The sequence below is a fragment of the Oncorhynchus masou genome, chromosome 30 (genome assembly GCF_036934945.1).
Source record: "Oncorhynchus masou masou isolate Uvic2021 chromosome 30, UVic_Omas_1.1, whole genome shotgun sequence".
In the NCBI taxonomy this organism is placed as follows: Eukaryota; Metazoa; Chordata; class Actinopteri; order Salmoniformes; family Salmonidae; genus Oncorhynchus; species Oncorhynchus masou.
Window position 1 is genome coordinate 19,512,120 of NC_088241.1, and position 144,179 is coordinate 19,656,298.

The following is a 144,179-nucleotide window of genomic DNA, read 5'->3' on the forward strand; positions in this document are numbered from 1 at the left end:
TCGTCAGCATCACAGTAAAATTAACTTTCAGATACCCATCAAAAATGGCAAAACGGAAGGTGGACACTGAGAACCGGGGTTTCAAACAAGGTGGGAGTCGGAGTATATGTTCACGGAGGTAGCTGGAAAACCTGTGTGTCTTCTGTGTGGAGAAAGTGTGGCGGTACTGAAAGAGTATAATCTGAGACGACATTATGAAACGAAACACGCGGACAAAAACAAGAATATGGACATGGAACAAAGGCTACAAAAGGCAGAGGAATTAAAACGAGGCCTCAAATCTCGACAGGCTCTGTTCAAAAAAGCCAAATCACAAGGCCAGGCTGCTGTCAAGGCCAGTTTTATTTTGGCAGAAGAGATCGCTAAATCAGCCCGGCCATTTACGGAGGGGATTTCATCAAAAACTGCATGATTAAAGTTTGTGACGAAGTTTGCCCAGAAAAAAGGCAACTCTTTTTAAATGTGAGTCTGAGCAGAAACACCATTGCCGAGAGAGTAGACCAGTTGTCCATCAATCTAAAAGAGCAGCTTGTGAAAAAGGGAAAAGATTTCATTGCATATTCCTTGGCTGTGGATGAGAGCACCGACATTTCTGACATTGCCCAGTTGTCAATTTTCATCCGCGGAGTGGACTCCAGCCTAAGCGTGACAGAGGAGTTTTTGGCTTTACGTCCTATGCATGGCACAACTATGGGGCATGATTTGTATGAAGAGGTGTCAAGATGTGTAAATGAGATGGAGCTGCCTTGGGAAAAACTCGTGGGTTTGACAACCGACGGAGCACCTGCGATGTGTGGACACAGGAGCGGACTGGTGGCGAAGATACGGGAAAAGATGCAAGAGGAAAACGCGACAGGTGAGCTGACAGCTTATCATTGTATCATACACCAGGAAGCGTTGTGCGGTAAAGCCTTGAAAATGGAGCATGTAATGAGCATCATCACGCGCACAGTTAACTTTATCAGAGCCAAAGGTTTGAATCACCGCCAGTTCAAGGCATTTCTGACGGAGTTAGAAACGGAGCATGGTGATTTGCCTTATCACACAGAGGTGCGATGGCTAAGCCAGGGAAAGGTGCTTCAAAGATGTTTCGAGCTTCGTGAGGAGACTTTCATTTAATGTTCATGTTATGGGGATTTTTATATAAAGGAAATTTGTCTTTTGTGTCTGTTGAAAATTAAAGATTACTGACAGAGCCATAAGAAAATATTGCTTTATTTATCTGATCATATTGGAATATATTTGTTAGGTTTTCAGTAGGTTCAATTAGGTTCACTAGACTATATGCGTCATTTAAAAATTTTTCAATGAACATTCGAACAGTCCGGCCCTCGGCTTGTAGCTAAATTTTTTATTTGGCCCTCCGTCCATTTGACTTTGACACCCCTGCTCTAAAATCTGCAACAGTGACAAAAGACGCTGCATGATTTACAACTGTCCCGTTGATGGGGCGCCGATCCCTAAGAAGATTCATTAAAAAAAAAAATTTAATTTCTTTATTTCACCTTTAGGAAAACATAAATCTTCTTCTTTACGCGAAAAAGGAACACAAGACGAGTATCTTTAAACTATATCATAAATCTCTGATTTGTCACCGTCTTAATGGTTAGTTCGTGGATAGCTCCCCTCTCCTGGTGGCCATTCCCCAGAGGTAGTGGCTGGCTGGGCTATTATCCGTGAGCCCAGCCTGCCCTCTGGGGGCCCTTCCACATACCTCCCCCCTCAGGACTGGACCGGAGGGCCGGGCACCAGACGCCCCCGTCTTGTTCGCGTTGGGATAGCGCGTCCACATTCCCGTTCCCTGATCCTGCCCTGTGGATGACATGGAAAGAGAACAGTTGTAAAGCAAGAAACCATCTGGCTATTCTGTTGTTATTGTTTCTCTTACTGGCTATCCACATGAGGGCAGCATGGTCGGTAACGAGGGAAAAACTACGTCCAAGTAGGTAGTACCGGAGATAATCGAAGGCCCACTTAATGGCTAGGGTCTCTTTCTCTACGGTATCATATCTCTGTTCCCGATCACTGAGCTTCGTACTTATGAAGAGAATAAGCCTCTCTGCTTCGCCTTCACCCTGAGCTATGACGGCGCCGAGCCCTGTATGTGAGGTGTCTACCTGCACAATGAACTCTTGGAAGAAGTCAGGAGCCTGAGGTATGGGATCAACTTTTAGCAACTGAAAGGCGTCTTCCGTCTCGTCCTTCCATGGTACACGGTTTGGCAGGTTTTTCTTGATGAGGTTTGTGAGGGGGTGGCAATGGTTGCAAATCCAGGGATGAAACGGCAACAATATCCCGTTATCCCTAAGAAGGCCCGAACGTCCCGCTTTGTTTGGGGTCAAGGCCAGTCCCATATTTTCCCGTTCCCCGCGGTGTATCCCAGGTAATCCGCGTCGGACAGACCCACGCAGCATTTTCTTGGATTGGCCGTCAACCCTGTAGCTTCCAGGCTCACGAGCACCGCCCGTAGTCGCAGTAGGTGACTATCCCAGTCCTCGCTGTGGATGACCACATCGTCTATGTGCTTAGCTGCGCACTCTTGATGGGGCCATAGAATGGCATCCATGAGGCGTTGGAAAGTTGCCGCAGCACCATGCAGTCCGAAGGGTATCCTCACATACTGAAAAAGCCACTCGGGTGTGGCGAAGGCAGTCTTTGGGCGATCCTCCGGAGCCACCAGCACTTGCCAGTATCCCTTCGTCAAATCTAATCAATAGCCTATAATGTGTTTTGTCTATGTGTATCTTTTATCATCATTTTAGCTTTTTAGTAAATAAATATTCAACTAAGATTGGTGTGGTATGAATTCATTGGTGAGACCCAGGTCCGTGCAGATTCACGGGCTATACGACATTCAGAACGAGATTGGTAGAGGCAACTGGTTAATTAGCGGCTGTTGTAAAATCGATATTCTGATATTCTTTGAGTTCATTTGGGAAATAGAAACTCAATAAAAACTAGTTTTCCCATGGTGCCCCAGGTTAATGAGTTAATAATTGCTTGATTCAGTTAATCACGCAATTAGAAACTTGAATAATTCGATGAACAACAGTCGTCACATTAACTAATAAAACGTCACAACACCGGATATGCACTTTCTTGCCGGGTTCAGTGTGGATATGGTGAAACAGGACATCTGTTTGTCCTGAGAAGGGAGAGAATACCTGGCCAATCAGCTTATCTAGCCGTCTCGACTGCTCCGGCAGGAGAGTTTGGCCATGGCACACCTGTGGTAGGGCCTCCTCTGTTCCTTTGCCCTCCAGGGCCATCAAAGCCGCCACCTCCTCTCTTCCATGGTATTTCTTCAACAGGTTTATATGATAAGAGTTGGACCTTCTTCCTCCTGTCAGGTTGCTTGATAAGGTAATTGACTAGTGAGACCCTTTTCGTTACCTCATAGGGCCCCCTCCACTGCGCCAGCAAGCGGTGTTCGTTTTGGTGGCGGACGTGCCGGGGTTAGTCGGGGTACGGGATTTGCAGAATCATTCTGTTCCTCCTTGACCCTTTTTATCAACTCCCCTGTAGATCGGTATGTTTCCACAGCCTGGGCAACGGGTTTGCTTGCCCCATGACCCTTTTAAAGTCCCTAGGTAATTCCCTCAAAATCTTGTCCACTGCAAGGGTCTCTATGACATGTCCTACTCCCTTTCCGGGTTCCAGCCACTGTTTCGTTAGTTGTATTAGTGAGAAGACCTGGGCACGGACGGGTTGGTCGGCCACATAGGTCCATTGATGGAACTTTACGGCTCTATCTCGGGCGGTCAGCTGGTACCGGGACAGGATATCGTTTTTTGTCGCTCATAGTCAGCAGCTTCACAATGGGCCAGGCATAGTAGGCTTCCTGGGCTATCCCGGTTAAAACAGGGGCGAACGCACTTGCTCATTCTGTGGGAGGCCACTCTTCCAAGGTGGCCGTCCTTTCGAACGCCATGATGAAGGCCTCAATATCATCCTCCTTGGAGAGACGAGGTAAGATGGCGTGAGCAGCCCCTCTTGGCTTCATTCTAGGTTCTTCTCGCCGGCTCAGCTGTTGTTACATGAGTTCTATGGTTGTCTGCTGTCTTGTGATCAACTGTTGTAGTAGAGTGTTTATCCATCGTTCTTGAATGGTTCCTCTGTGTCTACTGGTAGATTTTTGTTTTCCTCACTTATCCTTGTGTCACTCGTCCACCTATTGCCAGCATTCTCCACCAATGTGAGCGGACCAAGTCATTTGGTGTCACTCTAAAGCGGAAAGATGGAATAAACGAGTCAGGAGTAGGTTTTCTTAATTGAACAAAGTTCTCTATTGAGGGATTTCTTTCAACTCAAACACTCCAAATCAATCAATGATGATCTCCCAAGGAGAATACAAATCTTCTTCTTTACTTGAAAAAGGAATACAAGACGAGTATCTTTAAACTATAACATAAATCTCTGATTTGTCACTGTCTTAATGGTTAGTTTGTGGATAGCTCCCCTCTCCTGGTGGCCATTCCCCAGAGGTAGTCTGTCTTCCTCTTCTTTTCGCCTTCCGAAAGGTACGTCCTCTCCTTTGGAGGAGCAAACACTCTTTCCTTTCTTTCCCCCCTCTCTCTCTGCCGGTTCCCTCCTCTCTCTTGTAGGGGAAAGAGAATAGGTCATTAGTACCGTCAGCTGTGCTTAATTGCCTCTGGTCACCTTGACTCACATGCCTGGCTGGCCTACTATCCGTGAGCCCAGCCTGCCCTCTGGGGGCCCTTCCACAGGTCTGTGAGAGCCAGAAATCTTGCTTGTTTGTAGGTGACCAAAGACTTATTTTCCACCACATTTTGCAAATAAATTCATTAAAAAACCTACAATGTGATTTTCTAGATTTTTCTTTCTCATTTTGTCTGTCATAGTTGAAGTGCACCTATGATGTAAATTACAGGCCTCTCTCATCTTTTTAAGTTGGAGAACTTGCACAATTGGTGGCTGACTATATACTTTTTGCCCCACTGTAAGAGCAGTTGGAGGCCACGAAAGGAGAGTTGTATGGCATTGAAGCTTGTTTAGAGGTTAGTTAACACAGTGTCGAAAGAAGGGCCAGAAGTATACAGAATGGTGTCGTCTGCATAGAGGTGGATCAGAGAATCACCAGCAGCAAGAGCGACATCATTGATGTATACAGAGAAGAGAGTCAGCCCAAGAATGTAACCCTGTGGCACCTCCATAGAGGCTGCCAGAGGTCCGGACAATAGGCCCTCCGATTTGACACACTGAACTCTATCTGAGAAGTAGTTGGTGAACCAGGCGAGGCAATCATTTGAGAAACAAAGGGTTGAGTCTGTTGAGTCTGCCGATAAGAATGCGGTGATTGACAGAGTTGAAAGCCTTGGCCAGGTCGATGAATACGGCTGCACGGTAAGGTCTTATCAATGGCGGTTACGATATCATTTAGGACCTTGAGCGTGGCTGAGGTGCACCCATGACCAGCTCTGAAACCAGATTGCATAGCGGAGAAGCTACGGTGGGATTCTGAATGGTCTGAAATTTGTTTGTTAACTTGGCTTTTAAGAAAGGCAGGGTAGGATAGATATAGGTCTGTAGCAGTTTGGGTTTAATAGAGAGGTCACATAGGGTAACCATGAGTGTCCACCAAAGTCTGCTAAATAGGTATATATAGTTGCACTTGTACCAGTGTTGTGTTCCAGAATGTTAATTTGTTTTACAGACAGACAATTTTACACCATACAAGTTGCAAACGTGGAACTTGCAATGGTATCATTCTCAAAGGACAAGGTAAGAAATTGAAACAATTTGAAGAGTATACAGTATATTGTATTTTATCCATGCTGAAGTTCTGGAGTAACTGGTTGTAAGGTATATGTGCATGTAAGAGAGTGAGATGTGAGTGCGTGTGGGGGTGAGTGAGAGTTAAAAAGAGAGAGAAAGCTAAAGAGAGAGAAAAGAGAAAAAGAGAGAACAGAGAGAGAGAAGAGAGAGAGCACATGTTTCACAGCACAGATCAATAGACAGATAACAGTACAACTTTAATTCGCTAATGGTTGTATGGACAGACAAATAAAAGGAAGCCTAGAGGACTATTTATAGTCCTGCTATAGGGAACCACCCAGACTGAGGTTGAACATGTGACATTTTACCTTAAAGTCTACTGTCTAATTATGAAGCCACACAGTCAGTTATGATGTGGATTGTTTATATGGGGATTCTATGTAGATTCCAAACTATTACTTCCTGTGCGTTGACTATCATAGATCGCTGCTGTGTGATTTCCTGATTTCCCTTCCTCCATTTCCTCTTTCTCACGCTTTCGCTCACACTCCCTATACTCCCCAGGGGGAAGGCCTCTTAGCCCCCTCCCCACACACACTCCATAGCCCCTAACTCCCAGCTCATACAAGGCTACAGTGGATGAGTCCTCTAACTGAATTGCAACTACTCTGTGTGTAGTTTAGTGAGGTGGGTAAGTATGGGGGAGGAGGGCAAACAAGAAATTCTGGCTCTTATCTCAGAGAGAGAGAGAGAGAGAGAGAGAGCGAGAGAGAGAAAGAGCGAGAGAGTGATTATATACTTCACTTGCTTTGGCAATGTTATGTGTTTCCCATGCCAATAAAGCCCTTGAATTAGATTGAATTGAGAGAGAGAGAGGACATGGAGAGAGAGAGAGAGATAGATGGAGAGAGAGAGAGAGATGGAGAGAGAGAGAGAGAGAGTGTGAGGTGGCATAGAGAAAGAGAGAGAGCGAGAGAGAGAGATTACAGACAAATCTGATGAGATTCCGATGTGATGTATGAACAGCTATGAGGAGAGGAATTTGTCTGGGGGAAATCTAGTCTAGTCTGCGAACACAAACTTGTGGGGCTGCCTTAAAGGGACGGCACTGAGGGCATGGGGGGAGACCGGAAGTGTCCAACATGAGGGAACTGTTTAATGCAGTACAGATGGCAAGAACACATGTTTTGTATTCACTGGAAACACTTTCCCCATGGTTTTTCACTATAAAGATATGTTCTACAAACATTCCATACATATACCACTACTCCTAGAGAAGTGCGTAAGTGACTACAGCCCCAACCTCTAAATGCAGAACCTCCAGCCAGGAGAGAGACCTTTTAGAGAGTCGATCCTGAGTGCTGGGCTGGACCTGCTGCTGTTCGTCACTGAACAAATGTTTTGATGATTTTTATCAGATTAGCCCTCTTAAAGAGCAGTGGGCTGGTCGATGGTCCACTCGGACTGATTGGTAATAACATTATCCTGGGCTGGGATTGGCAGAGACAGCCAGGCAGAACCATCCTGCCATTGATCCAGACACTGCAGGGCCACTCTGATGCTGTCCTCCATCAAATCACTCATTTGTTTATGAAATATTGATATTGGCTGCGATCTCTGCCTGGAGAATGTGGCTAGTAGGAGAAGAACATGTCTCCAAACAGGACCTTTGGATCTAATGGATAGGGTTTATTAGAATCCCTGAGCAGGTTAAAATATTAAATCTAACAAACCTGTTGCTGATTGTTCGTTAATGTCTCCTAACATTAGGGGGCTCAGCCATTCTGTGCAAACAACATGATGTGTTTTGTGTCCTGTCTACTCAATGCTGATTGTCACAGAGTGGAAGTGTATAGGCATAGATTCCAATGGAAATGTCAGCTGTCGCTTCTTTTCTATTTCATCCGTATCTTGGGGCGATTTGGAGATGGAAGACAGGGATCAATACTCTGACATTCAGCAGTGCCACTGCTTACATCAGCTACACGTGGTCCTGTTGAATTATAGGAATATTTGAATACTTTATGAATGTGAAAGTAAAAATCAAGGAGCTTTGAAAAATATATTCAGTATAGTATTATTTTAAGGGTTTGAAAAGCTCAACATTTTAGCACATATTGAAAATAATCTGGTATAAAAAATCCAACATGCTCATGCACAATATGTGGTAAAAACCCTCAAATGTTAATCCCTAACTGCTTTGAGACAGCTGCAGATTGTGGAGAATCACCATGCAAAATCTGTCATTCTGAGGGAGTCTTAGAGAAGACCAATGAGAAGACTGTTGATCTGTTTGGTGATAGCGCCCTCTGTCTTCAGAGTATCACCGGCTCCATGTCACCATTCAACCTTTCTCGTTCATTATGGAGAAATCAGATGAACAAGGTAGCCTTGGCTCCTTCACCACAAAGCAGACTCCCTCAATAGATCAGGCTAGCAAAGAGAAGCTTTGATCGTTCCATATTGGCAGTTGGAATTGACGTGCTTTCACAGGGAAAGCTCTTAATGCAGGAGTCGAGCTCCATGGATCCATAGACGTTACCCAGGAAAAACCCACAGAACCACTAATGAATATGAGAGGTTCCATGGGCTTATGCTGTATGGTTTATGTAATAAGAGCTGCATGAACCACTAACATACAGCAGTGATAGACAGATCATGGGCAGTGACAACATGGCTTCACTCCTGTATTAAAAAACAACCAAAAAACACAACTCAAATAGCCTATGAAATGAGACATTGCAATTGGAGAAATTTTGGCAATGGAATTCAACTTTGAGGCATTGTTTAGACTGTTGTGATGATGCATTTCACCAGTGGTCTGCAGGACAGGTTTTATGGTGTGTTTGAAGAGAAGTGCTCTTTAATGGTGAATATTTGACATACCCATCGGTCTGCAGCATTCTATCTCTTTTCAACACCACCTGTTTTTCAATGGTGGTAAATGTATGATCAATGAGACCCTTCTTATGGAACACATACCCTTAACTATGAAACTCAACCTTCAGAGAGGAGAGAAATGTTACCCTATTATGTCACCCTAGTAAACAGCAAGAAATCTCTTAACCCTGTTTTCCTCACACATCCCATAGACACATTAAGAGAGGGTGCATGGAAGACAGGAGGATGATTAAAAAAGGTCTATTTCCAACTGCATTGTATAATACAGACTGCACTCAATCAATTTTGACAGGCTTGATTGACGATAGTGTAGCACTGAGGCTAAAGCCCTGGCAGAACCATATAGCTACTCCACCGGCCAAGAAATGATGGCCGTTTCCACCTCTCTCCACCTCCAACACCGATAATGTGTGATTCCATCATGCTGATCCAAGCACTTTGGAGCTCGTCTTCAGGATATTAGCACAGCCAAAGGTTATTCATAGACTATCAAACCAAAGCAGTGGTCAAGAAACGTTGTAGGGGCCCCGGTGAGTGCGGGTGCACTAGCTTGCTTTAATGGCAATGAACGTCAACATGTCCACACAAGACAGGCAAGACACACATACACAGTATACATCCAATAACAGCTGATTGCAAAGCATAATGCCAAATGTTGTTTTTATTATGACTGAATTAGTAGCAATTAGAAAGATTTGTCAATTAAACATCACTTCACATACATGCTGTAACAACTGGCATAAGTAATCTGTTCACAAATAGGCACAGCTCGGGAGGTAATACCATTAAAGTTCTGCTACTGCAGCATGCTACTGCAGTAATGTAGGTCAGCCTGTGTCGTAGAGAGACAAAATGAGAGCACAGCTCAGCAGTTGCAATCTCAGCAAAATCATCTCTGTGGAATTGTGGGCAGCAAGGTTATTCCTACTGGCAGTAGGGTAAGATGCATTGAGTTAAGCTATTTAACTACGATAGAGTATTGAGTAAAATGTGGGTTGGTCACTTATAATAAAATGCATATTGGGGTGGAAGGGTAGCCTAGTGGTTAGAGCGTTGGACTAGTAACCAAAAGGTTGCAAGTTCATATCCCTGAGCTGACAAGGTACAAATCTGTCGTTCTGCTCCTGAACAGGCAGTTAACCCACTGTTCCTAGGCCATCATTGAAAATAAGAATTTGTTCTTAACCAACTTGCCTAGTTAAATAAATATACAGTTCATTAAATACTCTGCAAACACTGGACAATTGTAACACTGCCTCCAATTAGCCATACATTCAGATTTCTGTACAGTGAATCTAATTGCCACCAAAGCTACTTGCTGTGCATAGTATTCTGTAATGGCTAAGACAAACTGCATGGTGTATTCACAAAACCTCATCATCATTTCCCACACATCCTCTTTGAGTCGGTCAATTTAGAATAACCCTTCAGGTTGATTACATAATGATCCATATTTTTCTAACTTGTTGCACCTCTATCAGCATCACACTGAATGTACGCACAGCGCCACGTTCTTGTGGCAGTCTTTAGGGAAGCTCCAGGTGGCCTCACTCTCCTTATGATGACTGACAGGATGAACCACGAACCCTACCAGGTGCTTCTCCAGGACCTCCACTACGGCCTGGGCACTGCCATTCGTCCCCGGCCCCTCCATCAGTTGCCGGATGCAGTCGCGGGGCACCGGTTGGGGACTGGTGCTGTAGGAAACCACCAGGTTGGTATAGTTCACCTGTAGCACATTTAACCAGTTCTGAACGGCCATGTGTTGGAAGTGGTCCCTGGCACACCAGCTGCTGCCAGAGTGGTTGACCACTCGGACCGACCAGCTCACCCAGTCGTACTTCCTGGTGAGGAATTCCTGTACTTCCTGAGCCGTGTCCTGAAGATTCCGTTCTTCTTTTTCCTGGAGAAGACGCTGGGCACCAAGGTAGGCCGGTTCAGGGAAGGCTGCTACGCAGGCCTCAATGCATAACTTTTTCTTTGATTCCACTTCCTCGATTGTGCTTCTCCAGTTGCTGATGGTTTCCTCACATGGGCGGGGAGGGTGAGGGCACAGTGGCCCAGCAGGGCAATCAGGCCCAGGCAGAAGAGCTCCTTCATCCTCACACAGAAGTCCTCCAATAGGCGCCTGTTCCTCGCCTCATACCTGAGACAGATAGAGAACCAACCACTCAGTTGTTATGAATAACAATAAAAGTAGTCATCCTATTTACCATAATAACAAGTTAACAGTTCAAATTGATAACACAAGTGTTCTCGAACTAAAATACTCAACAAACACCATGCTCCCCAGGTGCATAAAGGCTCATTTAGCATGGTTAAGAACACTCTACCTCTCCACCACCTCCAAGATGGACTCCCCAAAGCTGTTGGTGCCCATCAGAGCATCATACAGCACATACAGGTTCTTCTCCCCTCCGGTCTTGGAGAAGTGCTCCAGAAACAGTCTTCTTTGACCTCCTGAAACTGTGGCTTGGCCTCCAGAATGTCCATGTATTTCCGGAACTGGTTCCTGATGTTCTCCTCCACCGAGAAGTACTGGGAATCCAGCCGACCCTTCTTAATCTCACAATCAATGTCCTCTAGCTGGGTGGACAGTACGTCCAGCTTGTTCCTCACGGCCAGGAACTGCTCTTTGACATAGAAGACCTCTTTGCTCTGCACGTTGTCCAGGGCTAGTCGTAGGACAGGGGCGGCTGCCACACAGAGAGGGAAGAACTCGCCTACTGCGCTGGCCAACACCTCCGCCCCTCGCTCAAAACTCTCCATCACAGCCTCGATGGCCTTCACCTTCTCTAGAGGACTTGCCATGCTCTGGAGGGAGAATCAATAGGAAAGTTGAGCTATGTGTCAATTCTTGATTAGGTGTGCCGATCTCCAGAAAGCATGCTCAAAATGAGGATGTAAAAGCTGCATATTGCTCTCAAATAAACTGGTTGAATGCCCTATAATAACAATTGACATTCAACCCCTTATGGGGGCGCAGTCTGTGAGTTTTCCCTGCAGAGTAACACAGATAAATGATAAATTCAGACATCGCTATTGGAAATGTACAAATAGGATTGATAACCTTGTTACAGACCAAAACACACATTTATGAGCCACATCACTATTACATCTTAAAGGGGCAATCAGCAGTTCCTACATACATTTGTTTGCACTAAATTAATGATATTTACACATTGATTCTTAAAGAATATAATTTATAAATGCCTCATAAGCTAAGTTCAACTGTTGTACACCATCAGAACCTAAAATATAAGCTTGTTTTACCTCAATGTTTTTCAACAAAGTAAATGTAAACAAACACGCCTCAAACAAGCCTCAAAACATGGTTAAAATTAGAATGATTGTATCATGGATGGTCAGTCCTTGCATCCATAGCTCTGTTTATGATTATTTTATTTTTATGTTACATTTCTCTAGCCCCCTACCTCAGCTTTTTATTAAAACAGCTATGGGGAGTGTGCTTTGATGTAGTTTCTACTGCTGATTGGCCCTTTAAAGATTGACAGTCAGTGAAAGGAAATACATAGAATATCATAATTAAATCAATAAAGTACTCTAGTCAGACAGCAAGTGTAATCACTGGCCATGAATGTTACTATACCACTATTTACAGACACGTTTTAGAGATGCTTGTAATCAAGAGCTACATTTTTATATGTCTAATATTGTCAAGGTCAAAGGTAAAAATGTGTATAATATTGAATGAGATGCAACATTTGCATGTAAAACAAATGACAATCTAAAGCCAAAAGGGATGATACATTTATCATGTCATGAAATGACTGAAATGGACAGAGGTGTGAGCAGCCCTTCACTGGGTCTGTTTATGCCTCATTTGGTTTCAGAACCTACCAAATTCAAGCAAAATATATTTTAAAAAATCGAATTTTATCCCTTGTCTGCAAACTCTAATAGGCTAAATTATTACACCACAATCCGTAGAGGATGAACGGTCATACAGACACTGCGCCATTTTCAAGTACATGATGTCCAATTAACCAAGCCTTAATAAATAAACACCAATTAGATGTGTTTTATTGAAATATCTTGGATTATATTTTTACCAAAAGTTGTAATTTCCAATGTTTGGAAAAAAAGATGAACAATTTATAGCAAATTTTCATACTGACTTTATTTTACTTTTACATTTGCATTACTTCAACTGTAATTAAGAACTATTGCAGTTGGGTAGGTCGAATAATACAATAATTCTGTGTTTTCACTCATGCCCATGTATGATGGAGATGCATTGTATGGGTACATTTACGCACGCATTTGGTGTCCCATGAGTAACATTGGGCACATCTTGCAGTCCTGACCCCTGTCTTGTTGTTCGAGAAACCCATTCCTCTCTTACAACAGCACAGTTTCTTTACCTGGTAATGGCTCGACTTGTCCTTTACGCCTGATCAGCCCCAACAGCTGCAGTTAAGATCTTCTCACGTTTTCTCAAAATTTACCACAGTTCTCTCTTCGCTGTAATGTTGAAGAGAGGTCCTGAAAGAGAGGAGGAATCACTGCCACGCATTTAATATCTGCAGTTTGGCATGTGGGGAGAGAGAGCGAGAGCGAGAGCATGAGAGAGAGAGAGAGCATGAGACAGAGAGAGAGAGAGACAGAGAGAGAGAAAGAAAGAGATACACTACCCATATTTATTTTAAATTATTTTCCTATTTATACTTGAACTATTTGCACATCGTTACAACACTGTATATTGCCATATGACATTTGACATGGCTCTATTCCTTTGGATATATTGTGAGTGTAATGTTAACTGTTCATTTTATTTTGTTTATTATCTATTTTACTTGCTTTGTTAATGTACAATAGAACCCACTGAATTGACTTGAATTCTTAAATTTAATTGAGGAGAGAGAGAGAGAGAGAAAGGAGCGCACACTATGCGGTGGAATATTTTTGGATTCCCTCTCCCGTCTTAACTGTCAGTGCTGACATGAAGAGGATTTTGGTAAGCTCTTATGAGAGAGGGAAAGATAGATGTGACTGACTAATTTTCACCTTTTCTCAGGTACAGGCATTTGGCTGAAGATCTTGGAAGAGACTATTGCACACCTTGTGTGAAAGTGTCAACTCTTGAAAACGGGTGTCTGGATGTGCACACATCGTGTATTCTGATTCTTTTTTGTTTGTATAAATGTGTGATAGTGTGACATGTTTTAGCAGTTAAGACATTGATCGATACCTTTTACCGAGCGCATCTCCCCTACAGGGAAAGCTTTTATCTGCTACCTATAGACCATACAATATTTTCTAGCCTAATCTTTTTGTACACCCAGCATTGTAAAAAATCAATTGAAAAAAATCAATTGAAAACTCCCTTGTGTCAAAAACCATTAATTGCATCAGTTTTAATCTCTCTCTGAGTGTGTGCCAGACTCATGAGCTACTCCCATCCCCACATGATGAGAAACCACTACACAAATCATTATTTGTAAATCATCCTAATCTGATTATAGATTTGGTGAATGCACAATTACACCTTTTTATTCACTTAAATGTTAAGAAAACAATTACACAACACAATATAATTTAATGGAATTTATTTGCAGTTTAATAAAACAAATATCCTATTTTTCAATGTATTTGAAGCATGCAGCGACCAGTCTCAAATGACGACTTCTGACTGAAGCATAAAGTCGTGGGAGCTGCACATATAGGCCAACTGCACATGAAACAAGTGAATCCGACAAGTCATGAAGTTATGCAGGTAAGACAATATCTTATGTGTCAGACAGTTGGCCTACTTGTCTTAATACATCTCAGTGTTGGTCCACCGACTCAGGGGAGAGGAGTGTGGGGGGGAAACCTGGTTTTCTGGCTGGCATGGGGGCATACCACAGAGGAGTAGCCTATAACTGTGTGCGCTGTCTGTCTATTCTTTAACAGTGCCGTGGCCTAAAACGAAAACAGACATTTAAGTAAGCCTACTCTCATAGTAACATATTTGACCAAATAATGTATTTTTCCCATTTAGGCCCACCATGAGGCTTATCCAAACAGACCATAGACCATAGACCTATACATTGATTTCCTAATACAGTGAGGTAAACATCAGGCCCTTTGGTGGAAATATACACTCTTAGAAAAAAGGGTTCTTCAGCTGTCCCCGTAGGAGAACCCTTTTTGGTTCCATGTGGCACCTTCTGTAGAAACGGTTTTACCTGGAAACAATAAAGTGTTCTTCAAATGGTTCTCCTAATGTGTGGGGACAGCCAAAGAACCCTTTAAGATTCTAGATAGCACCTTTTTTCCAAAAGTGTAGGCACAGCATCTTCACATTCACATATGGCATTATGTGTGGGTGCCTACAGTAGCACAGTGTTAGCACATACTTACTGACCGTCTATTCTGATACCGAGTGGTATGAAATAATACTACAGCAGGGGTATCCAACCCTGTTCCTGGAGAGCGACCCTCCTGTAGGTTTTTGCACCAATCCCAGTTGTAACTAATCTGGTTCTGTAACGGTTTTCTTCTGGGGAAAGAGAGGCGGACCAAAACACAGCGTGGTTTCTTGTAAACATCTTTAATAAAGATGAACAATCATCAAAATCAAATCAAATTTATTTATATAGCCCTTCGTACATCAGCTGATATCTCAAAGTGCTGTACAGAAACCCAGCCTAAAACCCCAAACAGCAAGCAATGCAGGTGTAGAAGCACGGTGGCTAGGAAAAACTCCCTAGAAAAGCCAAAACCTAGGAAGAAACCTAGAGAGGAACCAGGCTATGTGGGGTGGCCAGTCCTCTTCTGGCTGTGCCGGGTAGAGATTATAACAGAACATGGCCAAGATGTTCAAATGTTCATAAATGACCAGCATGGTGAATAATAATAAGGCAGAACAGTTGAAACTGGAGCAGCAGCACGGCCAGGTGGACTGGGGACAGCAAGGAGTCATCATGTCAAGTAGTCCTGGGGCATGGTCCTAGGGCCGCGGTTCAGTTGAAACTGGAGCAGCAGCACGGCCAGGTGGACTGGGGACAGCAAGGAGTCATCATGTCAGGTAGTCCTGGGGCATGGTCCTAGGGCTCAGGTCCTCCGAGAGAGAGAAGGAGAGAATTAGAGAACGCACACTTAGATTATTGGACAGGAGAAGTACTCCAGATATAACAAACTTAAACTACTGCAGCATAAATACTGAAGGCTGAGACAGGAGGGGTCAGGAGACACTGTGGCCCCACCCGAGGACACCCCCGGACAGGGCCAAACAGGAAGGATATAACCCCACCCACTATGCCAAAGCACAGCCCCCACACCACTGGAGGGATATCTTCAACCACCAACTTACCATCCTGAGACAAAGCTGAGTATAGCCCGCAAAGATCTCCGCCACGGCACAACCCAAGGGGGGGCGCCAACCCAGACAGGATGACCACATCAGTGAATCAACCCACTCAGGTGACGCACCCCCTCAGGGACGGCATGAGAGAGCCCCAGCAAGCCAGTGACTCAGCCCCTGTAATAGGGTTAGAGGCAGAGAATCCCAGTGGAAAGAGGGGAACCGGCCAGGCAGAGACAGCAAGGGTGGTTCGTTGCTTTCACCTTCCCACTCCTGGGCCAGACTACACTCAATTATATGACCCACTGAAGAGATGAGTCTTCAGTAAAGACTTAAAGGTTGAGACCGAGTTTGCGTCTCTGACATGGGTAGGCAGACCGTTCCATAAAAATGGAGCTCTATAGGAGAAAGCCCTGCCTCCAGCTGTTTGCTTAGAAATTCTAGGGACAATTAGGAGGCCTGCGTCTTGTGACCGTAGCCGTGTAGGTATGTACGGCAGGACCAAATCAGAGAGATAGGTAGGAGCAAGCCCATGCAATGCTTTGTAGGTTAGCAGTAAAACCTTGAAATCAGCCCTTGCTTTGACAGGAAGCCAGTGTAGGGAGGCTAGCACTGGAGTAATATGATCAAATTTTTGGTTCTAGTCAGGATTCTAGCAGCCGTATTTAGCACTAACTGAAGTTTATTTAGTGCTTTATCCCGGAAAGTAGAGCATTGCAGTAGTCTAACCTAGAAGTGACAAAAGCATGGATTAATTTTTCTGCATCATTTTTGGACAGAAAGTTTCTGATTTTTGCAATGTTACGTAGATGTTACGTAGATGGAACAATCTACGAAACAAGAAATGTGAAGAAGAAAAAAGAAAAAAAACAGCCCTATTTTTTTTTATTATTATTTTTTTTACTTGTAAACATCTTTAATAAAGATGAACAATCTACAAAACAAGAAATGTGAAAAAAACAAAACAGCCCTATCTTGTTAATTTTTTTTTTTTTTTATTTTTTTTATTACCTTCAATACCATTCATTCTTTACAACTCATAATTTTCATACATACTCCAATAATGGTATTTTAATTTTAACAAAACAAAAACCCCAAACAAAACCTCAGGGGAGCATCTTCCCTCCCCGTCACCCTACAAACTACCTTTTCCTATCTCCCCGTCCCTAATCTATCCCCTTACAAATCTAAATGACACACAGCCCTAAACCCCCCTTCCACCTCTCCCGAGCAGCATGCTGCCCCCACTTCCTCTCCTCCCTCTTCATCCTGCCCCTCAAATCTCCTTCCACCCTCCTCACTATCCCTTCCACCCCCAATCTCTCCCTGTCTTCACCATGTTCTGCCTGGCTTCCCACAGCCCCCGTTTAAAGAGACTCATGAGAAGCCAGAGCAGAAACCTGTCCCTATCCGTCCCTCTCGCTCTCCCTACACCTCTCTCTAACCTGGCCCACGTCAATACAAAATCCCCCCTTACCAAACCTAACAACACCCATGCCCTAGCCCATACTACTCCGGCAAAGGCACAGTCCCAAAAGACATGGCGCACAGTCTCCTCCCTGCCACAAGAGGATCTTGGACAGGTGGGAGATTGCACCAAACTATACCGGTACTTGATGGAACGTACCAGCAAGCACTTATGGAGGCTCAACCAATTCAGGTCCTTGAGCCTGTTGTCCAGACCCCGCGCCTGCACTCCCTCCCAGACCACTTCCGAGATGCCCACTACAGGCGTCGGACTCCCTGCCTTTCTGTCCTCCTCGTACAGGTGCCTGTGATCTAAACCTACTCGGGCAACTTCAACCTCAGGGTGCGCACGCAGCCACTTGGCCGCATGAGCAAAGTGCCACAGCAGCTGTTCCGCCTGAGGACCCGTGTTAGACCACACCATTACCCTTCTCGCCTGATACGAGAAGAACACCCGCAGGAGGTAACCGGACGGGTGTATCACTGGATGAGCAAGCTCCGTTAACAAGAAAGAAACAAAAATTGCGTCCAGCTTGAGGGGGAAATGTGGTACCCCCCTACCTCCCTCCCCGATGGGACAGAGCATGCGTGCCCTGGCGACCCACTCGCACCTGCCACTCCACATGAACTGAAACACAAGCCTCACTAGAGGCCTCCTCAGACAAGCCGGCAATGGGTAGATGTACGCCAAATACAAAAGAGATGGCAACACATCCACCTATAGGACCAGGACTTTGCCCATAAAAGACAAATACCTAGCCTTCCACATTGCTATCTTCCTCTGTACCACTGCGATACGCATGTTCCAGTTTAGCGTCGCTGAGACGGAGGTCTCAAAATGGACCCTGAGAATCCTCAGGGCCCCCTCACAGAGAGATAACCCCCCGGGCACATCCGTTCTACCGCGCCATCTTCCGAAAAACTTGACGGAAGACTTTGTATGGTTCAGAACCGCTCCCGACGCTCGGGTGAAATCCCCAAAGATGGCAAGGGACCTTGTCAGGCACGAGTCCTTGCACAGCAGCAAGGAAGTGTCGTCGGCGTACTGCGTCATCTTAACACGCAGCCCACCACTTCCAGGGATCAACAAGCCTTCCACCCCTGTGTCTGCCCTAATGACAGCCCCCAGAGGCTCCATGTACAGAACGAAGAGGAGAGTCGAGAGTGGGCACCCCTGCCTGACCCCAGACGAGAGGTCAAAAACATCACCCAAGTGACTATTTACACTAACTCGGCACCCCGCTCCGACATATAATGTACGAATCCATCCTATGAACTTCTCACAAATCCTAATCGACCTAACACTCTGAATAAAAAGGATCTATTCACGCGATCAAAGGCTTCCGCCTGATCTAGCGCTGCTACCATTAAAGGCAGTCCTCTATCTTCAACCCAAGCGATGGAGTCCCTGATTAACTGTAGGTTCCATCTAATAGAGCGGCCCTCTACCCTGCACGTCTGATCCTCATGGACGACGTAGGGAAGGGCTGTGCGCAACCAGTCTGCTAAAACCTTTGCAAGTAGCTTGTAATCTACACACAGCATGGTCAACGGCCGCCAGTTGCCAAGGTCTGTTACTTCCCCCTTCTTATATAAGAGTGACAGCACACCAACAGTCATTGATCCCCCCCGGGTCCCCCGTCTCAAGGATGGCCTTCAAGACTTCGAGGACCACTGGTCCAAGTATACCCCAAAACTTGAGATAAAACTCAGCCGGCAGCCCATCCATCCCAGGCACCTTCCCTTTTCCCATCCTCCTAAGAGCGCTCTCAACCTCTTCTAGTGAGATCTGGGCCTCCATCACTTCTCTAATGTCCACCAACAACCGCCTGGACAAGTGTTCTAAAAACACATTTCCCTGCTCTAAATCTATTTCCCTTTCCTTAAATAAACCTTGGAAATTATCAGTTGTCACCCTGACCATATCCTCTGATTCTCTAACTATACTACCATTTTCTTCCCTAACACCATGCATTAACTTCCTACTCTGTCTGGCCCTAACCGACTTAAAGAACATAGCAGAACAAGTCTCATTGTGTTCTAGAAAGCCACTATGCGCACGCTCCAGGAAAGCTCGAGCCTTCCGCTCCTGCAACTCCCTGAGCTGCGCCTTTAGGGTTGCGGATCCCTCCCAGTCAAACGACCCGCCGAGGTTGCCTGCCTCGTACTCGAGTTCAATTAACCTTTGGATACGATCCACCTCCCTCCTCTCCTCCCTTTTTTTCCTCTTGCAATACCCTATTATAAAAGCCCTAATCCTCACCTTAACTAATTCCCACCACTCTAACACCCCCTCGCACATGGACCGGAGGCCTTCAAGCCTCCAAAAGAAACCAAAAAACCTGTCAACAAAAGCCTGCTCCTCCAGCACATCCCGATCTAACTACCAGTACCCACTACCAAAGAGGCAGACTGGCGACCCCACCTGCAGGAGCACCCCGTCGTGATCCGAAAAGAAAACAGGCAATAGCCGCCCAGACAACTTATCCAAAGACCTGGGTACAAAAATATAGTCGAGCCTCCGCGCAACCCCCCTGGAGTTGCGCCATGTAGGACCGGCCATTTTCGGAGTAGTGTGCAGGCCACCATCAACCAGACCATGGCAAGCCATTAGCCCGGTGATGGCGCCTGCACTGCTATCCCCCCTATTCCTAAATCTGTATTAAAGTGCCCCCCTATCACTAATTTCCTATTTGTGACACACAGGGGAGCCAGACAGTCCACCATCTCCCTCCTGTCTGCCACCACCTGTGGCCCATACACCACCACTAATCTAAATTTACAATCCCTTATCGTGACATCCACCCCTATAACCCTCCCCTGCATCACCACAAAAGAACCCTCCACTTTTACCTCCCTGTGCCCACACAAAATCCCTACCCCGATGAGTGCACCCCCCCAATACCCCAAACCGACTCCCCCTTGTCCCACTCCCTCTTAAACCTACTAACATCCCCTCCATCCCTCAGGTGAACCTCCTGTAAAAAACAAAAAACAAACCCCACATCCTCCAGATAACTAAAAACCGCCCTCCTCTTAACAAAATCCCTTAAACCCCTTATATTTAAACTAACAAGAGTAAAATTAGACCCCATGAAAGAAAAAATAAAAACATGTAATACACTCAAATACTAAACCTAGACAGAAAAAACCAAAACCAGGAGACTCACCGGATGCTCCCCTGCTCCATATTACCGGTGATAACACCATCCGTACTCCCGACGTCTCTTCCTCCATCTCGCCAACCCAGGATGCAGGAATAGTGTTTGGCTCCGGGGTGCCCTGCACCCTGGGTCTACTCCCACACCCCTCCCCCTCCCCAGCGCTGCAGCTAGTTTGGAAAAAAATAGGGGAGGCTGAGTCCCCAAACAAAAAAACTCACCACCTCCTCCTGTACCCAGTCCTGGGTCTTGTTAGGTGTGTCCCCACCCAACAGAAGTTGAGGGCCTGGGGAAACCAGCAGCAACCCAGAGGTTTCTCCCACCCCCATCGCTCTCTTGGCCATCCCCTTTCTCTCACTGTCGGCCAATCGCACCCTCCTCTTCACTCTCTTCTTTGGTGATGGCGGCAGTGGAGAGATACCACCCTCCCCCCCGCCAGCTCCTCCACCATACGTCTCCTTCTCCAACACTCCTCCCTCGCTTTCTTCTCTCTCATGCTCCTCCACTCGCTTGCCTTCTTCCGCCGCTTTTCCTGGTTCTCCTACTCCCGTGCCTTCCGTTTCCTTCTCTCTTCCATCCGCCGCTTCTTGCTCCTCCTTCTTCCTTGCCGCCTTCCCCTCTGGACCTGTACTCTGGTCATGAGGCATGCTTCCTTCCCCTCCTCTTCTTCCCCCATCCCCCGCTCCTGCACCCCCAGCCGCAGACGCGTATGACCTCTGACGAGCCGGGCACCCCTGCCACAGGTGTGCTGACGAGCCACACCCGTGGCACGTCTTAGGCTCGTCACAATCCTTCGCCTCGTGCTCCCCAGATCCACAAAATCTGCATTTTCGTGTGCTGCACGAGGCGAAGATGTGGCCGTAGGCCATACATCGCCTGCAAAATGGGGGCTGACGTGCATAAAACAACGTCCCCCTGTCAGCCCCTAGGGAGAACATAGCAGGAGGATGGAGGTAGCCACCATGTCCCTTTGGGTCCTCCCTGAGGAGGGCCTGGAAGCCTCTCCTCCCATTCCAAAACCCAAGGGAGTCTTTGAGGTGCCTTGCTGAGGAGACGTTATCCATGTATCTCCCCAGAAAGGCCCTCACCTCTTCGTCCTTAACGTATGGGTTGTACATGTTGACAGTTACAACTCTAAAGTTGTTCCTCGTCAGGCTTGTTATTTCATAATGGCTCATCGGCCTCTCACATCCCACTGCTCTTGCTCTTCTCAGGATATCATCATGTTTCTCCTCTGCATTTAGTGCCACGTCGTATGCTCCATCCAATGAGTTGCCTTGGAAACAAAACACGTCCTTCACCGTCAGCTTTTGAATCCCCATCAAAATTGTCCTTCCAAAAGTTTCCCGTCCTGAAGGCTCCAACTCCTTCTCCTTCCAAGCAAATCGAATCGTGTTGGCCAGCCCAATCCCAGGGACCGACCGTGTTGATGGATTTTGCACCATCTCCGCAAGGAGAATGGCGCACCCGGCTCACGTTCTCTTCCAAAACCAGGAAAAAAGAAAATCCAAAGTGACTGAGCCTATTCTGGTGCAAACAAACACAGAGACAGGAACAATCACCCACAAAACACAACACAAAACAGGCTACCTAAATATGGTTCCCAATCAGAGACAATGACTAACACCTGCCTCTGATTGAGAACCATATCAGGCCAAACATAGAAATAGACAAACCAGACACACAACATAGAATGCCCACCCAGCTCACGTCCTGACCAACACTAAAACAAGGAAAACACACACGAACGATGGTCAGAACGTGACAGGTTCAGCATATCAACTAGCTAATAATTAGAATCAAGTGTGCTAGATTAGGGTTGGAGTGAAAACCTGCAGGTAGGAAGCTCTCCAGGAACAGATATGGAGAGCCATGTACTACAGCCACTACCTGATTGGCTTTATTCAACACATGGACCCAATCCCAAAAGGACCTCTAGAACCTATAACCTATGCACTTGTGGAGATCTGACCATATTAGACATCTGCAATCAATATGGTAATAGCTCCACCTTGCCCTCTGATAGGCTAAGTGGAAGTTTCACCATATTGCTCATAAACCTTTATTCGAATCAAATCATCTCAGATCCTCACAAGTGCATAGGGTCTGGTCCATTTGGGAAATATGAAAGGAGCAAAGCCCAGGTAAAAAGTTAGATGAAAACCTGCCTCAGTCTTCTGAAAACCTAACCCTGGGATACAGTTTTATTTTTCAGCAAGACAATTGCACACATTTGAATGCCAAAGGCACACCAGAATGGCTATCCAAGAGGTGCTGCTGAGTGGTCTAGTCTCAGTCTCAGAACTTGAGCAATTTTGACAATTTTGCCCTAAGAGTTGTACAAATTTGGTGGAATCTTATTCCAAATGATTCACAGCTGCAATGGCTGCCAAAGGTGCTTCCACCAAGTATTAACTAAGGGGGGATGGAGACTTATTCAATTCTAATAATTCAGTTTATTTTGTATTTGTTTTGAAACATTTCTATAACTTTTTCACTTTGAAAATGTGGAGTAGGTTGTGTAGATCTGTAGGGCGAAAAAGCAGGTGTGCTTCTAGATACGAATGAAATACCTTATTAGATTTAATTTTAAGGCAGATAAATGTGAACTTCCTATTGCATATTTCAAATATTTGTAAATTATATTATTTTATACTAATACAATTGCTCAGAGAAATACATTTTGTTTAACAAGTCTCAAAAGATAGGGAAAGAAATATTGTGAGGATACTACACCGATCCTTTTTCTAATGATATTGATTGTATAGTCTTTTTTTTAATAAAGGGTACAAATAATATGTATCATCATATCATAATCATCATTATCTTGAGATAAACCAAGTTAAAATGATGATACTATTGTGAATTCCTCAATATGCATAAAATCAACATAATACAAGTGATATTTAATCTTTATTGATAGTGCTGCAATACACAACCAGGCAACTAAAGAACAACATAACAAAAAACAGGCTATGACGTTTAAATGAGGGACATATATATTCAGAAATCCCGAAAGTGGTAAATATATAGTCCCATCTATTCATTTTAACAGTGCAGAATTACAACTATTTAACAGCCATACATCTCAGTTTAAACAATATGAAAGACAGGGACTGGTACCACAGAATAGCCATTCCATTGAATATAGGGTTATGGATCTAATTTTGCACGCCCAATTTTTCAGTTTTTGATTTGTTAAAAAAGTTTGAAATATCCAATAAATGTTGTTCCACTTCATGATTGTGTCCCACTTGTTGTTGATTCTTCACAAAAAAATACAGTTTTATATCTTTATGTTTGAAGCCTGAAATGTGGCAAAAGGTCGCAAAGTTCAAGGGGGCCGAATACTTTCGCAAGGCACTGTATATAAGATCCCCAAAACATCTATGTCTTTTAGAGTGATTTTTTTGTCTCTTACGTTACTTTTGGTGTAAATTGCTTCAAAATATGTCAAATATATAAGATTACGTAAAAGAAATATGCGCAGAGCAAAGACAATTCCCCAGAAATCGAAATATGTTGTTATAAGAAACACAAATAATTGTTATAATACTTCATCTCTGAGATACAATAAAACACATGAGAAATTTGGATATTTGTTTTAAGTACACTTTCGGTAAAATTAGATTTTATAGTGTTTTATTTATCAATACATTTATCCTATTTCCACTCAAATTGTAAATAATAGTTAATTTAGGTGCAGATATTTAGTTACAAATTACCTACAGTAATAAGTAAAGGAATACCATTCTAATTAACCCACTATTAAGTCAAGCTTTTTGGTATTTAGGTAATTGGCCTTCTCTGTTAATATTTGCAGCTATGTAGATACAGATTTTTTTTACTGAAAGTGCAAGTGTATATCTTGCATGGAGTGTATATCTGTCACGGACGTCATCGTGGAAATTGTGAGCGTGGTGAGCGTACATTTTCCTTTATTTATATAAATGTTGCCAACAAAACAAGAAACAAGAAATAACAGTGAAGCTTACTAGGGCTATAGTGCCGCTAACAAAGTGAACTACCCACAAAATACAAAGGAAAAAAGGCTGCCTAAGTATGATTCCCAATCAGAGACAATGATAGACAGCTGTCCCTGATTAAGGACCATACCCAGCCAAAACAAAGAAACAGAAAACATAGAAATAAAGAAACTAGAATGCCCACCCTAGTCACACCCTGGCCTACCCAAAAGAGAGAATAAAAGCCTCTCTATGTTCAGGGTGTTACAGTACCCCCCCTCAAAGGTGCGGACTCCGGCAGCAAAACCTGACTTTAAAGGGGAGGGTCCGGGTGGGCTTCCCTTACGGCGGTGGCTCTGGTGCGGGACGTAGACCCCCCTCCGCCTCTGGCTCCCCCCACTTTGGCGGCACCTCTGGTGCGGGGACACTCGTTGCGGGCCCCGGACTGTGGACCCTCGTTGCTGGACCCAGACTGGGGAACCTCGCTGCCAGTCCCGGACTGGGGGCCCTCGTTGCGGGCCCTGGACTGGGGACCCTCGCCGGAGGCCCCGGACTGGAGACCCTCGCCACAGGCCCCGGACTGGCCCGTGGAGCAGGCACCAGACTCACCAGGCTGGGAAGACCTACTGGAGGCCTGGTCCTTGGAGGAGGCACAGGATGAAACGGGCTGTGTGGGGGCACTGGAGATCTGGTGCGTATCCTTGGCACCACTCTTCCAGGCTGAATGTCCACTTTAGCCTGGCACCTCCAGAGCGCAGGCACTTCGGGCTGTGGGGAGCACTGGAGATCTGGAATGTGGCTGAATGCCCACTTTAGCACGTGCGGAGCGCAGGCATAGGATGAACTGGGCTGTCACAGCGCACCGAAGACACAGTGCGCAGAGCTGGCGCAGAACTCACCGGGCTGTGGAGGCACACTGGAGGTCTGGAGCATAGAGCTGGCACAAGATGTGCAGGGCTGGGGTGGGGTGGTGCACATGAGGCCTGGTGCGTGGGGCTGGCACAGTCTTCACCAGATGGCTAGCACACACCTCAGGACGAGTATGGAGAGCTGACTCAGGTGACATTAAACTGAGGACACGCTCCGTAGGGCGAATGTCGTGCCTCATGCACCAACCCAACAACTCTCTCCTAACTCTCTCCTCCAATCTCACCATCAACTCACTTAAATTAAACTCCTTAAACGTGTCTGCTTCACTCCCTTCACTCCCCTCCAAGTTCACCTTCTTCTCCCCAACTGGCTCTGGTTCCAACCTCGGCTCCGCCGACAGTCCCATGTGCCCCCCAATTTTGTTTTATTGGGGCTGCCTCTCCTGGTCAAGCTGCTTGGTCCTTTGGTGGTGGGTAGTTCTGTCACGGACGTCGTCGTGGAAATGACCGGACCAAGGTGCAGCATGGTGAGCATACATTTTCCTTTATTTATATAAATGTTGCCAACAAAACAATAAACAAAGAAACGACCGTGAAGCTTACTAGGGCTATAGTGCCACTAACAAAGTCAACTACCCACAAAATACAAAGGAAAAAAGTCTGCCTAAGTATGATTCCCAATCAGAGCCAACGATAGACAGCTGTCCCCGATTGAGAACCATACAAGGCCAAAACATAGAAACAGAAAAAGATAGAAAGAAATAAACTAGAATGCCCACCCTAGTCACACCCTGGCCTACCCAAAATAGAGAATAGAAGCCTCTCTATGGCCAGGGCGTGGCAATATCTGTTCAAACAGATACGCATTATGGTGAATCTTACACATTGTCGCGAGAAGTAGGGGTGTTGACCGTGCTGCAGCACCTCCTAAAAAATAGAATGAAAACAATACAGAAATATATATATATTTTATGTATTTTTCTGACAAAAGTAGTGCACTGGGCTGTGTATAGTTCTGTATTAGCTAACATAGTGCTGTAATAGTGCTGTATTAGCTGACAGATATAGCAAAAATATTTGTTCTGCATCTCCTCTTCAAAAAAACTATATATAAAAATAAAATAAAAGACAGCACCCCCAAACTATGATCTTACATTCATGCAACAGAATGAGCATGTTCTCTCTGTCTCCCCCTCTTATTGGCTTGGCCTGGCTCCCCAGTGAGTGGGACTGGCTCCCAAGTGGGTGGGCCCATGCCCTCGCAGGCCCACCCACTGGGGAGCCAGACCCTGCCAATCAGACTGAGTTTTTCCCCACAAAAGGGCTTTATTACAGACAGAAATACTCCTCAGTTTCACCAGCTGTCCAGGTGGCTGGTCTCAGACAATCCCGCAGATGAAGAAGCTGGATGTGAATGTCCTATGCTGCCGTTGTTACACGTGGTCTGCAGTTGTGAGGCCAGTTGGATGTACTGCCAAATTCTCTAAAACGATGTTGCAGGTGGCTCATGCTAGAGAAATTAACATTCAATTCTCTGGCAACAGCTCTGGTGAACTTTCCTGAAGTCGGCATGCCAATTGCACACTCCTTCAAAACATGAGACATCTGAGGCCTTGTGTTGTGTGACAAAATTTCACATTTTAGAGTGGCCTTATATTGTCCCCAGCACAAGGTGCACCTGTGTAATGATAATGCTTTGAATTATCTTCTTGATATGCCACACCTGACAGGTGGATGGATAATTTGGGCAAATGAGAAATTCTCACTAACAGGGATGTAAACTAATTTGTGCACAAAATTGAAGTGAAATAAGATTTTTGTGCATATGGAAATGTCTACTCATGAGAAATGTGACCAACACTTTATAAACAAACACAGATAGGGCTATCTTCTGTATACCCCCTCTACCTTGTCACAACACAACTGATTGGCTCAAACGCATTACGAAGGAAAGAAATTCCACAAATGCACTTTTAATAAGGCACACCTGCATACCAGGTGACTATCTCATAAAGCTGGTTGAGAGAATGCCAAGAGTTAGCAAATCTGTCGTCAAGGCAAAGGGTGGCTATTTGAAGAATCTCAAATATAAAATATATTTTGACTTGTCTAACACTTTTTTGGTTACTACATTATTCTATTGATGTCTTCACTATTATTCTACTATGTAGAAAATAGTACAAATAAAGAAAAACCCTTGAATGAGTAGGTGTTCTAACACTTTTGACTGGTAGTGTAGCTGCAATCCAATTTATTCTGAGTGACGCCAACTTCCATGGAAATAATTTAATTAATGTTCTACTGGAATGAGGAGTGACAAAGTGAAAAAATAATGTTGAAATTATGATGCCAGATGATTCAATTGCACACACAAAGAGCTATTGAGATAAGGGTGTTCATGCTTGCTGTTTTAAGACCGACTCTAAAAACAGTACAACATCTGTTATGCAACTGATTCTCAGCAAAGTGGTGCACAGACGAGGAGTAGCAACAGCCCAAATAATATTGTACACATTGCAGTCGGTGGCAATTTTAGCATATAAATCTTGGTGGGGCAAACTCAACAATTGTTTTCTAGCTGCATGCCAGCAAAGCCACTGCACAACACAACACAACACTGAACAATACATTAATTGCATTATAATGGTTATATAATGGTTATTATAAACTGTGCCCACAAACTGTTATGGCCCCATAAAGCTGTCCCGACAGCGGAGCTTTCCTTTCAGCACCATGGAATGAATCCTTACCACCGCTACACCTGGCTATCAGCGGAGCCTCATCTGGCAGCAAAGCAGTTTATTCAGCCTCATTGCTGCCTTTTTAAAACCTAAGCTGATATGGCTGACTTGCTTAATCAAATGTGGTTTCTACTGACTCCTTGTGGTTTTGTGTAAGTGGATAAGAACCGCATTCTCCTTCAATAATAATGAACACCAACATGAGTTTTAACTTTTGAACCATACACAAACAACATTACGGTTATGTTCAGTAAATTCATCATGTTTGTTAGCCCTATAGTATAAGCTGAGGTAAGTATAAGCAAGTACAAACAAACGAGCTGCGACGAGGTAGGCCTATTCTTTCAGGACTTTCAAAATGGACAATGACAGAAATTCAGATAGATGTTAGTTCAGATACAGTGCATTCAGAAAGTATTCAGACCTCTTGGCTTTTCCTACATTTTGTTACGTTACAGCCTTATTCTAAAATGGATTAAATTAATTGTTTTCCTCGTCAATTTCCACACAATACCCCATGATTACGAAGCAAAAACAGATTTGTAGAAATGTTTGCAAATGTATAAAAAATAAAAAACAGAAATACCTTATTTACATAAGTATTCAGATCAACAGTCTGCAAAGCTGTCATCAAGGCAAAGGGTGGCCTGTCGGCCTGTATCACCACCTGGTACGTCAACTGCACTGCCCACAACCGCAAGGCTCTCCAGAGGGTGGTGCAGTCTGCACAACGCATCACCGAGGGCAAACAAGGACAACAACAACCCGAGCCACTGACTGTTCACCCCGTTGCGATCCAGAAGGCGAGGTAAGGCAATACATAGGCCATAAAGGCAAAATAATTTCAATTTAGCAATTAAACACTGGAGTGATAGATGTGCAAAAGATGAATGTGCAAGTGGAGATACTGGGGTGCAAAGGAGAAAAAAATTATAACAATATGGTGGTGAGTAGTTGGGTGGGCTATTTACAGGTGGGCTGTGTACAGATGCAATGATCTGTAAGCTGCTCTGACAGCTGATGCTTAAAGTTAGAGAGGGAGATAAAAAGACTCCAGCTTCAGTGATTTTTGCAATTCGTTCCAGTCATTGGCAGCAGAGAACTAGAAGGAAAAGCGGCCAAAGAGGAGTTGGCTTTGGGGATGACCAGTGAAATATACCTGCTAGAGCGCGTGCTACGGGTGGGTGGTGACCAGTGAGCTGAGATAAGGCGGGGCTTTACCTAGCAAAGACTTAAAGATGACCTGAAGCCAGTGGGTTTGGTGATGAATATGAAGCGAGGGCCAGCCAACGAGGGTATACAGGTTGCAGTGGTGGGTAGTTTATGGGGCCTTGGTGACAAAACGGATTGCACTGTGATAGACTACATTCAATTTGCTGAGTAGGGTATTGGAGGCTATTTTGTAAATCGCCAAAGTCAAGGATCGGTAGGATAGTCAGTTTTACGAGGGTATGTTTGGCAGCATGAGTGAAGGATGCTTTGTTGCGAAATAGGAAGCCGATTCTAGATTTAATTTTGGATTGGAGGTGCTTAATGTAAGACTGGAAGGAGAGTTTACAGTCTAACCAGACACCTAGGTATTTGTTGTTGTCCACATATTCTAAGTCAGAACTATCCGGAGTAGTGATGCTAGATGGACAGGCGGGTGCGGGCAGAGATCGGTTGAAGAGCATGCATTTAGTTTTACTTGCATTTAAAAGCAGTTGGAGGACATGGAAGGAGTGTTGTATGGCATTGAAGCTCATCTGGAGGTTTGTTAATTAATGTCCAAATAGCCACTTGTTGTTAGCATGTTCAGCCCTGTAATCCATCTTCATGAGGCGCGAGCATTTCGTCCAGAGAAAAACTCAAAAAGTTCTGTAACAAGTTGTAGAAACAAGTCAAACGATGTATGGAATCAACCTTTAGGATGTTTTTAACATAAAACATCAATAAGCTTCCAACCTGAGAATTCCTATGTCTGAAGAAAAGCACTGGAACAAGAGGTAACTCTGTCGGGAGCATGTCAAAGCCTGAGACACTCTGCCAGACCACTGACTCAAACAGGTCTCATGAGCCCCTCCTTTTTAGTAGAATCCTCAAACCAGTTTCTAAAGACTGTTGACATCTAGTGGAAGCCGTAGGAAGTGCAACTTGACTCCATAGACACTGTGTCTTCGGTAGACCAAGCTTTGAAAAACTACAAACCTCAGATATCCCACTTACTGGTTGGATTTTACGCAGGTTTTCGCCTGCCATATGAGTTCTGTTATACTCACAGACATCATTCAAACAGTTTTAGAAACTTCAGAGTGTTTTCTATCCAATACTACTAATAATATGCTTATATTAGCATCTAGGACAGAGTAGGAGGCAGTTCACTCTAGGCACGCTATTCATCCAAAAGTGAAAATGCTTCCCCCTATCCCAAAAATAATTTAAACATTTTGTTCAACAGGGACGATTCCATCAGGCTGACACGCTCTCTAACCTCACTCAGGGCGTGACTTGTAACTTGTACAAAATTATGTAAAACAATTATCTCCTATAGTTTCTCAAATCACATCCCTCTTTTAACAAAATCACTTTCATCATTTTTCATATTACATGCACAATGCATAGTATGGAAACTTCATACATGTAGTGGGTATACTTTCCAAGTTACAGTATTTCCTTCATAACATTTTTAATGACAACACAAAATAACAAACAAAATGACATTAGTGTTCTATAGATCGCCTCTGACGATTCCCCAGGTTCCATTCCCCACGTTCTATCTTCCATTTAAGAATGATGGAGCCCACTGTGTTCTTGGGAATTGTCAATGCTGCAGACATTTTTTGGTACACTTCCTCAGATCTATGCCTCGACACAATCCTATCTCAGAACTCTAAGAACAATTCCTTCAACCTCATGCCTTGGTTTTTGCTCTGACATGCACTGTCAACTGTGGGACCTTATATAGACAGGTGTGTGCCTTTCCAAATCATGTCCAATCAATTGAATTTGCACACAGGTGGACTCCAATCAAGCTGTAGAAACATCTCAAGGATGATCAATGGAAACAGGATGCACCTGAGGTCAATTTCGAGTCTCATAGTAAATACTCTTATAGTAAATATAAATAAGGTATTTCTGTTTTTTATATTTAATACATTTCTAAAAAATCTCTAAAAACCTGTTCTTACTTTGTCATTATGAGATATTGTGTGTAGATTGCTGAGGATTTTTATTTCTTTAATACATTTTAGAATAAGGCTGTAAAGTAGCAAAATGTGGAGATAGTCAAGGGGTCTGAATACTTTCCGACGGCACTGTAACTAAATCAGTTGACCGATATTATCAGCCGATATTAGCCTTTCACATAAATATTTGTAACGGTCTTTATTCCACCAACAAAGCACTGATATTATATTTACTGAAAAAAAATATAAAAGCAACATGCAACAATTTCTAATATTTTACTGAGTTACGGTTCATATGAGGAAATCAGTCAATTTAAATAAATAAATTAGGGCCTAATCTAGAGATTTAATTAATTAGGGCCTAATCTAGGGATTTCAAATGGTGTGACCACCATTTGCCTAATGCAGCTCGACACATCCCCTTCACATAGAGTTTTACAGGCTGTTGATTGTGGCCTGTGGATGTTGTTCCACTGCTCTTTAATGGCTGTGTGACGTTGCTGGATATTGGCGGGAACTGGAACACACAGCCGTACACCGCGATCCAGAGCATTCCAAACATGCTCAATGGGTGACTTGTCTGGTGAGTATGCAGGCCATGTAAGGACATTTTCAGCTTCCAGGAATTGTGTACAGATCCTTGCGACATGGGGCAGTGCAATTTCATGCTGATTATATGAGATGCGAGATATATGAGACTACTGTAAGTTGGGTCACAGCCAGAAACTGTAGGTGCATCAACATCATATGTCTGCATCATCAACATATGTGGGTGCTAATATGAGCATAAACTGTGATATCACAATATACTATCACTTCATGGCATGGTATACTGAGAACTGCTTAATTATTAGGTCACTTATGCCACACTCTTAGATAGATAAGTATATATTGTTTTCCATATCCAACTCCTCTGAGACACCCTCGGAGGTTTCCTTATTTCCTTAAACGAAAAGTTATCAAAAAATGGTTGTCTTAACATTTTGAAGGTTAGAAAGATTAAAAGTGGTCAATAGCATTGATGAAGTCTTCTATTTCCTCAATGCTAATCACCACACTTGATCTTTCTGACCTTGGCTTGTAGATTCAGTACCTTCAGAAAGTACTGGGGGGAAAAAATCCAAATGTTGTTCTACAGCCTGAATTTAAATTGACTACATTTATATTTTGTGTCACTGATCTATACACAGTACTTTTTTTTGTAGATATTAGAAATTAAATTAATACACATAAAATGTATTGAGTCCAGAAGTGTAAATTCCTATTGTTATGGCAAGACTAAATTTGTTAGGGTGCAAAAATGTGCATAAGAAATCGCAAAATAAGATGCATGGACTCATCAAGTGTTCAATAAGGGTCAACATCATTTTGTAATGACTACCCCATCTCTCTACCCAACACATAAAATGATCTGTAAAGTCCCTCAATCGAGTAGTGAATTTCAAGTGCAGATTCAACCACAAAGACCAGGGAGGTTTTTCGATTCCTCGCATAGGAATGGCATCGTTTGTTGATGTGTAAACATTTTAAAAGCAGACGCTGAATATCCCTTTGAGCATGGTTATTAATTAGGCTTTGGATGGCAACACAGGAATGGTTCAAGAAGAAGCACATTAAGGTCCTGGAGTGGCCTAGCCAGTCTCCAGACCTTAATCCCATAGAAAATCTGTGGAGGGAGCTAAAGGTTCGAGTTGCCAAACGTCAGCCTCGAAACCTTAATGACTAATCTGCAAAGAGGAGTGGGACAAAATCCCTCCTGAGATGTGTGCAAACCTGGTGGCCAACTACAAGAAACGTCTGACCTCTGTGATTGCCAACAAGGGATTTGCCACCAAGTTCTAATTCATGTTTTGCAGAGCGGTCAAATACTTATTTCCCTCATTAAAATGCAAATCAATTTATAACATTTTTGACATGCGTTTTTCTGGATTTTTTTGTTGTTATTCTGTCTCTCACTGTTCAAATAAACCTACCATTAAAATTATAGACTGATCATTTCTTTGTCATTGGGCAAACGTACAGCTGTAATCACCGCCAAAGGTGCTCCTAGAAATGATTGACTTAGGGATTGGAATACTTATGTCTGTATTTTATTTTCAATAAATTAGCAAACATATCTAAAAACATGTCTTCACTTCGTTGTTATGGGGTATTTTGTGTAGATGGGTGGGGGAAAAAAATCCCTTTTTGGGAAAAACCCTTTTGAATTCAGGCTGTAACACAACAAAATGTTGAATAAGTCAAGGTGTATGAATATTTTCCAAAGGCACTGTATAGGGTTTCCTTCTTGCAACAAGATGTCACTTTAGTTCACTGGAGAAAGAAACTGCGAAGAATCCAAAATAGCACGTACCATTTTGCTAGAGGGGGATAAAACTGGTGCTTGGCTGTGTTTGGGCAAGAAATAGACACCATTTTTTGCATAATGTTAATATACATGATGTCCTTGGTCTATAATGTGTTTGTCTTTAATATGGTTGGGTTTCATGTCATGATGAGAGTTGTGTGAATTTCAGACTACACCCTGATTGACAGAATAGTCAGGTTTTTGGATTATTGTTGCTACGGACTTCACTGGTAAGTAATTTGTAGGAAATTTCGAAAGATTCCACAGTCTTTTATTAAAAGACTAAACAAACAAAAACGCATTTGACAAACACATGAAAATACACTTCTAGATAATAACTGCTTTATTTTGATATTAAAGGAAGCCATACTTTATTCCACATGACCACAGGGTTGAGACACTTGGAATGAGGGATGGTTATTCAAACAAAAAGTTGTTACTGTTAAGAGGACTTTGCATCAGTTATCCCAGATCCCAATGGAAGAGAAATGTGGGTTGGATTGGCAGTTCCCGAGAAATAGGGTTGAGCCTTAAAAATAAAAGTGCTTCTCAGGCATAGGGGGTGCTATTAGACGTGAGATACATCCAGCTTGGGTCACAGCCAGATGCAGTAGGTGCATCAACATCACATGCCTGTATCATCAACATACAATATGTGAGTGCTAATATGAGCATAAACTATGATATTAGAGTTTGATATTACTTCATGGCATGGTGTACTGAGAGCTGCTTAGTTATTAGGTCAGTTATGCCATGTACAGGTGTGGTATCTTAATTTGATCACTGTTGTCACTGAGAATTTTCCTGTGGTGCATGAAATTCAAATGAGCCTTAATTTACATAAACTCAAACACTACAGTACATGACAAAATAAATGTCCTAATACTGTATGTCCTTTTACTGCGACCTTCAAATGTGTAAAAATGTATCCGAAATGCAGCCATATACATTAACAACTGTCGTTTTTTTATAGCTTTGTAAGACAAGATAGATATGACATATATGACATACATGTGTATCTGTCACGCCCTGGTCGAAGTATATTGTGTTTGTCTTTATTTATTTGGTCAGGCCAGGGTGTGACATGGGTTTATTGTGGTGTGTTTTGTCTTAGGGTTTTGTAAGGTATTGGGTGTGTGGCTTAGTGGGGGTATCTAGCATAGTCTATGGCTGTCTGGAGTGGTTCTCAATCAGAGGCAGGTGTTTATCGTTGTCTCTGATTGGGAACCATATTTAGGCAGCCATATTCTTTGAGTATTTCGTGGGTGATTGTTCCTGTCTCTGTGTTTATGTTCACCAGATAGGCTGTATAGGTTTTCACGTTCGTTTATTGTTTTGTTTAGTTATTTCATGTTGAGTCATTTATTAAAGAACATGAATAACCACCACGCTGTATTTTGGTCCGCTTCTCTTCCACCAGACGAAAGCCGTTACAGTATCACCCACCACAACAGGACCATGCGGCGTGGTAACAGGCAACAGCAACAGCAGGAGCAACAAAGAGAGGAATGGACATGGGAGGACGAATTGGACGGAGAATGACCCTGGGCTCAGCCTGGAGAATATCGCCGCCCCAAAGAGCGCCTCTCCGCGGCGAAAGAGGCGAGACGACGGTATGAGGAGGCAGCGCGGCAACGCGGATGGAAGCCAGAGAGTCAGCCCCAAAAATTTCTTGGGGGGGGGCTCAGGGAGAGTGTGGCAGAGTCAGGAGTCAGACCTGAGCCAACTCTCCCTGTTTATCGTGAGGAGCCAAGGAGGAGACCAGAACCAGAGCCGGTGTTGGAGGTGAGCGAAGCAGAGACTGTGAAGGAGTTAATGGGGAAATTGGAGGAGAGAGAAATGAGGGAGTTGCTGTGTTGGTGCTTTAAGCATGGAATTCGCCCGACGGAGCGTGTCGGGGATTTGATGGCACCTGTGTCAGCGCTCCATACTCGTCCTGAGGTGCGTGTTAGTCGGCTGGTGAAGATGGTGCCTGCCTCACGCACCAGGCCTCATGTGCACCTCCCTAGCCTTGCACGTCCTGTGCCAGCACTGCTCTCAAGATCTCCAGTACGCCTTCACGGTCTAGCCCATCCTGTGCCACCTCCACACACCAGCTCTCCGGTGGCAGCTCCCCGCACCAGGCTTCCTGTGCGTGTCCTCGGCCCAGTACCACCAGTGTGTTACGCACGCCTCTATGAAGAGGGGACGCAACACCCTGCTACAACTCAACTCTCCGTGAAGTGAAAAAGGTATGGACTGTAGGTGCGAGTAAGGATGACAACAGACAGAATGTGGTACCGTTTACAAGGACTTTATTCCTTTACATGGTAATATGGGGAAAAAGGGGCTGGACGGAACCAAAGTAAAGAAAGTAAATCTCAAAGCCCCCCCCTCTCCTATCTTACCTGCCTAACCAATACTTACCTAATTTAGCACCACCTGGTGCCCTAACCAAAATACAGGGGGTGGTCCACCCAGGTCTTACCTATTGTGCCTAGACAGTGAATATGCTACGGGTATATGTATGCCCGCGGGCCTCTTGCCTAAGCACTCCCTAGGTGCCTTCCCCTTCTCCCCTGGGAACAAATGAAACAGGAGAACAAATAATTTCTCAAACAAACTAAGAAACAAAGGACATCAAATAAGCTCTATCTGAGCAACAAACTCACTGAACATACCAACTGCTACCAACAACTAACATAGTAAATTATCCACAGCCATCAGCCTCCTCCAGCAATGATTCTCTATCACATTCAATCTCTCTGCAATGACCTCCCAGCCAAGAAAAAACCTCCTGAACAGAACACTGACTTTTATATAGCTTCAGAATGAATGTGTAACTGGAGACAGCTGCTTCTTGACGAGGGGGCGGGGTCAGCTCTCCAATTAGCCATGGAGTCGACCAATCAGCTGCTTGAGGGGATTTCAGGAAACCAATTCCTGAAATAAACACATGCAAATACACAAACTACAACACAAACTGGGGAACGTAACACAGTGCCAGCACCACGCATCAGGCCTACAGTGTGCCTCGCCTCTCCAGCGCTGCCGGAGCCTTCCTCCTCTCATGCGCTGCCGGAGTCTCCCACCTGTTCAGCGCTAGCGGAGCCTTTCTCCTCTCCTGCGCTGCCGGAGTCTCCCGCCTGTTCAGCGCAGCCAGAGCCTTCCTCCTCTACAGCGCTGCCAGAGTCTCCCGCCTGTTCAGCGCAGCCAGAGCCTTCCTCCTCTCCTGCGCTGCTGGAGTCTCCCGCCTGTTTAGCGCTGCCAGAGCCTTCTGCCTCTACAGTGCTGCCGGAGTCTCCTGCCTGTTTGGAGCAGCCAGAGCTGTCAGTCTGCATGGAGCAGCCAGAGCTGTCAGTCTTCATGGAACAGCCAGAGCTGGCAGTCTGCAAGGAGCTGCCAGAGCTGCAAGAAGCTGCCAGTCTGCAAGGAGCTGCCAGAGCTGCCAGTCTGCATGGAGCAGCCAGAGCTGCCAGTCTGCAAGAAGCCGCCAGAGCTGCCAGTCTGCAAGAAGTCGCCAGAGCTGCCAGTCTGCAAGAAGCCGCCAGAGACGCCAGTCTGCATGGAGCAGCCAGAGCCGCCAGTCAGCATGGAGCAGCCAGAGCCGCCAGTCAGCATGGAGCAGCCAGAGCCGCCAGTCAGCATGGAGCAGCCAGAGCCGCCAGTCAGCATGGAGCAGCCAGAGCTGCCAGTCAGCATGGAGCAGCCAGAGCCGTTAATCTGCCAGGATCCGCCAGTCAGCCAGACTCTTCCAGATCCGCCAGTCAGCCAGACTCTTCCAGATCCGCCAGTCAGCCAGACTCTTCCAGATCCGCCAGTCAGCCAGACTCTTCCAGATCTGCCAGTCAGCCAGGATCCGCCAGTCAGCCAGACTCTGCCAGGATCCGCCAGTCAGCCAGACTCTTCCAGATCTGCCAGTCAGCCAGACTCTTCCAGATCTGCCAGTCAACCAGACTCTTCCAGAACCGCCAGCCAGCCAGGATCTGCCGGATCCAACTACCTGCCTGAGCTTCCTCTCAGTGCTGAGCTTCCTCTCAGTTCTGGGCTTCCTCTCAGTGCTGAGCTTCCCATCAGTGCTGAGCTTCCCATCAGTGCTGTGCTTCCCATCAGTACTGAGCTTCCCCTCAGTCCCGAGCTGCCCCTCAGTCCCGAGCTGCCCGTCAGTCCAGTGGGGTTCTGGGTGAGGACTACTAGGCCATGGTCGGCGGCGAGGGTGGACTATCCAAGGACGCGAGGAGGAGGGACTAAGACATTGATAGAGTGGGGTCCACGTCCTGCGCCGGAGCCGCCACCATGGACAGACGCCCACCCAGACCCTCCCCTATGGTTTTGGTGTGCGTCCGGGAGCCGCACCTTCGGGGGGGGGGGTTCTGTCACGCCCTGGTCGAAGTATATTGTGTTTGTCTTTATTTATTTGGTCAGGCCAGGGTGTGACATGGGTTTATTGTGGTGTGTTTTGTCTTGGGGTTTTGTTAGGTATTGGGTGTGTGGCTTAGTGGGGGTATCTAGCATAGTCTATGGCTGTCTGGAGTGGTTCTCAATCAGAGGCAGGTGTTTATCGTTGTCTCTGATTGGGAACCATATTTAGGCAGCCATATTCTTTGAGTATTTTGTGGGTGATTGTTCCTGTCTCTGTGTTTATGTTCACCAGATAGGCTGTATAGGTTTTCACGTTTGTTTATTGTTTTGTTTAGTTATTTCATGTCGAGTCATTTACTAAAGAACATGAATAACCACCACGCTGCATTTTGGTCCGCTTCTCTTCCACCAGACGAAAGCCGTTACAGTATCTGAAATACAGCTGTAGGCTACACCTAAAGTATAGCTTAGTGTAGTCTATCAAAACCACTTTCCATTTAGAAATTATCCCGTTCTTTTATGAAAAATCAAGCCCACCTGTCCAGGTTTATTTTACTCCTGAGACTAGTCAAATTAAGATGCTACACCTCACTGGGCACAAACAGGCTGTTGAATCAATGTTGTTTTTACATAATTTGTCAACATATTGGCAAATCAAATGTTATTCGTCACATGAACCGAACTGTTGACTTTACAGTGAAATGCTTACTTACATGCCCTTTCCCAACAATACAAAACTATTGTTTTGAGGGTGAAATTTTAAACACAGGATTATGTCATAATTTTATTTGATACGGTACAGCTAAGCAGCAGGCTGTTAGCCAGGCTGCCAGCCTGCCAGCTTAGTGGAGTCTGCTCCGAGCACAGTCAGTGTAGTCAGCTTAGTTTTTCCCATTGAGACTGTGCCTGTGCCTCTATCTAGGTCTGGCAAAACATCACGGTTTTTGCCATAGCAATCTCACTGGAATAAAGACCTCCTCCATTCCTGTCATTAATGAAAGAGACATCTCAAAATAAGACTACTTAATGTTAGTTCCTTCACTTACAAGGCAGTCATAGTCAATAAACTAATCATATATCATAACATTGATGTGGTTGGACTGACTGAAGCATGTCTCAAGCTTGATGAATTTACTGTGTTAAAGGAAGCTTCTCCTGCTGGCTACATTAGTGACCATTTCCCCCACGCACCCTGCAAAGGTGGAGGTGTTGCTCACATTTATGACAGCAAATTTAAAGAAAAAAAAAAGTCTGCGTTTTCATGTTTTTACCTTCTAGTCATGAAATCTATGCAGCCTACTCAATCACGTTGTATAGCTACTGTTTACAGGCCACCTGGGCCATGTCATGATGTTGGCCTGGGGGTAGGTTTATGACAGTCATAAATACCTCTTCCCCCCTTTTTCCTCTCTCTACCCTACTGATGTGACATTTGAAAACCCCTTGGTTAACATAGAGATTCTGGGAACATCAGAAGGTGGGGGGAAATTAACTATATTCTGGTAATCCGACCAATTGAACATATGCGGTGGTACTTAATGAATATGATGTCAGTTCGGTTGTCATCTGAGACATTCTCATCAATGATAGGATGACAAACTCTACAGTGAAAAGTCTGCACATTGCAGTTATCGGTTTCACATGGAATTGTTGTTCAGTTTAAATGTTTGAATATAAAATTATTGGTGAAGAGATGAAATGTAATTTTAGCTTCCAAATGAGAGATTTGGGTTTTCATAAGGTTAGGGCTCTGCTAAATCAGTGGCCCGCCCCTGTGAAGAGAGATTAAACTTTTCAAACACACCCTTCTCACTCCACTATATAAAGCCTTGACGAAAATGTAACCTCCTGTTCCAAGTATGTGAGGTCTGCAGCCTCTGCGTTAAAAGGGCAAATAACTATCTGTTCCGAGGATGTTAGGATGACGATCCGATATCAGAATGGTTCAGATGTCAACTACAGAACTAAACCAACCTCAGCATGAGCTTTGGTTGCGAATGGTATGAACTTTGAACTCTTATTCACTACAGAAGTGATACCTCCTAGCCTTTGAGTTAGCAACAGCAGCTGCAAATGTGTGCTAGGAAAGAACAGACAGAGTATCCCGTCTACCACACAACAATGTTACTACAACATATTCAATTTACCAGGAGAGACATTATTCAAAGGACACAGCCTTTCATCTACCATCAACCTACTGAAGCGCAGCTCAGAGTAAATATTTATTGCATTTTCCTTTTCCAAATGGGGGGTAATTTAGAATGCATAAGATACAGTATTTACGGTAGAGACATCGCTTCTCCCTTTGTTCCTCAGTCTTCCCGCTCTTTCACTCAAACCCAGCCCCTTTTCTTTGTTTAACCAGCTGTCATATCTGTTCCGCCCGCTAGGGACATTTTCCTTTATGAAGTAATTTGTAATCAAGAATTTACAACTTTCAGATGAGACTGAATTAAGGTGACGATTAATATTGACTGGTATTGATGTAAAATATTACTAGGTCTTTAAGAGTTTATTCGGAAGATAACAGCTCTATAAATATTATTTTGTGGTGCCCCGACTCTCTAGTTAATTACATATACATGATTAGCTCAATCAGGTAATATTAATTACGGAGAAAGGATTTTATAGAATAGCATGTCATATCACTTAATCTGGCATAACCAAAGACACGACAGCCATATACAGTGTTCCTCACAGTTCCCTGAATTCCTGTCGGACCTCTTTGTCATTGCAGATAATATTCACATTTGTGGTGACTTCAACATTCACATTGACAAGTCCACAGACCCACTCCAAAAGGCTTTAGAAGCCATCATCGACTCAGTGGGTTTTGTCCAACATGTCTCGGGACCTGTGCATTGCCGCAATCATACCCGGTATCTAGTTGTGTCCCGTGGAATAGGTATTGTGGGTCTAAATATTTTCAGATCACCATCTTAGCACGTTTGCAATTGCAACAAATAATGTGCTTATTGCAAGGACCTTGGCAGGCAGAGCGGGAGGTTCCTGGTGGAGACCAAGACGCGATCACCAGGATGGAACACGGGAGCCTCACTGCGTTGGCGATACGCCTGAGCCTTCTGACGGCGGACGGCATGCTGGAGCCTCAGATGGGTGGAACATTTCGTCCACTGCAATGACCTTGGTCTGGCTCGGAGTCAGCGGAGGCGGGCCGGCTGATATCCCAGGATGCACTGAAAGGGAGTCAGCTGGGTGGAGGAGTGTCGAAATTAGTTCTGGGTGTATACCGCCCAGGGAAGGAACCGGGCCCACTCTCCTTGCGGTCCTGGCAGTGACTCCTTCCCCAGCTCCTGGTTGGTCCTCTCCACCTGCCCGTTCAAGACCCACAAAGTGAACTGGGGACCACGGCCGGGAACAATGTCCTCCAGAAAGCCATAGTACCGGAAGACCTGCTAGAATATTGCCTCAGTGACGTGGAGAGCAGTGGGTAGACCAAAGAGAGGGATAAAATGGCAGGATTTAAATAATCTATCAACAATAAACATAATAGTGGTAAAACCCATCAGAAAGGTGGAGATCAGTTACAAAGTCTATGGACAGATGTGACCAGGGCCGCTGAGGCATGGGAAGTGGAGTTGACATAGTGGGTGAAGTCCTGCGCCAAGGTGGGCCACCGTACTTCTTGCAGAGGGATTGGATAGTGCGGGTGATACCTGGGTGTCCAGTGGTGAGGGATGTGTGTGCCCAGGTCAACAGCTGATCTCTCACCCCCGTTGGAATGTAGATGCACTCCGGAGGGCAGGTGGCAGGAGCAGGTACCCTCTCCAGAGCCTGGTGGATGTCCACATCTACATCCCAAAACACGGGGCCAACGACACTGGGCACAAATGAAGGGCACTTACAGGGCCCCTCCACCGGCGTGGAACCACAGGGTACGGGAAAGCATGTCCTCCGACATCCTGGTCCCCAGGCGGTAATTTTCACGGTCGACCATACAATGGTGGGGTTGTGATGTTGGAACCACGGGATTACCGAGGATTACCTTGTGTAGAGGTAATGAAGAAGGAAGGCTTTCCTGATGCATGGGTCCCATGGTAAGGGTAAGTGGTGCGGTGATGTGCGTAAATGTGCCGGATCCCGATGGTCGTGTATCCAAGGGCTTGGATAGGAAAAGGAGAGGTATGATAAGTTCAGGGAGCATACGAGGGCCTGATCAATGAAGTTCCCAGCAGCACCAGTGTCCACCAGAGCTGTAGAAACAACACTTGAAGGACAGTTAGCCAGTGAAATAGGAACCATAAAGGGTTTGGCGGAAAAATTATGATAATGAAATACTCATGCCTACTCTGGGATATGGAAAGTCACGGGGCCGCCCCTCTGCTCTAGTGGACCCCGGGTTAGAGCACACCGAACACCGCTGAAACTGGTGCCCCCCCTGGTTGCAATAGGGACAGAGCCCCTGTCTCTGGCAATGCCACTCTGCCGCAAAGAGGTGTGTGGCTCCTGCCTCCATGGGTTCAGGCTCTGCCTCAGGATAGCCAAAGGAGGGAGGTGAGTGGGTAGGTGCACACTGGCGCTCCCAAATAAGGTTATTCAGACAGATGGCCATCGAGATGAGAGCGTTCAAGGAAATGTTGTCTTCTCGACATGCCAACTCCATCTTGACCTCCTCATCAAGGAGGAGAGTGTGGAGCGCCGGCTCATTCCATCCACTGGAAGCTACCACAATCCAAAAGGTGAGAGCGTACTCCGCAGCGGTCTGGGCACCGTGCCAGGGCTGGAAAAGTTGCTCACCTCCCTGTCTGCCCTTTGGAGGATGGTCGAATACCACTCTGAACAGAGCCATGAACCTCTCATAGGAACCCAGCTCCTCCTCTCCTCTCTCCCAGACGGCCGTAGCCCACTCCAATGGCTGTTCGGTCAGCAGGGAAATGACCATGGCAACCTTGGACCTCTCAGTGGTGGGGGCGCCCATCTGACAGGTGAAATAGAGGAAGCACTGGAGTAGGAAGCCACGGCATTTCGATGGAGTTCCGTCATATTTCTCTGGAAGGGACAGTCGGCATCGCTGACCTGGGCGGACGGCTGGGTATGCTGGGGGCTGGCTCACTGTGAGGCCCTCTGATAGGGGAATGGGTAACCTCGCTGGTGGTGTCGAAGTGGTGGACAACGCAGAGGATGTCCTCCTTGGCCGTCACCAGTTTCGCCAGCAGGTCTTGGTGCTGATAGAATAGATGACCCGTCTGGAAGAGGGTTGAATATTCTTCGGCTTCCATATTGTTGAGGTGTTATTCTGTAACGCATATGCCGGGAGCCAGGAAACAGGTGCAGAAGGTGAGTTGAATAATGAACCGAAACAGATGAACAAACATGAGACGCGTACTGAACATGAGAGAAAACAATAACACCTAGTGACCGATGACAACTGAGGGCTAAATAAAATGGGAGTAATCAAGGAGTGAATGACAACCAGGTGTGTGTAATGATGGTGAAAAGGTGTACGTAATAATGTAGCCAGGACTGGTGGTTAGTAGACCTGCGATGTCAAGAGCCGGAGGGAGGCAACAGGAGTACACCTGACAGCTCTACACTCTGGCTACCCAGATAAAGTACTAAATAAACTTCAGTTAGTTCCAAATACGACTGCAAGAATCTTCACCCAGCAGTGCTATTTGCGGAGTTAGCTCCAGATTAATTTTGCAATGTTTCAGCCATTCCTGAACTTGCAACCAAAACAAGCTACATATGGACAGTCCCAAAACAAATGATCTAATGATTCTCTTTGAAGCAAAATAGTCTCTTTGAAGCATGCAGAGCTGCAGAGCTGGGATGGTTGTATCCCCCACATACAGTTGAAGTCAGAAGTTTATATACACCTTAGCCAAATACATTTAAACTCAGTTTTTCACAATCTGAGATCTGCATGGAGGAATGGGCCAAAATACCAGCAACAGTGTGTGAAAACCTTGTGAAGACTTACAGAAAACGTTTGACCTCTGTCATTGCCAACAAAGGGTATATAACAAAGTATTGAGATAAACTATTGTTATTGACCAAATACTTATTTTCCACCATAATTTGCACATAAATTCATTAAAAATCTTACAATGTGATTTTCTGGATTTTTTCCCCCTCATTTTGTCTGTCATAGTTGAAGTGTACCTATGATGAAAATTACACCTCTCTCATCTTGTTAAGTGGGAGAACTTGCACAATTGGTGGCTGACTAAATACTTTTTTGACCCACTGTAAGTATTCAGACCTTTTACTCAGTACTTTGTTGAAGCAACTTCGGCAGGGATTACAGCATTGGGTCTTCTTGGGTATTACACTACAAGCTTGGCACACCTGTATTTGGGGAGTTTCTCCAATTCTTCTCTGCATATCCTCTCAAGCTCTGGCAGTTTGGATGGGGAGCGTCGCTGCACAGCTATTTTCAGTTCTCTCTGAGATGTTCGATCGGATTCAAGTTCAGGCTCTGGCTGGGCCACTCAAGGACATTCAGAGACTTGTCCCAAAGCCAATCATGCACTGTATTGGGTATGTGCTTAGGGTTGTTGTCCTGTTGGAAAGTGAACCTTCGCCCCAGTCTGAGGTCCTGAGCGCTCTGGAGGAGGGATTCATCAAGATTCTCTCTGTTCTTTGCTCTGTTCATCTTTCCCTCGATCCTGACTAGTCTCCCAGTCCCTACCACTGAAAAACACCCCCACAGCATGATGCTGCCACCATGCTTCCCTGTAGGGACGGTGCCAGGTTTCCTCCAGACGGGACGCTTGGAATTCAGGCCAAAGAGTTCAATCTTGGTTTCATCAGAGAATCAGAGAATCTTGTTTCTCATGGTCAGAGTCCTTTAGGTTCCTTATGGCAAACTCCAAGCAGGCTGCCATGTGCCTTTTCCGGAGGAGGGGCTTCCGTCTGGACACTCTACCATAATGGTCTGATTGGTGGAGTACTGCAGAGATGGTTGTCCTTCTGGAAGGTTCTCACATCTCCACAGAGGAACTCTGGAGCTCTGTCAGAGTGAAAATCAATGTCTGCAGCATTGAAGGTCCCCAAGAACACAGTGGCCTCCAACATTCTTAAATGGAAGAAGTTTGGAACTACCAAGACTCTTCCTAGCTGGCTGCCCGGGCCAAACTGAGCAATCCGGGGAGAAGGGCCTTTGTCAGGGAGGTGACCCAGAGGTCTCCCCGGATTGCTCAGTTTGGCCCTTCGACCTCCTGTATTGGTGTTTGCTCTGACATGATGGCACCGAAGAACGTGGCTGATGTTTTACTGTTAAGATTATCCTACCAACGGGACTTTAAAAACTGTAACATCGTCTGTTTCACCGAGACGTGGTTGAATGAAGAAACGGACAATATAGAGCTGGCAGGATTTTCCATACAACGTCAGAACAGAGATGCTAAATCTGGTAAGACGAGGGGTGGGGGTGTGTTTCTTTTTGTCAATAACAGCTGGTGTGCGATGTCTAATATCAAATAAGTCTTGAGGTATTGCTCGCCTGAGGTAGAGTACCTTATGATAAGCTGTCGACCACACTATCTACCAAGAATGTTCTCATCTGTATTTTTCATAGCCGTCTATTTAACACCGCAAAGCGATGCTGGCACTAAGACCGCTCTCAACCAACTCTATAAGGCAATAAGCAAAGAAGAAAATGCTCACCCAGAAGTGGCGCTCCTAGTGGCCAGGGACTTTAATGCAGGCAAACTTACATCAGTTTAACCACATTTTTGGTCGTAGTGAATGGATTACTGTACCGTCATAACAGGGTTGACCTTTGGGTTGCTGAGCCAGCCCCTACTCAGAACCCTGATGGTCATAGGGGTCGTGAGGAGCCAGGGGATCACAGGACGCCCGCTCCCTCGCCCATCAATACTCCCCTCAGACAGTCAGATGACATGCATGTGCGTGATCCCGCAGTCTTCACAGAAACGCCCCCTGTCTTTTCACGCTGTGGGCGGCTGTCCCAGCCACCTAAAATACTTTATCTGTAGGTTTTCTCCTATAGATTCCTGGCATAATTTTTTTTTTAATAAATGGGAAAAGTGAACAGACTATCAAAATGTGTTTATACCTGAAAAAAAAAACTGTTCATGCTGGATATTATTACTAGGTTTGCTTTGTTAGTGAATTGACATCTCCTGTCCTATTTTATAAAAGGGAAGATGTTATGGGTGTAAGTTGGCACGTTAATGCCATCTGTTGGTAAATGTTCATTGCTGCAACAGAAGTGTTTTTACCAGTGTGCTTGATGTACCCGGATGTACTACAATGTGCTGAACAAGACTGGTTACTCGCTTCATTGACTCCTTCTCGTCATTTAACATCCAAACAAATGCTGCTATGGCAATTAACTATTTGATAATGATTAACTTCACTAACAAACACAATTTCTCACTCTCCCTTTCCCTCTTTGTCATGTGTTGTTAAGTACAATAGGCTAATCATCCATAAATGCTGCGCTCTAACAGAACTTTGACCAATCTGAGTCATAACCCACTGGCCACACACTGGTTGAATCAACGTTGTTTCCAAGCCATTTCAATTAATTTACGCTGAACCAATGTGGAATAGATGTTGAATTGATGTCAGAGCCCAGTGAGAAGCCACTGATCTGTATACACACAGCCGCCCTACTGGTGGGGGATGCTTGTTTGTCTCCATCACAGAGACAGGCCCAAGCCATGAGTCAGTCCCACAGATCGATACAAACTCAGGTTAGATCAGAGGAAACAGATAAAGGTTCAGAGGCTGGGATAGGTCAGCTTATTGATTGCAGACAAATTCACCCCAGACGTCATCCTTGCCTACAAGCCAAGTGAATCACCCACAGACTTTAAGCAAATTGAAAATGTAATTACTCTTACTGTCGAGAATCTTGTTTACCCCCTAATTTCAGCAGAGCGGCTCATACATTAAAATGTCTCTGATGCATGCAGGTGGGAGCAATGTCAGAAAATGTGGACAACAGCTAAATTCCAATCATCTGTTTCATTGTAACCAGATTATACTGTCCATCAGAGGTGGAAAAAGTATGCAATTGTCATACTTGAGTAAAAGTAAAGATAACTTAATATAAAATGACTCAAGTAAAAGTGAAGGTAACCCAGTAAAATACTACTTGCGTAAAAGTCTAAAGGTATCAGATTTTAAATGTACTTACAGTAAGTACAGTGGTGGAAAAAGTACTCAATTGTCTTACGTGAGTAAAATTAGAGAGTAAAAGTAAATGCTACACATCAAATTCCTTATATTTAGCAAACCAGATGGCACAATTTCCTTTTGTATTACTTTTTTTTGACAGCCATGAGCACACCCCAACACTCAGACATAATTTACAAAGGAAGCATTTATGTTTAGTGAGTCCAACAGATCAGAGGCAGTAGGGATGAGCAGGGACGTTCTCTTGATAAGTGTGTGAATTGGACCTTTTTCCTTTGCTGATAAGCATTGAAATTGTAACTAGTATTTTGGGTGTCAGGGATAATGTATGGAGTGAAAAGTGCATAATTGTCTTTAGGAATGTAGTGACGTAAAATGTAAATAGTAAAGTAAAGTACAGATAATCCAAAAAAAGTAGTACTTTAAATAATTTTTACTGAAGTACTTTACACCGTTGCTGTCTGTTGTGTCTCAAAACATATTCTGAGGTCTATTTGCTTGATTGAGTTGCACACAACTCAGTGAGGCAGTGAAGCTCTCTTTAGAATCTGGCCTCATCAGTATTTGAGTGGTGTAGGTGGACAGCTAGACAGTCACGTGATTCTTTCACATGCCTCATTGTTCCAGTATCATTGGCCATGGTCCCCTGCTGTGGACCCCAGCCTAACACACACAGGCCCACGCTTTGCCAGCCAAACAACTAATACCATTCATAGGAAGAGAGGAGTGCCACAGTGCTTAGTAGCGGGACCACATAGGGTAACCATGAGTGTCAACCAAAGTCTGCTAAATAGTTAGATACAGTTATACTTGTACCAGAATGTTATTTTGTCTGACAGACAATTTTACACCATTTAAGTTGCACACATGGAACTTGCTATGATGTCAATTTCAAAGGACAAGGTAAGAAATCCGAACAATTGTATTGTATTTTATCCATACTGAAGTTCTGGAGTTCTGGGTTGTACAGTATAGGTGCATCTTAGAGAGTGAGTTGTACAGTATATGTGCATCTTAGAGAGTGAGACGTGTGGGAGTGAGGGAGGGTAAAGAAAGAAAGAGAGAGAGAGAGAGAGAGAGAGAGAGAGAGAGAGAGAGAGAGAGAGAGAGAGAGAGAGAGAGAGAGAGAAGAGAGAGAAAGAAAGAGAGAACAGAGAGAACAGAGAGCACATGTTTTATAGAGCACACTGAATTGTTTAGATGAATATACAGATTGCAACTTTAATTCACAAATCGTTTTGTGGACATACAAATAACAGCAAGCCTGGGGGACTATTTATAGTCCTGCTACAGGGAACCACCCAGACTGAGGTTGAAGCTGGTACTTTACTCTAAATGTGACGCTTTCCCTGAAAGTCTACTGTCTATGAAGCCACACAGCCAGTTATGACGTGGATTGTTTAGATGGGGATAATATGTAGATTCCAAACTATTACTTCCTGTGCGTTGACTATCATAGATCGCTGCTGTGTGGTTTCCTGATTTCCCTTCCTCCATTTCCTCTTTCTCACGCTTTCGCTCACACTCCCTATACTCCCCAGGGGGAAGGCCTTTTAGCCCCCTCCCCACACACACTCCATAGCCCCTAACTCCCAGCTCATACAAGGCTACAGTAGATAAATTCTCTAACGAAATTGGTTGATGTACCGTACAGTATAAAAGAGGAACTACTCTGTGTGTAGTTTGGGGAGGAGGGTAAGTGTGGGGGAGGAGAGCAAACAAGAAGTTCTGGATCTTATCTCCGAGATATGAGAGAGAGAGAGAGAGAGAGAGAGAGAGAGAGAGAGAGAGAGAGAGAGAGAGAGAGAGAGAGAGAGAGAGAGAGAGAGAGAGATGACACATACACATCTGCTGAGATTCTTGGCTGCTGACGTGATGTCTAAGAGGAGAGAAATTTTGCTGGGGGAAGTCTAGTCTACAGTATACTGCACAAACTTAGTGGGGCCTTGAGGGGAGAGCACTGAGGGCATGGGGGGAGACCGGAAGTGTTGCCCAACATGAGGGAACTGTTTGAGGCAGTGCACATGGCAAAAGCACATGTTTTGTATTCACTGGACACACTTTCTCTATGGTATTTCACCATAAAGATGTGTTCTGTAGACATTCCATACACTATTTCATAGAGTCCCATATACCACTACTCCTAGAGAAGTGCGTAGCTGAACACTCACAAGACTACAGCCCCAACCGCAGATCCTCCAGCCAGGAGAGAGACCTTTTAGAGAGTCGATCCTGAGTGCTAGGCTGGACCTGCTGCTGTGTGTCACTGAACAAATGTTTTAATGCTTTTTATCGGATTAGCCCACTTAAAGAGCAGTGGGCTGGTCGATGGTCCATTCCGACTGATGGGTAATAACATTATCCTGGGCTGGGATTGGCAGAGACAGCCAGGCAGAACCATCCTGCCATTGATCCAGACCCTCCAGGGCCACTCTGATACTTCCCTCCATCAAATCACTCATTTGTTTATGAAATATTGATATTAGCTGCGATCTCTTCCTGAAGATGGGTAAACGTGGCTAGTAGGAGAAGAACGTGTCTTTAAACAGGCCTTTGGATCTAATGGATAGGGTTTATTAGAATTCCTGAGCAGGTTAAAATATGAAATCCAACAAACCTGTTGCTGATTGTTTGTTAATGTCTCCTAACATTAGGGGGCTCAGCCATTCTGTGCAAACAACATGATGTGTTTCGTGTCCTGTCTCCTCAATGCTGATTGTCACAGAGTGGAAGTGTATAGGCATAGATTCCAATGGAAATGTCAGCCGTCGCTTCTTTTCTATTTCATCCGTATCTAGGGGCGATTTGGAGATGGAAGACAGGGATCAATACTCTTGACATTCAGCAGTGCCACAGCTACACGTGGTCCTGTTGAATTATGGGAATCTTTGAATACTTTATGAAAGTGAAAGTAAAAATCAAGATGTTTCGGAAAATGTCTACAGATTAGGATTATGTTCTAGTTTTGAAAGGTTTACCATTTTACCACATATTGCAAATAATCTGGTATGAAAAATCAAACATGCTCATGCACAATATGTGGTAAAAACCATCAAATGTTAATCCCTAACTGCTTTGAGACAGCTGCAGATTGTGGAGAATCACCATGCAAAATCTGTCATTCTGCGGGAGTCTTGGAGAAGACCAATGAGAAGCCTGTTGATCTGTTTGGTGATAGCGCCCTCTGTCTTCAGAGTATCACCGGCTCCATGTCACCATTCAACCTTTCTCGTTCATCATGGAGAAATCAGATGAACAAGGTAGCCTTGGCTCCTTCACCACAAAGCAGACTCCCTCAATAGATCAGGCTAGCAAACACAAGCTTTGATCGTTCCATATTGGCAGTTGGAATTGACGTGCTTTCACAGGGAAAGCTCTTTATGCAGGAGTAGAGCTCCATGGATCAATAGACGATACCCAGGAAAAACCCACAGAACCACTAATGAATACAAGACGTTCCATGGGCTTATGCTGTATGGTTTATGTAATAAGAGCTGAACTAACCACCAACCTACAGTGATAAACAGACCATGGAGAGGGACAACATGGCTCCAATCCTGTATTTAAAGAAATAAAACATAAACCCCACCAGCCTATGAATTGAGACTTTGCAATTATTTCCATACTTATATACTATACTATAGCCTACCATGCTAGGCTGCATGAAGAGCCAAATTTAGTCCAGGGATGCCCTGTTAACTCCAATTTCCCGTCCTCCTGGGAAAAAGTTGGCAATGGAATTCAACTTTGTGGCATTGTTTATCCTGTTGTGATGATGCATTTCACCAGTGGTCTGCAGGACAGGTTTGATGGTGTGTTTGAAGAGAAGTGCTCTTTAATGGTGAATATTTGACACCCATCGGTCTGCAGCATTCTATCTCTTTTCAACACCACTTGCTTTTCAATGGTGGTAAATGTATGATCAATGAGACCCTTCTTATGGAACACATACCCTTAACTATGAAACTCAACCTTCAGAGAGGAGAGAAATGTTACCCTATTATGTCACCCTAGTAAACAGCAAGAAATCTCTTAACCCCTGTTTTCCTCACACATCCCATAGACACATTAAGAGAGGGTGCATGGAAGACAGGAGGATGATTAAAAAAGGTCTATTTCCAACTGCATTGTATAATACAGACTGCACTCAATCAATTTTGACAGGCTTGATTGACGATAGTGTAGCACTGAGGCTAAAGCCCTGGCAGAACCATATAGCTACTCCACCGGCCAAGAAATGATGGCCGTTTCCGCCGCTCTCCACCTCCAACACCGATAATGTGTGATTCCATCATGCTGATCCAAGCACTTTGGAGCTCGTCTTCAGGATATTAGCACAGCCAAAGGTTATTCATAGACTATCCAACCAAAGCTGTGGACAGGAAACGCTGACTTATGTGCAAATATCAATTCAATTAGTAGGGGCCCCGGTGAGTGCGGGTGCACTAGCTTGCTTTAATGGCAATAGACGTCAACATGTTTACACAAGACAGGCAAGACACACATACACAGTATACATCCAATAACAGCTGATGTGTTGCCGTTTATTGTCACAAAGCATAATGCATATTTAGAATTTGGATGTTGTTTTTATTATGACTGAATTAGTAGCAATTAGAAAGATTCGTCAATTAAACATCACTTCACATACATGCTGTAACAACTGGCATAAGTAATCTGTTCACAAATAGGCACAGCTCGGGAGGTAATACCATTAAAGTTCTGCTACTGCAGCATGCCTGCTATGGGTTCAGAAGCAAGGGTTTGAGTGTGTTGTGAAGACAAGGCACAGTAGAGAACACTGCCAAGTTGTTTTCACGGATGGCAAAATAGCTTCCATGCTCTCTTTCAATGTAATGTAGGTCAGCCTGTGTCGTAGAGAGACAAAATGAGAGCACAGCTCAGCAGTTGCAATCTCAGCAAAATCATCTCTGTGGAATTGTGGGCAGCAAGGTTATTCCTACTGGCAGTAGGGTAAGATGCATTGAGTTAAGCTATTTAACTACGAGAGAGTATTGAGTAAAATGTGGTCATAAGTTATGGTTGGGGTTCGTCACTTATAATAAAATGCATATACAGTTCATTAAGTACTCTGCGAACACTGGACTATTGTAACACTGCCTTCAATTGGCAAAATATTCAGATTTCTATACAGTGAATCTAATTGCCACCAAAGCTACTTGCTATACACAGTGCATAGTATTATGTAATGGCTAAGACAAACTGCATGGCGTATTCACAAAACCTCATCACCATTTACCATCATTTCCCACACATCCTTTTTGAGTTGGTCAATTTAGAATTTAGAATAACCCTTCAGGTTGATTACATAATGGTCCCTATTTGTCTGACTTGTTGCACATCTATCAGCATCACTCCGAGTGTATGCACAGCGCCACGTTCTTGTGCCTCTCCCAGTAGTGGCAGTCCTCAGGGAAGCTCCAGGTGGCCTCGCTCTCCTTATGGTGACTGACAGCATGCACCACAAACCCTGCCAGCTGCTTCTCTAGGACCCCCACCACGGCCTGGGCATCACCCTTCTTCCCCGGCCCCTCCATCAGTTGCCGGATGCAGTCGCGGGGCACTGGTTGGGGACTGGTGCTGTAGGAAACCACCAGGTTGGTATCGTTCACCTGCAGCACCTCAAACCAGTTCTGACCGGCCATGTGTTGGAAGTGGTCCCCGGCACGCCAGTTCCGATAGCTGCTGCCAGAGTGGTTGACCACCCGGACCGACCAGCTCACCCAGTCGTACTTCCTGGTGAGAAATTCCTGTACTTCCTGAGCCGTGTCCTGAAGATTGCGTTCCTCTTTTTCCTGGAGAAGACGCTGGGCGTCAAGGCAGGCCTGTTCAGGGAAGGCTGCTACGCAGGCCTCAATGCATGCCTTCATCTTTAATTCCACTCTCTCGATTTCTCTGCTCCAGACGTGGATGGTTTCCTGCTCCTCATCGGGGCCCTTGGTGAGGGCACAGTGGCCCAGCAGGGCAATCAGGCCCAGGCAGAAGAGCTCCTTCATCCTCACACAGAAGTCCTCCAGTAGGCGCCTGTTCCTCGCCTCATACCTGAGACAGATGGAGAACCAACCACTCAGTTGTTATGAATAACAGTAAAAGTAGTCATCCTATTTACCATAATAACAAGTTAACAGTTCAAATTGATAACACAAGTGTTCTCGAACTAAAATACTCAACAAACACCATGCTCCCCAAGTGCATAAAGGTTAATTTAGCATGGTTAAGAACACTCTACCTCTCCACTACCTCCAAGATGGACTCCCCAAAGCTGTTGGTGCCCATCAGAGCATCATACAGCACATACAGGTTCTTCTCCCCTCCGGTCTTGGAGAAGTGCTCCAGAAACAGTCTCTTCTTGACCTCCTGAAACTGTGGCTTGGCCTCCAGAATGTCCATGTATTTCCGGAACTGGTTCCTGATGTTCTCCTCCACCGAGAAGTACTGGGAATCCAGCCGACCCTTCTTAATCTCACAATCAATGTCCTCTAGCTGGGTGGACAGTACGTCCAGCTTGTTCCTCACGGCCAGAAACTGCTCTTTGACATAGAAGACCTCTTTGCTCTGCACGTTGTCCAGGGCTAGTCGTAGGACAGGGGCGGCTGCCACACAGAGAGGGAAGAACTCGCCTACTGCGCTGGCCAACACCTCCGCCCCTCGCTCAAAACTCTCCATCACAGCCTCGATGGCCTCTTTCTTCTGGGCCACCACCTTCTCCAGGGGACTTGCCATGCTCTGGAGGGAGAATCAATAAGGAAGGTAAACTATGTGTCAATGCGTGACATAGGTGTGCCGGTCTTCAGGAATCATGCTCAAAGTCAGGAGGGAAAAGCTGCACAGTAATCTCAAAGAAAGTGGTTGAATGCCCTGTAATAACAGTCAACATTCAAATCCTTATTGGGGTGCAGGGTGTGAGTTTTCCCTCCAGAGTAACACACTTGGACTTTTACAAATACTATTGAGGACCTTGTTAAATACCAAAACACACATTTATGGACCACATCGCTATTAAATCTTAAAGGGGCAATCAGCAGTTCCTACATACATTACTGGACTTCTATAGTAATGATATGTACCCATTGATTCCTGAAAAAATATAACTTATAAATGCCTCATGAGCTTAGTTCAACTATCGTACTGTATCAGAACCTAAAATATAAGCTTGTTTAACTCCAATGTATGTCAACAAAGTAAATGTAAACAATCATATATATTTTTATATCATGGACTTTTTATATCATAGCACTGTTTATGATTATTTATTTTTTCGTTACAAACGTTATCGCAGTGGGGTGTTTTTTGTTATGGTTTCTACTGCTGATTGCCCCAAGAATGATTGACAATCAGTAAAAAGAAATACATAGAATATCATAATTAAATCAATAAAGTACTCTAGTCAGACAGCAAGTGTAATCACTGGCCATGAATGTTACTATACCACTATTTACAGATGCGTTTTAGAGATGCTTGTAATCAAGAGCTACATTTTTATATGTCTGATATTGTCAAGGTCAAAGGTAAAAATCTGTATAATATTGAATGAGATGCAACATTTGTATGTAAAACAAATGACAATCTAAAGCCAAAAGGGATGATACATTTATCATGTCATGAAATGACTGAAATGGACAGAGGTGTGAGCAGCCCTTCACTGGGTCTGTTTATGCCTCATTTGGTTTCAGAACCGACCAAATTCAAGCAATATATTTTAAAAAATCCCCTAGCATCCCTTGTCTGCAAACTCTAATAGGCTAAATTATTGCGTCCTTTGTCAGACCACAATCCGTAGAGGATGAACGGTCATACAGACACTGCGTCATTTTCAAATACATGATGTCCAATTAACCATGTCTTAATAAATAAACACCAATTAGATGTGTTTTATTGGAATATCTTAGATTATGTTTTTGCCAACCGTCTGTGTTGTAATTTCCAATGTTTGAGGAAAAAAAATAATAACAACATATTGCAAATTTTGATACTGACTTTAATTTACTTCTACATTTGTATTACTCCAACTGTAATTAAGAACTATTGCAGTTGGGTAGGTCGAATAATATAATAATTCTGTGTTTTCACTCATGCCCATGTATGATGGAGATGCATTGTATGGGTACATTTACGCACGCATTTGGCTAAGCCCCATGAGTAGCATTGAGCACATCTTGCAGTCCTGACCCCTGTCTTGTTGTTCGAGAAACCCATTCCTCTCTTACAACAGCACAGTTTCTTTACCTGGTAATGGCTCGACTTGTCCTTTACGCCCGATCAGCCCCAACAGCTGCAGTTAAGATTTCTTTTCTCCAGTTTTCCCACAGCTCTCTTTTCACTGTGATGTTGAGGAGAGGTCCAAAAAGAGAGCAGGATTCACCGCCACGCATTTAATATCTGCAGGTTTATACGTAGAGACAAAGAGAGTGAGGGGGGAGATAGAGAGAGGGGAGAGAGAGAGAGAGACAGAGAGAGAGAGAGAGACAGAGAGACAGAGAGAGAGAGAGAGAGAGAGAGAGAGAGAGAGAGAGAGAGAGAGAGAGAGAAAGGAGCGCACACTATGCGGTGGAATATTTTTGGATTCCCTCTCTCCCTGTCTTAACCGCCAGTGCTGACATGAAGAGGATTTTGGTAAGCTCTTATGAGAGAGGGAAAGATAGATGTGACTGTGACTGGCTGTAATTTTCACAGATTCATGGTACAGGCGTTTGGCTGAAGATCTTGGAAGAGACTATTGCGCACTTTGCGTGAAAGAGTCAGCTCTTGGAAATGGGTGCGGGAGGGGCACACATTGTCTATTCTGAAATGGTTAAAACAATTCGGTATGTACAACACTTTTGTATAAATGTGTGATAGTGTGACATGTTTTAGCAGTTAAGACATTGATCGATGGGTGAGACGTCGATACCTTTTACCGAGCGCATCTCCCCTACAGGGAAAGCTTTTATGTACTACCTATAGCAGATCAAATATTTTCTAGCCTAATCTTTTTTGTTTAACCAACATTGAATTCAAGAGTTTTCTTATTGAAATCCAATTAATGAAGTGTTGTATACAATTTGGGAATGTTCATGACTGTTTGAAGCTTTTTGACCTTATAATCGAAATAATATTGTGCTACATTGTGCCTCTAATATTGTATAGGCTTATATGACAGTTCAATTACATTGATGAAATTGGTCAATTTTTACAGTTTTTTACAATGAATTGAAACCCTAACTCTAATGTCTAAAACAATTAATTGCATCAGTTTTATCCCCCCCCCCCCCCCCTCTCTCTCTCTGTGCGCGCCATAGACTTGGTGCGCGAGCGCGCCTCGCCTACTCCCCATCCCTGCATGATCAGAAACCATTACGCAAATCATTATTTACAAATCATTATAATCTGCATATAGATTTGGTTAATGCAAATTATAACTTTCTATTCATTGATATGTTATGAAACGGATGACATAACACAATTGAATTTAACGGCATTTAATTGCCATTTAATATAACACATCCTATTTTTCGATGTCTTTGAAGCATGCAGCGGCCAGTCTCAAATGACGACTTCTGACTGAAGCATAAAGTTGTGGGAGCTGCACATATAGGCCAACTGCACATGAAACAAGTGAATCCGACAAGTCATGAAGTTATGCAGGTAAGACAATATCTTATGTGTCAGACAGTTGGCCTACTTGTCTTAATACATCTCAGTGTTGGTCCACCGACTCAGGGGAGAGGAGTGTGGGGGGAAACCTGGTTTTCTGGCTGGCATGGGGACATACCACAGAGGAGTAGCCTATATCTGTGTGCGCTGTCTGTCTCTTCTTTAACAGTGCCGTGGCCTAAAACGAAAACAGACATTTAAGTAAGCCTACTCTCATAGTAACATATTTTCCAAAATTAATGTATTTTTCATTTAGACCCACCATGAGGCTTATCAAAACGGTCTATAGGCCAAACATTGACTTTGTAATACGGTCTGGTTTCCACCAAGCCCTCTGGTGGAAATATACAGTACACTCTTAGAAAAAAAGGGTTATTTGGCTGTCTCCGTAGGAGAACCCTTTTGGGTTCCATGTAGAATCCTCTGTAGAAAGGGTTCTACATGAAACCCAAATAGGTTCTACCTGGAAACAAGCATCTTCACGCAACAGCATCTGCTGGCAACAAGAAAATGACATTCACTAACGCATCATAGTGATTTATTATAACGATGTTATAACTACTTATGAGTTATGACAGCTAATAGCAAATGTTAAAATGCACTTTATCATTAGGTATTAAATTCACTTATATGGCATCGTGTGTTGGTGCCTACAGTAGCAGTGTTACCAAATTCCACAGGATTCCACATCTATTCTGACACCTAGAGGTATGAAATTATGCTACAGCAGGGGTCTCCTACCCTGTTCCCGGAGAGCTACCCTCCTGTAGGTTTTCACTCAAACCCCAGTTGTAACTTATCAATTAGCTAATTATTAGAATCAGGTGTGCTAGATTAGGGTTGGAGTGAAAACCTGCAGGTAGAAGGCTCCCCAGGAACAGGGATGGAGAGCCGTGTACTAGTCACCACCCGATTGGCTTTTTGCAACACATGGGCCAATCCCAAAAAGACCATATACATTTATTTGAATTTTATTTTACCTTTATTTAAATAGGCAAGTCAGCAAGTCACAAATTCTTATTTTCAATGAAGTCCTAGGAGCATGCAGTTGAAGTTGTAAGTTTACATACACTTAGGTTGGAGTCATTAAAACTAGTTTTTCAACCACTCCACAAATGTCTTGTTAAATCAAACTGTAGTTTTGGCAAGTCAGTTAAGACATCTACTTTGTGCATGACACAATTCATTTCTTTCCAACAATTGTTTACAGACAGATTATTTCACTTAAAATTCACTGTATCACAATTCCAGTGGGTCAGAAGTTTACATACACTAAGTTGACTGTGCATTTAAACAGCTTAGAAAATTCCAGAAAATGTCATGGCTTTAGAAGCTTCTGATAGGTTAATTGGCATCATTTGAGTCAACTGGAGGTGTACCTGTGGATGTACACTGCTCAAAAAATAAAGGGAACACTTAAACAACACAATGTAACTCCAAGTCAATCACACTTCTGTGAAATCAAACTGTCCACTTAGGAAGCAACACTGATTGACAATACATTTCACATGCTGTTGTGCAAATGGTATAGACAACAGGTGGAAATTATAGGCAATTAGCAAGACACCCCCAATAAAGGAGTGGTTCTGCAGGTGGTGACCACAGACCACTTCTCAGTTCCTATGCTTCCTGGCTGATGTTTTGGTCACTTTTGAATGCTGGCGGTGCTTTCACTCTAGTGGTAGCATGAGACGGAGTCTACAACCCACACAAGTGGCTCAGGTAGTGCAGCTCATTCAGGATGGCACATCAATGCGAGCTGTGGCAAGAAGGTTTGCTGTGTCTGTCAGCGTAGTGTCCAGAGCATGGAGGCGCTACCAGGAGACAGGCCAGTACATCAGGAGATGTGGAGGAGGCCGTAGGAGGGCAACAACCCAGCAGCAGGACCGCTAACCCCTGCCTTTGTGCAAGGAGGAGCAGGAGGAGCACTGCCAGAGCCCTGCAAAATGACATCCAGCAGGCCACAAATGTGCATGTGTCTGCTCAAACTGTCAGAAACAGACTCCATGAGGGTGGTATGAGGGCCCGACGTCCACAGGTAGGGGTTGTGCTTACAGCCCAACACCGTGCAGGATGTTTGGCATTTGCCAGAGAGCACCAAGATTGGCAAATTCGCCACTGGCGCCCTGTGCTCTTCACAGATGAAAGCAGGTTCACATTGAGCACATGTGACAGACGTGACAGAGTCTGGAGACGCCTGCAACATCCTCCAGCATGACCGGTATAGCGGTGGGTCAGTCATGGTGTGGGGTGGCATTTCTTTGGAGGGCCGCACAGCCCTCCATGTGCTCGCCAGAGGTAGCCTGACTGCCATTAGTTACCGAGATGAGATCCTCAGACCCCTTGTGAGACCATAAGCTGGTGCGGTTGGCCCTGGGTTCCTCCTAATGCAAGACAATGCTAGACATCATGTGGCTGGAGTGTGTCAGCAGTTCCTGCAAAAGGAAGGCATTGATGCTATGGACGGGCCCGCCTGTTCCCCAGACCTGAATCAAGTTGAGCACATCTAGAACATCATGTCTCGCTCCATCCACCAACACCACGTTGCACCACAGACTGTCCAGGAGTTGGCGGATGCTTTAGTCCAGGTCTGGGAGGAGATCCCTCAGGAGACCATCCGCCACCTCATCAGGAGCATGCCCAGGCGTTGTAGGGAGGTCATACAGGCACGTGGAGGCCACACACACTACTGAGCCTCATTTTGACTTGTTTTAAGGACATTACATCAAAGTTGGATCAGCCTGTAGTGTGGTTTTCCACTTTAATTTTGAGTGTGACTCCAAATCCAAATCAAATCAAATTTATTTTATATAGCCCTTCGTACATCAGCTGATATCTCAAAGTGCTGTACAGAAACCCAGCCTAAAACCCCAAACAGCAAGCAATGCAGGTGTAGAAGCACGGTGGTTAGGAAAAACTCCATAGAAAGGCCAAAACCTAGGAAGAAACCTAGAGAGGAACCAGGCTATGTGGGGTGGCCAGTCCTCTTCTGGCTGTGCCGGGTAGAGATTATAACAGAACATGGCCAAGATGTTCAAATGTTCATAAATGAACAGCATGGTCGAATAATAATAAGGCAGAACAGTTGAAACTGGAGCAGCAGCACGGCCAGGTGGACTGGGGACAGCAAGGAGTCATCATGTCAGGTAGTCCTGGGGCATGGTCCTAGGGCTCAGGTCCTCCGAGAGAGAGAAGGAGAGAATTAGAGAACGCACACTTAGATTCACAAAGGACACAGAATTGGACAGGAGAAGTACTCCAGATAAAACAAAATGACCCCAGCCCCCCGACACATAAACTACTGCAGCATAAATACTGGAGGCTGAGACAGGAGGGTTCAGGAGACACTGTGGCCCCATCCGAGGACACCCCCAGACAGGGTCAAACAGGAAGGATATAACCCCACCCACTTTGCCAAAGCACAGCCCCCACACCACTAGAGGGATATCTTCAACCACCAACTTACCATCCTGAGACAAAGCTGAGTATAACCCGCAAAGATCTCCGCCATGGCACAAACCAAGGGGGGGTGCCAACCCAGACAGGATGACCACATCAGTGAATTAACCCACTCAGGTGACGCACCCCTTCCAGGGATGGCATGAGAGAGCCCCAGTAAGCCAGTGACTCAGCCCCTGTAATAGGGTTAGAGGCAGAGAATCCCAGTGGAAAGAGGGGAACCGGCCAGGCAGAGACAGCAAGGGTGGTTCGTTGCTCCAGAGCCTTTCCATTCACCTTCCCACTCCTGGGCCAGACTACACTAATCATATGATCCACTGAAGAGATGAGTCTTCAGTAAAGACTTAAAGGTTGAGACCAAGTTTGCGTCTCTGACATGGGTAGGCAGACCGTTCCATAAAAATGGAGCTCTATAGGAGAAAGCTCTGCCTCCATCTGTTTGCTTAGAAATTCTAGGGACAATTAGGAGGCCTGTGTCTTGTGACCGTAGCGTACGTGTCGGTATGTACGGCAGGACCAAATCAGAGAGATAGGTAGGAGCAAGCCCATGTAATGCTTTGGAGGTTAGCAGTAAAACCTTGAAATCAGCCCTTGCTTTGACAGGAAGCCAGTGTAGGGAGGCTAGCACTGGAGTAATATGATCAAATTTTTTGGTTCTAGTCAGGATTCTAGCAGCCGTATTTAGCACTAACTGAAGTTTATTTAGTGCTTTATCCGGGTAGCCGGAAAGTAGAGCATTGCAGTAGTCTAACCTAGAAGTGACAAAAGCATGGATTAATTTTTCTGCATCATTTTTGGACAGAAAGTTTCTGATTTTTGCAATGTTACGTAGATGGAAAAAAGCTGTCCTTGAAATGGTCTTGATATGTTCTTCAAAAGAGAGATCAGGGTCCAGAGTAACGCCGAGGTCCTTCACAGTTTTATTTGAGACGACTGTACAACCATTAAGATTAATTGTCAGATTCAACAGAAGATATCTTTGTTTCTTGGGACCTAGAACAAGCATCTCTGTTTTGTCCGAGTTTAAAAGTAGAAAGTTTGCAGCCATCCACTTCCTTATGTCTGAAACACATGCTTCTAGCAAGGGCAATTTTGGGGCTTCACCATGTTTCATTGAAATGTACAGCTGTGTGTCATCTGCATAGCAGTGAAAGTTAACATTATGTTTTCGAATAACATCCCCAAGAGGTAAAATATATAGTGAAAACAATAGTGGTCCTAAAACGGAACCTTGAGGAACACCGGAATTTACAGTTGATTTGTCAGAGGACAAACCATTCACAGAGACAAACTGATATCTTTCCGACAGATAAGATCTAAACCAGGCCAGAACTTGTCCGTGTAGACCAATTTGGGTTTCCAATCTCTCCAAAAGAATGTGGTGATCGATGGTATCAAAAGCACCACTAAGGTCTAGGAGCACGAGGACAGATGCAGAGCCTCGGTCCGATGCCATTAAAATGTCATTTACCACCTTCACAAGTGCCGTCTCAGTGCTTTGATGGGGTCTAAAACCAGACTGAAGCATTTCATATACATTGTTTGTCTTCAGGAAGGCAGTGAGTTGCTGCGCAACAGCCTTTTCTAAGATTTTTGAGAGGAATGGAAGATTCGATATAGGCCGATAGTTTTTTATATTTTCTGGGTCAAGGTTTGGCTTTTTCAAGAGAGGCTTTATTACTGTCATTTTTAGTGAGTTTGGTACACATCCGGTGGATAGAGAGCCGTTTATTATGTTCAACATAGGAGGGCCAAGCACAGGAAGCAGCTCTTTCAGTAGTTTAGTTGGAATAGGGTCCAGTATGCAGCTTGAAGGTTTAGAGGCCATGATTATTTTCATCATTGTGTCAAGAGATATAGTACTAAAACACTTGAGCGTCTCTCTTGATCCTAGGTCCAGGCAGAGTTGTGCAGACTCAGGACAACTGAGCTTTGAAGGAATACGCAGATGTAAAGAGGAGTCTGTAATTTGCTTTCTAATAATCATAATTTTTCCTCAAAGAAGTTCATGATTTTATCACTGCTAAAGTGAAAGTCATCCTCTCTTGGGGAATGCTGCTTTTTAGTTAGCTTTGCGACAGTATCAAAAAGGAATTTCGGATTGTTCTTATTTTCCTCAATTAAGTTAGAAAAATAGGATGATCGAGCAGCAGTAAGGGCTCTTCGGTACTGCACGGTACTGTCTTTCCAAGCTAGATGGAAGACTTCCAGTTTGGTGTGGCGCCATTTCCGTTCCAAATTTCTGGAAGCTTGCATCAGAGCCCGGGTATTTTCTGTGTACCAGGGAGCTAGTTTCTTATGATAAATGTTTTTAGTTTTTAGGGGTGCAACTGCATCTAGGGTATTGCGCAAGGTTAAATTGAGTTCCTCAGTTAGGTGGTTAACTGATTTTTGTCCTCTGGTGTCATTGGGTAGACAGAGGGAATCTGGAAGGACATCAAGGAATCTTTGTGTTGTCTGTGAATTTATAACACGACTTTTGATGTTCCTTGGTTGGGGTCTGAGCAGATTATTTGTTGCAATTGCAAACGTAATAAAATGGTGGTCCGATAGTCCAGGATTATGAGGAAAAACATTAAGATCCACAACATTTATTCCATGGGACAAAACTAGGTCCAGCGTATGACTGTGACAGTGAGTGGGTCCAGAGACATGTTGGACAAAACCCACTGAGTTGATGATGGCTCCGAAAGCCTTTTGGAGTGGGTCTGTGGACTTTTCCATGTGAATATTAAAGTCACCAAAGATTAGAATATTATCTGCTATGACTACAAGGTCCGAGGAACGCTGTATATGGCCCAGGAGGCCTGTAAAAGTCGCTCTGGATAAGAGCGTCTGCTAAATGACTTAAATGTAAATGTAAATGTAAACAGTAGCTATAAAAAGTGATTGAGTACCTCCATGGGTTGATAAATTTGATTTATATTGATCATTTGTGTGTGATTTTGTTGTCAGCACATTCAACTATGTAAAGAAAAAAGTATTTAATAAGAATATTTAATTCATTCAGATATAGGATGTGTTATTTTAGTGTTCCCTTTATTTTTTTGAGCAGTGTATTTCAAGGTTACCTTCAAACTCAGTACCTCTTTGCTTGACATCATGGGAAAATCAAAAGAAATCAGCCAAGACCTCAGAAAAAATTGTAGACCTCCACAAGTCTGGTTCATCCTTGGGAGCAATTTCCAAACACCTGAAGGTACCACGTTCATCTGTACAAACAATAGTACACAAGTATAAACACTATGGGACCACGCAGCCATCATACCGCTCAGGAAGGAGAGGTGTTCTGTCTCCTAGAGATGAACCTACTTTGGTGCGAAAAGTGCAAATCAATCCCAGAACAACAGCAAAGGATCTTGTGAAGATGCTGGAGGAAACAGGTACAAAAGTATCTGTATCCACAGTAGAACGAGTCCTATATCGACATAACCTGAAAGGCTGCTCAGCAGGAAGAAGCCACTGCTCCAAAACCGCCATTAAAGAAGCCAAACTTTGTTTTGCAACTGCACATGGGGACAAAGATTGTACTTTTTGGAGAGGTCCTCTGGTCTGATGAAACAAAAATAGAATGGTTTGGCCATAATGACCATCGTTATGATTGGAGTAAAAAGGGACAGGCTTGCAAGCCGAAGAATATCATCCCAACCGTGAAGCATGGGGGTGGCAGCACCATGTTGTGGCGGTGCTTTGATGAAGGAGGGACTGGTGCACTTCACAAAATAGATGGCATCATAAAAAATATGAGCAAAAAAGACTGTACAAAATAAATACAAATACTGAGCTTCTGTGCCTATAGAAAGTCTACACTCCCTTGAACTTTTTTTCCCTAGAGATCTACACAATCTACTCCACATTTTCAAAGTGAAACAAAGTTATACAAAAACATTTTTAAATAATAATAATAATATGGCAATATCATAATTGGATGTGTATTTTGCATTAAAATGTGTGTACTTATCCTACAGGAAAAATAAAATCCCAGGGTTTTCAAAAGACTGAGATGAATTATTTTGATCCTAACAAACTCCCCAGTCTCTGCCGATGACAACCATACCAATTATATGATGCAGCCACCACAATATTTGAAAATACAAAGGGATCAGCAGCATTGCATTCACTCCATATTACTGGCCTGTATGACAAAGGGGGGAAAAGAAGCCTGTGTTTAAAAAAATCCACTCCAAATCATCCATTCTGTTTGCAACAAGGCCGTTAAGTAATACTGCAAGACAAAACAGCAAATAAATACACCTTTTGGCCTAAATTCAAAACTACATTGTGATGGCAGCTTGTCATCGGCAGGGACTGGTCAGTATGTCAGGATCAAAATAAATATTAATGGAGCAAAACCAAGGTAAAAAGTTCAAGAAAACCCCAACTCAATCTTCTGAAAACCTAACCCTAGGATAAGGTTTTATTTTTCAGTGAGACAATTAGACACATTTTAATGCCAAAGACACACCAGAATGGCTTTCCAAGAGTTGTACCTAAGTGGTCTAGTCTCAGTCCTGACTTAAATTTGCATGAAAATCAGAGACAATATTTGAATATTGATGTCCATCAATGATTCCCAACCAAATGTATTGAGCTTGAGCAATTTTGATAAAAACAATGTTGCCCTTAGAGTTGTGCAAATTAGATGGAATCTTATTCCAAATTATTCACAGCTGTAATGGCTGCCAAAGGTGCTTCCACCAAGTATTAACTAAGGGAGGTGGAGACTTATCCAATTATGATATTTCAGTTTATTTTGTATTTATATAGGAACATTTCTATAACCTTCTTTCACTTTAAAAATGTTGAGTAGGTTGTGCAGCAGATCTGTAGAAAAAAATCTAATTGAATCCCTTTTTAGTTAAAATTTTAAGGAAGCAAAATTGAAGAGGGTGTAGACTATATTGCATGCTCAAAACCATTTGTAAATTATTTATACTAATACAATTGCTCAGAAAATGAGATTTTGTTTAACAAGTCTCAAAAGATTGGGTTAAAAAGGATATCTTTTTGCACCTGTTTTCAATACTCTAGCAGTCTCCCTTTGCGACGGTAACTACACTGAGCCTTTATCTAATTGTATGATTTATTGTATAGACTTTTTTGTATGTATTGCCCATCATCATCATTTTGAGATAAACCAAGTTAAATTGATAATACTATTGTGAATTCCTCAAGATATTTTAATGCATAAAATCAATCTAATACAAGTGATATTTTACATTCAATCTTTATTGATAGTGCTGCATAGTACAACCAGCCAACAAAGAACAACATAACAAAAAATAGGCTATGAAGTTTAGACGAGGAGCATATATTTTCAGAAAGCCCTAAAGTGGTAAATATATTCCCATCTATTAATTTTAACAGTACAGAATTATAACAATTTAACAGCCATACATCTCAGTTGAAACAATATGAAAGACAGGGACTGGTACCACAGAATAGCCATTCCATTGAATATAGGGTTCTGAATCACAGATATGGAGAGCTCTCTTGGATCTGTGAGTATAGACATGGCATCAGTCACACTGGAAATCTGAGTAGTGGGGTTAATAGCACAGAAGAGATCAAATCAAACAGCAGTGCTTTAGAGCACAAGAACAAATGAAGTAAAGAACAGAAAACATAACTTTGTGAACCCTTTCTTAGGCAAGACACAGTAAGGGGACACGGAACATGGACCACAGTGTAAGATACTGTTGGTCAGTTATGAGAGGATTCTTATCTAAATAAAAACTACTATGGCCATTTAAGATGTATAAAATCCCGAAAACATCTACAAAACATCACCATAATGTATTTGAGTTTAAAAAAAAAATATCTCTTACATTACTTTTGGTGTAAATTGCTTCAAAATATGAAAATAATAGATTAAGTGAAAAGAAAGGGGGTCACAGAGCAAAGATAATTCCCCAGAAATCAAATTATTTAGGGTGTGTTCGTAATTTGTGCGCTCTGGGCCTTCATATATTTTGAGTGTTGTCAGATTCTCAATTTGTATATTCAGAGCCTTTCGCTCTTGGAGCGTTTCGAGGGCACAATGGACGCTCTGGCCGGGGAGTAGGGTTGATCTGAGCGTTCTGACCTCACAACGGCAGTCAAGCACCTAAAATAACTGGCTAAAGTTGGCTAGCTTGCTAGCTACTTCAAGACACAAATGAGAGAACACCTCACTCGTGTTGTGTAGAGTGTTGGTGACTAACTGTGCTGCTGGCAAAAAAATTAAATATGTTTTCTTTGCAGATGTTTATTGACACAGGTCATATTCAATGGGTGTTGCGTGTTCGAAAATTAATCCGTTATTCTGCGCTATGACACACAGACGAGAGTGCTCTGAAATCGTAGTATATGGCCAGAGTGAATTTATGAACGCAACCTTGGTAAAAACAAACAAACATTTGTGCAAATACTTAATTGATCTGTGATACAAGAAAACCCATAAGAGAGAAAGCACTTAAAGCTAATGTATACTTTGACCTGTTGTATTGTTGTGCGATTAGTTGTCACGTATAGTTTAGTGTAGTAACTGCACTTGGTTGGCTTACATCACACCCACCATACTGTGGTGTGTTCATGAAAACAAACAAATACCAAACAATATGGTTGAAAAGGAAACTAGTGTTTTTGGACAGTATAGTAGGCCGGTTTTGGTATTAAATTAAAACAGGCTACAAGTGTTTAGTGTTAGTTACAGTATGATTATCATTCCACTGACTTCATTATCCGGGCCAAAGCGCTTTGACAGACAGTCTAGTGTTTTTTGTTGAATAATTATGGAAGCAACATAATGCTAGTGTTGTGTATGTGGGGGGTGGGGTTAACTATAGGATCCCCGCCAAAAATACATTCTTAGATAACTCTGGATATTTGTTATCAGTTAGATTTTGGTTAAGTTAGATTTTACAGTGCATTATTTATCAATAGTTTTTTATGCTATCTCCAATTAAATGCTAAATAACAGTTAATTTAGCTGCAGATATATAGTTACAAATTACCTACAGTAATTAGTAAAGTAATACTAATTAACCCACTGTAAAGTCAATTGTTTTTGTATTTAGGCAATTGGCATGCTATGTTAATAGTGTCCACAGTATAGATAATGTTTCTTTTTACTGAAAGTGCTAGGTTGCATCAGTGACGCTATTAGAATTGCATGGAGTATATATCTGTTCAAAAAGATACCCATTATGGTGAATCTTACATTCACGCAACAGAATGAGCCTGTTCTCTGTGTCTCCCTCTAAATCACCAGCAAATACCAGCAAGAGAACATATTTTTTCGAAAGTGCTGAGTATTATCAGACATTAAAACCACTCCATCTTACTCTTTAGAAGATAGGAATGGCATAGTTACATCTAATTGAGAGCCAGTCCAAATGTTGATCGTCAGACCGCTGTGTATGCAGGTTTCCATATCAACATTCACGTATATTATATAGGTCTGTTCATTGACTACTGCTGTGGATGAAGCAAATCATTAACTGTTTTCATTCCATTTACTTACCTCTAACTCATAGGTACCAACAGTGAATAGCCATGTGATCATTAAAGAATAATGAATCCACATCACATGAGGCTGATGAGGGGAAAAGGGCTCATTATAATGGCCTGAACTGAGCATATGGAATGGCAAACACCTGGAAACTGTGTTTGATGTATTGGATACCATTACACTAATTCTGCTCCAGTCATTACCATGAGCCCGTCCTCCCCAGTTAAGGTGCCACCAACCTCCTACGATCCACATTGATAGTCAATCAACTGGTTGAATAAATAGAGACGTTGTATACACAGCTGTCCTGGAGTAAGGAGAAAAGTGATGGGGGGGGGGGGGGTTCCTAGAGGGAATGTGGAGAGAGTCCTGTGTATGGAGGAAGGACAAGTAGCAGCCTCGACACCTCTTCCTCCTCCTCTTCTTCACTTGCATTTCTGGAGGGCCTCCTGCATCCTCTCCTGCACGTGCTCCATCTTCTCGGTCCACTCGTCGCTGATGCCCTCCTCGTCGTCTCCGATGACAGCGGCGTAACCCATGAGGGCGATCAGGCCGATGCAGAAGAGGTATGTGAGGCGCGTGCACAGGTTCTCCATGGTGCGGCGGTCGCCCTGCGAGTGCTTCAGGTACACCTCCAGGATGGGCCGGCTGAACAGCTTGGGCTTGCCCACCACACCCTCGTAGAGTGTGTGCAGGTTCTGGTCGCCTAGGTCGTTGGAGTAGCTCTCCTCGAAGTCGACCTTCTTGCGCTCACAATGCTCGGGCCGTGCCTCCACCATCTCCATAAACTTGCGGAACTGGTTGCGCAGGTTTTCCTCCACACAGCAGTACTGGCCGTCCAGCGTCTCCTTCTTGATCTGTAGCAGGGCACCGCGGTTCTGCTGGGACAGCTGGTCCAGGGCACGGTTGACAGAGCCAAACTCGCGCTTCAGTGTCTGGATGTCCTCATCGTCCACGTGGTGCAGCACCACTCGGATTAGAGAGCCGGCCACGCCAAAAATGGGGTTGACCACAGCCGCAGCAGATGAGATGGTGGCCACACACTGCAGCACCTTCACCAGGCCCTGTTTCAGCTTGGCCCGGTCCTCCACGATCTCCATCTCCGACATGATGGCAAGCAGGGGGTCACAACACAGAAGTCCAAACCAGGTAGTGCTTGAAAGTGTTTGGGAGGGTGGTAGCTTCTGATTGAGAGACAGGAGTCTAAGAGAAAGAGAGAGAGTAGAGCAATCTATTGACAAGTTCTTAAAAAAAGAAAAGTGAATGTTTTAAACTCTAATAGTGTCACACTTAAGACAAAAAAAGTATATTGTTCCACACTACACAGAGTTAATGTTACACTTTTGAAAGTGTCTTTAGCTTTTTTAGGGGCGGCAGGTATCCTAGTGCTTATAGCGTTGGGCAAGTAACTGAAAGGTTGCTGGATCGAATCCCAAAGCTGACAAGGTAAAAGAAATCTGTTGTTCTGCCCCTGAACAAGGCAGTTCCCCGGTAGGCCATAATTGTTCAAAAAGAATGTGTTCCTAACCAACTTGCCTAGTCAAATAAAAAAAATAACACTCACTGAGTTTCTGGAACTCTGTAAATAGTTTGAAATGAACACTGGCCAACACTGTTGAAAATCAACTTCATCAGTATGTTGTACGCTTTGTAACATTCTCTGTGTAAGTGTTTTGAACCTAATAAAGTGGACTACATTTTATCACCATTGGTGTCATTTACATAACTCCATGTAAGAGCATAAAAATGAATCACAAGTGCAAAAAAGCATTTATTTAGAAAAAGTCAAGAAGCAAAAGTACACTTAATCGAAGGAAGAAAAAACAATGATATACAAGGTTACCATAAAGTATGCATTCAGACTCATTTCTGAAAATAAACGACAGAGTCGGCAGTGGTAAATTGAAAACATGAGGGCTGAAGTGCAACACTGATCATAGCAAAATATTATACAATCTAGATTTAATTCATTCCATTCATTGACAAAGAATATCGCCCACCACCCAAAAGGAAATTACTTTTCTTTTTAAATTGAGGGAAGAGGATGAGTCTCCAAACAGCTTTTAACAGCTTACAGGGATACTTCTGGATTTTGCCAATGAGGCCCTTTATCTACTTTCCCCAGAGTTAGATGACTCGCAGATACCCATAGACTTCCAGTCATTGCGCTAATGCTAGTTAGCAGTAACTCACAAAACTACCTCTAACTTCCTTCATACTGGACACAGACATAAAAATGGTACCCATGAGTTCATCTGACACTGGTGAAGTAGTTAAAGGGCCTCATTGCCAAAATCCCAAAGTATCCCTTTAAAGCCCTCATATGCCCACCCGACCCTGGGAGATGAGGATCAGTTCCCCTCACACAGGCCAAGCGCCTCATCCATCTTGGCCTGAATCTTCTTCACCCTGGGGGCCCATTTCTCTCTGACTTCAACCTCATCATCCTCTGTGACCACCGTATATGCCATTAGTGTCATCAGGCCCATGCGAAAGACATCTCGGTTTTGCTTGTAGTGCTCTAGGTACACCTCCAGCAAACCCCTTTGTTCAAAAGTTGTATTCTCTTTTATGACACTGCTGTAGTATGTGTCTAGAGCAAGGGTATCCTTGTCTCTCTCATAGACTTCCTGGAAATCTTTCATGTAGCGCTCTCTTCCCTCGGGGTCGTTATTGAACTGTTTCACCATGGTGTTGAGAGCGGTGTACTGGTGCTTCATATACTCCTCATACTTGCTGTACTTCTCATTGACCTCATTCAGGTGAATCTGCTTCAGAATCTGCTGGTTTGTCTTGAAGATGCTTTCCAGCTTGGCGTGGATGTGGCCCAATTGTTGGGTGTCCAGGTCTTGGGTGAGGTATTTGGCGACCAGGTCCTTTGTCACCTTCACCACTGCAGTGACTATGTCGAAGAGTGGGTTGATGGTGGCGGCGAAGGAGGAGACTTTCTCCATGCCTTGTCGGATTATGACCACTGTCTCCTGTCTCCATAGCTGCTGCTACACATACGACTTCACTGTTGTCCTGGAGAGAGAAGAGAGTATTTTAGTATTTACATCGCTCACGTCTGCAAGTAGTGCCAACTTTATTGCATTTCAATCATGTGGGGTGATTTGCTTTGACTTGTATTCAGAATATCCACAAAGCAGCCTCGTGAATCTTTGACAAACATGTGAGTGTGTACGCACATTCTGCAACTGCATCTGGAATTTAGCTGAATATCAATACAATATTGTCGTACAGCTGAAGAACAGATTACAGTCTGCTCTTTGAACATCGGCTGACTCTCTACAACATTGGAACACAACATTATGCCCCTTATTTTTAACAAACAGAATATTATAAGTATTCTTCTGCAGCCAGTGGCAGATGGTTGCTGTCCAGTTCTGAAACTGGAGTTTAAAAAACCTTATATGTCACACATTAGATGGAAATGTTAGTTAAATAAATACTTTTCTCAGAGTATTGATGAATGTACCATTTCTTATGCAATCATTGGAAGGGATTACGTCTTTTGATATCAGTGCGTTCTACAACTAGCACTATTCAATCTGAAATTGTGACCAAAAAATATGTTATTGTTCTTGATAAATTCAATGTTCATTGATTTAATCTAAAATTATGATTAGTAATCGAATCTTACCTGAGACAAGTCGGAAGCTGTTCCCCTCCTGGTTCTGTAGTAGTGCTCTTGGTAGTTGTGGTAATAGTTGTAGTGGTCTTAGTATTGTGGCCCTGTTGTCTCTGAACTAGCAGCCTTTACATCCATCTGTAGACCTTGGCCAGTCCTCCGTGCCATGTAAGGGCAGGGTGTGGGAGTGGCTCATGCATACACAATGCTGATTGGGTTACGGGGAAAAGGCTACTCTTCAATCCACTTTGATTGGTTCACTATCCCATGGCTGCAGTGTCGAGTGATGCCAACTTCCATGGAAATCTTTCATTAATGTGAATGGAACTAGAGAACTGAGGAGTGACAATGACAAAGTGCTAAAAGATTTTTGAAATATTTGGTGTTTTCTTTGGCTGTGTCTTCAGAAGGTTTACATGGAAATTATCTAGAAGGTTATGATGCAACTGCACACACAAAGAGCTACTGAGATGAGGGTGTCCATGGTTGCTGTCTCAAGACAGCTTCTAATGTAGCACATGGGGGATATGTAAAACTTCACCCGGAAGTCTCCCCACTTTGTGCCACCATATAGCTAGCTTTTTGTGTGGCGTGACTGGTAAGACGCTTCGGGAGGGCGGTCACATGTGCTAGAAAACAAGAAATCCTGGGTTTGAGCCTGTGTGTGAGCCGAATCAGGAAGTGGTACTCGCTAAGCAAGAAGCGTGACATCCATTATACTAACACCAGTACCACAGCTGTCGTGCAACTGATACCCATTGTCAGCTAAGGAGTTCACAGAGGTATAGCAACAGCTAAAATAAAACTGTACACATTGCAGTAAGTTTACATAAAACAGAAACATAGGTAAAATTGTGAACGCTTTAATCAAAGTGGAGGTGATATGTAGGCTACATTAAAAAGTGTCAGAGTCTTTGTATCATTGTTGTGAACAAAATATCTAAGTAAAATTCTGTATTTGTATCTGTTGACAGGTGAGTGGAGGAATTGTAATGGCTAACTCCTGGTCTGTGACTCAGATGCCTATAGTGTCCTTTCAATTTCCAGTTGATATTGGACAGCAGTGAAGGTGTTAACCTCTTAACAGCCATCTCTGTCAGTGAAACCTAAACCAGTGTGCTGCTAACAGCTTTGCTTCCTCCACTGTCCCTGCGTCCCCTTACTGGGCTCAAACCAGTGGCGCTCTAATCGCAAACACACGCAACCGCCCTCCTTGACAACTTACCAACCAGTTGCTCTATAGAAAATGATCTGATAGGATAGCACCACTGGCGACATTTAAGCTAGTTATGTGGAGTAAGCGTATGTCACTTCCTTACCTCCATTACATTAGCATAGCAGCCCTCCTTTCAGTATTTCAGCACAAGGCCGATGTGAATGTGCCTTTATGGAGGGGACTGGTAGCTCCAGTGAGGAAGTCATACCTTTTGAGGGGTAGTTAGAAGCAATGGACGCTAACAGCCACTGGGCGGGACACAGTCATACAGAGAAGCAGAGATGACAGAATATCTGAGCTCGGTCTTGGTGTAAGAGAAACCTGTTGTGGGGCAGCACGGTTGACTTAAACTGTAGTGTACTACATCAAAGACACTATATGATGCCAGATGATACAAGTGCACACAAAAAAACTGCTGGGATGAGGGTGTTCACTGCTGCCCTCAACCGTACCACAGCTATCGAGCAACTGACACCCAGAGTTGTAGCAACAAGCAAAATAATGTTATACACATTGCAATAAGTTTCCATAAAACACCCTTATTATTTGACAGAAATGTCGGTAAAATAATTCATGTAGGCTATACTAAAAAGTGTCAGACAGAGCCTTTGTATTATCCCAGTGAGTAAAATATCTAAGTAAAATGATCTGAGTAAAATGTGTAAAGAAGTATTTGTAGCCGTTGACAAGTGAGTGGAGGAATTGCTTACGTTGGAGGGTTTGACAAGCTCCTGGACTGCGACTTCGGGCTCTGATCGATGTGACGCCTAAAGAAAAGACAACATCCATCAAGATTTGGGGAAAATATGACTGCATCTGTGCACAGCTAATAGTGTTCTTTCAATTTCTAGATGAGATTAGACAGCATTTCTCTCTACAGACTTTCATGCAGTTTTTAAAAGGGGATCACATTGCCTACTATACAGAGACATTGTATTTGTCAGTGAAGGAGTTAACAGCTATCTCTGTTAGCATAGCAGCCCTCCGTTCAACACTTCAGCACCACGCTGCTTTGAATGTGCCTCTAAGGAAGAGACTGATAGCTCCAGTGTAGCTGCAATAGCAACGCTAGCAGGCTCATTGAGGAAATCATGCCCTTCGAGTGGTAGTTAGAAGCAATGTGCGCTACCAGCCACTGGGTGGGACACTGAGTCATACAGAGAAGCAGAGATGACAGACTGAGCTCAATCTTGGTGGAAGAGAAACCTGTTGTAGGGCAGCACAGTTGGCATAACTATAGTACTACATCAAAGACACTACTGTACATGAAGTTAAATCATTTCACCGTCTTCTAGTGGAGGAATTCAGAGGCTAATTTAACTTATACGAGTTGAGGATTAATGTCTGAGGAGTGATTTCTCATTCTTCACAGTGGTACTTGTGCTCATGTTCAACTATGTTACAGAAACGCGTAATTGTAGACTAAGGTGTTTTTGAAAAAGCACAGCCTTAATGTACCGAAGTCACGAGTTGAATTCGACAGATATCAGACTGAGAGCGGTGTCAAAGTGAGAGCCTGCTCATAATCTCATTTTTAGTCACTCATCTCATTGAGTGCAAATGGCAGGATAGGAATGCCTGCTGAGACCACAGCCACTACAAACATACACCCCAGTTGTGGCATTACAACAGTGGCTAAATGTACATGGGTTCTGGCAGAGGTTCACCCACATGTACAGGCGGAGACAAGGGTTTATCAAGAGTTGAGGCACTGCACACTATATAGTGTGAGAAACACCCAGGTTGCCTGTTTGTCTTTGGTCAAATTCACTCTTTTCTGCCTGAATCTACCAGAGGGGGCAGTAAATGTACATATTTTTATGTGGGGAAAAAAACTCAGTCAGATTTCAGCACCAACTATATGGACTGCGTAGCAATGTCTCTCCAGAGCATGTTTTAACCCTTTACATTCAGGCAAATATTGGTTAGTGGGTTTGGATAGGATGGTATTTAAATTAATATGGGGGAAAGAAGGCACTTGAAAAGAAGCAAATGGGGAGATAGTAGCTTAAAGAAATCTGATTAAAAGCCCAGTTTTCATGAGAATATGATCTGGCTTTCGGTGCTCTTTACCACACCGGTGAGACAACATATGTCACTTTCTGAGATCTAAAATATATCTATGGATACACATTCATTTGTGTAATTATTTATCTTTTTGTGTCTTTCCCTTTACAGATAACACCGCATCTGAGAAAGAACTTGTTACCCATCACCCCCGACTCAACCCAATACAGCTTTGAAAAGTAGGTCATGAAAGGGTTAATTGTTCTCTTTAACCTGGGGACCATTTTTTTTTCTAAAACTACAAAAACAGCAAGGAATTAAGTCAATTAAGAAACATAAAGCACTATTACAGACATTTTCACATTAATACTCTGTCTATCATCATCACAGAAATGCAAGCAAGCGGCAGTGTAATTTAACCCTTTGTGCAAATGAAGCCTGTGCTTAACTGTTCCTCCCAATCGGAAGCTTTATAACTGGTGGTTTCAATTCTACCCATCCCATAGTAAACTGTGTTTGTACAAGGTAGAAAAGTGTATGTATGGAAAAGTTTATGTATATGGACTGTCAACCCGATATGTTATTTCAGGGAAACAGCTGACCAGGCCCCAAGGCCCGTTAAACTAACGTCTCCCTTTCAGGTTAACCGATCACCACTGTGCTACTGTATAGCTGAGCCTTCAGAGATTCAGAACACTGCAGCACTCCCTGTTTGAAGCAGTTAGTCTAGGCCCATGTCCTGTAACCTCAAATACCACCATTATTTCCAAAATAATTAACTTAATTCTAAGTTAAAGCTGGTCATTTGTATTCAAACAACACATTTTGCCTGAGCATGAATGCAAACAAAGCAGTTGCGATGGTGCTTCAATCAGGAAGTGGGCAGTTACTCTCACCACTCTCCCTACAGTGGAGCGGCCATCTTTACAGCTCTCTAAAAAAAAAGCACATAGCAGAGCAAGCTAACTAAATTCTACATGTTATCTCACACTAAAATCTTTGCAAAGTTTACCATTTGCATGTTTGCTCTTTATTTGAATAATTTTCTGTCTCTTATTGTTCAATCATGACATCTTCCCATCTTTCTTTACAGAGCACAGCCTGTGAGGCAGTTTGGGCACTTCCCTTTGGACAACAGCCCTGAGACCAATATAAATCTGACAATAACTGACTAATTAACACAATAGACAACAATACAGTTTCTTCCGGAGTTTTACTGACTTTGTGAGTACTAAATCCAACAAACATCTCCTCTGCAGTAGCATAGAGCCAGCATGCTCCCTTCCCTTCCCAGCTATGGCTCCCCCTAGCCGTGCTTCCATATTTCCTTGTTTATGCACAGCATAATGGCCTGACCCTCCCTTCTCTATAACATTATACAGACACCACCTAGCACCTGAAAACCTAAATTTTTCTGGATATATTTTGAGATTAGAGTCTCTATATACCCCATATTCATCCAATGGCACCCTAACCATAGTGGAACAGAGCTTTTCTTACCTTTACAAAGTGCCTCTCTCTATACCTCTCTCTCTCCAAAGTCCCAACCTCGATAGCCTCCTTCTTCTTCCCAGAAATCCCTGCAAAAGGGGCACTTCCATGTAAGTTGAATGTGTAGGGGTGCTCATTTTGGACTCAACCATTACTGTAAAATACAGAAGACCCCAGATGCTCAGAAAGGGCCTATTTGGGTACATAGTCCCACAGGGGCCAACATGTCCCTTTCAAACGGTATGACACTGGCCCTATAGTAAATACCCCTCCCCTAACTCCCTCTGTCCTCCCCCCCAATGGCTTTCACATCATATGGCCCATCCACCAGTCATACAGCCAATGCTGAGAAGCAATTGTAACGTGCTGCACAAATGAGCTCTCAGAGAGTTTCCACTGGGTTTTTGTGGATTCACCAAGCCTTGGGGCCTCTTAGAGCTGCCCAAAATCATTGCTCGGGGATATTTTGGACACACAGAGACCCCTTTTTATTGAAACAGACCATTTGAATACAGAGGAAAATATTCTGGTGTGAATATGATGCAATCAAGCGAAAAGAGAGCACTGTCTCCAAGTGTCCCTCTCCAAAAGTGCAGAGATGTATCCACTGGGACAAGGAGCTTTCCACTCACACAATGAGAAGGTAATTAAGCTCCTGAAGTTTAAAATGTAATTTTTAAGAATGTTTTTCTTCATATATTACTAAACAAATTATCATTTTAAGGGGTGGCGGATGACAAATGCCAATTTTGGTGTCCGCGCTTTGAAAGCCCAACAGGTAAGCTCACTAATTGACAGGACACATTGCAGTGCATAAGGTAAGGACTTCATTCTTGTTCAAAACTATATGTATATACTTAAATAAAATATTTATTTAAAATATTTTAAGATGTCATATATCAATGGTGTATCTTCTCAAACTGAAATTATACACATTTCCCATATATTCTACAATATACACCTACCACTTTATTATAATATTTTATTCTGCACTAGCCTATACTAGCCTACAGTTGAGAGCATGGTCCTGAAACAAGATAACATGTTAATGTTTTTAAAAGAAACTTATCAGAAAATGAACAAAACATAGCCTAGCAGTTTAAGACTTCACTGAACCAAATTTGATATAGCCTACCTGAATAAGCAGCTATATTTAGGATCTGACAGTAGGCATGAAATTAGTATGCTTTCAAAATTGCCAGTGTTTTAAAGCCAAACACTTAGTATTTCCAAAGTAGAAGTGGTGTGAAAAACAAATGCCAGTATTTGGTTTCCTGCGAGTCCAGACGTGAGATGATCTTTGTCCGAAAACAATAAGCTCCAAACCAGTCGTCAACTGCCCAAAGCAACAGCAGATCAATCCAAACCGTCAGCATCAAAATACAGCGTAAAACGTGGTCTTCATTTTAAAACCTTGAATAACAAACGCCTAAATAACCTGCCCAGAACGAATATCGGCACTACAGCACATATATGCTATTTAAAATGAATCATGTATTCGTAAACAATGTTAGATTATATTTAATCGAATAAAAATGAGACACTAGGTACATTCAGAATATGGAGACATGCTTCAGCGCAGGATTGGAGATGTCAGCTGCTGGCGCGCGCCTGTCGCTTTTGTTCACGAGAACAGCCGCAGCTGTCTGGCTAGAATAGAGCACATTTGTGAGCGGAATAAGAACAAATAACAGAAATGAACTGGTCATTTATCTGAACAGTAGCCAATAGCCATGGTGGTAGTAAGCTTCATATTTTAGTTGTCTGTCGTCGGTTTGAATGCGTAAATATTTACATGTAGGCCTACACAAACCTGGACGTTGCGAAAGATAGACGCCCTTGTTGATGGGGGTTTGTTTGCAGACAGGCAGACTATTGCATGGGCTACAAGGGAAAAGCTAACCTAAATACCGGTGCATACTATTCGACAAATTAGGCCTCTTATAAGAGCATATGATTTGAGCATTTTACATTTTAAACCATTCCTTCGAGCTACCTAAAGTTGAATTATACATAAGGGATTAATGCAAGGCTAAATGTCGCATTTCACTACAAGTCGTAACACATATCAATAAAATCAATCAATATCTGCAGTGTAACAGTCTCGCATTAACATAATGATATGAGGCAGTGCAGAGCAGGCTATGTGGCTACGCTATGTTCTGCGTGCGTAAAACACGCGCCAACGTCACTACGCTTCTACATAGGAACAGAGCATATGGATGAAATACAGTCATACAGTAATGAATGAATGCCTTCACTTTTGTTTCATTAATGTTCTTTATAATGTTGTAATTTTGAATATCTGTACTATTTATCAGGGGCGTCATGTACTCCAAAAATCTGAGGGGGCACAAAGTATGTGAGGATGGCTTGGCTCCTGTTCATTAGTTGGAGAATTTTGCATTTTTCAAACACATGAAACATATTTGTCTTGCTATCTACAGCCATAATCATTACGCTTAATTCTATGTTAAACACTTTTGTTTTTCTGCATATCTAAGCATACCTTTTGAGCTGTCTGTATACTCCTGATTAGTGGTTATTCTTTGTTATTCTTATTGTTTTTTTAAATTCAGATTGTGTGTCACTTGTCTACACAGAATACCCCGTAATGTCAAAGTGGAATTGTGTTTTTAGAAATGTTAACAAATTAATAAAAAATGTAACTTGAGTCAATAAGTATGCAATCTTTTTGTAATGGCAAGCCTAAAAATGTGCTTAACAAGTCACATAATAAGTTGTCTGGACTCGCTCTGTATACAATAATACTGTTTAACATGACTACCCAATCTCTGTACCTCACACATACAAATATCTGTAAGGTCCCTAAGTCGAGCAGTGAATTTCAAGCACAGATTCAACTACAAAGACAAGCGGGGAAGAAGGGTAAAAAATAAAAATAAAAGCAGACATTGAGCATTGTGCAGTTATTAATTGTACACATTAGATGGTGTATCAATACACCCAGTCACTACAAAGATACAGGCATCCTTCTTAAATCAGTTGCCGGAGAGGAAGGACACCACTCTTGGATTTCACCATGAGGCCAATGGTGACTTTAAAACAGTAACAGAGTTTAGTGGCTGTGATAGGAGATAACTGAGGATGGATCAACAACATCAACATAAAATACAGAGTGAAAAGAAGGAAGTCTGTACAGAATAACACATATTCCAAAACATGCATCCTGTTTGCACTAAAGTAATACTGCAAAAAATGTGGCAAATACATACACTTTTTGTCCTGAATACAAAGTGTTATGTTTGGGCAAATCCAACACATCACTGAGTACCACTCTTCATATTTTCAAGAATGGTGGTAGCTGCATCATGTTATGGGTTGGAAAGAACTAGGGAGTTTTTTTTGGGATAAAAAGAAACGGAATAGAGCTAAGCACAGGCAAAATCCTTGAGGAAAACCTAGTTCAGTCTGCTTTCCAACAGACACTGGGAGACAAATTAAAATTTCTACAGGACAATAATCTAAAACACATGGTCAAATATGTACTGGAGTTGCTTACCAAGACGTCATTGAATGTTCCTGAGTGGCTTAGTTACAGTTTTGACTTAAATCATCAGCTTGACAATCTATGGCAAGACTTGAAAATCGCAGTCTAGCAGTGATCAATAACCAACTTGATAGAGCTTGACACATTTTTTAAAGAATAATGGGCAAGTATTGTACAATCCAGGTGTGCAAATCTCTTAGAGGCTTTCCCAGAAAGACTCACAGCTGTAATCCCTGCCCAAGGTGATTCTAACATGTATTGACTCAGGGAGTTTAATACTTATCTAATCAAGATATATTAGTGTTTTATTTTCCATTAATACAAAATATATATACTTTTTCTTCCACTGACATAACAGGGTATTTTGTATATATCATTGACCAAAAAATGACAATGAAATCAATTTGAATCCCACAAGTTCAGTGTGAATACCATCTGAAGGTACTGTACATACTGTATATAATGTAAATATCTTTAAACAGGACAAATCTGAGGGGAGCATGTTCCCCATTGACCCATTTGGGCATGACACCTCTGCTATTTATGTTTGTGTTATTGTTATAATAAACAATGGGAAAATAAATACACCAGAGCAATATTTCAGGTTAAGGTTCTTCTGTCCATGATATGCCATACATGTTGATGTTTCTATGTTCATTTGTACGTTTTCTATAAGCACTAGGGCTAGGCAATGGAAGATGGAGCCTACATGCAATAGATTATTACAAATTACATACACTGGCGATACTCTATGCTGCTTTAGTGATGATATTCAATGCAACATTGTACAGAGATTTTTTTTTGTTAATAAAATTTAATATTTCAAGATGTTGAAGTGTAAAGTGTTAGATTGTTACTATAACCCCTTCTCATACATTGTTTATAATTCAGAGACACGGTGGCGTATTTAGGTATTAGGCGACATGGACAGCCGCCCAGGGCGGCATCTTGCCGGGGGTGGCACGGGGCACCACACAATTGTTTTTGGAATGGTGACATTTGCACAATAGGTTTTCTATCGTTCATTTGCACGTCACGTCAATGATATCATGTCACCGTGTGGGACTGTGGGTCAATTAACCTGATTCTAGTTTGTGAGCTTGACAGGCTACTGCCTGGGAAGGTCTCACACTCAGAAGTACTAGATGGGAAGGGGGGAGGGGGTAGGTTGACCTCAGGTATCACCACTGGAAGCCAGAGGTAGGGGGAGCGGAGGAATCTACCAAATAGTGCACCTCTAACTTTCTACAGCACTAATGCAATTAGTCAAATCAGTCACACTATGAAATGCTACCAAATAAACCACAATTCATTCAAAATACTGTGAATATATAGTTTCAGAGACATTTTCTGGTTTGTGCGAAATCGTTAAGAATAATATAAAACCAGTCTGCACACCACCAAGGTGAATTGGTTTAGTCTTAACTCTTGGTTGACAGTGTTGGGAGATGGGTAATGTATTGGTGCTTGAGTGCCAAATCAACACAAATGGATAAGAAAAGGTCTAAGCCATCAGTGCCCAGTTAAAGAAGAGGAGAAACGTGCAAAAGATAAAGGTGTGCAACTATGTCATCTCTTTATGAGTATAATATTATGCATGTAATGAAATAGGCCAGTATAACACTTGTGTTTGTTAGCCTATGTTGCTTGCTATGCTATTACACATAGGGCGACAATATTCCGTTTTCTGGCCAACTAGCTTACATAACATTGGATATAATTTCACACAGTTTCATCATGATAATGTGTGTAGCCTGCAGCAAAACGATTACAACCTAACTAGCACATGATTGATTTGGTTAACTTTCATTGAGGTGACATGATAAAGGTTTTCTGTGATTATATTGACTAGGTCCCAAGCTCAGTAAGGTGAATTTCAAATGCTGTAGGCTAACTTAGAATACGTCTAAATTATGCTGATATTTTTTATATTTTGTGATATATTGAGTATTTTGGGGTGAATAAAAATTACAGTTAGTGCAGAATGGTGCTTTTTTTGTGTGTGTGAGGGGGGGGGGGCATGCAAGCTAGAACCGCCACCGAGTCTGTAGAATACAATCTAATACAACCTATCATAATCAACATCTCATATCTCACAACCTGCCTTATTTCTGCTTGTGGTCCAAAAGGGGTTACTGTATTGCCTGTTTGACTACACTGGTGCAACCTCTTGAGTTACTCTGTATGCACATTTCCTATCTACAGTTAGAATCACTCCACACATAAGGTTTGTCAAGATAGTTCATCTTCTCAATGTTATATCAAGCTGCATTTAGTCAAGATAAAGGATTCATAATTAAGTAATTTGTGCTTATATTTTCTGTGACGAGTAGAGTAGTACTTTATTGATCCCGACTTGGGAAATGGTTTTAGCACTAAGCATCATCAATAAATTACAAGGACAAGAGAAGACATGTAACAAACACATGATGAAATCAGATAGACACATACAGTACGAAGGCACCTGCACCTTAGAGGCCATAAAACATAGAGTTCAATTCAAAGGAGTTAAGAAATGCTGTTGTCTATCCTACTCTGGGGAAACAAGCAGAAACAACATTAACCATAAATCAGTCGTTATTACACTCATTAAGAAGCCTGGGGTCCCCCATGTTTGTACATATCCGATCTGATACTGCCTGGTTCAGTCTTACGAACCGTGGTCTATTGGTCAGATCACAATCCATTTGATTATGTGTGGGTTGAGATGAATGTCCGTAAGCTTTTGGGCCAGTATGTGGGGTTGAATGGTATTTAATGCACTGGAGAAGTCAAAGAATATTGTGCTCTGTGGGGGAGATAGAGAAGAGCATCTTCAACAGCAGTTTTAGGGCGGTCTGTAAATAGCAAAGGATCCAGGGAGGCTGCCACCTAAGCTCTTAATGAGGGTATTCAAACTTGTTCAATCATAAGGTAATAAAGATATAAATAAGTCATATTTTTCCAAAATCAAGAGATTTATGTTGGTCATAATTCTATAACAACTATTCAATTGTTTCCAATCAGGACCATTTGAAATAAAGGAAAAAGGAAAAACATTTGTCTCACTTTATTGCTATTACAAACTGTACAACATTTTATGCTAAATTAAACACCTGATAGAATAACGCTGCAAGTATGGATGACAAGTTACACCTGTAAGTTCAACCTGTCAGGAAACTCCTAAACATGCACAAACAGTGCCTCCTGTTGATAGGCTCAATGACATCAATTACAGAGATGAACCAGGTATCTATTCAGTCCTGAAATTGTTAAAGGCCATGCTCAAGATCTCATTTTAAGTAAGTGGTCTGTATAGAATGTCAAAAGAAGACTGTCCAGTAGCTATCCAAACTTTCCACCCTACTGCCTGCCCCTGTGGCGTCCCCTAGTCCCCCCAGGTGTCTCTGTGTTCTGGGGGAGATGGCAGGGCTGTGTGGGGTTCGTCTGAAGGGAGGACAATTCACGGGCACGTCGGCGTCTGGATGCTTCTCTCCAGGCCTCCCTCTGCTGTCTCTGAGTCTCTTCAGGTAGATCTGATATCAGCACCCTCTTCTGATAATACCTGAAGAGAGAATGAGTATGAACACAGGCTCCACAACACAGATACACACACTAGGGCTGTTGTAGTAGAACTGCCCAACCTTTGCTTTTGGATGATGTACTTAATGTTTTCTAGGTATTATCACTGCACTGCTGGAGATAGAAACACAAGCAATTCACTCCACCTGTGATAACATCGGCAAATAAAGTTTGATTTGATAACCAGTCATAAATACAGACCGTGCACAAATTGAAGTAAGCCTAAACCTTGGTGGACTGTTATTGTTTTACATTTCAGTAGATGTATGTATTTTGTCTGGATTGGTACATTTCAACAAGGAGATTAAAATAATGAATGATGCTGTTTTTCTGCCTTAAGTGGTTTATTTATCGGGCCTCTCACACAGACAAATAGTTGATAGAAAACAGGAACATGCATACAACATTAAAAAAAATACTATTATGGCTAAATAGAGTTTGGAGAGCACACCTCTGTGGTGTAGTGAAGCTCACTCTACGTTGTCTTCTTGGCAGGTGGCCGGTAGTCAGGTTCCATGTCCTCTTCATCTCCATCGTCTTCTCCCACTTCCACATCTGCAGCCCTTTTGTCCACTCCTTCCCCAGTGATAACGTCACCCACGTCTCCATCCTGTCCCTCCTGTCCTTCTAGGGCACTACCACTGGTGGCTTTTGTGGAGTTGGTGGGGGACTGGTTGTCAGGCATATCTGTTTGAAGAAAAATGGCAGGTATTTTTTATAAATAATGTAGCATACATTCTGCAATCTTCAACTTAATATGTTGTTACACAGAGGGAAGTTGTTGGTATATGCTGTTGTATGTATGCTGTTGAACGTATACTGAGTATAAAAAACATTAAGGACACCTACTACCATTGAAAGGCCCATATTTTGTCTTGCCCATTAAACCTCTGAATGTTACACATACACAATCCATTTCTCAATTGTTTGCAAGGCTTACAAATCCTTCTTTAACCTGCCTCCTTCCCTTCATCTACACTGATTGAAGTGGATTTAACAAGTGACATCAATAAGGGATCTTAGCTTTCACCTGGATTCACCTGGTCAGTTTGTCATGGAAAGAGCGGGTGTCCTTAATGTTTTGTACACTCAGTGTATGTTGTGTATGCTGTAGAGAGTGCATGGTAACTTACGCTTCAGTAAAGATTCATAGTATTTGAGCAGCTCCTGGAGGCAGTCCTCCTCCAGACCTGGCTGAGGGTTGGTGGGCATCATGATTTCTACTCCCCAGCAGCCTCCACGGGACTGCTTCCCTATGAGGAGGATGGGCCTAAAGCCCAGAGCATGTACTTTACGGAGCTGAAGAAGACAAAGAGTTTACAGAATTATCATTTCAATCAGATGGCTGCTAATCAGAAATAAAATGGGAATTATTTCAATTCAAATGGAATAAAGCTAAGAATGTTTCCAGAAATGTAGAGGGTTACCATTATGAAAAGTGAGTCCAGGAACCTGGCAACGTTGTTGTGCAGGATGGTCTTTCTTGCCCATTCCATCAGTGTCTTGTCCATTGCCTTATTGCGTAATTTGTGGTACTTCTTGAAAGGCTGCACAGCTTTGCAGCTCTCACATATTTTAGAAGCACAATTTAACAACTTTTTGCAGTTGTCACACACCTTCTTCGTTGAGCCATGAGTTCTATTGGTTAAATTTGATAAAGAATGAACAAAGAAACAAACAGAAACATGTCAAGGAGAGCACATGAGTAGTACATTTGATTTGACAAACAGTAGATGCAGTCAAAATAACCTCTTGAACAGGTACCCCGAGTGTCGCCTATTACAATCAGCTAGATTGGGTGAGTTTTGAGCATAGCCTCCCCACTCACTATTAATCCCATTCAAGTGCATTTTTTTTTTTTAAATAACCTACTCAGCAGCAGAGCGCACACATCAAATCAAAATCACATCAAATACAGGTTGAATGAATTGGGGATTAATGGAGATTGTATTGATTTAAGGCCAATTGTATTTAAACTTGAACATTTTACTGTATTTAAGGTGTGAAATTAATTGGCTACCAGTCAGAGAGAAACACTGCACTGTAGACAAATTCCACTCAAGCTAGATTGGCAATGGCAAAATGCCGTTTAATCCAAAAGAGGATGTTTTATCACAAATAAATAATATTGAAAAAGATAACAGCTTAGGCCCCCATGCAGTCTTTGTAATTCTATTTTTAAATCACCACCATATGTATAACAAATCACTGTGTTTATTTAATGAAAATAACTTCCAACATATTCAACGTATGTTTAATAACCATTTATTTCCCTGAGCCTCCTTCGGCCCTTAAAATGCTCAGTTTGATCATGTGGGCGTTAGGAAACACATTTGAATATACATTATTTACATACACAGATCTGATTGGCTGACAGAATGGTCTAGAGCCAACCCCCTTACCCATATGAACAATCATTGGTCTATTATAATCAGATCACATTGCGACATAATGAAGTGGGCCAAAATTCCATCCCAACTGAACAGGCTGAAATTGCAACCAATTTTCAAACAGCTCTTACACAACTAAGGGCATAATTTTCACAATTTCTCAGTTTTATTACAACCTCATCATGTGGAAATATATATTTTTTTTAAAGCAGAAAAATCAAGTTCATCTGCACTGCCCCTTTCACACTGTAGTGAAATGGGAACTTGTTTCGAACAAAATAGAATTTATCACACTGATTTTGTTTACAATAAGTCTACAAAACATCTTAAATCTGTCAACAACAAAAAACACTTCCGGTAATCATTTAGAACATCATTATAACAAAAGTTATACAATCACGTTTCCCCATCACAGACAGGGCCAGCCGACAGAAACATAGGACAAATATTCCAAGATGCATTTCATGATAGATCTCAAATGCAATCTGTAGTGGTGATTGATTGACACTAAACAAGAGCAACATTACAACATTTGAAGCTATGTATCATGTATGTGCGTCCTTGTTTGTGTGTTTGAATCTCCTATTAAACTGTTTCTACCATTCAAATTCAGTCAGGTCTTTGAGGAATGTGGCAACTGCATCGGTCTTCCTTTGCACAACTCTTCCAGTCCTGCGGCTCACCCCGGCTTCTGAATCAAGGTATGAAGAGCATTTGGTTCCTTCATTTGGGTTGATCCCTACTAGAAACCTAAACAGTCAACATGGAAGAGTTAGTGAATCCAGGCATTGCTTTCACAATTCTTTCAATTTGGGTTGCAAAGCTACCGGTAATTTACTAATCTACCAGAATCTTCAGTAGTTTTGGTAATTAAGAGAAAATGTATGGCAATCTATTGCAACTTTGGTCATTTATACTTGAATAACTTAAACAATATGTATTCATATATAGTATTATTTTATTTATTTTTTACATCTGTGTCTATATTGTCCATGAGTTTCTAGTAGATAGACTATAAGATTCAAGAGAAAATAGCCTAATTAATGAAAAAAAATCTAATTAACGTTGGCATTATTTTCAATTAACTCTGCAACTCTTCCAACTATTTACTTTCTTTTTTTTTTTTTTTTTTTTTTACAACTGCCAGCAGTTTCACACCAAAACATGGACAACAAATGCATACCGACATAGTAAAATAAATAAGTGAAAAAGATAAAGGATACTTCATGCTGAAACAAATAAAAAAATGGTATTCACTAAATTGATGGATTATATTTAGGATGCTTTACAACTGTGTTTTCTATTTTAAAATCATCTTCTTTAATTATTTAATATATGTACATGTGATAAATCCACACAGAGGGCCAGAGATAATTACAGACACCTGTGATAATCTGAGGTACCCAAAAGGGCCACTGTATGTATTGTAATATATTATATAAAATCCTTGAAAGAAACAAAATATCTGGTAGTTTACTGGTAAACTAAAGTTTCCAGTAATATACCCTTCCTTTGCAACACTAGGTAAGTCTCTCAAAAGTGAGATAAGCAAAAACTAAATGAAATTTAACTGCAAGGCATGCAAGACAAATGTAAGTGCTGGATTAATAAATGCTCAATACTTGCCTCTGAATAAGCTCCAGTGTTGCTGAGGCTGCCTCCTGGTACTCTGTATTGAACACGTAGAAACAGCCGAAGAGCACAGAGAGGGCAGCAGCAAAGTCGGACTGATTTTCCAAAACACAGACCACTCTCCCCTCGAGCGACACCATCCATTTAGATGAAGCCAGCAGGGAACTCCCTGAAGTATACAGCAATAATGATTGTGTTACACAATATATTTCCTAACATAGGCCCACACAATATATTACTGTTCCACCACAATTAAATATTACAGTATTTAGGCTAGAATTAATCGTATTGTTCTATTCAGCATTAACATTATGTAGTTAAGTACCAGTATGTATTTCTGGTGGTTTATCTAGCCTCACCATGGACATAATCTGAGTTATGAATATGATCATCTCCAGTCCATACACAAAATGTTGTCATTACCAAGCATGATAAGTCTTGGAGTGGCCGGCAAATGCAACTGAGCCTCTACATCCATCTGGGTGTCATTCACCTACATTAAACACAAAAAGGTTGTTGAATCCTGATATGATCAATCACGTGTGTAAAAGCACAGTATAATGTATATAGTCCCAGTATGAAACAATCAGAATACAATATATATTTTTTTTTATAAAATCACACACAATAACTTACATCAGCCAAGAGGAAGAGAGAGTCCTCTTTCTCTCTGAAGTGGGACAGCACCAGAAGAATGGCAGCACAGGCTGTGAGGTCCTTGTTGTTTCCACTGAGGTCATCTTCAATGTTATTGAGGAGACTTTGGATGCCTCTCCTCCAGTTGGGTTTCTGACTTCGGAAGAAATTGACAATGGTCTTTCCCTTGCTCAGCAGAGCGCCACTGAGGCAGCTGTCGATCTCAACTCCAGTGAGCATGTGGAAGTGGGCACAGAGCCATCTCTTGGTAAAAAGAAAAGGCCATTGTTCCTTGACGTCACCGATGCTTGGGGCTGGCCATGCATTTATCATGTGGCGTTGGTTAATGTACGTAAGCCTCATGAATTCATCCACGTCTCCCCTGTCCACACCTCTGGGGCCTGCACTGTTGAAAATGGTGGCCATAATCTGTCTCTTGTTTTCCAGGGACTCAGGAGTCTCTCCTTCCGGAAGGTCCTGTGGGTGCCAGTTGATGCACCCATAACTGTCCACTTTTGTTCTTGCTGTTTTGGCTTGTCTGTTGCTGTGTTCCCCTTTTTTGCTCGTCTTGGGTCTGCGTATTCTATTTTCAGTGTTCCGGTTCACATGCTCCACTCTTGTCTTTATTTGGGTGAGCAAGGAGGAGTACCTTCTGCTAAGCAGTTCCCCTTCTTTTGACAGGTCTGCAAAGCTCTCTGGATATTCTGCAACTATGGCTTTGGCTATTTCTGCACATACTTTCTTGTTGGGGTTGAGGCAGTGTACACGCATTGCATCAACGGTGATCCTCACCATCAGTCGCCTATCTGCCGCCTCGACTCTTCGTCCCTCTGCAATGGCTCGCCTGAGGCTTTCAGGCGTCTGCTGCCAAGGGACATGAAAGTTGCTGATCCAATCCTCATCATCATCCTCCTCCTCCCTAAAAAGCAATACCAATTGCATGGGATAAATTGATGGTTGCTTGTGTGGCAAGTGTTCACAGTGCTATACAAAGCCAATATGTTATTATATGTTTATTTTTTTGTCTGGGCCAAGATGATTTGGTACCTCCAATGCATCCTGGTAGAGAATTATTGACAATGATGATGGGAGGCTCTTGTAACAGTCCATTGTCTTTCAAATTTGACCATTTGTCATGTCCTCATTAGCAACAAGGTGGATCATTTTGTACTGGTCTTTCACTGTTGACAGTCCAAGAATAGGTGTCAGAATCTCTTTGATAGGGATCTACTGACAGAAGCGTATCCTGCCTGTAGCATCGGAACCAAGACATCTGAGCTGAATTGGCTCAACATAGTGTCCGGTTAGACCATAAACCTTTTCCATTTATACTTTACACAGACCTTTCGTGATAATCAATTATATTTTTAAATCTCCTGACAGTGAAGCACTGTTGATTTTAACACAATTGTTGTCATTTAGCAGACGCTCATATCCAGAGCGACTTAAAGGATCAATTAGGGTTACGTCCCTTGCGCAAGGGTACATCGACAGATTTTTCACCTAGTCAGCTCGGGGATTTGAACCAGCGACCTTTCGGTTAGTGGCCCAACGCTCTTAACTGTAAATATGTCTTTATGTGAAGTACAGTAATATAACAGGAAGCTTTATATTACGGAAGATTACTGTACTGTTTTCCCACCTTGAAAAAAATGTCCAAAATTGTAATGTAATCCGTGTTACACTGCAAAACACATTGAGAGTATTTTACTGTGGATTTGTCTTTCACAGCACAGATAAATTTAAAAAATAACCGACAACCCAAAATCCAGACCAGCCAAAGCACTAAAATATGCTAAACATGTCAGACATATTGCATGCTCCATGTTTTGCAAGACAACTTAACTGAATTGAATTGCCATTTAAGTGAAATTGTGGACACCCAGACTGTGTGGATGAAAGGTCATACCGGCATTTTGCCCTCTCCTTGTAGGCCAGCAACTTCTCAGGGTCAGCACGGATTCTCTCTCTGTATTGCCGCTGTGTCTCTGCGCTTGACAGCCTCCCTGATGTCAAGAGACAATAGAACCGTATTGTTATTGGCATGATCCTCTTAAACCTGAATTTAACTTGGATTTTACCATGAACTGCATAGCAGACAGTTGTTTTTAAACCCATAAGACCCCTTACAACTTTACAATCCCCTCACCACTCCACTATAAAAAACACAACATCAGCAAACAGAAAAGGACAGAGACAAGACACACAAGCATACTTTTCACATGCTCTGTCGATGTCTCTTCAGATTGTTCTGAACGTCTATCGCCTGGACTCTGGCTACCAGCAACAGAAGACGTTCCATCAGACTCTTTCCCCAAGACGTGCATCGGGCCTAAGCCCTCCTGTTGTTCTGCAATACTCTCCTCACTCATCTCCCATTTGATGTAGAAGGACCCAGTGTCAGCAGGCTCCTCTTTTATCACTGGGCTGGTGACTGGAACGGCTGATGGGGATTGGCCTCTGGCTCGCTCTGCTAAAAGCCCAGGAGTCCCTGCATTGAGACCTGGGATTGAAACAAATACATGATATCTAAAGCACAAACTGGTCACAAACTAGCCAGGTTTGAGCATAGACATGTTGCCTTTACCAGCAGGGCGGTTAAAATGAACAAGATTACAAAAATATTTCTCATCATAGGCGTTGCAATGTTAAATGGGGCAGTACCCAGTACACAATGATAATCTGCAGAGCATATACTGAGGCAAATTGGATAGTTAGCTACATGACCTCATGTACCAGATTTGTCTCAGTACTGGTACTGGCAACAGCATTACTTTAGCATATGGGGAATATCAACTACGAATACACTCATCCTCATAACATAGTGTCTATAATGATGTACACACTGCCATTTATGCACCGGTGACTTGAGTGGGAATGTACAGTATTATGAACTACTGATAACCAAGCAATCGGGAGAGAGCTACTTACTGGGGAAATCCATTCTCCAATCAGTTTCGCTTGCCACCTCGTTCTCATTGCACATGGGTTTCCCAAAATCTCTTTCTGGTGAAAGTGCAGACAATTCAAAGGATAGGCCTACTCGAAATGTTGTTAATTCGTCTTCAGCTTTTTTAAGCTTATATTTAAGAGTTTCATTTTCTTTGTCCCTCTCTGCCACCTTCCTTTCATATTCCAGTATTTTGGTACTGTTCATATTGTAAATAACATCCATGACAGTATTTACCGCTGTTCTGATAGCATTTTCCACTGCACGAGCGTTTTCTTCGTTATGTAAACAGAAATTCATTGCTCTACTTGGGAGATTATTATTTTTTATTTTTAACTCACCCGCACAACCTAACGTTGTCAAGTTTGTTAAATTGGCCAAGTCACAGAGTAAAGCAGCTGATAACTAGCTAACCCTTTTGTCTGTGGCACTGTAACGTAACATTACTAGCTAGCTCAGCTGGCTAAACAGTCAGCAGCCAACAACTTTACCGATGCGTGCGTCAGTTTGTAACACTTCAGTGACAATATTATCAAAAAGAGAAAGCGAACAAAAACGTGGTATTTCAAAGGCACTCACACTTGTATAAAATATTCAGAAGAAAATTAATTTGACATGTTTTAGAGAGCAACTGTATTACATCTCAACGTTTACCTCGCAGTTCACTTCCGCCGCGCCAATCGCGCGCGTCACGTGTCAAATGTATTTGGGGTGGCTCAATCACAGCACCGTCTAGTGGTAAATCAGTGAACAAAAGCAAATGGTGTACAATGTGAATTAATTTACCGACATTTCCAAATAAAAAAAACATAGCACATTAACAGCCCGAACCAATTCATTGAATAACTGGATCATTACAATATGATACAGAAATCATCCTCTCAAACACCAAAGGAAATATCAACAAATATGATCCCAAATCCCAATCTTTGTTCGGCAGCCTAAACTCTGCAGATTAATTTAATTCAAGTTAACGTCAATATTCTCATCAATACTATATAGAAGGTGAACACCCAGACTGTGGTAGTGAAAGGTACAGTAACCTATTTACCTGCGTCATTCCTTCTCCTTGTAGGCCCGGAACTTCTCAGGGTCAGCATGGACTCTCTCTGAACCTCATCTGTGTCTCTGCGCTTGACAGCCTCCCTGAGACAATAGAACCATATTGTCATTGGCATGATCCTCTTAAACTTGAATTATTTTAATCATCATTTCACATGCATACTTTTCAGATGCCTGGTCCGTCTCTCCCCATACTCATGTCCACTCTGGCTACTAGCAACAGGGTGAGTTCCATCTCTTTGCCTGGTTGGAGTTCCATCCGTCTGCTGGGCTTCGTACTCTTTTCCCAGGATGTGTATCAGGCCTAGGCCCTCCCGTTCCTCCCCAATACCTTCCTCACTCATCTCCCATTTAATGTAGAATGTCTCAATGTCAGAGGGATCATCTTTTATCACTGGTCTGATGACTGGACTGGGTGATGGGGACTGGCCTCTGGTTAGCTCTGCTAAAAACCGCAACTCTTCTGCAGAATGGGAAATAGGGTTCTGGTGATGGGACATATAAATAGTTGATGCCCCAGTGGGAAGAGATGTGTCTTTGCACTGGGAAAAAAACCTGTGGAGGAGTCCTTCCACCGAGACCTGTGATCAAAACAAAGATATTTGGACAAAAGTAGGGATTGGTAAGTGCATGTCAAAGAGCTAAACATTGGAATAAAAACAATCAGGACAATACTCACAGGGGAAATCTATTCTCCACTCAGCTTTGCTTGACACCTCGTTTTCATTGCAAATTGGTTTCCCTCTTTGCTTTACTGGTGAAAGTGCATAAGTGCTTGACCTGACTTGATGACATTCATTTCCAGAAAATTCAAAGGAGCTTCGCAATGCTGTGACCTCACGTTCTGCGGTTGTAACTTCTCGTTTCAGCGTTTCGTTTTTTGTCCTTCTTAGCCAACTTATTTTGATATTCCTGTATTTTGGCACTATTGATACTAGAAATAACACTCACAATAGTATGTATCTGTGTTCTAACTGCATGTTCGACTGCTCGAGCGTCGTCTTCATTTTGTAAAACAGAGAACATTGCTATACTATGGAAATATTTTTTTTATATAAAACATGAAAGCCGGGCACTAAAGACTGCATGTGCACCAAGCAGTGCTAGCCGACAGCTTCTAACACAGGTGATGAGATAACAACAAATTGGTAAGAGAACGAACCAGCGGTATTTCAAAGGAACACGTTAATACCAGAGAAAATAATACATTTAAGAGAACAGACACAGTTCATGTTAATGATCTCCAAACACCATTCACTTCCGCATGTATTAGGTCTGTTAAAGGTGATAGCGAAGTCACAGCGTCGGCTAGTGGTAGCTAACTCAATTAAGAATGATTTTGTTTCAAGTTTTAATGTCACATGCACAAGTACAGTGAAATGCCTTTCTTGCCAACTCAAACCCCAACAATGCAATAATCAATAACAATGTATCACTAGAAAGGAACACACGATAAATAATAATAAGAAATATGAAATACACAATAAAGTAAGTAAGTAGGCATACTATATACAGGAAATATTTTAAAAGTCAGTCCCAATACCATGCATGTGCAGGGATACTGGAGTGATGGAGGTGGATATGTAAAGGGGGGCTAGGCAATGGGATATAAGATAGACAGAGTAGCAGCAGCTTGCATGTGAGTTGGTGTGCGGGTTGTGTAGCGTCAGTATAAATGTATGTGCATATTGTGTGTGAGTTTGTTGGGCTCTGTGAGTGTGCATAAAGACAATGCAAATGTTGAAATAAAAGGGCCAACTTGCAGTAGCAGCTTTGCTCCACATGATGGTAGTATACAGCAAATAATATGGACATAAGGGAAGAAAGTTGCCCATTGCTCCAATGCTGTAGGTACCGGCCTTTGAGGGATGGTCACAATCCATCATATAATGCACCTGCGCATATATCTTCAAAATAAAGCCAGAAAGTTTTATGGGAACATCTTTACAAATTGATGTTGATATATCCATATAATGTGGTTTGCTGGCTCATAACATTTCAGGTTGTGGAGATGCATGGAAATCTAAATCAATTGTTGTGAGCAGAAAGTATGGGAAAGATTGGGGTTGTCTAAAAATAGACAAATAGACAACCAAAAATATAACATTAAAAACTATAGCTTTGGACATCTCTTCATCATTAGAAGGATGGTCCAATATGAGGTAAAGTCAGGTATGCTGTATACATATCCTGCTTAGTTCTTACTGTCTGGCTGAAATAGAAAAAAACATGGATTCACCACAAGTGCAAACACAGTCACAGCATGTTATTTTTTAGCCTTTTTGTGACTTTGGTGTTAGGGGAAGCGTTCTTTTCATTAGAAGTGGCTGAAATGTCTCTCCCAGGTCTAGGGGTTTTAACGCTCTTGAGGCTGCTTCACCAAGTTGTTCTGTGACCCGGATACTAAAGCAAAGTGGTGGTGTCTTATCATGGGGGGTGGAGGGATTATATGTTGAGAGTAGGTGGTGGTGAAGTGGAGGTAGTAGGGGGGGAGATATGCAGTCTTGCAGCTGTGCGTGTGCATGTGTGTCTGTGTGTTTGAATAAGGGGGGCAAAAAAGGTTCAGAAGTGCTGGAGCAGAAAATCTCTCTCTCCCTCCTCTTTTCTCTCACTCCCTTTCTCTTTCTCTCCCTCTGTCGCTGGGCCAGACGTAAAGCAACAGCAATTTGTGCGATTTCACAGTTCACTGGGTCCCTAAAACTCTGACTGCCCTGCAATGACAGAGGGAGAGGAGGAGGGAGAGGAGGGAATGATGAAGAGGGCAGAGATAAAGGGATGGAGAGGCAGGGTGGTGGTGAGGATAAATAGAGGAGGAGGATTAAGAAAAGCACATGAAAAAGAACAGAGAACATTGTAGAGAGATGGAGGAAGATTGATAATAATATATACATATACATACATATTTGGCTGAATGTGAGGGCAGGTGGTCAAGATGTGTACTTTATTGTGATAAATACATGCATGTGTATAGTAGTACTGATCCAACACTGAAACTGTCAAACATTGATGAAGACATGGGGCTGTTATATTCCCATCTGTAAGAGACTCCATCGTACTTAAAACAGTGTAAACAGTATGGTATCTCAGGTCTATAAGGAAATACTTGGGCATTTCATGAAAATACTTTGGACCTTTCTCTGAATATGTTTAAGAAATAAGAGCCATTTTGAATGCTAATCCCAGCATCTGACCCGGACAGAGTCCTATTCCGTTCATCTCTCCATGCCCTCTTAGATATCAATAGCGTTCCCTTTGGGTGGTCATTACCCTGCCAAGTGTCTGTCCTTTGGAGCAGGGTCACCCTCGAGACCCCTCAAGGACCACCACCAACTTCTGAAGACCTGCACAGTACGAGGTTAGCGAGGTCACAGACAGATTCTTTAACAGAGCCACAGACCGTGGTATACATACAGACCAACTTTTCCTTTCTTCACTTAATTTCATCCAGATAGCGTAGTCTTTGTCAGTGGCTTTCAACCTTGGTTGGCTATTAAACACCTTGCAGCAGGCATGCAGCGGAGGATTGAGACCAAGAGACTAATTTCCATCCTTAAGTCATTCAGAACCCCAGACTGCGAGTCCAGTCGAGGGATAGCCGACACTACGAACACCCCCTCTCAAGACCAGAGGGCAGGGAAAGCCGTTAAGAGGCCGAGCAAGAGAGAGAGAAAAGAGCGAGCCCTTGAGATAAGAGGTGTCACCTGAGTGCTTTGTCTTGAAAGAGTTAAGAGCGGGTTCAGGGGGGGGGGGGTCCGGACATCTGGGCAGGGTTTGAAGGGTCAGCCAAGGGACAGGAAACCCTCCTAATCCCCCAGCTGGGCCTGGAGGAGAGGATTTGGCCCCCAGCCTCCGGCCCCAATCCCAACACCCACAACAGGAGCTAATTGAGCCCCACTCTGATCACAGCACTCCCATCTAAAGCCTGAATGCTTTCACTGGCTTTTGGAGCGCAGCCTGGAAATCTGTACTACTGTATCTGCTATGGTAGATAGAGGTTATCAATATGCACAGCATATAGGAAGCCTGCAAATTGAATTCGAAGCACTTCACACAGATGTACAGAATGATGCAAAGGCTTTGAATATGTTCTGCCTGCCTGTATGCATACAGTTAGACACTGTTGGCAGGCATGTAAAGAATATTGATAACAAGATAGGCGGATGGATGGACTTAGAGTTCAATGAAGGAATAGAAGGCAGTAGTTTGTATACAAAGATGTTTAAACATAGCTAAGGCGGGTTGGTACATAGTTAGAGGACACTGGCCTTGAGCTCATGTTGTGTGGCCTCTCTCCTCTCAAATAACTGCCCCTCCCACTTCATGGCATTACCATACACGCCGAAGGGTCAAGTGAAGGTGCTGTCCTCAACCAGCCAACTGAAAAACTATAGAGTTCAGAGGTCATGGATAAGCAGCCCAGTTGGCTGGTTGGTCAGACAAATCAAATTAACATCATATTGTGTTCCCCTCTTAAATCACGGCACATATGGAATAAGACCGCACATTTAATTTAGTTTATCCTGGTACTTGACCAAAATAGTTGTGGCAAGATGGCGCCGACAGAGGGTGGCCTCTCTTCTAGTCCTTAGGAAACTATGCAGTAATTTGTTTTTTTTTATGTATTATTTATTACATTGTTAGCCCAGAAAATCTTAAGTGTTTTTACATACAGCCGGAAAGAACTATTGGATATCAGAGCAACTTCAACTTACCAACATATTGACCAGGAATACAACTTTCCCGAAGCGGATCCTTTGTTCACACCACCACCCAGGGCATTTGATCTGATTCCAGAGGCTGACCCAAAACAACATCGCCGCAGAAGAGCGGAAGCGGCCTTCTGGTCAGACTTCAGAGGCATGCATACCGCCCACCGCTTCCAAGTATATTACTCGCAAAATTCCAGTCTCTAGATAACAAGGTAGACGAAATGAGGGCAAGGGTTGCTTTCCAGAGAGACATCAGGGATTTTAACATACTCTGTTTCACGGAAACATGGCTCTCTCGGGTTATGTTGTCGAAGTCGGTACAGCCGTTGGGATTCTTCATGTGTCATGCCGACAGAAATAAACATCTTTCTGGAAAGAAGAAGGGCGAGGGTGTATGCTTCATGATTAATGACTCATGGAGTAATCGTAACAACATTCATTCCGCCACAGTTAGAGGCCACATGCGATAGCATCAAATAGACCCTGTGATATGCAACTGTTCAGGGAAGTCAGGAACCAATACACACAGTTAGTTAGGAAAGCAAAGGCTAACTTTTTCAAAAAGAAATTTGTATCCTGTAGCTCAAACTCCAAAAAGTTTTGGGACACTGTAAAGTCCATGGAGAACAAGAGCACCTCCTCCCAGCTGCCCACTGCACTGAGGCTAGGCGATGCAGTCACTACTGATAAATCCATGATAATTGAACATTTCAATAAGCATTTCTCTACGGCTGGCCATGCTTTCCTCCTGGCTACCCCAACCCCAGCCAACAGCTCCGCACCCCTCGCAGCTACTTGCCCAAGCCTCCCCAGTTCTCCTTCATCCAAATCCAGATCGCAGATGTTCTGAAAGAGCTGCAAAAGCTGGACCCGTACAAATCAGCTGGGCTAGACAATCTGGACCCTCTCTTTCTAAAATTATCTGCTGCCATTGTTGCAACCCCTATTACCAGTCCATTCAACCTCTCTTTCGTTTAGTCTGAGATACCTAAAGATTGGAAAGCTGCCACGGTCATCCCCCTCTTCAAAGGGGGAGGTGAATCACTGACCATTTCGAATCCCACAGAACCTTCTCCTCTGTGCAATCCGGTTTCCGAGCTGGTCATGGGTGCACCTCAGCCACGCTCAAGGTACTAAACAATATCATAACCACCATCGATAAAATACAGTACTGTGCAGCCGTCTTCATCGACCTGGCCAAGGCTTTCGACTCTGTCAATCACCGTATTCTTATCGGCAGACTCAATAGCCTTTGTTTCTCAAATGACTGCCTCGCCTGGTTCACCAACTACTTCGTAGACAGAGTTCAGTGTGCCAAATTGGAGGGCCTGTTGTCTGGACCTCTAGCAGTCTCTATGGGGGTACCACAGGGTTAAATTCTTGGGCCGACTCTTTTCTCTGTATATATCAACGATGTCGCTCTTGCTGCGGGTGATTCCCTGATCCATCTCTATGCAGACGACACCATTCTGTATACATCTGGCCCTTCTTTGGGCACTGTGTTAACTAACCTGTGCTAACCAAATGCTAATACAGTGCATTCTGAAAATATTCAGACCCCTTAACTTTTTCCACATTTTGTTACTTTCTAAAATGGATGATATATTTTTTCCCCCACATCAATCTACACAATATCCCATAATGACAAAGCGAAAAGAGGTTTTTAGACATTTTTGAAAAATTATTCCATCTGTGGAGTCCAGCTCATTCTTAAATGGAAGAAGTTTGGAACCACCAATCAGGCCTGTATGGTAGAGTGGCCAGACAGAAGCCACTCTTTAGTAAAAGGCACATGACAGCTCGCTTAGAGTTGGCCAAAAGGCACCTAAAGGACTCTCAGACCATGATAAACAAGATTCTCTTGTCTGATGAAATCAAGATTGCACTATTTGGCCTGAATGCCAAGCATAACATTTGGAGGAAACCAGGCACCGCTCATCACCTGTCCAATACCATCCCTACGGTGAAGCATGGTGGTGGTGGCAGCAACATGCTGTGGGAATATTTTTCAGCGGCAGAGACTGGGAGACTAGTCAGGATCAAGACAAAGATGAACGGAGCAAAGTACAGAGAGATCCTTGATGAAAACCTGCTCCAGAGCGCCCAGGATCTCAGACTGGGGTGAAGGTTTACCTTCCAACAGGACAATGACCCTAAGCACACAGCCAAGACAACACAGGAGTGGCTTCGGGACAAGTCTCTGAATGTCCTTGAGTGGGCCAGCCAGAGCCCGGACTTGAACCCAATCGAACATCTCTGGAGAGACTTGCAGTGATGCTCCCCATCCAACCTGACAGAGCTTGAGAGGATCTGAAGAGAAGAATGGGAGAAACTCCCCAAGTACAGGTGTGCCAAGCTTGTAGCATCATACCCAAGCAGACTCAAGGCTGTAATCACTGCCAAACGTGCTTCAACAAAGTACTGAGTAAAGGGTCTAAATACTTATGTATGTAACAAAAATGTTTTGTGTGAATTTGCAAACATTTCTAAAAACCTGTTTTTGCTTTGTCATTATGGGGTATTGTGTGTAGATTGATGAGGGGAAAAATAATTGAATCTATTTTAGAATGAGGCTGTAACGTAACAGAATTGTTGGTCAGGTCATGTAATAGTTCTTTGTCCCTGCTCTTTTGAACAGTGTTGAATAGACTGTTGAACAGCCATCACTAGCCGTCTACCGAGTGATGCACACTCACACACACACCTCATACTCACAAACACATGCACATATACACGCAAGCACACACAGAGTCAACGCTGCTGTCCCATGTTAGAGACATTGAACCACTGGTCACTTCCCGTTTCAAAATGTGTATTTAAATACTGTATCCCCAATGTAGCTCATCATAATATTTCTACTACTGTACATTGTATTTTAGTTACACTGTTTATACACACAACAGTATACAGTATACACTGGATGCTTGACAGAGCTTTCTCTAATATATCCACTGCTCTTTGGGTTGTTAATCAGATTTGTCCCACCATTTCTTTTTGTATTTTATTTCCTTACATTTGAATTGTTTGTCATTTTACTGCAATGTTAGGCGCTACTAACATATGCATTTTGCTGCACCAGCTATAACACCTGCTAAACTGTACGCGACCAATAAACTTTCAATACATTTTTATTTGAATAAGTTATTCAGTCCGTTTCATGTACAGTACACAGGATAAGAAAAAAGTGAAGGGTTTTGGGTCCAGTTTGCCACCACCACCTACGGGGAGATGTGCATTACATGCTACATTGGTGTTGGCACCTCTCATCTGAACTCACCATCTCTGTAATTTCCTTTTTATCCCTTCCATGACTTTGACCTTCTCTGCGCTGCGAGCATTTGGTAAGCAGTGATTTATCTGCCAAATAAATTTATTGGCTCCATTGAAATGAGTTTAATGTGGGGGTCATTCTCCAGGCCAAAGATGGCAGCTAATAAATCCAAGTTGGGGTGAGGGGCAAGAGGAGAGGTAGAGAGATGGAGATGGACCCGGAGATAAAAAGGGAGAGTTTACAATTTGGTGAAAAATGGAGGGGGGGGGGGCATTTTAAGGAGGAATAGGGTGTTTTATAGAGGCTTGAATGCTAAATGTCTCGGTACAGTGCAGCGTGGGAGATCTCACCTTGAGTAAGATCAGGCAATAAGACGGCACATCATTCATGTTGACAGTTTGAGGTTGAGCCGGCAGGTTAGAGGGCTCATCTAAAGAGTAAAGGGCAGTGGCCCTCCCTCCCAGCTCTCTGGGTTTAGAATGCTTTAGTTACAACACCTGCCTGAAAAATGACTGGCCTCATTCACATTATTACCCACAAACACTTTTCTACTCCTAGCCTGTATCACTGGCATTATACATTACTTTTGATGATCTGACTCTTTTAATGAGCATTTCATTTATGAACGTTTATATGATTTTATAAAGAAGGTCAAGGTTCGAATCTAGTTTGAATACTGTACTACTGTCCCATATACACCATATACACAAAAAAAGGTGCTATCTAGAACCTAAAAGTTATTTTGCTGTCCCCATAGGATAACCCTTTGAATAACCTTTTGGTTCCAGGTAGAACCCTTTTGGGTTCCATGTAGAACCCTTTCCACAGAGGGTACTACATAGAACTCTAACGGGTTCTACCTGGAACCAAAAACGTTTCTCCTTTGGGGACAGTCGAAGAACCCTTTTGGAACCCTTTTTTCTAAGAGTGTGCATGACTACTTTATGTTGTGTGTATTATGTTAGGGCACAGGACCATACATGCAGCTATGGCAGTCGCAAATGACATCATAATGCACTTCATAAAAAAAACATTATGCTGCAATGCTTGTTGATTTATCAAATGTGTTTGATTCAGTTGACCATGAACTGTTGCTAGCCAGACTCAATGAAGGGGCTGTCAATTGGTTTGAAAATGATCTTGCAGACAGAACACAATGTGTCTATTCTAAGAATCACAAGTCAAGCTTTCTTGAGATCACTAGAGGTCCACCCCAGGGGAAATGGGATGCAACCAGACAAAGTGCAGATGATATGGTCATCTATGCAAATGCTCCTTCTCTGATTCAGGCCGTTGAAGAGCTCCAGACTGCCTTTAATTCACTGCTGACCTCCTTATATTGTCTCAAACTAATCTAGACTGCTCAAAAAACTAAATTCATAACCTTCACCAGAGCTCGCTCTCAGCCAGAGATGGTTAGTATATTGACATCTGGGGGCACACCAATTGAAAAGGTGTCATTCTACAAATACCTTGGTCTTTGGTTGGACAATAAGCTGTCCTACAAAGTTCAAGTAGATAAACTAGATAATTAGTATATAAGCTGAAACTGAAATTGGGTTTTTATTTTTGTGACAAGGCTTGCTTCCTGTTTGAGACAAGAAAAAATACACTTTTTTGTTCAAAACACTTCTTCCTGTAATTGAATATGATGACTTCGCTGCAGCGAAATGCTTATGTTTATAGATCAAACAGTGTAGTATAGCTAATAATACACAAACGTCCAAAACATTTTAAAATAGAAATTAAGAAAAATCAGAAAGAGCAATGTCAGAGCCCGAATATATATTTGTATTTATTTTTATTTAACTATATATACAGTTGAAGTCAGGGAAAAAAACTTGTTTTTCTAACACTTCACAAATTTCTTGTTGAGAAACTATAGTTTTCGGCAAGTCGGTTAGGACATCTACTTTGTGCATGACACAAGTAATTTCTCCAACAATTGTTTACAGACAGATTATTTCACTTATCATTCACTGTATCACAATTGGAGTGGGTCAGAAGTTTACATACACTAAATTGACTGTGCCTTTAAACAGCTTGGAAAATTCCAGAAAATGATGTCGTGGCTTTAGAAGTTTCTGATAGGCTAATTGACATAATTTGAGTCAATTGAAGATGTACCTGTGGGATGCATTTCAAGGCCTACTTTCAAACTCAGTGCCTCTTTGCTTGACATCATGGGAAAATCAAAAGAAATCAGCGAAGACCTGGTTCATCCTTGGGTGCATTTTCCAAACGCCTGAAGGTACCACATTCATCTATACAAACAATAGTACGCAAGTATAAACACCATGGGACCACGCAGCCGTCATACCGCTCAGAAAGGAGACACGTTCTGTCTCCTAGAGATGAACGTACTTTGATGCGAAAAGTGAAAATCAATCCCAGAACAACAGCAAAGTCCCCTGTGAAAAGGATGGAGGAAACGGGTACAAAAGTATCTGCATCCACAGTAAAACAAGTCCTATATCGACATAACCTGAAAGGCCGCTCAGCAAGGAAGAAGCCACTGCTCCAAAACCGCCATAAAAATGCCAGACTACGGTTTGCAACTTCACATAGGGACAAAGATCATACTTTTTTGGAGAAATGTCCTCTGGTCTGATGAAACAAAAATATAACTGTTTGGCCATAATGACCCTCATTATGTTTGAAGGAAAAAGGGAGGCTTGCAAGCCGAAGAATTCCATCCCAACCGTGAAGCATGGTGTTGGCAGCATCATGTTGTGGCGGTGCTTTGCTGCAGGAGGGACTGGTGCACTTCACAAAATAGATGGCATCATGAGGAAGGGAAATTATGTGGATATGTTGAAGAAACATTTCAAGACATCAGTCAGGAAGCAAATGGGTCTTCCAAATGGACAATGACCCCAAGCATACTTCCAAAGTTGTGGCAAAATGGCTTAAGGACAACAGTCAAGGTGTTCGAGTGGCAATCACAAAGCCCTGACCTCAATCCTATGGAAAATTTGTTGGCAGAACTGAAAAAGCGTGTTTGAGCAAGGAGGCCTACAAACCTGACTCAGTTATACCAGCTCTGTCAGGAGGAGTGGACCCAACTTATTGTGGGACGCTTGTGGAAGGCTACCAGAAAAGTTTGATGCAAGTTAAACAATTTAAAGGCAATGCTACCAAATACTAATTGAGTGTATGTAAAATGCTGACCCACTAGGAATGTGATGAAAGGAACAAAAGCTGAAATAAATAATTCTCTCTACAATTATTCTGACATTTCACATTCTTAAAATAAAGTGGTGATCCTAACTTACCTAAGACAGGGGATTTTTACTAGGATTAAATGTCAGGAATTGTGAAAAACGGAGTTTAAATGTATTTGGCTAAGGTGTATGTAAACATCCAACTTCAACTGTAGAGATATATATATATATATATATATAGCGGCAAGAAAAAGTATGTGAACACTTTTGAAATACCTGGATTTATGCATAAATTGGTCATAAAATTTCATCTGATCTTCATCTAGGTCACAACAATAGACAAACACAGTCTGCTTAAACTAATAACACACAAACAATTATACGTTTTGATGTCTTTATTGAACACCCTGTAAACATTCACAGTGCAGGATGGAAAACGTATGTGAACCATTGGATTTAATAAATGGTTGACCCTCCTTTGGGAGCAATAACCTCAACCAAACGTTTTCTGTAGTTGCAGATCAGACCTGCACAATGGTGAGGAGGAATTTTGGACCATTCCTCTTAACAAAACTGTTTCAGTTCAGCAATATTCTTGGGATGTCTGGTGTGAACTGTTCTTTTGAGGTCATGCCACAGCATCTCAATCGGGTTGAGGTCAGGACTCTGACTGGGCCACTCCAGAAGGTGTGTTTTCTTCTGCTGTTGATTTACTTCTGTGTTTTGGTTCGTTGTCCTGTTGCATCACCCAACTTCTGTTGAGCTTCAATTAGTGGACAAGTAGCCTAACATCCTCCTGCAAAATGTCTTGATAAACTTGGGAATACATTTTTCTGTCAATGATAGAATGCTGTCCAGACCCTGAGGCAGCAAAGCATCCCCAAACCATGATGCTCCCTCCACTATAATTTACAGTTGGGATGAGGTTTTGATGTTGGTGTGCTGTGCCTTTTTTCTCCACACATAGTGTTGTGTGTTCCTTCCAAACAACTCAAATGTAGTTTCATCTGTCCACAGAATATTTTGCCAGTAGCGCTGTGGAACATCCAGGTGCACTTTTGCAAACTTCAGATGTGCAGCAATGCTTTTTTTGGACAGCAGTGGCTTCTTCTGTGGTGTCCTCCCATTAACACCATTCTTGTTTAGTGTTTTATGTATCAAAGATTCATCAACAGAGATGTTAGCATGTTCCAGAGATTTCTGAAAGTCTTTAGCTGACACTCTAGGATCCTTCTTAACATCTTTGAGCATTCTGCGCTTTGCTCTTTCAATCATCTTTGCAGAATGGCAACAGTACTGAACTTTCTCCATTTTTAGACAATTTGTCTTTCCGTGAACTGATGAACATCAAGGCCTTTAGAGATACTTTTGTAACCCTTTCCAGCTTTATGTAAGTCAATCTTAATCTTAGGTCTTCTGAGATCTCTTTTGTTCGAGGCATGGTTCACATCAGGCAATGCTTCTTGTGAATAGCAAACTCAAATTATGTGAGTGTTTTTTTAGGGCAAGGCAGCTCTAACCAACATCTCCAATCTCACCTCATTGATTGGACTCCAGGTGAGCTGACTCCTTCTCCTTGGACAAGTCATTAGCCTAGGGGTTCACATACTTTTTCCAACCTACACTGTGAATGTTTAAATTATGTATTCAATATAGACAAGAAACATACAATAATTTGTGTTATTAGTTTAAGCACACTATGTTTGTCTATTATTGTGATTTAGATGAAGATTAGATCAAATGTGATGACCAATTTATGCCGAAATACGGGTAATTCCAAAAGGTTCACATACCTTTTCTTGCCACTGTTTCTTGCCACTTAGATCTTCATCTAAGTCATACAGTAGAGTTCAAAAGTTTGGACACAGTTACTCATTCAAGGGATTTTCTTTATTTTTACTATTTTCTACATTGTAGAATAATAGTGAAGACATCAAAAACGATGACATGACACATATGGAATCATGTATTAACCAATAAATTGTTAAACAAATCAAAATGTATTTTATATTTGAGATTCTTCAAAGTAGCCACCCTTGCCTTGATGACAGCTTTGCACACTCTTGGCATCCTCTCAACCAGCTTCATTAGGTAGTCACCTGGAATGGATTTCAATAAACAGGTGTGCCTTGTTAAAAGTTAATTTGTGGAAAGATCCTTCTTTATGCGTTTGAGTCAGTCAGTTGTGTTGTGACGAGGTAGGGGTGGTTATACAGAAGATAGCCCTATTTGGTAAAAGACCAAGTCCATATTATGGCAGGAACAGCTCAAATAAGCAAAGAGAAACGACAGTCCATCATTAATTTAAGACATGAAGGTCAGTCAATACAGAACATTTCAAGAACTTTGAAAGTTTCTTCAAGTGCGATCGCAAAAACCATCAAGCGCTATGATGAAACTGGATCTCACGAGGACCGCCACTGGAAAGGAAGACCCAGAGTTACCTCTGCTGCAGTGGAGGAGTTCATGAGAGTTACTAGCCTCAGAAAAGCTATAAAAAAATGCTTCACAGAGTTCAAGTAACAGACACATCTCAACATCAACTGTTCAGAGGAGACTGCGTAAATCAGGCTGCAAAGAAACCACTACTAAAGGACACCAATAATAATAAGAAACTTTCTTGGGCCAAGAAACACGAGCAATGGACATTAGTCCGATTGAAATATGTCCTTTGGTGTGATGAGTCCAAATTTCAGGTTGATTTTTGGTTCCAACCACTGTGTCTTTGTGAGATGCAGAGAAGGCGAACGGATGATCTCTGCATGTGTGGTTCCCACTGTGAAGCATGGAGGAGGAAGTGTTATGGTGTGGGGGTGCTTTGCTGGTGACACTGTCTGTGATTTATTTAGAATTCAAGGCACACTTAAACAGCATGGGTACCACAGCATTCTGCAGCGATACGCCATCCCATCTGGTTTGCGCTTAGTGGGACTATAATTTGTTTTTCAACAGGACAATGACCCAACACACCTCCAGGCTGTGTAAGGGCTATTTTACCAAGAAGAAGAGTGATGGAGTGCTGCATCAGATGACGTGGCCTCCACAATCACTCAATCTCAACCCAATTGAGATGGTTTGGGATGAGTTGGACCGCAGAGTGAAGGAAAAGCAGCCAACAAGTGCCCAGCATATGTGGGAAAGGGTGGCTAGTTTGAAGAATCTCAAACAGAAAAAATATGTGGATTTGTTTAACATTTTTGGGGGTTAATACCTGATTCCATATGTGTTATTTAATTGTTTTGATGTCTTCACTGTAATTCTACAATGTAGAAAATAGTAAAATTAAAGAAAAACCCTTGAAAAAGTTTTATTTATCACATGCGCCGAATGCAACAGGTGTAGACCTTACAGTGATATGCTTACTTACAAGCCCTTAACCAATGATGCAGTTTTAAGAAAATACCTAAAATAAGAAAAACAAATAATTAAAGAGCAGACTAATTTCTTTATGTACTAGTGCTCTGTCCCAAAACTTTGTTTAGGAGGAATGTAATTATTTCCTTTAGGCTGGATCAGCTCTTAATGATGTGCAGTTCTGCTTTTTGTATTGTATGTTTTAAATGATGTCATGTTGTATTGACTGCTGCTGCTTTCTTGGCCAGGTCTCCTGAGCAAAACTGTGTCTCAATGGGTTTCTTCCTGGTTAAAGAAAGTTTAATTAAAACAAGATGGTGCTACATATTCCAAAATATATCTAAGAATTGAGCTTAAACTAAACCAAATCCAATACAGCACAGGATTGTACATGCAACTTGTTGGCGAGTGTTGCTCAGTGTCAGTCTATCCATGATTGCCCTTTTGTTTACCTTAATTCACCACCTGCAGTTTCGCCACAAATGAGGTGGCCAGCGATGGTGCCAGGGGTCGTTTGGTTGGTTTACGCTGCTCTGTATTGCGTCACTATGGGAGGAGAGAGGAGCGCAAGTGGACAGAACCCCGAGCAGATGTCAGCAGCTCACCATTAATGAGGCCTAATCACTAATTAGGGGGGGCTAATGAAGGTTAATACCGAAAGGGAGCCAGGGAGCGGCCTGGAAAAGGGAGGATAAGACGCTAGTGACTGTCCTATCAAAACAGGGCTGTAACGGAAGGTAAACCGTAGACATATCCAAGCATGTCACTGTGCTAAGTTAACAAAGCTACATATATAGTTCAGAAAGGGGCATGCCCAACGAAATAAAACAAAACTAAATGTGCTCCATTGTTGTCCTTGGACCAGACGCAGCGTCTGTGAACGTTTGAGTTCTGAACTGTACACGACCGTCGACCGGGGGTCAAGCACATGTTTGTTTTGGAATATGAATAACTTTGTACTGGGGATTGCATTTGCCCGTGAAGGCAGCACAATGAGGGAATCAAAAGCGGTAGTAGCAGATGGAGACAGAGATGGATGGAGGGTCCTAAGAGGCAGATGTTTATGGGCCATTACAAGCTCTTTAATCTGGGCTATTTCCTCACCCTTGGCAATGGACAGGTCTATGGGTCATGCTAGCTGAACCCTTCCACTCCTGGTTGTCCATCTCCCACTGGCTATGAGAGACAAAGGGAGGGAGGGAGGGAGGGAGGGAGGGAGGGAGGGAGGGAGGGAGGGAGGGAGGGAGGGAGGGAGGGAGGGAGGGAGGGAGGGAGGGAGGGAGGGAGGGAGGGGGAGGGAGGGAGTGGAGATTGATAGAGAGAGACATAGAGCCACTCCACTGAAAAGCTGTCACAGCCATTATTCATTCATCTTTCTGTCGTTCTTTCATTCTTTTTCTCCCTCTGCATACATTAAATTAGTGGAGCCCTTACAGTGCTGTTGCAATGCCAACAGCGCTCCTCTGACCCAACTCTTGCCTAATTTTCCCATCTGCAAGATGAATATTAGCCGAATTGCTGTCCATATCAATTTGCGCTAAGGTTAAAAGCTTTGAAGCCCTTGGCTTGAATATGAGTCGCCTAGCAACCGGCCATTCGACCCCCCACCCCACTGTTTGACCGGGGTCCCGGCCTACCCAGACAGCTTAAGCCTGGACCTTGATTTCTTCTCCCATCTGTGATTAAATGCAGACCCTTCAGCCTGACACGGCGACCTTAACCCCGGACCTCCCTGCTCCGAGGTCATTTAACCTTGAACCCAATTACAAGAAAAGGTTACTTAAGCGTGACCCATGCCTTGCTTCACTCAGTTAATAGGACAGTCAGGAAAATGGGCGAGCGCAGCTGATATGCTTCTAGCTAATTCGCTGGGTTGACAAAGGTCGGGTGGCTTCCATAAAGAACGGGCAGCTTCGATTTCTCCTGCAAAATGAAACTCAGCAATACAATATTGTGGCGGACTAAACAGCAGCGCCAGCAAACCTGGTATTCAGATAGGGCGGTTTCATCACATCAGACACCTTTGCTGAGCCTTCTGCTTGTCTTCTGTGTTGCATATCAACTAGGAACTGTCTTGTAGTCATAGAGCTATGCTCTACTAAACAAATATATTATCTATTGTCAGTCCAACATTGTTCTAACAAAGCCAGTTTGCTTTGCTATGATGCTTGGGACCCGTTATGGCTGAATTAACTAGTAATTCTCTTGTTCTGCCATTCACCCCTCCAATCTGGCTCTACTCCTTTTGGAACTTGGCCAATGGGCTGGCTTAACAAACTGTGCTACATTATAGTAGACCAGAGGGAGGGAGATCCAAGTCTACAACTGATGAGCTAGCATTAGCAGCTAATCCTGCTAGTTTTAATGCTGCTGCTATAATGTACAAATGTATTCAAAGATGAGAACGATACAAATATATTAATATGGACTGCAACTGTCAAACTACCAATAAATCATTATAGTGTGCTAGTTCTACTACTGCTTGTTAATGTATCATTATGGGCTGCGTTACTGTTTAATTTAACTAGGCAATTCAGTTAAGAACAATTGATTGTTTACAATGACAGCCTACTGGGGAACAGTGGGTTAACTGTCTTGTTCAGATTTTTACCTTGTCAGCTCAGGGATTCGATCCAGCAACCTTTAGTTTACTGGCCCAACACTCTAACCACTAGCCTACCTGCCACCCCACTGTTATTGGTGTTACACTTTGTATTATTCTCCTGATAAATTTAAGCTAGACTTAAGCTAAGACTAAATGACTGTGTATGCTACCAGCACCATGTATTTTATGCACTTGCAGTCAAAGCAAAATATATTCAAACTTCAGTTCTAATCTAGTGCAAATACAAATAGCCATGTATATGAAACAATGATCTTTGACCACAATGAGCAATGCAACAACGGAATGACAATAATGTGAGCACACCGGCATGCGTAATGGCAACGACTGGCATATGTTCAGCCACTGACTGTAGAGGACACACTGTAATAGTGGTCTGGTTTAGCCTACATGGGCTTTGGGCTTGTTTTTCACTGGGTTGTTGTGTCACAGTGGTGCTGAACTCCCTGGAACTGCCCACAGATCAACACATGGTTAACCTTATTAACACATTGCTTTTTTTTTAAATCAGCTCCGAAAATAGATCACACATTTGACCCACAGCGAAAGAAAAAGGGTTTCTGATTACATTTTGCGACCATGTTTTTTTTTTTACCCCAATTTCATGGTATCCAATTGTTAGTAGTTACTGTCTTTTCTCAGGTCATACACATGTACAGTACAACCTTCATCACAATCTCCCCCGTGGAAAAATAAAAAAGGAACACAGATTTTGTTAAAACAGATGAAATCTCAACTACAACCACTTTACTTTGTGTATAGTAAAATGGTAAACAGGCAAAAACATTTACACACACAGACACACATGCACTCAAACACTTAGGCAAACACATACAGCGCATATCTCCCTCGATCGAGCATGCATAGAGGGACCAATATGGCCGTTGTGTTGGCTACGGCAGTAAAAATAACACTTGTTTTCAAGCTCTCGTTTTTAATACACTTCTTTGGAGAGAGTGCTGGCTGATTGCTTAACACAGTCAAAAAAGAGATGGAGAAAGGAAAGGGAGAATGAGACAAACTGAGGGGGGATGGAGCGAGCAAGCGAGAGAGTGCCCTGGTAGCAGCTTGCTGACCGCCAGTTGAACCTATCACTGAACTGGGGATGAACCCTCAACTTGAGGAGCGTCCGTCACAGATCTCCCTGGGAGCTACAAGCGAGGGCAGCCACCGCTGGGACACACACACACATACACAGTCACTAGCATGCGCACACACACATTGGTACGCAATACACACATAATCCTCATTCATCCGGTACTGGGTATGGAAACATACGCACAGACAAATCCTCATTCATGCACGCCCGCACACACATACACACACAGCAATGTAATAATGTGACACTCACACGCACACTTTCGATCCCTGACACACAGGTTGACCCTGCGTGCCATTTTCACAGGCACATGCTCTCTGGTCCGCAGAGGTGTGTGTGTGTACAAGCAGACATGCAAAAGCACCATGCACAGCGTTTGTGTGTCACACACACGCAAGCACACACAAACACAAGGGCACGCTAACAACAGCTAACACTCTACCAGACACATCCTCGGCAGCTAGCCCTTTAACCATCCCACTGTGACACACCCATGGGGACATGGCAGAATGCACCGCGGGGTCATGGACAGGTCAGCACAGAGCATACCAACCCTGTCCCAGTTTGGCATTCATCTCCAAATGTCATAAGGGAGGGGAAAGAGAGAGCTGTAGGGGAAAACGGTTAAATGTTGCAGAAGGGGCGCTGTTTTTCATGTTATCTGACTTTTCTGAGGGGTATTTGGTGTTCCAAAGAGGTCCCAATGGAAATTCCCACTGTACGAAGTGGGGCAAGAGGGAGCTTCGGGTGAGGAAGGACGGTAAACAGGAGGATTTCGGATCACAACCCCCCCCAACCCCCTCGCCTGGTCTGGTCTGGGGTTGCGCTGTCAACATGTCAGACATGTTAGGAAGCCACAAAAGCACCAGGGTTCCACGTACTGGAACCCCGTCGCGTAGCCCGCCCCTTCACCACAAATGTGACTTTTCCTTTTGTTTATTTTGATTCAATCCCTTTATGGCGACTTTGAATCTAAACGCCACCAGGATGCACTGTGGTGGAAATTCAGTCTGTTGTTAAATGTTTTGACAAGGCCACAGACTCATAGGATTACAGTTTGAGTGGTATAGACTGTGCGTTGATTTATTGTCACAGATGCATGAAGCAGATATACAATATTCCAAATCCTGAAATACACAACAATATATTATGCAACCATTTATGTCGTAATATAAATGCAGTGATATGTGTATGGAATTAATACATATTTATCAACATATATTATACATTGCCCAAAAAAATTGTAAATACTAGCGGATATTTATTTCTGTGAATTAGCATTTGCTCTGTAAAGGTAAGCACTATTGTCCGCAAATGGAATTGACTCTGGCTTGGACACAGTCGAGCTTCTCGTAGAATTTACAATATCCCATTGTTTGAGAATAGCTGAGTATTTATTTTAACGGGTGGATTAGATAAAGACATTTCCTACGTTTCCTCTGATAATTTATTCATATCCCAGAGGATGGATGTGGGAAGGAAAATAACAGAAGCTTGGTGTACTTGTACAAATGGGACGCAATCATTTCCCCTTTTACTGGTGTTATGTTCTGGGTTTTTTTCTTCTCACCTGTTTTTAGTCACTTAAGTGGATCCCAATTAAACTGTAGTGTTGTGTCAGCATCCTTGCACTACATGCGTAATGGATGAGGCACTGCATAATTGAATGTACTTAATGCTAACCTTTTACAGGGTAACTACATAGGTCATTCCACTGGCTGTATCTGGTGTAGGGCTTATTCAATTTAAAGTGTGACCTCTTTATTTTATATAATTCAATTATCTTGAACCTCTTTGTAGAACATGTATCTGTCAAAATGATGAAGACATAGGTCTGTGTAAATGATGAAGACATAGGTCTGTGTAAATGATGAAGACATAGGTCTGTGTAAATGATGAAGACATAGGTCTGTGTAAATGATGAAGACATAGGTCTGTGTAAATGATGAAGACGTAGGTCTGTGTAAATGATGAAGACATAGGTCTGTGTAAATGATGAAGACATAGGTCTGTGTAAATGATGAAGACATAGGTCTGTGTAAATGATGAAGACATAGGTCTGTGTAAATGATGAAGACGTAGGTCTGTGTAAATGATGAAGACGTAGGTCTGTGTAAATGATGAAGACGTAGGTCTGTGTAAATGATGAAGACGTAGGTCTGTGTAAATGATGAAAGAGGTCTGTGTAAATGATGAAGACGTAGGTCTGTGTAAATGATGAAGACATAGGTCTGTGTAAATGATGAAGACATAGGTCTGTGTAAATGATGAAGACATAGGTCTGTGTAAATGATGAAGACGTAGGTCTGTGTAAATGATGAAGACGTAGGTCTGTGTAAATGATGAAGACATAGGTCTGTGTAAATGAAAAGACAAAATAACCGAGGTAAGAGGATTTCCAATTGATCCTCTGTTGTTTCCTAACTGTATATTGATATGTCATCTCAGGTCAGTAAGTTATGTCAGACATAGGTCACGGAAACCTTTCTTGCCCTTGCTGTTATCCAGGCCAGCAGGCATCACATTGAGAGTCCTCACAGAACACTTTAGGTTTACTTGTGATCTCACACACTGCAAGTGAAAAAGGGACTGTGTGGCCCCTGGAGGTGTGGGTCGGGGCCCCCGCTGTGTTGCTCTGTCTCCGTACAGGGACACTGAGGTCTTTATTGAATATTGAGGAAGTTTGAACATTGGCCCATGAGGTCTATCATGTTGGGATGCTTGTTTGTGAGTATATAATTAAAATTCTATGGATGTGATATGAAAAATCTACAGTATGGTTGCATATCAGAACATCCACATTTAATCCTAAATTAAGTTCTAAAACCAAGAGTTACAGTATATTGACCTGCAGTGTCTACGTTTTTGTCCTCATTTCAATACATTTCAATACTCGTTTCAATACTGAATGAGACCTCTCAAACCAATGACTCTCACCATTAATGAAATACAATTTCTGGACTTCATAAAAACAACAACTGGGAGTCAGGCTGTCCCCGAGGTAATGATAGGTGTTGGTATCTCCTGGTAACATCCATAGCGACAGCTGCCATGGAGACCTGGCTGGGCGTTGGCCACACAGACAGTGCAGGGAGGCTGACAGGTGGTGGAGAGGGAACTGCTGTCAACATCCCTATCATGAGTCATGACCTAGGATGGGGTTTCACCTCCAGGCAACTGGTCGGTCACTGATACACAATCCCCTTTGATAGGCTGTGGACTCTGTTGATCTATTTGCAATGAAACGGTGGTGGTTGCTTTGTTATCGTTCCTCACAAATACCGGAACAGTGTCCATACTGGTGATTCCAGGGTGACTCTCACAGTCACTTTCTCACTTTTTAGTTTGTGTGTGTGTGTGTGTGTGTGTGTGTGTGTGTGTGTGTGTGTGTGTGTGTGTGTGTGTGTGTGTGTGTGTGTGTGTGTGTGTGTGTGTGTGTGTGTGTGTGTTCAGTGTCCAAGCCAAATAACACATCATTTACAGCATTGATGGAATTGCTTTCATTCTGACCCCTGTGAAGAATTCATACACTCATAAAAAAAACTAATTTCACCAACATACACATGCACACCAACATTCACACACACACACACACACAAGCGTACAAAAGTCTCACTCTTTAATCACACTCGATGAAGCACTCAGGAGCATAAAGCTGCATCACCCAGCACCAATTACCACGGGGGTGACATCACACACCCGGGTCAGTGATTCCCACAACAAGAACAAAAAGAAAGCTTGTCCTGGGATGCCTGTTCCCAATTACTCTATAGTGAGCTGCCCGGTGGACAATGCTGCAGGTGAGAAGTTGGATGGGGCCTCTGTTAAAGCCTGGCAGAGACACAATGGAACACTGTGGCTGGCGATTTGGCCCTCATCCTGCTCTTGTATCACCTGATGTTTCATATAAAGTATGACAAGTCACAATGCTGGAAATGACTATGCTCGTTTTACTACCTGTCCTGATCTGGCATCTCTCTCTATAACTTTTATTTAAATGACAGTACATTGTCTTTATTCAATTTCAGATAACATAATGATCCATAAGGACATCAACTGTAACAAATGTTAAATAACAAACTATTTCAAATCTGTTCTCCCCTTCAGTAATACATTCTATAGAGTTACATGGAAACAAAGAAGATGAATGAATGAGTTGCAATGCCACAGACCATCTGAGGGCAAAAAACATCAGAGCTCTCCATTGATCCCACATATGTGGCATGGGTCAAAATATATCATGGGACATTTGCTTCTGGGCCCATTGTAATTATTTATGTTTCTGGGAAAACTTGCACCATGTTTTCAGTCCAATGGCCGCTCATCTCTGCAACAATGACACTGCCCTCCCTGCATCCTGTGCGCTCAATGCAACATGCATGTGATCTAATATTCCAGATCTATCGCCACTGGTTTGAGGGCACTGGAACCAGAGGACCATAATTAGTCTACTGTACAATAGAATGGAATGTTTCCTTTCCACAAAGAGTGGTTAAGAAATCTATATGGTATAAAGTGTTCTCCTGAAAAATGTAAAACAATGTTGATCTGCGAACCGAAACAGACTATATGACTGACTGACTATTCACTCCAAAGACCAATCCTGAAATGGATCTGATAGGGGCATAGCGGGTGATGGTTCGATTTGACCCCAGCAGCCAAGGATTCAATGTCACAACCTCTGTGGCTCTTCTGTGGTTGGATGTTTACACTCAGTTCACAACCAATTACAGAGGGACCCTTCTGCACACAATGAGCGATTGATATGCCTCGGGGCCATGTGAAGATGACTTAGTGGGTCAAATGGAGCCTGCAGACATGGCAGTCAATGAGAGAGAAACAGAGGGAAAGAGAGAGGAGATAGAGAGGGGAAGACGGAGGGAGCAAAACATAAAAAAAATAAAAAGATAAGAGAAAGAAAGATAGAAGGGGAGAGACAGAGAGAGGGAGAGAGGGAGCGAGACAGCAATGGTAAGAGAGAGGGAACAAGAGAGAGAGAATGATAGAAAGAGATAGATAGGGAACAAGAGAGAGCGGAAGATGCACTGGTGAACACACACTTGGGGGGAACTTACAGAAAGTGGAAACAGATGGGCTGAAAATAAACCATCTGAAATATTTAACTTACTGACCCAGAAACAGCCCCAGTGTAATCATATCTGTGCTCCAACAGAAGAGACTGCAATGGCACAGCCATGATATCAAATCAAATCAAACATTATTTGTCACATGCGCCGAATACAACAAGTGTAGACCTTATCGTGAAATGCTTACTTACAAGCCCTTAACCAACAGTGCAGTTCAGGAAGAGTTAAGACAAAAATATTGACCAAATAAATGAATATAAAAATGTAAAAAAGTAACACAATAATAAGGCTATACACAGGGGGTACAGGTTAGAGGTAACTTATACATGTAGGTAGGGGTGAAGTGACCATGCATAGATAATAAACAGCGAGTAGCAGCAGTGTACAAAACAAATGGAGGGTGGGGCCATTTGTCCGGTGGCCATTTCATTAATTGTTCAGCAGTCCTATGGCTTGGGGGTAGAAGCTGTTAATAAGGAGCCTTTTGGTCCTAGTGTCACGCTCTGACCATAGAGAGCCTTTTTATTCTTTATTTTGGTTAGGTCGGGGTGTGACTAGGGTGGGTAATCTAGGTTGTTTATTTATATCAGAGGCAGCTGTTTTTTGTTGTCTCTGATTGGGGATCATATTTAGGCAGCCATTTCCCCACTGTGTTTTGTGGGATCTTGTTTTTGTGTAGTTGCCTGTGAGCACTTCATTGACATCATGTTTCATTTGTTCTTTATTGTTTTGTGCGTTTCACTTCAATAAATATGTGGAACCCATATCACGCTGCGCTTTGGTCCGAATGTTCTTACGACGATCGTGACACCTAGACTTGGCACTCCGGTACTGCTTGCTGTGCGATAGCAGAGAAAACAAGTCTCTGACTTGGGTGACTGGAGTCCCTGACCATTTTATAGGCTTTCCTCTGACACCGCCTATTATATAGGTCCTGGATTACAGGAAGCTTGTCCCCAGTGATGTACTTGGTTGTTCGCACTACACTCGGTCAGATGCTGAGCAGTTGCCATACCAGGCGGTGATGCTCTCGATGGCACAGCTGGAGAACTTTTTGAGGATCGGGGGACCCATGCCAATCTTTTCAGTCTCCTGAGGGGGAAAATGTTTTGTTGTGCCCTCTTCGCGACTGTCTTGGTGTGTTTGGACCATGATAGATTGTTGGTGATGTGGACACCAAGGAACTTGAAACTCTCGACCCGCTCCACTACAGCCACGTTGATGTTAATGGGGGCCTGTTCGGCCCGCCTTTTTCTGTAGTCCACAATCAGCTCCTTATCTTGCTCACATTGAGGGAGAGGTTGTTGTCCTGGCACGACAAAGCCAGTTCTCTGTCCTCCTCCCTACAGGCAATCTCATCATTGTCTATGATCAGGCCCACCACTGTTGTGTCATCAGCAAACCTAATGATGGCATTGGTGTCGTATTTGGAGGCGTGGGTGAACAGGGAGTACAGGAGGGGACTAAGTTCACACCCCTGAGGGGCCCCAGTGTTGAGGATCAGTGTGGCAGACATGTTGTTGCCTACCCTTACCACCTGGGGGCGGCCCACCAGTAAGTCCAGGATCCAGTTGCAGAGGGAGGTGTTTAGTCCCAGGGTCCTTAACTTAGTGATGAGCTTCGTGTAAACACCAATGAACCATGTAGCCATCATACCGCTCAGAAAAGAGATGTGTTCTGTCTCCTAGAGATGAACATACTTTGGTACGAAAAGTGCTAATCAATCCCAGAACAACAGCAAAGGACCTTGTAAAGATGCTGGAGGAAACAGGTACAAAAGTATCTATATCCCCAGTAAAACAAGTTCTATATCGACATAACCTGAAAGGCCACTCAGCAAGGAAGAAGCCACTGCGCCAAAACCGCCATAAAAAAGCCAGACTACGTTTTGCAACTGCACATGGGGACAAAGATCATACTTGGAAGAAATGTCCTCTGGTCTGATTAAACAAAAATAGTACTGTTTAGCCATAATGACACAAAAAGGGGGAGGCTTGCAAGCCGAAGAACACCATCCCAACCGTGAAGCACGGGATTGGCAGCAACATGTTATGGGGTTGCTTTGCTGCAGGAGGGACTGGTGCACTTCACAAAATAGATGGCGTCATGAGATAGGAGAATTATGTGGATATATTGAAGCAACATCTCAAGACATCAGTCAGGAAGTTAAAGCTTGGTCGCAAATGGGTCTTCCAAATGGACAATGACCCCAAGCATACTTCCAAAGTTGTGGCAAAATGGCTTAAGGACAACAAAGTCAAGGTATTGGAGTGGCCATCACAAAGCCCTGACCTCAATCCTATAGAAAATTTGTGGGCAGAACTGAAAAAGCGTGTTCGAGCAAGGAGGCCTACAAACCTGACTCAGTTACACCAGCTCTGTCAGGAGGAATTAACCCAACTTATTGTGGGAAGCTTGTGGAAGGCTACCCGAAAGGTTTGACCCAAGTTAAACAATTTAAAGGCAATGCTACCAAATACTAATTGAGTGTATGTAAACTTCTGAACCATTGGGAATGTGATAAAACAATAAAAGCTGAAATAAATCATTCTCTCTACGATAATATTCTGAAATTTCACATTCTTAAAATAAAGTGGTGATCCTTACTGACCTAACACAGTTCATTTTTACTCGGATTAAAAGTCAGGAATTATGAAAAACTGAGTTTAAATGTATTTGACTAAGATGTATGTAAATTTCCGACTTCAACTGTACATCTCGTGTTTGAGCTGTTGAATTGCGACTCAACTTTGTCTCTATACTAAACACTAGGCTTGTTTGATTGCCTCACGGAGGGAACACCTACACTGTTTGTGTTCGGTCATATTTCCAGTCGCCTTGCCATGATTAAATGCGGTGGTACGTGCTTTCAGCTTTGAGTGAATGCTGCCATCAATCCACAGTTTCTGGTTAGGGAAGGTTTAGTCACAGTGGCTACAACATCTCCGATACACTTCCTTATAAACCCGCTCACCGAGTCAGCGTATACGTCAATGTTATTATCTGAGGCTACCCGGAACATATCCCAGTCCACGTGATCGAAGCAATCTTGAAGTGTGGAATCCAATTGGTCAGACCAGCGTTGGATAGACCTAAGCACGGGCGCTTCCTGTTTTAGTTTCTGCCTAAATCAGGGGAGCAACAAGATGGAATCATGGTCAGATTTGCCAAAAGGAGGGTGGGGGAGGGCCTTGTATGCATCACGGAAGTTAGAGTAGCAATGGTCGAGCGTGTTACTCGCTCGTGTACAACAATTGATATGCTGAGAGAATTTAGGTAGCCTTGTTCTCAAATTAGCTTCGTTAAAATCCCCAGCTACAATAAATGCAGCCTCAGGATATATGGTTTCCAGTTTGCATAAAGTCCAGTGAAGTTCCTTGATGGCCGTCTTGGTATCTGCTTGCGGAGGGATATACACGGCTGTGACGATAACTGAGGAGAGTTCTTTTGGGAGATAATACGGTCAGAATTTGATTTTGAGGAATTCTAGGTCAGGTGAACAAAAGGCCTTGAGTTCCTGTATGTTGTTCCAATTACAACATGAGTCGTTAATCATGAAACATACACCCCCACACTTCTTCTTTCCGGAGAGATGTTTATTCCTGTCGGTGCGATGCACTGAAAATCCTATTGGCTGTATGGACTCCGACAGCATGTCCCCAGCTAACCATGTTTCCATGAAACAGAGTATGTTACAATCCTGGATATCTCCTTGGAAAGCAACTCTTGCCCAGATTTCGTCGACTTTGTTGACTAGGGACTGGACAATAGCGAGTAATATACTCTGGAGCGGTGGGTGGTGTGTGCACATCCGAAGCCTCACTAGAAGACCGTTCCAGCACCCTCTCCTCCAGCGGCATTGTTTTGGGTCGGCCTCTGGAATCAGTTCAAATGACCTATGAGGTGCAGACAAAGGAACCGCTTTGGGAAAGTCATATTCCTGGTCGTAGTGCTGGTAAGTTGACGTCTCTCTGATATCCAATAGTTCTCCCCAGTTGTATGTAATATCACTTAAGGGTTTTCTGGGCTAACAATGTAATAAATAATACATTAAAAAAATGTATACTGCACAGTTTCCTAAGGACTAGAAGCAAAGCTGCCCTCTCTATTGGCGCCATCTTGAATTGTGATGGTGAAAATGTTGGAGAAGACCTGGTGATTGGAATGGACCGTTGTCCCTTTCTACCTCAATCTCCATGTCCATATTCAGCAGTGAGATTGGCCTATAACCCCAGCCATTTTGCCATTAACATTTTAGAGTTCCAACTGAGCAACGGGGATGCTGCACAACACCATCAATATTAATGTTCTGTGGCTAAACCGGCTTTGGAAGAACTTTCTCCCACATTAATATTGATGCTGTTGCCAGATATTGGAGTTGGGCTCTCTTTAAGGATTTATAGCAGGAACAGTGGATGCACACTCCTCCTGAGGGGCAATGCCATTTTGGATCCGTACCTCGATGATGCAGACAATTTCTCTCTGTTCGTAGCAATTTCGTAGCAATTTCCGTGGGAGAGGGGTGACTTCTGTACACCCTTGATGAGATCTGAGGAGAGAGGGTTGCCTTGACGCAGATCCAATTCCCTTCCGATGCTGCATGGCCGGGATGATTGTTATGGAAAAATGAGCTTTCCATTTCAAGGGATCTGGGAATGTCAAATGGGTTTGTTGATTCTGGAATATGGGTTATTGCTTCTGGAACATCTTCACAAACAGTCCACTCTTTAGCCACACACACTGACTCCCATATCACATTCATTATTAGTTTCGAAGATGCATTGCTTTACATATCAAGTGTCAAGTGGGCTTACTTATAAAGCGTTCCAGGCCTGGATATTTTGTCATGCATTCTGTGATAAATTGACTTTGTCAAAAACCCAGTATAAATAAAACGGATGTGAATGACCTTGACATTGTTGCCTGACACAATCATTCTATCAGACTTATTAAGGAATCCAGAAGGATTGGTCATTTGACTGTTAAATTTAGTGACAGAGCCATTATTGGTCATGATTTTGGGGGTCTCCTTCTGAATCTTACGTCCCTACTAGCACTTTATGAATCCATCTATTTCCATCATGCACAAACATTTCTAATTAGGCAACACAAATTGCTTATCATACACTACATGTCCAAAAGAACTGTACACCTACTTGTTGAACATCTCATTCCAAAATCATGGGCATTAATATGGAGTTGGTCCCCCCTCTTCTGGGAAGGCTTTCCACTAGATGTTGGAACATTGCTGCGGGGACTTCCATTCAGCCACAAGAGCATTAGTGAGGTCGGGCACTGATGTTGGATAATTAGGTCATCCTCGCAGTTGGTGTTCCAATTCATCCCAAAAGTGTTCGATGGGGTTCACGACAGACCAATCTCGACAAACCGTTTCTATATGGACTTCACTTTGTGCACGAGGGCATTGTCATGCTGAAACAGGAAAGGGCCTTTCCCAAACTGTTGCCACAAAGTTGGATGCATATAATTGTCTAGAATGTCATTGTATGCAGTAGCGTTAAGATTTCCCTTCACTGGAACTAAGGGGCATAGCCCGAACCATGAAAAACAGCCCCAGACGATTATTCATCCACCAAACTTTACAGTTGACACTATGCATTCGGGCAGGTAGTGTCCTCCTGGCATCCGCCAAACACAGATTAGTCCGTCGGACTGCCAGATGGTGAAGTGTAATTCATCACTTCAGAGAACGCGTTTCCACTGCTCCAGAGCCAAATGCTGGCAAGCTTTACACCACTCCAGCCGACGCTTGGCATTGTGCATGGTGATCTTAGGCTTGTGTGCGACTTTTTGAGCCATGGAAATCTATTTCACGAAGCTCCCGACAAACAGTTTTTGTGCTGACATTGCTTCCAGTGGCAGTTTGGAACTCGGTAGTGAGCGTTGCAACTGAGGTCAGACAATTTTTACATGATACACGCTTTAGCACTCGGCGGTCCCGTTCTCTGAACTTGTGTAGCCTACCACTTTACGGCTGAGATGTTGCTGCTCCTAGACCTATCCACTTCACAATAACAACACTTAAAGTTGACCGGGGCAGCTCTAGCTGGGCAGAAATTTGACAAACTGACTTGTTGGAAAGGTGGCATCCTATGACGGTGCCACTTTGAAAGTCACTGAGCTCTACTGTAAGGCCATTCTTCTGCCAATGTTTGTCTATGGAGATTGCATGACTGTGTGCTCGATTTTATACACCTGTCAGCAATGGGTGTGGCTGAAATAGCCAAATCCACTAATAGTGTACATTAAACATTTGAATTTGCATCGACCATATATAGAACAAAATGTGTCAATAATGAAAACCATGTCTTGGCTCAGACTCCCAAAGAACATTTTTCTGACAAAACCCATATACAGTGGGGCAAAAAAGTATTTAGTCAGCCACCATTTGTGCAAGTTCTCCCACTTAAAAAGATGAGAGAGGCCTGTAATTTTCATCATAGGTAAACTTCAACTATGACAGACAAAATGAGAAAGAAAAATCCAGAAAATCACATTGTAGGATTTTGAATGAATTTATTTGCAAAATATGGTGGAAAACAAGTATTTGGTCAATAACAAAAGTTGATCTCAATACTTTGTTATATACCCTTTGTTGGCAATGACAGAGGTCAAACGTTTTCTGTAAGTCTTTACAAGGTTTTCACACACTGTTTCTGGTATTTTGGCACATTCCTCCATGCAGATCTCCTCTAGAGCAGTGATGTTTTGGGGCTGTTGCTGGGCAACACGGACTTTCAACTCCCTCCAAAGATTGTCTATGGGGTTGATATCTGGAGACTGGCTAGGCCACTCCAGGACCTTGAAATGCTTCTTACGAAGCCACTCCTTCGTTGCCCGGGCGGTGTGTTTGGGATCATTGTCATGCTGAAAGACCCAGCCACGTTTCATCTTCAATGCCCTTGCTGATGGAAGGAGGTTTTCACTCAAAATCTCACGATACATGGCCCCATTCATTCTTTCCTTTACACGGATCAGTCGTCCTAGTCCCTTTGCAGAAAAACAAGCCCCAAAGCATGATGTTTCCACCCCCATGCTTCACAGTAGGTATGGTGTTCTTTGGATGCAACTCAGCATTCTTTGTCCTCCAAACATGACGAGTTGAGTTTTTACCAGAAAGTTCTATTTTGGTTTCATCTGACCATATGACATTCTCTCAATCTTCTTCTGGATCATCCAAATACTCTCTAGCAAACTTCAGACGGGCCTGGACATGTACTGGCTTAAGCAGGGGGACTGTTTGAGGTTGTGGACAGGTGTCTTTTATATTGATAACAAGTTCAAACAGGTGCCATTAATACAGGTAACGAGTGGAGGATAGAGGAGCCTCTTAAAGAAGAAGTTACAGGTCTGTGAGAGCCAGTAATCTTGCTTGTTTGTAGGTGACCAAATACTTATTTTCCACCATAATTTGCAAATACATTTAATAAAAATCCTACAATATGATTTTCTGGATTTTTTTTCTTCTCATTTTGCCTGTCATAGCTGAAGTATACCTATGATGAAACTTACAGGCCTCTCTCATCTTTTTAAGTGGGAGAACTTGCACAATTGGTGGCTGACTAAATACTTTTTTGCCCCATTGTATCTCTGACATGGGTCGCCAATACAGCTGTCCAGCTAAAATCCCCCTCTCTCCATCCCCCTCCCTCCCTCCATCCCCCTCCCTCCATCCCTCTCTCCCCCCCTTCAACCCATCTAGCTTTTGCGTGCGAGCTAGTAAGTGGGACCTCTTAGGGGACAAAGAGTGACCTCAATTCAATCTGATGTCTCGCCTATCGATCTTTTCCGATGGCGGCCTGGGCTGCCATATCCCCCGGAGACAGACAGCTTGGCCGTCCTTGTAATGGCTGACGTTCACGTTTAAAAACCTCTGGCCTGTTTATCAAGCACAAGCCCACATATCCCTCCCCCATCCCCCTCCCCCGAAATATAAATTACACAGGATGAATTGGAATACAAACCCCCCAACCCCCCAGCCCTGTTTTACAGATTTTCCTCACATGTATTACTCATCTGCGGAACCTTTTGCAAAATGTGAAGTGTTTGTCAATACAGATTGAGGAGTTGTCTGGGTTAAATGCATGTGACTGGTGCCTGTGTGTGTCATCTCCAGAGGTACCTGTGTGTTTTAGGAGGCGATAGGACCTGGAACAATTACTGTCAGGCTACGAGTGACGTATAGGCAGGGTTATTGTATTTATCATCCCAACCTCTGACTTGAGCCTTGATTGGTGAGGCCTAACCTCCAGATTGCTTAGATGCATGCTGGTCTTTTGCAATGCTGTTCCAATATTGGTTTATTCAATGAAATACTTCTATGTTCACACATGGGGAAGTACTATACAACTGACTCCACCTACTGATTCAAATGTCTATGTAGTCATGTTTTGATGGTATGTGTAGGTGGAAATGTTCTCTGCGAAAAGGCAGGTGTGCAAAACGGAAGGCAAGAGTAATGATTTTCAAGCCATTCAAAGCAGCCATGCCGGGGTTTGATTTACCCTTACCCCCCAGTAGTGTACACACACACACACACACACACACACACACACACACACACACACACACACACACACACACACACACACACACACACACACACACACACACACACACACACACACACACACACACACACACACACACACACACACACACACACACACACACACACACACACACCTTTGGGCCACATGTGTTTTTTATATTCATACCAAGGGAGGGGGAAAAAAGTATGCTTCCAAAATGGGGGTTGAGGGGTCATGGTGTTTGGCCAGGAGTGACAGCAATGAAATGAAGGCATAAGTCACTCTCCTACTCACCACACGCACCATTCTGGGATAGTGTGAGAGGGGAGGGGAACAGAACAAGGCTATGAAGGGTAGGGGACTGGGGAGGGAGAAGGCTGTAAGGCAGTTGGTGGGAAGGAGGTGGGGTGTAAAGGGCACAAGGTTACAGTGTGGGGTAGTGGTGTGTGATGGGAGGAGAGGGCGGGGGGAGAATGACTGAATATAAACCATGTCTTTAGGGAGGCAGAGGACCTGTGAGCTCTTCTCTCTTACCTTTATCAGGCTGACACAGAGCTGCCACTCTGAGTGAAGGACCACAGATGTTGTTTACACATACAGTACCCACCCACCCACACACACACACACACACACACACACACACACACACACACACACACACACACACACACACACACACACACACACACACACACACACACACACACACACACACACACACACACACACACACCACCTTGAACTGAAGGGTCAAAGACCATGTGTGCACTTTCTCTTGATTTTCTCTCTCTATTTTTCTCCCTGACTCAAACACACACATACATCATTAAGTGAGAGGTCAGAGTGTTTGTTTACACTCTATCTCTCACACGAACAGCAGGGGAGTATCAACATTTGGGCTGCACCCTGCCGTGAGAGTTGGGGAGTCCCCCACTTTGTTTCTCACTGATTGGTTAAGACTATTGATTTGTTTCATGCCTCTGTACCCCATCATATCCAAACAACTCGAGATAAACACACTGTCCACACTGAGTGACTACTACTCATGGCCAATGGACTGCACTACATGGAATTACCCATATGACTTGAGCCATCTGTCATCAGCTTGGTCTAAAATGGCCACTTGAATTCATATCGACTTTGTGTATCACCTGATTTCAGTCTGTTCTTTGGTAAAAATATAATTTAGTTGTATTATGTTGTAGTCATAATGACAGAATATGCCGTGGTGTTTGAAGTGAATATACTTTTGATAGTCTACTTAAACATCTAAAATGTTAGTCATGGTTATGACTGGTTATGACATCTGTAAGTCATGTTTTAACAGCATTAGGCAATACATTCATAGAGTAGGATGTTAAGCTGGTTCGCATAGGTCTTACAAGTGGTTGAGATCATAGCAACACAAGACGGAGAAATAACTGTGAACAACATATGTTTATTTCAATTAATGGATCCATAATTTCCAAACAAAAATAGAGAGAAAAAAACATACTCTTATAGAAATATTCTGTGAACTAATTCATCAACAGACAGTCCTGCTCTCCAAGGTCCCAATGGCTTTCAAATCCCAATAATTGTTGCTGATACCACAGTGCCACGTTAAAAAAACAGACTGGTCGTCCAACAATCAGTGTTGCCTTACAGCCGTCATCAATTGATGGTAACTCAAACACATAATAATATCTATGCTACATCACAGTAGATGACCATTGTAACTTTAATGGAGGTTTGGAGGTTAGTGATACAATGTCCTAGTATGCTGCTTGAATGACAATTGAATTGAGGTGGTCTCTACCCTACATGACAATGACATGTGGAGGACATATTGCCTGTCATAACAGGTAACTTCAGATTATGGCACAGTCATAAAATAAATGCTCAGTGACAAAATCTTGTTCTAAGGCAAGTACAACTAGAGTTTTCAAATGCGTATTGATCCAGGCTCCATAACAATTAACATTTTTCACAAAAACATCAAATGTGATTGTGACATGAAACTAACTGGCATTAACTGGCATGTGTTATGTCATTTCTATGACAGCATTATGTAGATGTTATGAAGGGAAACTTGTATGATATTCCGCTTTGAAACAGTGGCAGAAGTACACTGACCATTACCAATTAGTGGCCCTGTAGTTTTGACCTCAAAATGGCAGCTTAGGAAGAATCTACCAGTGCTGTGTTTATGATGGGAGTAGGTCGAGTGTGGGTTCTGGATAGTTTCACATTGCAAGTGCCTATTTTTATTTTTTTATTTGCAACTTCCCACACCCTCTGACATCAAATTATAGACAAAACAAAAGGTATTTTTGTCACCACTACCACAAAGACAATCCAAACAATTAATATCCATGTTCCACTTTGATACAGGCTGTTGATATTTGTTTTGCCCAGGGTGAGGCGTGATTCTCTGTTTCCTAGTGGCATGTCTGTCCTGTCCTGTCCTGTCTGTCCTGTCTCCCCATCCTGAACCTGAGCTAGTCTCAACATACCCCTTAACGTGCATGTCTATCAGTCAATGACATACATATGGACACAATCATGAATTTCTCTCATGATAAACAGTGCTAATACACACACACACGCACAATAAATGTCTTCTGAAAATTCCAAGGAAATTTGGCATTCATTTTTTAATGGCTTCTGGTTTATTAAAAAATAATTGGTTGATGAAGAACCTTTGGCCTGGCTCTCTCGGTCAAGCAGTTCTATCGGCAAAGGCCTTGCTCTAAATCGCCAGACAGTGGAGATTCTTGGACACGTCTCCTTTAGATGCAAGCACAGTGCCAACAATAGAATGACTGCGTCGCCAGTAGCCGCAACCACTTCGAGTCCAAGACTGACAAAATTGCCTTTAACGGCGTGAGTCCTACAGAGCTGCAGGAGAACGGCGCAAAAACCCTTCTGCCAGCCCGTCTAGTGCCACCTCACAAACGTGGCGTTGGCGAAGTAGGAGGGGCCATGGCAGCCACCAAGTCTCTCTATTGGCTGTGGTCCCCTGGAGAAGAGGCGTGTGAATGGCTGGATTGGTGAATGGGGGAGGGGTGTGGTGACATAGTCAGGTGGTCGGTCTGCTTTTTGCTGGAATGGTGGTGGTCTTCCAGGGGATGGATGGAGGAGATAAACAGAGTGATTGAGGGATGGTTGATGAAGGCTGGATGAAGAGCTGAATACGCAGCGACTCGTCTTCCTCAGGGCCCGTTCTCGTTGTAGTGGAGGGAGATGGGGCGGTCGCGCTGCACGGGCATGTAGGGCCAGTTGTAGCTGGAGCCGGAGAGGAGCATGTCGCGCAGCAGCGTCTCGATGGGTGTCTTGCCCACCAGGCGCACAAAGAAAAGTTGCTCGATGACGGGCGAGGAGACGATGCGGAGGGAGGGCAGCCGCAGGAGCAGGCGGCCGAAGCGGTTGGGCTGGCTGGGGTACTGGTTCCTCACATACTCCTCCAGGGCACACTGGGACTTCTCCTGGATGCTCTCCACGTGGGCCACATCCGACAGGCCCATGGCATCTGAGAAGGGGAGGAAAAGATTAGGCGTTGATGAGTTTCTGGTTCATTATGCTTTTGATGAGTTGACCTAACACTGAATTGCAATGTGAAATTATGTCCAGCTACGTACATACATTAGAGCTGAAATGTCAGTATCCCTATGTATGTCATTCAATGTAGTGGAATACAATTCCATTTTCCTTCAGTTGTGGGTCGAGGTTTTGTCCATGCTCTCACACCTCCCCTAGCACCGGTCCCTGGTGTGAGTCTCACATCTCCCCTAGCAGCGGTCCCTGGTGTGAGTCTCACACCCCCTCTAGCACCAGTCCCTGGAGTGGGTCTCACACCTCCCCTAGCACCAGTCCCTGGTGTGAGTCTCACACCTCCCCTAGCACCAGTCCCTGGTGTGAGTCTCACACCTCCCCTAGCACCAGTCCCTGGTGTGAATCTCACACCTCCCCGAGCACCAGTCCCTGGTGTGAGTCTCACACCTTCCCTAGCACCAGTCCCTGGTGTGAGTCTCACACCACACAGAGAGTGTGTTGACTGTGTGTGATACTTTTCACACCCTTCGAGCTCGGTGGTTATGGGGTCAGAGGTGGGTGAACTCAAAACAAAGTCCCATTTAGTGTACTGCACGGTGCTGTGCTGTACTGCACGGTACCGTACTGCACATTCAGTACTACTGTGCCCGTGTTTCTGTCCCCAGTATGAACCTTGTTTAAAGGCTGCATCGAACAGTGAGGGTAATTTTCTCCCAAGTGCTTTACTCTAGTTTGCAGCTGGGACAGGATCCTTTACCCACCACCCAGCACGCTATTCCCTTTGTCACAGTACCCTTTAATCGGCCCCCTGCGCAATCTTGGTCCTGCTGAGCTTCAGTTCCGCATAACAAAAGATTAATATGCCTCATATTTTTGTCACATAGGGCCCCCCCAGGGGGAGTATAACTGCAAATTCTGACACATTTCCCACTTTGAGGGCAGGTGTGTAGTTTTTTTTAGCTATCTGCCATTTTAGGGTCTGTGTGAGGCATCAGTGGCTGAGAAAGCAAGGGCTGTCTGTGTGACTGAACCCTCGCATGCAACTCCGACACCTCCGCAGGCATCCTTTACAGGCACCACTTCCCTTTGTCTGGCTCCCTGAGCACACACTCTGGGGATGAAGATGGTGACAGTAGTAAGATGGCCGCTCTTTGATTCGGGGTGATGGAACTGGGATATAGGGTGAAATGTCTGTGGGCGGAGGTGAGAAGGGGTATTGAGAGTTTGTCTGTCCTTGTTAGCTCATGCAGGCAGGTCTCAATGGGGGGGCCTGGTCAACGACTGGTCTGTCTATCTCGTTGTGTGTACGTGCATGTGTGTGTGTGTGTGTGTGTGTGTCTCATTGTGTGTACGTGTATGTGTGTTGGCTGGAGTTGTGGGACGGATCACATGGATGCTCAGGGCAACAGGGGTTATGTAGGTCAGGGCCTGGGCTGTGGCGAATCCCTCTTGTCGCTGCAACCCACCATGAATAATTCAAGCACAGTGGTGGGGGCAGGGGTGAGAGGGCTGGGGTTTGGAGAGGAGGAAAGGGGAGGGGCTGCCTGACTGGTTTCAATAATAGATGGAAGCGTGAAGGAGAGGAGGGTGATGAAATAAATGAGGAGAGAGAAGGGGTTCTTCAGCCATCCAAATGGAAGACTGCGGGCATAGTTATTCTGACAAGCTGTGTGATGGAGACAAGGAAAAGGGCGATCGACAGGAAACAAAAAGCAAGACCTCAGAGTTGGGTTCTCTCACACTCATACCCCCTGGGTCATAAACAATGAATCCTAAACACATCTCAATCCCAGATCTGACAGCATTCTGGGTGGCGTAGAATAACCATAACTTTCTACTGTGCCTCATACAGTGGCAAAAGTGGTGTATCAAAGCAATAAGCAAACTATTGTTTTTATATTACTATTTCACCAATATCTACGCTTCTTTATCTCATAAGTAGTCTATCCATGATAATATTTGTATGGTATCCATACATTATTGATACATTGTTTACAAAGGCATTGTTAACCACTTGGTTGTTAACCACATGCTGTATCGCAGACTCTATACGTCTACTAACTTATCTGGAGTGACCACTATTAGCTATATGTGTAGTTCCGCACAAAATACGACACAAACTATCCTACAGATAGATATAAACAAAGACATATAGAAACAGAAACCACTAAAGTCAACGCCACTCACCGGAAGTGAAGAGCACGATGGATTTGAGGCAGGAGTACTCAGCTGTGTCCACCTGCAGAACCTTCAGTTTCTCCACCTGCTCCTGGAACACCCGGATGTGGTCCATGAATGCCACCACGCGCTCCGCAGACATGGGCGATGCGTGCAGGCCAGCCGCCGCCAGCAGTGGCGCCACGTGCAGCGGCATGGAGCACTGGGCCGCGTTCAGCACAAACAGCTCACTCCATGACATGCGCAGGAGCGCCACCTAGGGCATGGGAGGAATGATGGTAGAATTGGTTAGTTCAGAGTAGACAGAGGGTGGTTCTGGGAAATAGGGATAACAGTGTTTATCTTCCTTATGCAGATGATTGAGTATGGCAAGTGTTAGTGATATGCTCCAACTTAAAGGCTGCTGAACCCACAATTGAACCTTTACATGACGTACCAAATGGAAACAGACATATTTGTTCAGGGCAATATCTGTGTTGAGCATCTACAGCTCATCCATAAGGGACTACCCAAATAAAGTGACCACACCACATCTCTATAAGCATTCATAATTTCTATTCTCTAGTCAGGCATAACAAAAGATTATAGTCAGGCATAAAAAAATATTTAGTCAGGCATAGTTTCTAGTCAGGAATCAGGGTGGTCCTCCTCACCTGGTCCATGAGCTGAAGGTCAGGGAAGAAGGGGATGTTCTTGGCCCACTCCACAGCGCTGAAGAGCAGCCGTGCGGCCAGCTCGCAGATGTTCTCGATGCCCATCAAATTGTTTCCCTGCATGCACTGGGACCCGTAGCGGGATGTGGGATAAGGCTCGGCGCGCAGCAGCAGAGAGATGAATCCTGATAGGTAGGGCTGCCCGTTGTAAGGGTCGCTGCCATTGGTCAGGTACTGACCCGGGCTAGACTGGGAGTTGGACATGCGGCCTCTCTGGACAGCTGAGGGAGAGAGAGAAAGAAAGAAAGGGTTAAGAGAATAAGGAGATATGGCATTTGAATTTTATGAGCAAAATACATTTGCCCTCTTTTGACATTTCATCATACACAAGTGCTAGAAGCTAATTGTTTGGCGTGGTGCAGGTACACCTACTGCACCATTCGTTCATTCATGTGGCTGCACCCTATGAGATTTTATTTCAATCCAGGCTGGCACAGTTACAGTAACATTTAGGACCTGAAGCTTCTCTGTCATCACGTCGTCATTACTGCATCCAGCACTAACCGGCTTGATTTAGTAGGCTGCAATTACCACCGTGTCATAAAGCACCATCTAGAGGCACTCAGACGAGTCTGCTCTTTCTCAATGGGAATATATAGGGCCAAATCACACTGGGGCTAGCAGCTAAAAGACATGTCATGGCGGGTGCCTGGGGAGAGGAGGAAGGAGGGTGGAGGTTGGAGGTGGGGGGCGCAAAGTGTGGAGAAACGGGGGGTAATTTCTGCGGCTCTAAATGTGTCGGCACTCTGTCTCCTGACCGGCAGACACCGGTGCCGTGCATCAGTGAGTAATGGCAACCAGCAGCCAGTAAAGACACTACGGTTCTTCACACCTCTCCCCCCCCCCGACTGCCAAATGGCTCAGCCGAAGAGGAAGAGGGCACGCAGAGGCTAAGCACACATCCCCACCCCCGCCGAACTATGATGTGGCGGCTCAAAGCCCATTTGGAAAACACCTGTTCAGTCATCCCCGCTGTCTGACTAATAACTCCATCTACAGTTACAGAACGAGGGAGAGGGAAGGGAAGGGAAGGGAAGGGAAGGGAAGGGAAGGGAAGGGAAGGGAAGGGAAGGGAAGGGAAGGGAAGGGAAGGGAAGGGAAGGGAAGGGAAGGGAAGGGAAGGGAAGAGAGAGGTGATGAGGGAAGGCAGAGGTAGTGACAGAATGAGTGATAGAAAAGGTTAACAGAGAGAGGAGCAAGAGAAAAGAGTGTAGGAGAGAGGGGCGAGAGAGAGAGAGAGAGAGAGAGAGAAGGAGGGCTAGGGTTTGGAAAATACTTTGAAACTCAGCATCACCTGTCCTTCGACACAATAGCTGTGAAAATTGAATACACTACAGTGTATCAAAGAGGGCAGGTCAAATCACTCAAGAACATAGTAAGTCAATAGATTCGTCCATAGAATTTCAAGACTGTTGACTGATTAGAAAAACGTTTGAGTTTGTGACCAAAAAATATTGGTCTCCCTTGAACTCAAGCAACTTCTGTCCCAGGGAAAGAATGTTGTCTCATTTTGCAAAGAACAACACAGCGTACAGAGACAGCATTGAACAATGGGCCATACCATGTCACTCACAAAAAACAACAACTCCTGGTCGTACTAAAACCTGAACTTTTTTCTAGAGCACTGTTGTCCTTCATTAGAGGTTTGTATGTTATAACTATCTGAATTTAAAAAAGATGTATCAATACATCATAATGATTAATGCCATAATCCACCAGACGCCAAATCCACCACTTCCACTTGTCTTCTGAAAGGCCTCTATGAGGAGGTTGTGTGTGAATGCATGAGTCGAAATGACGCATCAAAAGGATCTCTATGTGAATGAGCAAGGGAAATGAATGAGACAGAGAGAGAAGGGCACAGACAGAGTAAAAGGGAGAGGGAGTGGCATTGGATGAGAGAGAGAGAGAGAGAGAGAGAGAGAGAGAGAGAGAGAGAGAGAGAGAGAGAGAGAGAGAGAGAGAGAGAGAGAGAAAGGATGTAGGGACAGACTTGAATGCCTGCCATAATCGATTTCTAATTGGTCGGCGGTGGCCTAGTGTGGTTGGAAAGACTGGCAAACAGTGGGACCAAACAACTAAAGAGCCTAAAACCCCAAACAGAAAGACCATGGCAATACATTGAACCTCATGGTACATAAATAAGGCAGAGGGGAGAAAAGGGCACGAAACAAGTATCATGGGCGATTTCAGCTGTGACTTTTAAAAAACACCACCACAGCGAGTCACAGAGAGTGTGTGGCGTTGGAGTTAAGCACGCCTCATCTTACCACGGCTGTCCTTATTTGGCCTTTAGTCACTGCTACAAGACAGTTGAGCAAACTATTGTAGATAAATACAATGAAGGACTATCTGCTACTGTAAAAGGTCATCGTCAGGGGCTATGTACTAGAAGCATGACAGATTTGGCACAGTCTCATTGTCAACTAAGATTAGTGGTATAATGGTTTTCATGTAGTCCCTTAAAAGTCTGCTAACAAAAAACACAACATACTGTAACATTCAAAACACAGATACACACAACAATAGTTTTTTTGTTTGTGTAAGCCCGCTCAGAGAGGAGTGTCTGATGAGTGTGTGACATTCATGTGTTATTCCTGTGCTTCTCACAGATTCCTTTAGTTTGGGTTAAACTCTGAACTCTGGGTTCACTGCTCTCACTCTGCACGCAAGGGTAACAGTGAAGCACCAACCCCCGGGCAAAACGTCAAACCATTTACCCGTAGTCAAATACAAATACACAGAGGAAAGTGGGGCAGGGCAGTGAGAAAGATGTGGAGAGAAAGAGAGGAAGAAAGGGTGAGAAGAAAGGAGAGAAAAAAAGAGGTTGAGAAAAAAGATGAAGGTGAGTGTAAGAGGAGAGAATTGAGAAATGGTTCCCAAACTGTGGGGGATTGGAAAGGGAGGACGTGGGGTCCCCCCCACAAAAATAAATAAATTAAGGAACTCAGTCCGGCTTTAAACATACTCTTGAAAGTTGTAATAGTAGAATGCACAAGGTGCAATTTGGAAATTGGGTAGTGCATCATCAGTTCCTCTTGACATGTTAGTCATTGCAGACCTTAGAGACCTATAAATATCACATGAGTACACATTAGACATGACAAAATGTGTAGAATTGCAGGAAATTTGTTATTTTACCTTTAACTAGGCAAGTCAGTTAAGAACAAATTCTTATTTTCAATGACAGCCTAGGAACAGTGGGTTAACTGCCTGTTCAGGGGCAGAACGACAGATTTGTACCATGTCAGCTCAGGGGTATGAACTTGCAAACTTCCGGTTACTAGTCCAACACTCTAACCCCTAGGCTACCCTGCCGCCCCCGAAATAAGCTTTCAACATACAAAATTCTCCCCATCAACAAGAGGGCTGTGAACAGTTTGTGTCATGAACAGTGCTTGTGCCCATAGAAATAGACGTGGCGTGTGCGCGTGGGGGGGGGCACAGAATATTCCTCAATGCTGGAAAGGGGGGCCATAGTAAAAAAGTTTGGGAACCCTTGAAAGAGACAATGGGATCGAGGAAGAGGGAGGGAAACAGAGTGAAGTATGACATTGTATGGAAAGGAAGAGGCAACGGGTAAAGAGACAGGGAAAAAGAGAGACTCAGACAGACGGGGATGGAGAGAGCTCCCGGTGAGGATGCTCAAAAGCATTAGCTGCAAACGTAGCCCCTTTAATATCCACCCAGTCACGTTGGCGCTGCTTTAATGAAACAGATGTGAATTCATAACAGAAATGCACCCTTGCACGAAGGACTGGTCTGGTTTTCTCTCTATTCGATCACACAAAAAAGCTATGCTATACAAGCGACTCAATCATTTTCATTACATTGAGTTAAAACTCAATGGCTGTTTATCAAGGAAATTGGTGTAAAGTCACCTGGACTCAGAAACAATACTTCAAAATGTTACAATGGACATGGATGATGCTAGACAATGTAAAAGCTAGCCTTTCATATTGGAACAATAGGCTAACCTGGCTATTGTACAGACAAGAGAGAAAATTAGAGACTCAACAAAGAAATATGACAATATGACAAGCAATGTATCGTGAACTGGAGTCTATTCACCTTGAGGTGTCAAAGGAAGCCCATCTCTGCAGAGTGAGGTCTATTCCTCCACACACATCCCCCTCCTCTAAAATATTCAATTCTAGCCGTGGGGATATCAGAATGGGAAACGACTAGTGCCTCAGCTCAATGGTCTCTTCGTGGCCTATCACTTCAATGGAGGCTGCTTTCTGGCAGTGAATAATGGCAAGGCCTCTGTCAATATGGAAGCCATGGTGCTGGAACCTCCCCGACAGCTTAGACTGGGGGGAATGAATTAGCCTATTAGCTTTACGTAAAGATACCTATTCTAACATGTCAATAAACTATGACAGTATTGTAATAGGGAAATGTTTTGGCGGGCCAGAGTTTAGGGGGCAAACTAGTTTCGGTTTTTGATTGCCTGCTCATACAAACTGTGTTTGGGTTAGTCAAAAAAGGCAGTCAGTTCACGAGCCGTGGTACTTACTCAATAGAGTCAACCTCACATTTGGACCTTGAACATGTCCATTATTAATGTTTAGTTTCTGGTTCCCGTTGACCTACAGTATATCTGTCTCTGTGTTTGGTTGGTGTGAACCAAGGTTCACCAACTGTAGCAATCCTATGTATGAGTAACTGAATATCAATATACAGGACTCTCCCTGTGTTATTTACCATTGTGGGACACACACTAGGAGTCACAATTGAGATAATCTGTCTTTGAATGTTCTGTCTATGAACAGTCGTAACTATGTACTTACTATGAACAATCTAAAGCAGGGGTCACCAGCAGCCCACCTTTGAGTAAATCGCCAAACAATTCTTAAAGTACATGCAATTTTCACGTGTTCCACGACAAACTGTCATAAACAAATCTCAGAAGTATCAGACACCACAAGCTCCCAGCTACTATTTATTAACATTATCACACCCCTAGTTAGTCACTATTGGCTTAAAAAGCCAAACCTAACACTATCTGCCAATTCACGTCCAGCAATATTGCTCCTGTCTGTCTGTGTGGTGCGTGCGTTTGTGACTCCGTGTGTAGCCAGCTGATGTGATAACCGTCTTGTGGGTTGACAGAAATACTTTCCCCCAATCAAATCAAATCAAACATTATTTGCCACATGCGCAAGAATACAACAAGTGTAGACTTTAACGTGAAATGCTTACTTACAAGCCCTTAACCAACAGTGCAATTCAAGAAGAAGAATATATTTACAAAGAAGACTAAAATAAAAAGTAATAATAAAAAGTAACACAATAAGAATAACAATAACGAGGCTATATACAGGGGCACCGGTACCGATTCAGTGTGTGGGGGTACAGGCTAGTTGAGGTCATCTGTACATGTAGGTGGGGGAGAAGTGACTATGCATATGTAACAGACAAACAGCGAGTAGCAGCAGTGTACAAGGGGGAGGGAGATGTTAATGTAAATTGTCCGGTGGCGATTTTAATGACTTGTTCAGCAGTCTAATGGCTCGGGGGTAGAAGCTGTTAAGGAGCCTTTTGGTCCTAGACTTGGCGCTCCGGTATCGCTTGCCGTGCGGTAGCAGAGAAAACAGTCTATAACTTGGGTGACTGGAGTCTCTGACAATTTTACGGGCTTTTCTCTGACACCGCCTATTGTATAGGTCCTGGATGGCAGGAAGCTTGGCCCGAGTGATGTACTGGGCTGTTCGCACTACCCTCTGTAGTGCCATACGGTCAGATGCCGAGCAGTTGCCATAACAGGAGGTGATGCAACCGGTCAGGATTGCATCACGATGGTGCAGCTGTAGAACCTTTTGAGGATCTGGGGGCCCATGCCAAATCTTTTCAGTCTCCTGAGGGGGAAAAGGTTTTGTCGTGCCCTCTTCACGACTGTCTTGGTATGTTTGGACCATGATAGTTCGTTGGTGATGTGGACACCAAGGAACTTGAAAATCTCGACCCACTCCACTACAGCCCCGTCAAAGTTAATGGGGGCCTGTTCGGCCCGCCTTTTCCTGTAGTCCACAATCAGCTACTTTGTCTTGCTCACATTGAGGGAGAGGTTGTTGTCCTGGCACCACACTGCCAGTTCTCTGACATCCTCCCTATAGGCCGTCTCATCATTGTCTGTGATCAGGCCTACGACTGTTGTGTCGTCAGCAAACTTAATGATAGTGTTGGAGTTGTGTTTGGCCAAGCAGTCGTGGGTGAAAAGGGAATACAGGAGGGGACTAAGTACACACCTCTGAGGGGCCCCAGTGTTAAGGATCAGCGTGCCAGACGTGTTGTTACCTACTCTTACCACCTGGGGAGGCCCGTCAGGAAGTCCAGGATCCAGTTGCCGAGGGAGGTGTTTAGTCCCAGAGTCCTTAGCTTAGTGATGAGATTGTGGGCACTATGGTGTTGAATGCTGAGCTGTAGTTGATGAACAGCATTCTCACATAGGTGTTCCTTTTGTCCAGGTGAGAAAGGGCGGTGTGGAGTGCGATTGAGATTGTGTCATCTGTGGATCTGTTGGGGTGGTATGCGAATTGGATTGGAGTGGGTCTAGGGTGTCCGGGAGGATGCTGTTGATGTGAGCCATGACCAGCCTTTCAAAGCACTTCATGGCTACCAACGTGAGTGCCTCGGGGCGGTAATCATTTAGGCAGGTTATCTTCGCTTCCACAGGGACTATGGTGGTCTGCTTGAAACAAGTAGGTATTACAGTTTTGGTCAGGGAGAGGTTGAAAATGTCATTGAAGACACTTGTTAGTTAGTCCGCGCATGCTTTGAGTACAGGTCCTGGTAATCTGTCTGGCCCAGTGGCTTTGTGAATATTGACCTGTTTAACTTCTTCGATATAGGGGGCGCTCTTTTAATGTTTGGATAAAAAAACGTTCCCGTTTTAAACAAGATATTTTGTCATGAAAAGATGCTCGACTATGCATATAATTGACAGCTTTGGAGAGAAAACACTCTGACGTTTCCAAAACTGCAAAGATATTGTCTGTGAGTGCCCTAGAACTAATGCTACAGGCGAAACCAAGATGAAATTTCATACAGGAAATGCCCCAGATTTTGAATGCGCTGTGTTCCAATGTCTCCTTATATGGCTGTGAATGCGCGAGGAATGAGCCTACACTTTATGTCGTTTCCCCAAGGTGTCTGCAGCATTGTGACGTATTTGTAGGCATATTATTGGAAGATTGACCATAAGAGACTACATTTACCTGGTGTCCGCTTGGTGTCCTCCGTCGAAATTATTGCACAATCTCCAGCTGCGTCCACTTTTCCATTAGGTTCAGAGGAGAAAGGCAACTGCCACGAATGATTTATCATCGAATAGATATGTGAAAAACACCTTGAGGATTGATTCTAAACAACGTTTGCCATGTTTCTGTCGATATTATGGAGTTAATTTGGAAAAATGTTTGGCATTGTAATGACTGAATTTTCGGGGGGTTTTCTTAGCCAAACGTGATGAACAAAACGGAGCGATTTCTCCTACACAAATAATCTTTTTGGTATTTGCTATCTAACTGAGAGTCTCCTCATTGAAAACATCCGAAGTTCTTCAAAGGTAAATGATTTTATTTGAATGCTTTTCTTGTTTTTGTGAAAATGTTGCCTGCTGAATGCTAGGCTTAATGCTATACTAGCTATCAATACTCTTACACAAATGCTTGTGTAGCTATGGTTGAAAAGCATATTTTGAAAATCTGAGATGACAGTGTTGTTAACAAAAGGCTAAGCTTGTGAGCCAATATATTTATTTCATTTCATTTGCAATTTTCATGAATAGTTAACGTTGCGTTATGCTAATGAGCTTGAGGCTATGATTACGCTCCCGGATACGGGATTGCTTGACGCTAGAGGTTAAAGGTTTTGTTCACATTGGCTACCGGCAGAGTTATTCACATTCATCCAGAACAGCTGGTGCTCTCGTGCATGCTTCAGTGTTGCTTGCCTGGAAGCGAGCATAAAAGGCATTTAGCTCATCTGGTCGGCTCGCGTCACTGGGCAACTTGCGTCTGAGTTTCCCTTTGTAGTCCGTAATAGTTTTCCAGCCCTGCTACATCCGACGAGCATCAGAACCGGTGTAGTAGGATTCAACCTTAATCCTGTATTGATACTTTGCTTGTTTGATGGTTCGTCTAAGGGCATAGCGGGATTTCTTATAAGCGTCCGGATTAGTCTCCCACTCAATGAAAGCGTCATCGCTAGCCTTTAGCTCGATGCAGATGTTGCTTGTAATCCATGGCTTCTGGTTGGACAACAGTTGAAGTCTGAAGTTTAAATACACTTAGGTTGGAGTCATTAAAACTCCATTAAAACTTTTTCAACCACTCCACACATTTCTTGTTAACAAACTATAGTTTTGGCAAGTTGGTTAGGACATCTACTTTGTGTCCCAACAATTGTTTACAGACAGATTAATTAACTTACAATTCACAGTATCACAATTCCATTGGGTCAGAAGATTACATACACTAAGTTGATTGTGCCTTTAAACAGCTTGGAAAATTCAAGAAGATGATGTCATGGCTTTAGAAGCTTCTGAAAGGCTAATTGACATCATTTGAGTCAATTGGAAGTGTACCTGTGGATGTATTTCAAGGCCAACCTTCCTACCTTCAAAGTGCCTCTTTGCTTGACATCATGGGAAAATCTAAAGAAATCAGCCAAAACCTCAATTTCCAAATGCCTGAAGGTATCACGTTCATCTGTACAAACAATAGTACGCAAGTATAAACACCCTGGGACCACGCAGACGTCAAGAAGGAGACGCATTCTGTCTCCTAGAGATGGACGTACTTTGGTGCGAAAAGTTCAAATCAATCACAGAACAACAGCAAAGGACCTTGTAAAGATGCTGGAGGAAACTGGTATAAAAGTATCTATATCCACAGTAAAACGAGTCCTATATCGACATAACCTGAAAGGCCACCCAGCAAAAAAGAAGACACTGCTCAAAAACCGCCATAAAAAAGCCAGAATACGTTTTACAACTGCACATAGGGACAAAGATGGTACTTTTTGGAGAAATGTCCTCTGTTCTGATGAAACAGAAATTGAACTGTTTGGCCATAACGACCATCGTTATTTTTTCGGAAAAATGGATGGTCTAGGATTTTTTTCCCCCTGGTTGCACGTGACATGCTGGTAAAAATTTGGATAAAATTATTTAAGTTTGCCTGCATTAAAGTCCCCGGTCACTAGGAGCGCCGCTTCTGGGTGAGCAGGTTCTTATTTTCTTATGGCCTTATAGAGTTGGTTGAGAGTGGTCTTCGTGCCAGTTTCGCTTTGAGGTGATAAATAGATGGCTACAAAAAAATACAGATGAGAACTTTCTTGGTAGATAGTGTGGTCAACAGCTTATCATAAGGTACTTTACCTCAGGCGAGCAATACCTCTGGACTTTTTTAATATTAGACATCGCACACCAGCTGTTATTGACAAAAAGAAACAACACCCCCACCCCTCGTCTTACCAGAGGTAGCGTCTCTGTTGTGCCGGTGCATGGAAAATCCTGCCAGCTCTATATTGTCCGTTTTACTTCGCTCAGCCTGCGTCCCCTTTTCCGGCGTCTTTTCTTCACGCAAAAGGCGCGGGTCTGGGCCTGTTCCAGTGAAATCAGGATATCCTTCTCGTCGGACTCGTTAAAGTAAAATGTTTCTTTCAGTCCGCGGTGAGTAATCGCTTTTCTGATGTCCAGAAGATATTTTCTGTCATAAGAGACAGTAGCAGCAACATTATGTTCACAATAAGTAAAAACATAAGTTACATAAAATGCCCAAAAAATACAAAATTGCACAATTGGTTTTGAGAATGTAAAACGTCAGCCATGTTCTTCGGCGCCACCTTCATACAATCCTTCTCAATTAAATGTTAACTGCAAAGTAGGCATACCTGGCAGAAGTATATCATGAGTAAGTATATAGTAAAACTTTGCCAATAAATGAGCATTTGCAGTACAGAACCATCACTGGACCAGCACATTCGACGGTACAATCCTCACTCTTGCTAGATGTGCAATTAAAGGGACAGATGCACAACTAAAGGGGAATTACACAAAAAAAGGAATTAGTTAGTTTTATTCCAAACTTTTAAAAATGGGTATTCTGATTTGCTTTAAGCTTTCACATGGAATCAGAACATCCAATTTTGTTGTTTCTCTATGAATAATTGCAATTTTGAGAGTAAAAAAAAACTGAAAATATAAAATCAGTTGGGAAAATATAAAATAGAATTTGGAAGAAAAATTCTATAGGACCCCCCTTGTTTATTAACCATTATTTTACCAGGTATATTGACAGAAAACATAGCTAGAAAAGAATTAGTAGCTCACGACACGTTTCATTTTTTAAAAGTAGCTCCCGTGCTAGAAAAGGTTGGAGACTTCTGATCTAGAGTGTGTACTCTAATGGATAGTGTGCCTGCCCATGCCAATATCTGGGTGCATGTCACCATGTGAGTTCGTATCTGTGACCATGTCACTATGTGTGGTAGCTGGTAGGGAATGTATTGTATGCATGAGAAGGCTGTTAGTTGTGAATGTCAAATTGCCTATGTGTCAAGTATACAGTGTGTTCTTCGAACGTGTGAATTTGACAAACATCACAGTCTATATTGGTCTTTTTTGGTCTCACTAAGGTCAGAGGAGCACATACGGAACATTCCGACAGCAGAACATGATATGCACTTCACTCCCAACTAGCCCAAGGAACTGTCAGCCAGTTGCACAGGTTCACTGTCTCTCTCTTCCTCACTCCCTCCTCATCCCTTAAACAAGTGTTCTACTCTAAGCAGGAATGTCATTGAAAAACATGGAGTAGAGATGCCAGAGGTGCCAAACAGGTAGAGCAGCAAAGAGGTAAATATGACCTTTTACATGACTATTTAGTATAAATCAACCTTTAACACAAGATATTAGATATGTATGTGGGCTGAAATAGAGTGACCTCTCAGTCAAGTTACATACTAAGGGTCACCCTAAAGATCAGCTGGACTGTCCAAATAATGCTCCAGAATTAGCCACGTACAACACCAGCGAATGTGAAACTTGTCTTAAATAATGAAGATGTGTGTGTGGTATATTTTGGAGCCAGTTACTGCATGGATTGGATCCATTACTCACTCACTTTTTGTACCTTACTAAAAAGTTGGCATGTTTAACAGAATTTCGCCACTAGGGAGTGGTGCATTTTTGGAGAGGGAGGGGAGATGTGGGGCACTGACTTGGTCAACAAGAAAGGCCCACGTAACCACAAACATAACCTGTCAGGTTTGTTTTTATATGCTTTGTTGCTGATATTCTGCTATATTTGTTTATTTTCACTGGTAGAGGCCTCCTACACCATCAATTCATTACTTTTAACAATGTTACCAACAGTAGAAGGGCGTGGGTAAAATCACTGGGGAAGCCAGAAAAAAAGCCATATTACAACCTATGTGTTGTGACAATTGCGTTGTTTGCTCTATAACCTATAATCTGTCAAGTGAAGTCCCCAATCATTTTGCATGTAACAAACAGTTACATGACCTACAGCATGGTCAAACAAGTTAATGTTTCTGACATTCTTGGACTACTAAACAACTATTGATTTAGAACCCCGGAGAGTTATCACAAGTCGCAAAGAAAACAGGAGCTACTTCCACTATTCCAGCACCATTTCAACTTCAACATTTCAACATCATCAATCACCTCTGCTTAGTCTAATACAGTGACAACTAAAAGATACAAAAAACAAGTCAGTCCAATCATCATAAGCTAAATATGATGTGGGTGTCCATGGTTCCAATTCTGTGTGTGTGTGTGCACATGTGTGCAAGTAGAAAAAACATGTTCATTCAGCCTACTTGTAGAGAAAGGCCAATGCCATCCTCCTCTCTTTCAAGTTGACAAAACAGTCTATCACTCTGTCATACAGTACATGCTTTTTTTGTATTGTTGTCCTGGGCTACCTGGCTAAAATGTTTGTGTGACAAAACTGCACATTTTAGAGTGGCCTTTTATTGTCCCCTGCACAAGGTGCACCTGTGTCATGCTGTTTAATCAGCTTCTTGATATGTCAAACCTGTCAGGTGGATGGATTATCTTGGCAAAGGAGGATTTGCTCATTAACATGGATGTAAACAAATTTGTGCCATTTTGTTTGAGAAATAAGCTTTTTCTGCGTGTGGAAAATCTCTGGGATCTTTTATTTCAGCTCATGAAACATGGGACCAACACTTTATATTTTTGTTCAGTATATCTTTTTTCTTGGTCCATTTTTTGGGGATGTCTGGCTTCCCACTGTTTACCAATCCATGTGTCGAGAATAGCGTGATATTTAGATGATTATTGTGTACATGGCTTGCATAACACAAGTAGGCAATAACTTGTAGTGCTTTCTTTATATTTGGGAAAATGAAAGAAGATATTTCTGATGACTTTTAAAGACGTGACAGTCCTCTGCTTTAACCCAAGAGCAAACACTCGTTTTTGAATAACTATTACAAAATGAATTATTGATAGTTCCAACAATCAATTTGAGATTATTTCAAATCCACATTTTGGGCAGGATTGTACATTTGTGTATTTCCAAAATGTTCCAAAATTCACAGGGATTATAACTCAGAAAGCCCAATAGCCTTCTTTCATCCACCGACCCAGGTGCATTATGTGCATTAGTGCATTAGGTGCATTATGTAGAAGAAACATGACTTATGTATGACCTCTGAGGAAGACGAAAAGAAGCTTTGGGGGTGTAGTCTTACTGCTTTCTCGCTGCTACCAGTAAGTTTTTTATGTGATTGCAATTCTGAATTTAAATGTGTGCAATTGGTGCTTCTAGTATTAATTTCCCCACCATTAGTCTACCTCTGAACATTTCAGGGCAAATTGTTAGCAGGACATTATCTTAGGCCCTATTGCCGAGTTAGAAACATATGTGTAGACTATTTCACACCAAATAATGCCTCTAATATTTTGGTTATTATAATCTGACTAAAAAGTTTAATTTGTTTTTCTTTTGGTGTTTGAAAATTATTGTTAGGTCTAAAGAAAACAATTAAATATGTTGTATTTACTACCTGACACAGGTTGCCGTTTAAAAGCATTGTTAACACTTGGTTGTAGTACAACACAAGACTGGATAATATTTCAATTATAATGATTGATTGAATGTCAATTAGAAAAGGCCTGCATTAACCACGTCGTCATCTTCAATTTAAAATCAACACTTTTAATATTTTAAAGAAGTGCAATATTTTAAAATTGTCCTCAAATGCACTGACACTTACGAAGACACGTCTCTAGGCCTATAATCCACGATGAGGATGAGTCTGTTTTGCGTGTGATTGACCTGTACCAATTTAATCAACACTTGAAAGAATTTAGATTTTTTAAATCGTGTTTATGCTGAATAATAATCTAGACCATATAATAGTAACATAGCAAAACAGTAGTTAATTTATAATGTAGCCAAATAATGGTCTGATAACATATTGAGTGTGTTTATGTAGATGAAAGGTCAACAGACTGCGGCGCGTCTTCTGTTGACTACAGTTTGTGTCACTATTTGCACTGCTTATGGTCATATCATAGGAACCTTTTGGAGTGTCCACAACAGCTTGCGTGGCCAGGTATCAATAATTATAGTTTATAATTTGCGATAAAATATATTTCAATAAGCTAACAAGGTTGACTCCAGAGTAGGCTACACTGCACAGCGATGCATGTATTTATGTTTATAGAAATGTAGTGTTGGTGGATAACGCATAAAACACAGAGTACAACGACGTCCAGCATGGAGACACGCATGTGCAAAGCTTTTGTGGGGATTTCGAGTGTCTGGTTCGCGTGTTATAATTTACACAGCTCGTCTGATTGAACATGACACAGCAAGGTCCTAGCTGACTGATTAAAAGTAAAACGCAGTGCTTTGCGAACACGTCGCCACTGTTCATCTTTCGCACTAATTGACAAGTTCTTAAACATGCACAATACAATACATGTAGCGGGCCCTCTTGTAAACGAATAGGGTGTCGGGGAGCAAACACCAGAATTAATGGGGAGACAAAGGGAGCCCTTTTCCG

The 144,179-nt window shown here is 43.2% G+C and overlaps 5 protein-coding genes, 1 long non-coding RNA gene and 1 pseudogene across 13 annotated transcripts in view; 1 reads left to right on the plus strand and 6 right to left on the minus strand.

Moving 5' to 3' along the window:
• Positions 1–9,925: 9,925 nt before the first annotated feature.
• LOC135523108 (protein rapunzel-like) lies at positions 9,926–11,448 on the minus strand (annotated as a pseudogene).
• Positions 11,449–14,290: 2,842 nt separating this feature from the next.
• LOC135522274 (uncharacterized) lies at positions 14,291–80,422 on the plus strand. 5 transcript variants are annotated; one of them, XR_010452663.1, is made up of 7 exons: positions 47,854–48,036; positions 55,828–55,958; positions 56,661–56,778; positions 74,764–74,831; positions 75,686–76,726; positions 76,808–76,861; positions 78,405–80,422. It is a non-coding gene; the product is annotated as an uncharacterized LOC135522274 (long non-coding RNA). The 5 variants fall into 5 exon arrangements; XR_010452664.1 differs by lacking the exon at positions 55,828–55,958; XR_010452665.1 differs by lacking the exons at positions 47,854–48,036; positions 55,828–55,958 and adding an exon at positions 55,711–55,767.
• On the minus strand, positions 51,576–55,534 carry LOC135523109 (protein rapunzel-like). The gene is made up of 3 exons (XM_064949834.1): positions 55,381–55,534; positions 53,384–53,880; positions 51,576–53,196 (listed from the first exon to the last, which is right to left on the minus strand). The coding sequence occupies exons 2-3, from the start codon at positions 53,875–53,877 to the stop codon at positions 52,506–52,508; spliced, it is 1,185 nt and encodes a 394-aa protein (XP_064805906.1). The 5' UTR covers positions 53,878–53,880; positions 55,381–55,534; the 3' UTR covers positions 51,576–52,505.
• Positions 65,455–76,172, minus strand: rpz (rapunzel). Its single transcript, XM_064948373.1, has 3 exons — positions 76,093–76,172; positions 73,296–73,352; positions 65,455–68,941 (listed from the first exon to the last, which is right to left on the minus strand). The coding sequence occupies exon 3, from the start codon at positions 68,845–68,847 to the stop codon at positions 68,164–68,166; it is 684 nt and encodes a 227-aa protein (XP_064804445.1). The 5' UTR covers positions 68,848–68,941; positions 73,296–73,352; positions 76,093–76,172; the 3' UTR covers positions 65,455–68,163.
• Positions 69,415–72,146, minus strand: LOC135522273 (uncharacterized). The gene is made up of 2 exons (XM_064948374.1): positions 71,382–72,146; positions 69,415–70,762 (listed from the first exon to the last, which is right to left on the minus strand). Exon 2 carries the CDS (start codon positions 70,690–70,692, stop codon positions 70,090–70,092), a length of 603 nt encoding a protein of 200 aa, XP_064804446.1. The 5' UTR covers positions 70,693–70,762; positions 71,382–72,146; the 3' UTR covers positions 69,415–70,089.
• Positions 80,423–85,351: 4,929 nt separating the features above from the next.
• On the minus strand, positions 85,352–92,829 carry LOC135522275 (uncharacterized). Of its 3 annotated transcripts, XM_064948376.1 has the most exons (11): positions 92,505–92,829; positions 91,989–92,406; positions 91,815–91,909; positions 91,418–91,495; positions 90,745–90,819; positions 90,029–90,316; positions 89,723–89,819; positions 87,814–88,732; positions 87,601–87,670; positions 87,172–87,346; positions 85,352–86,295 (listed from the first exon to the last, which is right to left on the minus strand). In XM_064948376.1, exons 3-11 carry the CDS (start codon positions 91,861–91,863, stop codon positions 86,142–86,144), a joined length of 1,905 nt encoding a protein of 634 aa, XP_064804448.1. In that variant the 5' UTR covers positions 91,864–91,909; positions 91,989–92,406; positions 92,505–92,829; the 3' UTR covers positions 85,352–86,141. The 3 variants fall into 3 exon arrangements, with proteins under 3 accessions (XP_064804448.1, XP_064804449.1, XP_064804447.1); XM_064948377.1 differs by lacking the exon at positions 90,745–90,819 and having other exon boundaries at positions 92,505–92,828; XM_064948375.1 differs by lacking the exons at positions 91,815–91,909; positions 91,989–92,406; positions 92,505–92,829 and having other exon boundaries at positions 90,745–91,473.
• A 32,273-nt stretch (positions 92,830–125,102) lies between these two features.
• LOC135522276 (nuclear receptor subfamily 2 group F member 5) overlaps positions 125,103–144,179 on the minus strand; it is a 20,459-nt gene continuing 1,382 nt past the window's right edge. The window contains exons 1-4 of one of the 2 annotated variants that reach the window (XM_064948379.1): positions 139,591–139,716; positions 130,050–130,330; positions 129,406–129,652; positions 125,103–127,195 (exon numbers count right to left, since the gene is read on the minus strand). In XM_064948379.1, coding sequence (XP_064804451.1) covers positions 126,879–127,195; positions 129,406–129,652; positions 130,050–130,330; positions 139,591–139,621 — 876 coding nt within the window. In that variant the 5' untranslated portion in view covers positions 139,622–139,716 and the 3' untranslated portion in view covers positions 125,103–126,878. Of the gene's footprint in view, positions 127,196–129,405; positions 129,653–130,049; positions 130,331–139,590; positions 139,717–144,179 lie in introns of those variants that run through there. The other variant, XM_064948378.1, reaches the window with a different exon arrangement.

What these genes read in the sequence shown, in the direction of transcription:
- LOC135522273 (XM_064948374.1), bottom strand. Translation starts at nt 70,692, where the DNA reads ATGGAGAAAGTCTCCTCCTTCGCCGCCACCATCAACCCACTCTTCGAC.
- LOC135523109 (XM_064949834.1), bottom strand. Translation starts at nt 53,877, where the DNA reads ATGGCAAGTCCCCTGGAGAAGGTGGTGGCCCAGAAGAAAGAGGCCATC. An exon ending in ATCTTGGAGGTAGTGGAGAG is followed by an intron (nt 53,197 to 53,383) that starts GTAGAGTGTTCT and finishes CATCTGTCTCAG; the next exon opens with GTATGAGGCGAGGAACAGGC.
- rpz (XM_064948373.1), bottom strand. Translation starts at nt 68,847, where the DNA reads ATGTCGGAGATGGAGATCGTGGAGGACCGGGCCAAGCTGAAACAGGGC.
- LOC135522275 (XM_064948375.1), bottom strand. Translation starts at nt 91,063, where the DNA reads ATGAATTTCTGTTTACATAACGAAGAAAACGCTCGTGCAGTGGAAAAT. An exon ending in ATCGACAGAGCATGTGAAAA is followed by an intron (nt 89,820 to 90,028) that starts GTATGCTTGTGT and finishes TCTTGACATCAG; the next exon opens with GGAGGCTGTCAAGCGCAGAG. An exon ending in CTCTCTTCCTCTTGGCTGAT is followed by an intron (nt 87,671 to 87,813) that starts GTAAGTTATTGT and finishes TGTTTAATGTAG; the next exon opens with GTGAATGACACCCAGATGGA.